At 51.1% G+C, this 122,503-nt stretch overlaps 4 protein-coding genes, 3 long non-coding RNA genes and 2 pseudogenes across 15 annotated transcripts; 5 read left to right on the top strand and 4 right to left on the bottom strand.

The window, feature by feature from the left end:
- Positions 1-1,146: 1,146 nt before the first annotated feature.
- Positions 1,147-3,743, bottom strand: LOC113918917 (annotated as a pseudogene).
- A 5,891-nt stretch (positions 3,744-9,634) lies between these two features.
- On the top strand, positions 9,635-19,726 carry LOC113918918. The gene is made up of 3 exons (XR_003518726.2): positions 9,635-10,220; positions 10,550-10,704; positions 15,851-19,726. It is a non-coding gene; the product is annotated as an uncharacterized LOC113918918 (long non-coding RNA).
- A 3,852-nt stretch (positions 19,727-23,578) lies between these two features.
- LOC113918143 lies at positions 23,579-23,968 on the bottom strand (annotated as a pseudogene).
- Positions 23,969-33,099: 9,131 nt separating this feature from the next.
- Positions 33,100-50,339, top strand: ATP13A1 (ATPase 13A1). Of its 2 annotated transcripts, none has more exons than XM_027584854.2 (26): positions 33,100-33,975; positions 36,574-36,663; positions 36,775-36,965; positions 38,478-38,550; positions 38,775-38,930; positions 39,083-39,152; positions 39,231-39,337; positions 39,904-40,033; positions 40,170-40,225; positions 40,795-40,921; positions 40,999-41,136; positions 41,223-41,343; positions 41,699-41,856; positions 42,275-42,450; positions 42,521-42,631; positions 43,656-43,781; positions 44,601-44,709; positions 46,061-46,260; positions 46,342-46,438; positions 47,811-47,974; positions 48,047-48,161; positions 48,252-48,448; positions 49,259-49,401; positions 49,594-49,705; positions 49,791-49,934; positions 50,019-50,339. In XM_027584854.2, the coding sequence occupies exons 1-26, from the start codon at positions 33,571-33,573 to the stop codon at positions 50,127-50,129; spliced, it is 3,627 nt and encodes a 1,208-aa protein (XP_027440655.2). In that variant the 5' UTR covers positions 33,100-33,570; the 3' UTR covers positions 50,130-50,339. The 2 variants fall into 2 exon arrangements, with proteins under 2 accessions (XP_027440655.2, XP_027440656.1); XM_027584855.2 differs by having other exon boundaries at positions 33,838-33,975; positions 38,702-38,930.
- A 1,767-nt stretch (positions 50,340-52,106) lies between these two features.
- Positions 52,107-61,635, top strand: LOC113917203 (GEM interacting protein). Of its 2 annotated transcripts, XM_027584856.2 has the most exons (21): positions 52,107-52,248; positions 53,189-53,273; positions 53,751-53,826; positions 53,939-53,996; positions 54,304-54,429; positions 54,512-54,576; positions 54,677-54,784; positions 55,185-55,265; positions 55,379-55,549; positions 55,639-55,776; positions 56,121-56,317; positions 56,638-56,738; positions 56,812-56,901; positions 57,261-57,338; positions 57,407-57,561; positions 57,785-57,973; positions 58,089-58,226; positions 58,328-58,524; positions 58,866-59,256; positions 60,633-60,696; positions 60,828-61,635. In XM_027584856.2, the coding sequence occupies exons 1-21, from the start codon at positions 52,230-52,232 to the stop codon at positions 61,205-61,207; spliced, it is 2,907 nt and encodes a 968-aa protein (XP_027440657.2). In that variant the 5' UTR covers positions 52,107-52,229; the 3' UTR covers positions 61,208-61,635. The 2 variants fall into 2 exon arrangements, with proteins under 2 accessions (XP_027440657.2, XP_027440658.2); XM_027584857.2 differs by lacking the exon at positions 53,751-53,826 and having other exon boundaries at positions 52,211-52,248.
- Positions 61,636-62,044: 409 nt separating this feature from the next.
- Positions 62,045-77,214, top strand: LPAR2 (lysophosphatidic acid receptor 2). 2 transcript variants are annotated; one of them, XM_027584221.1, is made up of 4 exons: positions 62,045-62,312; positions 72,695-73,436; positions 74,176-74,427; positions 76,812-77,214. In XM_027584221.1, the coding sequence occupies exons 2-4, from the start codon at positions 72,695-72,697 to the stop codon at positions 77,042-77,044; spliced, it is 1,227 nt and encodes a 408-aa protein (XP_027440022.1). In that variant the 5' UTR covers positions 62,045-62,312; the 3' UTR covers positions 77,045-77,214. The 2 variants fall into 2 exon arrangements, with proteins under 2 accessions (XP_027440022.1, XP_027440023.1); XM_027584222.1 differs by lacking the exon at positions 76,812-77,214 and having other exon boundaries at positions 74,176-74,634.
- Positions 62,328-111,886, top strand: PBX4 (PBX homeobox 4). 6 transcript variants are annotated; one of them, XM_027584217.2, is made up of 8 exons: positions 62,334-62,670; positions 90,847-90,920; positions 104,673-104,920; positions 105,200-105,390; positions 105,832-105,967; positions 108,848-109,004; positions 109,207-109,313; positions 111,751-111,886. In XM_027584217.2, the coding sequence occupies exons 1-8, from the start codon at positions 62,387-62,389 to the stop codon at positions 111,841-111,843; spliced, it is 1,290 nt and encodes a 429-aa protein (XP_027440018.2). In that variant the 5' UTR covers positions 62,334-62,386; the 3' UTR covers positions 111,844-111,886. The 6 variants fall into 6 exon arrangements, with proteins under 6 accessions (XP_027440020.2, XP_027440016.2, XP_027440018.2 ...); XM_027584220.2 differs by lacking the exon at positions 62,334-62,670 and adding an exon at positions 77,988-78,222; XM_027584219.2 differs by lacking the exon at positions 109,207-109,313 and having other exon boundaries at positions 62,328-62,670; positions 111,751-111,884.
- On the bottom strand, positions 106,046-110,976 carry LOC113916939. The gene is made up of 3 exons (XR_003518079.2): positions 110,872-110,976; positions 108,271-108,855; positions 106,046-107,869 (listed from the first exon to the last, which is right to left on the bottom strand). It is a non-coding gene; the product is annotated as an uncharacterized LOC113916939 (long non-coding RNA).
- A 1,546-nt stretch (positions 111,887-113,432) lies between the features above and the next one.
- LOC113916938 lies at positions 113,433-116,907 on the bottom strand. The gene is made up of 3 exons (XR_003518078.2): positions 116,590-116,907; positions 113,840-115,051; positions 113,433-113,742 (listed from the first exon to the last, which is right to left on the bottom strand). It is a non-coding gene; the product is annotated as an uncharacterized LOC113916938 (long non-coding RNA).
- Between the last annotated feature and the right edge of the window lie 5,596 nt (positions 116,908-122,503).

Below are 122,503 nucleotides of genomic sequence, written 5' to 3'. Positions count from 1 at the left end.
ACTGGATTTGATCATTTCTTTCATGTTCATTCATCGCTCCCTCCATGGCCTCTAGATGTTGTCAGCCCTGGAACAATTACTACTCCCCCACCCCGCCACCGTTTCATAGGAAGCAGATGAAAGTGAAGCTATTCTGGATCACCCAAGAAGACATATTTTGAAAACATCTGCTCTATCAAGACAATTCAGCAGTAATGTTCCTAAGAGTGGTCAGTAACTGAACATAGAAAGTGTGTTTCCATCATGTATCATTGCCCCCAAATCCTCAAAAGGTATCAGAACTGAAGTAGCTTCATGTATTTTGTCTCCACTTCTTTCAAGAGCCCGTTGACCACCTCGGTCCTTAGTTGAGCGTCTGACTCTTGATTTCAACTCAGGTCATGATCTCAGGGTCGTGAGATCGAGCCCCGTGCCAGGCTCCCCACTCAGTGGGAAGTCTGCTCCACTCCTTCTCCCTCTCCTTCTGTCCCTCCCCCCATGCTGTGCTCTCTAATAAATAAATAAATCTTTTTTTTAAGATTTTATTTATTTACTTGACAGAGAGAGACAGTGAGAGCAGGAACACAAGCAGGGGGAGTGGGAGAGGGAGAAGCAGGCTTCCCGCTGAGCAAGGAGCCCGATGTGGGACTCGATCCCAGGACCCTGGGATCATGACCTGAGCCGAAGGCAGACGCTTAACGACTGAGTCACCCAGGCACCCAAATCTTTTTTTTTTTTTAAAGAGTCTTGTAAAGAGTTGTTTGACTCTGTATCATTTAAACTCACTGTGATATTTCTAACAATGCCTCAGGCTCAGGCTCTCTTATTTAGAAAGTCTTGGTGCAATTTATTCATTTAAATCTGTTAACTCTCATCCCCAAAACCTTGAGACTTGAGGGGGCCCTGTGCTGAGGTCAGCAGCACCAACTGTGCAGTCTTTCAGAACAGTAGCTGGAACTAGACTTTCTAGCTGCTAAATTCTGAAACCTACAACCCCTCCTCTTCCTTGCTTTTCACACATACACACACCTCCATGCCTCCCCAGCAGGCATCCCTCCAAAACAATACATGATCCATTGCATCAGTATTTGGGACGAGGGAGACCCTTTATTATTTTTTTTAAAGATTTTATTCATTTATTTGAGAGAGAGAAAGCATGAGATGGGGCAGGGCCAGAGGGAGAAGCAGACTCCCCACCGAGCAGAGAGCCCGATGTGGGACTCAATCCCAGGACTCCAGGATCATGACCTGAGCTGAAGGCAGACGCCCAACCGACTCAGACACCCAGGTACCCGAGGGAGACCCTTTAAATGCTGCTATGATTTTCAGAGAAAACTGACCAGATTGCTCTAGCTATTACATTGCTGAATTGTAGAGAGCATCCAGATTGCTATCTTCAGCACTGATTCACTACCGAATCAGAAGACAGTACCCATCTTCATGGCGTGTACCTCCAAACTGGCACTTCACCCACACCACAGACCGCCCCAACAGTCCATCAAGCAGGCAGCCTCTGGAGGTACCATTTGTGACTCAGCCAGAGGATCCCACAGTCATGGGCCCATTCCTGCACTTCCTTCAGTGTGTGTGGGGGGGAAAGGGGGAGGGGGAGTGTCTTCTGGTCTGGTGCTGTGCTCTGAGGCACCCCAAACCAATGGGCCAGATGCTCCATGAGCCTCAGAGAGTAATGCTGCCTGAGGACCTACAAGCAGGAAAGCAAACTCAGACCCAGAATGTCCATTCCTATGAAAACCGTCAACTTGCTGCTAAGTGGCTAACTGGCTGGTGTCCTTGGGAATGATGCCTTGCAGGTGGCTCAGTGCTGGTGTCTTGCAGGCAAGCTGGGCATTCAGTGATGACAACAGTTAAATCAGCCTTAACAAGTTTCATTCCATGCTAATGAGCTCCATCTCTCATACTGTGGCCACTCTAATTCATGTGTCAGGTGTGCCAGTACTGGAGTGGCCAATGACCAAGACTGGCCAACATCAGCTGTCTTAGTTCTTTAGTTCTTCTTCTGTGCTGGATGCTCTCCGATGGGCATTAACATGACACAAAAATGTGTACAATTTCCCAGTCATCCACCCACATGCCTCCACTTTACACCTCCTCATCCCCAATCTTCCAGGCCCCTCACCAGCCAGCAGGTCATTCCCCACTGCCATAGGTCAGTATGAATTCTAACCTTGATCCACTTCTCCTACCCCAGGTGGATGACCAGGCATATTCCCCATTTAGAGGTATTTTCCCTCACCACTGTCTTTTTGAGCCACTGCTGGGTGAGGTTCCAGTGAGGTTGCTGTCTGCATTTCAGTTTGCACACCCACACACAACCAAGCTTGGACATAGGGAATCCGCCATATAGCCATAGGTGTGAGCTGAAGTAGAGTGTTGGTGCAGCAGTGGTGGGTGACACGGGTTCTGGGCCACTTTCTCATGCAGATCACCTGTGCCCTCTGACATTTGTGCCTGATCCCAGCAGTAAACATGGCACTGGCCCTGCCTGGCCTTAAGCCTTGGTGCATCCCATAAAACTCAGCTCATGACGAACATATCAGCATGTGGCCATTTGGTTTCCCATGGATCAGTATTCTGTCTCTACAAGGGCCCAGTAAGAATTCCAGAAGCTTTATAAAGGTACATACCCCTCCACTGTACAGCCTCAATCCAGAGCCCCAGGGGCATGCATTATGATCCTTGCTCTGGCAAGTGCCACAGCTCCATATGACATCTTGTCCCACCCCCTCCGCTGTCAGCCATTCTGGCATTTCAACTTCACTTAGCCCAGGCCGTAACTTTCTCCATGCTTCTAAGAGCCGTCCCAGTATTGGGGTCACATTATCTCCTGGAGCATTTGCCAGAGTGTTAAATCTTGTATTTCAGGAGAGCTCCCCATCTTTGTGGTCTGGCCATGGGTCAAATACCCTGAGAATTCAGCCCCACATGTCTTCTCCCAGCTGGGTCATGCAGCTCTTCTGGGGGAGTTATAGCCTGATGACTAGGAGAGAAGACAGGTACAGGTCTTATGGGAAGTGATGCAGTCTTGCAGAGAGATGTCTGCATTGTCTCCAAGCAAGATGATAACAAGTGCTTCTTTCTTTTCTTTTTTTTTTTCTTTTTTAGCATCCTGTATTTAGCATAGCCACAGAAGTATTGTCTTCATGCTGTCACACGCAGACAAAAACACAGATAATGCACTATATCCATATTTTGCCCAAGTGTATTTGTTTTGAGGCTCATTTATATATTTTCATATGGCACAGACCATCATTTAAATAATGGACATTTTCAATGTCAACTCCTTTGTTGACTTTCTCAATATTTCTGCAGACATCTTCATGACTACAACACACAGAGCATGCTGTTTTCCTTCTGCCATGATTGCAACGATCCTATCGACTGCTCCAGGAGAAGAGTTAAGCCTGGACACATGATATTTACTCCGCTGAGTACATATTTGATGGCTCCTTTATCAACCTGCTGGTGCAACAGAATAAAAGGATATTTGTGAAGTAAACTTAGGGTTGGATAAAAAGGCCCTTCTCTTTGTCTAAAAAATAGTAACTTTCCATTCACTGTAAGGATTTCTATATGTTCATGGCACCGCATATTTTGACAGGCTCTTTCTTAGGCATTATATGATTAAGCCATAGTTCCACACCTAGAAATTACTCTATCACTTGGTTCTTAATACACTTAATAATTGAGGTTTTCAAATGGATGCAGTTAGACACATTTTCTTTTTCATCAAATTTCTTGAACATGTTCCAGGGTGAAGGGGGAGATGATAGGAAAGAGACTGGAATGGAAAAAATTGAATTAGCAAGAGTCCGGCAGCTTCCCTGACCCCGGAAAGCCCTCAGTGACAGTCAGAACTTTTGTCGTCATCTGGAAAAGGAGACAGCCAGCCGCACTTTAGGGCTCTAACGAAAACGGACTACTTCTGCTCCTCTGAATCTGGCGCCCATTTTACCTGCTTATTTGGGGCTACCAATTTCCCTCCCACTGGTAGCTGAAAAGGCGGGAGTTGGGAAGAAAGAAGAGCTAGAACAATTGTTCTAGTTGTAGAAAGAGAATGGAGAGACAGCACTTGTTTTTAATAGGGATGGGGTGGGCCATTTCTGCAGGCTCCAAGGAGTCTGGTTGAAAGTTTGGGGGCATCCACCCAAAGCCCCCAAAACCAAGTTTTAGGGTCTCTCTCTCTCTCTCACACACACACACACACACACACACACACACACACACACACACACACACACACACACACACACACACACAAACACATACACACCGCACAGCCTAACAGATCTACTGTGGGTAGCTGACTAACCTTACCAAGAGCTTGGCCACTCTAATTAGTCCTGGGTCTGGGTCTCAGCTTTCTTGCTACACAAAGCATCTCTGTTTGCTTCAGTGGCAACCAGCAACTACTATCCCATGACCTGTGAGAGTGTTAATGCTTAGACTGCCAGCTGTATCTTGTATGGGTATATAGGTGCATGTACAGGTGCATGGGTGTTCCATCTAGTCCGTGAGGGGGATCTCATTGCCAGCCAACCAGGGAGCAATCTAGTTCCAAAATCCCTCTCCAAAGTGCCTTCCTTCCCACTCCCATCTGTCTTGAGTTAGTTTCTCTGGGAGCAGGTGTTGAGATTGATTTCGGCAAGCAGGATATAGATTAGCTGTCAACCTCTGTGGCAGGGTAGGGAGGAAGCAGGATTGATCAGAGGTTGAAGTTGAACTGTGGTGCAGCCTATGGAAGGCTCCGTCTGAGTCATATGTGGCCATCACAGTTGACAGTTGTTGCAACTGGTCCATTGTTGCACCGCACTGGGCCATTGGATTCAGCAGCCCCTGGGAAGGCCCATCCATGGGTAGAGCTGCCCTGTGGGTAAAAGCTGACCTCACAGGAGGCCTATAGCAAAGTCTGTAATATTAAAATATATAATTGGGGTGCCTGGGTGGCTCAGTCAGTTTAAGCCTCCCACTCTTGATTTCGACTCAGATCATGATCCCAGGGTCATGGGATCGAGGCCCACCCAGATTGTCTCTCTCCCTCTCCACCTCTGCCCCTTCTCCCCCGCCCCCAGCAAGCACTCATGTGCTCGTGCTCTATCAAAAATATATATGTACATAACTGCTCTATGAGATTAATAATGCAACTATAAAATAATCACTATATAAAATTGTATATTGTAAAATAATATATAACCATTCTTTAAAATATTTTCTCACCAAAAACAGATAGCTATCTCAGGGACTGAGAAGATGGAAGATCATGGCAGACGTAAAAATATATAATCACTCTACAAAATCTTTTGGTAGACTGATTTAGTTTGTGACATCCCTGGCAAGACTCCTAGGAAAACTAAAGAAATCAGAAGAACCCAGAACTTTGAAGATCTTTGAGGGTAATCCATACTTATGATATAAGCTGAGAGAATTGCATGGAGGGCATCTGGCTAGGGCTGCTTATCCCACTCCTCTAGGCCCCCTGTTACTTGGTCAAGAATGAATGAGGGTTTCCCAGATGTCCAAGCAGAAGCCCAGAGAGCCAGGGACCAGCCTTCTTAGCCAACTCCCCCTCTTCTTCGACCACATTACAGAGGCCCTAGCCACCCAAACATTTTTTCTTTACTTACACTAGTATGAACAAGTGTTACAACTTCTCCAAAGGGAAGAAAGTATGGGTGCTGCAGGAGAACTGGCACCTACCAAATAGTGACACACATCTCAAAGCTATATAGAGATACATAGAAATATATAGACATAGTTAGACCCCAGTTTTAGACTATAATGGATGTAAAATTTATGAAAATAGAAATTAATGTTAAAGCTCCTTATGCCTTAGCTTTTATTCTTACCAGTGTCTGCATTAAACAATTTATCAGTCAATCTAAGTATATTTGGCTCTAAAATTGTAAAATTGGCTCTTAATTTTTAATACTATAGTTTTCTACCTTACCAAAACAGTAACTTGTAAACCTAGGTTCAAATCATCCAAAGACTTCTTAACCAAAGAAGACATTTGTCTCCATCTTCAGAGACACTGTCAGAATATTCCCCAGAGGCGAGGTAGAAATTTCCTGGAACACAGTCAACCCTTCCCCTGTTCCCAAGCACTGAGTTTATTTCTAAATGGCAGCATTGAGAGAGCTTGGTGGACTGGTCCAGCTCCTCTGGATGCAGAAATAATTTGTAGACCATCAAAATTCTCTGGGAGGTGCAGGCCCCACTTGAAAACAGTCCTAAATCCCAGCAGACCCAAGCAATCCCCCTGCCCCACAGCTTCCCCCTACCGGAATCATAGGCCCACAGGATGTCAGAAGGGGACTGGACCCTCCAGGCCACTTGTCCCCTTCCACCCTTCCCCACTCCCAGGCACAGACAAGTCAAGCTGTTTGCATTGATTCCGGTACCCCAGCCACCTGGGACTCAGCCCAGAAATTGTGATTCCGTTGATCTTGTATGCAGCCAAACATCAGTATTATTTTAAGCTCTCCAAGTGATTCTAATATGCAACAAAGTTTACGGACCACTGCTGTATGCCAGACCTTTGCCAGTTTTCATCTCAATCTAATTTTAGCAGGTAAAGGTGTGGAAGAAGACAGGCCAATGGAGTGTGAAGGGCACTTTACTCCTGGGTGCAAGGTCATGTATAGGCAAGGTCATGTATAGGCTGTGGTCAGATGAGAGGTCATCTGACCTCTCTGGGCTCAGTTTACTCATACATAAAGTTAAATGGGCGCATTCAGTGTCAGAGATCTGCTCCACTGTCAAGTTCTGGGCTTTATCCTGAGGCCTAAAGCCCTCAAAGGATTGCTGTCACCTGCTCCGAGGCTCTCCCTCTGAAGCAGGGTTAACCTGGCTTGTCCTAGAGGCCATTTGAAAAATCTCTGCTCAAAAATACTTTCCCACACACCTTTTCTGGGGCACAAATCTGGGGTTAATAAGGCAAGAGAGTCTCAGAAGCCCAAGTGGCCTTTAGGACAAGAAGGGCTTGGACCGGAGAAAGCTGTGTATGGGAAGAGAGGTCAGTAACAGTAACAGAGATTTCACTAGATGGACTCAATGAGCGAGAGAAAAGATGAGACTGAGCTTCCTGAGGGCAGTGACAGACTGAGCTGATAGAGCCCTTGTCCCTGGGATGTCTCTCTCGTCAACTCATCTGTGGTTCTACTTCTATCCATGAAATATCTTGTGACATACAGGTCAGTAGGGGCTTTCTCTTTCTCCTGAATTGAAAGCTTGTTTCCAGTAAATAGGAAGGTGTCTCCACTTGGATCGAGTGCATCTTCTAAGTGCATCTGGAAGGTGTCCAAGGCTCGGAGCTACAGTCATCATCGCATGTCTCTGTGATGATTGCACTGGGTCAGGGACTGATGGGAAAATCAGTTCCTTTCCAACATTTGTACTAATATGTCCCAGTCTCCATGAAGGCTATGCTTGCATAGAGGGAATATGAGAGGTTATATTTCTCTAACGAGACCATGGCCTTGATATAGAAGTGATGGACTCCTTAACCACATATGTGACTGCAGTGAGCTAGGCCATGTTTTAGACACAGGTGGGAAGGATGAGTCAGAGCAGATACTCAAGGTGTAGTTGGGGAGGCAGGTATGTCAGCAGGTGAGTTCAGTCAGCCCAGGGTTCCGTGTGCTGGCATGAAGTCTGTGCAGGATTGAGGGAACAGGAGAAAGAGACACACTTCTACAGGACTGGGCCTGAAGGGACAGTAAAGAGTCACTTTTGCTTTTATTTTTTTTCCAATTTTAATTTTGTTTTCTTAGAATACAGCTGAATATTTTGTAAAACTCTAAAAAATATAAAGAAAATACTTCTCTTCATCCTTGTTCCAAACCACCCATTTTTGCCCCTTTCTAAGTAATCTTTGTTCTGAAACTGGCAGTAATCTATAGAAAGTTTTGTCCTCTTAATTTTGTTTTTTTTTAAGATTTTATTTATTTATTTGACAGAGAGACACAGTGAGAGAGGGAACACAAGCAGGGGGAGTGGGAGAGGGAGAAGCAGGCTTCCCGCTGAGCAGGGAGCCCGATGTGGGGCTCGATCCCAGGACCCTGGGATCATGACCTGAGCCGAAGGCAGATGCTTAACTGACTGAGCCACCCAGGCACCCCAAACTATTGAACTGTTATTAAAAACAAGAAGCCGAGGTGCCTGAGTGGCTCAGTCAGTTAAGCATCTGCCTTTGGCTCAGATCACGGTCCTCAGGGTTCTGGGATTGAGTCCCACATCGGGCTCCCTGCTCAGCAAGGGAGTCTGCTTCTTCCTCTCCCTCTGTGTTTTCTCTCTCTCTCAAATAAATAAATAAATGAATAAATCTCTAAACTTCACTTCCCTTATAAAAAACAAACAAACAAAAAATCAAGAAGCCAGCCAGAGCCATACAAGATCCAGGAGCTCACATCCTCACAGGCCAGTGTTACCGAAGACAGCGCCCAGCCAGAGTAGGAGCTGCCAGCGCTCCCTTTCCCAGAGCTCACTGCTCAGCAGCACCAGGCACTGCAGATCTGTCCAGCTGCTCAGTGCTAAGTTGGCTGATGTTCCTGAATTTGATCATTGGGAAAGTATAACATCACTGCTGATTCTCCTGCATCTTAAAACACACCAAGTAAGGCCACTTGAATATTGGGAAAAAGAAAAGTTTTGTGAATCCCTGAAACTACCCAATGCATATTTGTGAGTTACAGGAATCTGGGAGATTGAAGCAAGCAAGAAAGAAGTTGTGCAAAGCTGTATTCTCATTAAAATCATTTAAGTTGCTTTCAGCTCCTTGTGCCAAAATTCTGTAAACATTTATCTTCTTTCACACAAAGTGTATATACCTGGGAGGCAGAGTTCCAGGTTAAGATTCAAAAGGTGCAGAGAAATTGTGTGAGGTTTAGGAAGCTACTCAACCCTCTGAGCCTCAGTTTCCACACCTGTAAAATGGGGATCATAGGCCTACTTCATGGAGATGTTAGGTATGTAAAAATGTCTGTCAGTGTCCATGTTACCAGCAGAGTATATTTCAAAATAGATGAAAAAGATTATATCAATGAGACCAAAGATGAGGTGCCCAGCCTGGTAAGTGGCCCCATTCGCATGAGAATGAGGGGAGCTACAAATAACTAAGATTCTTCACAGCTTCATTGGAGAGGACAAACATGAGAACTACAAATAGGTAGCTATCGTACTTACTGCGCAGTGGCTTTATGTAGTGAGGGTGAACTCCCTAAAAACACTGCAAGATACAGAAACAACCAAATGGCTCCTAGGAAATAACAACGAAGCAATCAGTGCAGCAACTAGGAATGGGAATGGGGTAAGCAAAGTGTCAGAGCCACAAAATCTAAGCAGAAGACGCTAAACCCCAATGAACACCCAGCCCCTAGCACATTCTGGGAGTTGTAGTCCTGCAGCCCTGAAAGCAGCCGGCTGGGAGCGACTGAGAGACTACAACTCCCAGCATGCCCAGGGAGAGGCCTTTCACCTCGCCCCGCCCCTCCGCCTCCCAGGGGCGGTCCCGCCACGCCCGGAGGAGCGTGGATCTTCCCCAAGCCCCGCCCACAGGGACACAGCGCGGCCCAGCGGGCCCCGGACAGCCTGACTCGCGCTGTAATCGTGATAGAGCATCCTTACGAATTGCCGATGGCGCCACTTGTTGTGGTCGAAGCCGGATTTCTCGCAGGCCGGCCCATCTGACAGCTTGAGGGGAGTTGGCCATCGGTACAGCCCAACCTCCACGACCCAGCAGACCCCGCCCTTCCCACCGCCTCACTCCCCGCCTCTACTAGCCTCGCCCTCCGAGCCACGCCCCCTCGGACACGCGCGGTGCCTCCAGGCCGCGCTCGTTGAGGCGGTCCTCGGTGGGTTTGGGGCTTAGGGACTCGCGCGGACCTGGCGGTTGGTGACGCTTCTTGGAACCCGTGCGGAAGCTCTTAAGCCGGTATTTGAAACGTAAACGCACCGGCTACGATGGAAATACTGACCTGGAAACCTGGGACTTGCCTTTTCAAAAGCCACCTTTCTCGCCGTCACCTCTGCCACTCGGGGCTGCCATAATCGTCCCCATGGACCCTCGGTGGTGTGGCTCCCCGCAGAGTGCCCCTGGACCCCTGGGCTGGCTGAACAGCTTCTTAGAGGAACTGACTGCCCAATGCGGTGTTTTGGAAAAAGAGAAACATGACAGTGGACAGGCCCAATTCTGCATAGTACAGATGGGAAAGTCAGGCGGGCAGGTCAGTAAGCGCCTAATCCCCTTGGGGGACCACGCCCAAGCCACTTCTCTGACTCCCCTGACCTATCCTGGCCCCCTTGGCCTCATTCATACAGGGCAGCAGGACCACAAGCTCCCGTTAGTCCTTCCCAAAAGATCAGGGAAGTTTGTGGAGGAAGGTAGTACAGCAGATTCTGCCCTACTGCCCGGCTCCTTTGGAACCCCTTTAAATATAACTTTTTAAATATCCCTTCAGAACCACAAAATAATTAAACAATTTGTTGCTGTTGGGGGTTATAGTGGTAATTTTTTTAAGTCGTCTTTCCATTTAGTTTTTCTGATTAACTCCAGTTACTCCATCACTACCCACGTCTCAAACTCACTTAAGCAAAGCTCCAATTCTGTGCAAGAAGGATGCAAAAAGAGCAAAATATCCATGGTACAACTTTCTGGAGCATCAATCCTACTGCCAGATTTGGAAGAAATGAAGTTAAGTAATTTCCAAGGTAAGTAATTAAAAACTTGAAACTAAGACAAAGCTGGAAAGTCATATGCCATTAAGTGATTGTTAATAGTCTATGCTTGAAATGTCAGGACTTTCTCTGAGAACAAATTCTAAGGAGGCCTTATTTCCCATTATTTTAAACAAAAAATTATAAGGCATAGCAAGTCCATCAAAAACCCCTGCCAATTTTTCGGTGTCTGGCTGGCTCAGTCACAAGAGTTTGCAATTCTTGACTTCTGGGTCGTGAGTTCGAGCCCCATGTTGGGGTGAGAGTTTACTTGCTGTGAAAATGTTGGGGTTTGGAGTGAACAGTCAGAATTCTTGAGGTTTCTTCAGTGCAAAAAGGGTGGTTTTATTAAAGCACAGGGGATAGGACCCTTGGACAGATCTGCACTGGGTTCGTGAGGAGTGGCTGGTTATAGACTTCAAGTTGGAAGGGAGTTAGGGATAGTGTAAGTCTAAGAAATTTGGAAGCCAGGTTTTCAGGACCTTGAGGGGTTAGCTGTCATTAGGAAAAGGGCATTTACTACTGTCTAGGAAAACCTTAGTCATGAGACCCATCAGATGTATATCAGTGGGCCATATGCTTGGAGGATGATTGCTAACATATCTTGGCAAGGTGGAAGGAGGTGGTAGTAGAGATATAGGCAGTTTCCAAAGGAATTTTTATATATTAAAGAAGACTTACAAGATCCTGGACGTCGGGCTAATGTTAAGCTAAGATTGCCTTTTGCTTCTAGCAAGTATTGAGTTGAGTTCTTAGAAGAAGGTCACTCTGCCTGCCTCAAGGACTTGCCAGTGGGCTGTAAGTTGTAAGGAAATTTATTTTTTTTTCCTTATTTCTTTTGCCTTTGTTCTCCACATCATATTTAAAAAATTAAATCAAAAAAAATACAGTTGTTAGCCTACAGTTGCTTTTTGTGCAGTAGCAGTGCCACGTTGACAGACCAGCGGCATCAGATACTGTACATCTTGACGACACTCCACAGATTTGCAAAGTGACTAGTGTGATTGATGGTCTGCTGAATGTATTTGAAAGCAACATGAAACTTTTCCTTGTTTAAAGTATATTTTTTGAAGACTCAATTTAAACTAGAGAGAGAAATGACTGCTATGCATTTCAGGTATTAAAAATTAAAATCTTCCTCCAGGAAAACATTAATTGGGGATATATTCTGTGGGCATGCCTGTATCATGAAATAGATGGCAAAAATCCCATTGATTTTTTTTTTTAAGATTTTCTTTCTTTATTTGAGAGAGAAAGAATGAGACAGAGAGAGCATGAGAGGGGGGAGGGTCAGAGGGAGAAGTAGACCCCCGGCCGAGCGGGGAGTCCGATGCGGGACTCGATCCTAGGACTCCAGGATCATGACCTGAGCCGAAGGCAGTCACTTAACCAACTGAGCCACCCAGGCACCCCAAATCCCATTGCTTTTAAAGATTAAAGTTATAATTTAGTAAAGTTGGGGCTGAGAAGGCCTTTCAGATTCTGACCCCAGAGTTCTGCAGTCCTGTGTCAGTAGTGATCCCTTGCCAACCTCGGCATACAAATGTACCCTAATGTTGTATATTAAACACAGACCTCCTTTGACCCCCGGGTCCTCTCCATTTCCCATTCTTCTGTGCTCCATTCAAGCTACCTCTCCTCATCTTCTCTCCTAAACCCATTCCAGTCCAGCTTCGCTCCACACCACTTCACCGAAATGGCTTTCATGGGGGTCACCAATGATGGCCATTTTACTGAATTCAGGTTTAAGTTTTTGTTTTCTCAGTCTTTTAGCTGAAACACGATTGAGCACTTCTTCCATCTTAAAACACTTTTCTCTGGATTTGCCTCCCTCCAGATTCACTCCCGCCTTACTCTGTCTTCCTCTTATTGCTCCTCCTCCACGAGTTCTCCGGGACCCTCAGCCCCCTTCTTTTTCCTATGGGCCCTCTCTTCTTAGAGTGAATCTACAGAGGCTCCCAGCTTTGAATGCCATCTACCTGCTGAGCACCCCCAGGCCTGGGTCCTCTTTTCTGAGGGGAGCACTCAGGAGTCATCATTGGCTCTTCTTCCCTTCTCATGCCACATGCAGTCCTCCAGCAAGTCCTGTTGCCATGCATCCTGATTGCGGCCGCTCCTCACTGTCTCCATTTCTACACCAGTTTCAGTCACCCTCCTCTCTTACTGGTCTTCTGCAAAGACTGCCTCCTAACCCAGCTCCCTGCTTCCCCTCTTACTCTCCTACAGTCCATTCTCCAGTCAGCATCCAGAATGCTCCATAGAAAACATGAAAGACATGATATATATTAACCCCACACCCCCCCCCAACTCCCCCTTCACTCCCTCCCGCTGGCTTCTTGTTGCAACAAAATAAAAGCTTAGAGGGGCGGGGAGAAAATAAAATAAAGTAAGTGCTTAGATAACCAGATAACCTGGCCCCTGCCTACTTTTTTGGCCTCATCTCCTATCCTTGCTTGTTCGTACTACTGTGTGTCAGATTTTCTGGTATCTAGAGCTGAAAGCCGTCTTAACTGAGAAATATTAAATCATAGAATCTAGAGCATGGGAGGCACGAAAGGAAAAGTCTTAAGAGAGAATGAAGGTTTAAATGATTTAAAAAAAACCCAAAATATGCAAAACAATAAAAGTATTACTGATCTGTATCTACCCAAAAGAATGTAGTAACAAATAACAAAGTGAATTTTTTTTAACAAACCAAGACAACTTACAAAGAAATAGAAATACCTTTCATTATATTTTGAAAACAAAAAGATATATTTAGTAAATATAAAAGGACAAAAATTTTAACATCTTACAGTTCTGGGCCATAATGCAATAAAATTAGAAATAACAGAAATAGGGAATTTAAAGATGCTCAACTCTTTGAAAATGTTAAAATATTCTTTTAAATGAATTAATGCCTGGATCAGGGTGCAAATCCAAAACACAACTGCAGTGCCTATAAATACACGCGCTTGCAAATATAGCATGCCTGGATAGATGCAGTGGCGATCAGAGAGCTCTCTGACCCAGAAGCTCCTGTAGTAACCAGGTTATGTTCATCCTCCTAACTCTGCCCTGGAGTCATTTAACATCATCTCATTACAAGTGGGAGCCACAGTGAAGGCAGTACTAGGAACTATAACTATTACAGGTACCTGAAAAGTAGGACTCCCTCCTGCTGAGCCTGACCTTGACTTCAGGATCCTTTCCAGCCAAGGCTCCAGGCAACCACCACCAATGGGTCTGTGTTGTGTACAAACTCAAAACTGCCCTCCAACAGCAGGCAGCCTGGAAACTGGCACCAGCAGCTGCCATGGAAAAGAAATGATGGCCCTCAGAAGAATACGTGACCCGCCTCGCATGAGGACTCAGGGTCCCATGAGTTCTGGTCGGGCCTCAACTTCAAATCTGCCTCATCCCCAAAACATTCCTGATCCTTGGGACACCTGGGTGGCTCAGATGGTTGAGCATCTGCCTTCAGCTCAGGTCATGATCCCAGGGGTCTGGGATTGAGCCCTGCATCAGGCTCCCTGCTGAGTGGGAAGTCTGCTTCTCCCTCTCCCTCTGCTATTCCCTCCGCTTGTGCTCTCTGGCTCTCTCTGTCAGATAAATAAATAAAGTTTTTAAAAAACAAAAAAAATTCCTGATCCTCACCCTAGCTGTACCTAGTGTCTCTCCCCCTCTTCCAAAATACCCCTGCAATTCTTTCTCTGTAACTCCCTTGCAGGAAAAAGGGAAAATGCTATTTGTGGGGAACGGTCAAGTGCCAAGCACTATGATAATCAAGAAAGCCTATGCCAAAGGTTTGCACCTCAACCTAGAGGACATGCCAAAAAAGAGCTTTCAATCAAGAACCCTTCCAAAACTCTTCAGTGACCTCATCAAGCAGTGTGACTCTGGAAAAAGCTCAAATCTCACCCTAAATGAGATGCCTATTCCCAGTGCCTGAGAGGACAGAGGCCCAGAGCACACTTGTGGCAGATCCCCTGGGCAGAGGTATGACCCAGCCGTTCAGGGGTGAGTGGGTGTCCTCGGGCAAGTTCTAATTAACTCGTACCTGAATAAAAAGGATGGGATAGGGAAAGGGGCTCTTGAGTCTAGTAAGTGAATTTTAAGTATACAAGAATTCATCTGGAAGCCATCACCCTACATTTGCTCTCTAGCTCATAAGACGAGGCTCTTCGACATGAGGCAGAAGAGAGTGAAGGCCACCCTGCTAGGCACCACCCTAGATCTGTTTAGATTTGGATCAGTCTCTAACACCAGGGGGGCCCACTTGTGTGCTAAAGGACCTACAAGGCACTATCCCTGCAGCTAAACAGGGCTCCAGAAAACCTTAGTGTTTCCAGCACTCTGGACAGCTTCATCTTTTTTCCTAACATTTTTTGAGGTAGAGTTTGTACTCAGGACTAATGCAGAGAAGGATTTGGGGAACTGCAGACAGGTTAATTCACCCAGAGCTCTGAAGATTACTTCACAAGTGGTTGGTTGTCTCATCTCTTATCCTTTAATTCAGAGACACAGTGTAACAACCTTGAAAGGATGTCAAAACCAGGACTGCGGAGGCCCCAGGCCTGAGTCACGGGAGGCCATAGAGCCGGGGTTCAAAGCACAAGCTCCTGATACAAGCTTTGCCACTCACCAGCACCGTGATTGGACAAAGTGCTTAACCCCACTCAACATTCATTTCCTAGTGTGTTCAATGGGCACTTGTACCTAAAAGGAATTGAAATGGTCTAGAAATTCTGGGGCTTGTTATTTGTTGGTGTTAGTATCACTACTATCAAACCTGCCCAAGGGACTGACAACCCTGTGTTCTCTAAGACAAACATGAGTGACAACCAGTTGAATCAATAATCACCTCCCACAATCCAGCTTTAAAAGCAACTCAGAAGGGCGCCTGGGTGGCTCAGTCGGTTAAGCGTCTGCCTTCGGCTCGGGTCATGATCCCAGGGTCCTGGGAGTGAGTCCCGCATCGGGCTCCTTGCTCAGCAGGGAGTCTGCTTCTCCCTCTCCCTCTGCCTCTCCCCCTGCTTGTTCTCTCTCTGTCTCTCTCGCAAATGAATAAATAAAAATCTTAAAAAAAAAAAAGCAACTCAGAAAATGGATGTTAAATGCCTCCCCATTAAATGTTCCTTTATTATGTTTATTTCTACAGCAGTATCTCCCCTCCCTGACAAACATGGAGGAAGAGACAGAAGAGCAGGAGGGAAGAAGTGCCCCAGGACAACAGTCCAGTCTCTGAAGATTCATCCAGCTTGGGACAAAGGGCCAGCCTCTCTACTTATCTCTCCGTTGGCTCCCAACCAGCCTTTAAGCTCACCAGCATTTTGGATTCAATGCGTTTGAATGCTGTGGAAGTGCAGGTACTCCCTTGATTTGAATCCCATGCAGAGCACCTTGGCAGTCCGCACCTGCTATCCTCCCCTGCACGCAGGCCGCGGCTCCCCTGCGCACGCGCCGTAAGCTCCTTGCACCACTGCCGTACCCGCAGCTGTCGCCTCAGCCCTGGCTCAGCTCCCACACCTGTCGCTGGGCTCTGTGGAACTCAGGATCTTCTTGCTCCCTCTTTAAAAGCAGTCTTTGGTTTTCTCCCTGCCTCAGCTATCCACCATGTGAGCTTTCGCTGGCTTCACTGTGTTTGAAGGGCCACACCAGTTCTTTCTGGGCAGCCTGAAACACGGGTATCCATCTGAGTAGGAAGTTGAAGAAGCTCCGGACAGTCCCCTGTCAGCCCTGGCTGTTGCCAAAGGGAGAGGCTGGGGTCCCATCACCGGGCCACCCAGGATGGAGGGAGTTTCCGTTGTAGGATAAACCCCGAGGGCAGATGGTTCCATGTGGGGCTCTACCACATGGATGGTAGATGCTGTGGGTAGAGGGGAGGCCCCAGGGCCACGTTGGGGACTATGCTGGGGAATGGGGGGGTCCTTGTCTCCAGGGTTGGTGGGCGACTGGCAGACACTTTGGCTGGGCTGCTGGCCTTCCACTGACTCCCAGGCCGCCCCAGGCCACCGACTTTCTGAGTTACAGAATACAGCAAAGGTGGGAATGATGGGCTCACCAAAACCGCATTTCTTTGCGTTGGCAGAGACCCTGGGCTGAAGCGTGCAGGATGGGGAAGGACAGCAGCTGTTGGTAGGATCAGCTGAAGGCAGGGGCTTCACAGCAGTGGTCCACCCCTCCACCTTGGGGCTCTTGCAGCCTAGGATCAGGTAGTTGGCCATCACGTCGTCATAACTCCAGCCCATCGGCAGGTCCTGGATCTGGTGCCACCCGTAGCCCATGGATAATATCACCCCAGTTCTGCCAGGGGTCCTTGTAGCCCAGGGGGTGGCTGGATGTAGGGCTTTAGTTCCTCTTCATGGACCATGTTCATCCAGGGGTCCTTCATGGTTTCCTCTAAAGCGCTTCTCTCACTGGGATTGAGGGTCAGGAATTTCTCTAGTAGGTTTTCACACTCCACAGACATATAAAGGGGAATGCAGTATATTCCGCTCAGTACCCACTCCCACAGCTCCCGAAGTCCTGTAAAGGCAGGCATCTGCTGGTCACTGGACAGTCATTGTATAGAGGATGGCCCCAGGCTCCACACGGCCACTGCGAGGCTGTTGTACTTTTGGCATAAGGGGAACTACCACAGAAGGTGTTTAGCTTATGGCCGACAGTGAACTCATTGCTGAAGCCAAAGTCTACAACCTTGATGTTCAGGTCAGCTTCCAAAAGTAGGTTCTCTGGCTTTAGGTCCCTGGGGACGATACCCTCCTGGTGGTGGTACTACACAGTCAACACTATCTGGCAGAATCTGCCTCCGGGGCTGCTCCTTTCTCATGCAGGCATGGTCCACATGGTCCAGTGGGTGATCAAGTGCCTATAGTGTACTCTGTGACCAGGTAGAGTGTTTCCGTGGTGTCAGTCACCTCGAGTGGTTTCATGACTCGAGGGTCGTGATTCAGGGCCTCCGGGCTCTGGACTTCAAGGAATAGTCTGTGGAGGCTGGAGGAGCTCTGCTGGCTCTTGTTAATGACCTTCATGGACGCTTCTGTCGCACTTAGGTTGTGCCAGACCGACCTCACTTCGGCAAAGCCGCCCTGGCCAAAGGTCTTGAGGAGCCAGTGGTTGTCAATGTGGATCTCCTGGTCGCAGGCATGGCTGTGAGGTCCCGCAGCTCAGCAACTTACAGCTAGCAATACTAACTAGGAGTGCCCCCTAACAGTACTAACAAACTGCATAAAGATGAGAAAAAAAGAAACAGAAAGAGAACAGAGAGGAAAAAAGCTAACTGTGGTCCAAAGTCCCTCAGCTCACCAAACACCAGCTCACTGGCCTAAAAGAACTAAAAAATGTAGGCCTGGCCAAGGGCTTATACAGAGAGGTACTTAGGATTCTCTCTTGATGGCTCTTCTTGAAGTCGGTGCAAGAAATGGACCTGTTAAGACCGGGGATAATTCACAATGGTCTTCTCACTTGGGTCTCAGGAACCCTTTACTCTAAATAAAGGGGGAGGGGAACACCCCCAAAGGCCTTTTTGTTTGTGTGGCTCATAGTGATTGATATTTACCTTACTAAAAATTAAGGATGCTTTGGTGGCCTTTTCATGTCTAGTTTGGAAATCTGTAATAATTTTTGGTGTTTAAAGAAAGCCATGATGTCTATACTTCAAATAATTCAGTTCCTTTCTCTTAAAACTCTGGCTGATCTGTGTCAACATGATACCACAGTTTAACTGGCTCCACAATAGCCATTGACGAAGACTGTCCTTGACTAAACTTTAGTCATTCTCCTCTAGGCCTGGACCTTGTAGTCTGTCCTTGGCTATCCTGCACCACCCAGTTGTAGCAAGAATCTTGTCAAGTCGGTTTAGAGAGAACTCCCCACCCTCAACATCTGATAATATTCTTCATCTCCCCCCTTTGGTATCTGTGAGAAAATAAAACATATATATTGGTGTCTGCCCCCGGTTCCTGGCACAGGCTCCTGAAACCCTTAAATTTCCCAAGTGTTCAGAGCACTAGGAGCATCTCTTGTTCTAATATTTCATCTTCAACCCCAGCTCCTGACACAGGACTCCTAAATCCCTTGGAATTTCCTGGGTGGTAAGAATGTCTTGTTCTAATGAGGCAACTCTGGAGGGGCTCCTGGATGACTCCTGGACAGAGACTGTCATCGGAAAGGCCAAACCATGATTAGAGCTGGAATATTCATGTCCATACCACTGCCCCCCACCAATCCTCAAGAGAGGGGAAAGGGGCTGGAAATGGAGTTAATGATCTACATGAGGAAGCCTCCATAAAAATCCCAATATTAACGGGGTTCAGAGACTCTCCACATGGATGAACGCATCCACATTGGGAGGGTAATGCACCCCAACTCCATAGGGACAGAAGCTCCTATGTTCAGGACCCTCCCAGACCTCGCCCAGTGTATCTCTTCATCTAACAGGTCACGTATCCTTTATCACATCCTTTAATAAAATGGTAAACGGAAGTGTTTCCTGAGCCCTGTGAGCCACTCTAGCAAATGAATTGAACCTAAGGAAGGGGTTGTTGGAACTTCCACTCTAGAGCTGATCAGTCAGAAGCACAGGTAATAACCTGGACTTGGATTGGCATCTGCAGTGGGGGAGGGGGGGCTGCTTTGTGGGTCTGAACCTTAACCTGTGGAACCTGATGCTATCTCTGGACAGATAGTGTCAGAACTGTGTTGAATTGTAGGACACCCCACACTTTTGGTGACCAGAAGTGAAGTGTTTTGTGTGAGTAGTAAGGGAGACTCACAGGAGAAAGACTCAGGGGTGGAACGACCGTGGCTTTTCCTTTGTACAGCATCTGACCACCCTGGCCTGCCTTCAGCAAGAATCCTGCCAGGTCTGTTTAACTAGAATCTTTCTATTCCTGAGGTTTCCTCTTAGTAATTTTCCATCCCCTAACCCTGACCCTCCTCTTTGGCTATAAGTCCTCATTTTGTGCTGTCCTAGGGATGGGGCGCAGTTCTATACTGAGGGCTTTTTCCCCTGTTGCAATAGTTTCTGAATAAAGCCTGCTTTTATTGCATTAACTACTACTGTCCAGCTCTGGTTCTTCTTTTTTCTTTTTATTTTTTTTTCTTCCAAATTGGTTTTTCTTTAACACTGTAGGGAAATATTCTGTTGCATATGATGCAATAAGGTATGTTATCAACTTCTGTAAAGCTGAGGGGAAGATAGCTTTCATCCTATTTTTATTTCTTATTTCCAAATTTTGCCCAGAGTCTTTGGAGTAGATTTCTCCCTTCCATGAGCCAGAGAACTTGCTATGTCCATTGCAGTATCTTTAAATTATAGGTTGCAGGGCGCCTGGGTGGCTCAGTCATTAAGCGTCTGCCTTCGGCTCAGGTCATGATCCCAGGGTCCTGGGATCGAGCCCCGCATCGGGCTCCCTGCTCAGCGGGAAGCCTGCTTCTCCCTCTCCCACTCCCCCCGCTTGTGTTCCCTCTCTCGCTGTGTCTCTCTCTGTCAAATAAATAAGTAAATCAATCTTCAAAAACAATAAAAATAAAAATAAAAAAATAAATTAGAGGTTGCAGCTGTGGGTCATGAAAGCAAGTCTTCTTTATTTTTTTAAGCCCACAGAGCCATCATGCTCCATGTCCATATCATTCAGCATGGGCCTGGGGATCCAAGTATGGGCTTGGCATCAAGATGTGAGGGGAGGGAGAAGTCCATTTATTCCTTCTCTAACACTCTTCCTTTCTTCATGTAGATTGGAGTTTCTTACCTATATAATTTTCCTTCTCTCTGAAGAACTTCTTTTAACATTTCTTGACAGGCAGATCTACAAAATCCTCAAATTTTGTTTGTCCAAGAGAGTATTTTTCCTTCATTTTTTTTTGAAGGATATTTTGCTGGACACAGAATTCTAGATTGGTGGGTTTCTGCAGAGAAGTCTAGTGAACATCTTATCTTTGTTTCTCTATAAATAAGGTGTATTTGCTCCACCTGGCTTCTTGCAATTCAAGATCTTCTCTGTGTCTTTGATTTTTCTGCAGTTTAAATATGATATGCCTAAGTGTAGACTTTTTTTGGTATTTGCTTATGATTCTTTGAGCTTCCTGGTTGTAGTTTGGTGTCTGTCATTCATTTTGGAAAATTCTCAGCCATTATTACTTCATATATTCCTTCTTTCTTGTCCTTTTGTATTACAAGTATGATTACACTTTTATAATTGTCCTACAGTTCTTCGATATTCTGTTTCATTCTTTTTTCTCTTTGCTTTTCGGTTTGGGGAGTTTCTAGTGACATATCTTCAAGCTCATGGATTCTTTTTTTTTTTAGATTTTATTTATTTATTTGATAGAGAGAGACACAGCAAGAGAGGGAACACTAGCAGAAGGAGTGGGAGAGGGAGAAGCAGGCTTCCCGCTGAGCGGGGAACCCGATGTGGGACTCGATCCCAGGACTCTGGGACCATGACCTGAGCTGAAGGCCGACGCCTAACGACTGAGCCACCCAGGCACCCTCAAGCTCAGGGATTCTTTTCTCAACTGTGTCCAGTCTACTGATGAGCCCATCAAAGACATTATTTCTTTTAGTGTTTTTTGTTTCTAGCACTTCCTTCTGATCTTAGAGTTTCCTTCTCTCTCTTACATTACCCATATGATCTCCCATGTTGTCCACTTTTTCCATTAGAGCCCTTAGCATAGTAGATCATAGTTATTTTAAGTTCGTGGTCTGATAATTCTAAAATTTCTGCCATATTGAGCCTGGTTCCGATGCTTTCTCTGTGTCTTCAAGCTATAGGTTTTTGCCTTTTAGTATGCCTTGTAGTTTTTGTTGAAAGCTGAATGTGATGTACCAGGTAAGAGGACCTGAGGTAAATATGCCTTTAGTGTGAGGTTCTATGTTTATCTGTGTAGAAGTTATATTTACCGTCTGCTGAAGCTTAGGTGTTAGAGGCTAAAATTTCCTCTGGTGTCCTTGTATTTTTCCCCCCACTATTGTCTTTGGGTTTTCCTAGAGACTTCTTCTGAAATAAAGTCAGAGGCTTGCAGTTCTTTCCATTGTAATCCCCTGTTATTGTTCAGGAGCTATACATAACAATGTGGTGGGGAGGTGTGGAGGGGGGAGAGGTGTCCCCTAGTCCTATCGTAAAGCCAGTTAACTTTTAGCGAGCCAGTGCTTCAGGCTGAGACCTTTACAACTGCTTCTTGGCCACTCCCCACCCTCTGCCTGGGTGAAACTGGAAGGCTACAGGGAACTGGAGTTGGTTATTTCCCATTCCCCATGTCTGTGAGGGTCTGGAAAAACCCAGAATGGTTAGACTTTGGTAGAATAGTTTCCTCGAGGGCAGGGTTTTGTTAAGGGAACAGAATACTCTGGGCATATTTCAAAGTGGTTACTTTTCCCTTCCTTTGAGGGAAGCAGGCAGTTTTTCTCCGATCTTCAGGGAGAATCTGAAAGGGCTCCTGGAGGTAAGCTCATGAAAGTGTAGGACCCACCCCTTTAATTTTTAACTCTCAAGCTTGTGCACAGGGAGCCTCTGTCATGCTAAATTGCTATGTTCACTGTTAGATCTAGCATATGATGTCAAACACAGTGCACTCCCTCTTACAGCAAATGAGTTCTCATTGCACCACATCTGCACAAACACTTGGTGTTGGCAGTCTTTTTAATCTTAGGTATTCTGGAGGATGTGGAGTAGTATCTCATTGTGATTTTAATTCAAATGTACATGATTATTAAGGAAGTTGAACTCGGGCGCCTGCGTGGCTCAGTTCTTAAGCGACTGCCTTTGGCTCAGGTCATGATCCTGGGGTCCTGGGATCGAGTCCCACATCGGGCTCCCCTTGCTCTGCAGAGAGCCTGCTTCTCTCTCTGCCTCTGCCTGCCACTCCCCCTGCTTGTGCTCTCTCTGTCAAATAAAGAAATAAAATCTTTAAAATAAGAAGAAAAAAAAGGAAGTTGAACTCACTTTGATATCCTTTTTGGTAAATTACACGTTCAGGTCTTCTACCCATTTTTCTATTAGATTGTCTTTTTCTTATTGACTTACAGGAATTACTTACATATTCTGAATGTGAGCCCTCTATCAGTTATATGTGTTATATATATCTGTTCTCTTGACTTTACTCTTCACTCTCTCTTTTTTTTTTAAGATTTTATTTATTTGATATAGTGAGAGAGCATAAGCAGGAAGAGCAGCAGAGGGAGAAGCAGGCTCCCTGCTGAGCAAGGAGCCCAATGCAGGACCCAATCCCAGGACCCTGGGATCCTGACCTGAGCCGAAGGCAGATGCTTAATGACTGAACCACGCAGGCATCCCTACTCTTCACTCTCTTAATGGTGTCTTTTGATAGGCACATATTCTTAATTTGAATGTAGTTCAGTTTATCAAGCTCTTCCTTTATAGCTGTTGCTTTTTGTGATCTGTTTAAGAAATCTTTCCCTAACTAGGGGCACCTGGCTGGCTCCGTTGGAAGACCATGCAACTCTTGATCTCAGGGTCGTGAGTTCAAGCCCCACATTGGGTGTAGAGATTACTTTAAAAAATAAATTTAAAAAAAAAGAAATTTCAAAAACCTTTCCCTAACTCCAGATCATAAAAATAATTTATTAAAGATTATTTTTCAACATTCATGTTTAAATGTACATTTCTCTTGCAATTGATTTTTGTGAATGGTATGTGATAGTTTTAAGATTTAGGGCATCAGGCGCAACTGAGTGGCTCAGTCGGTTAAGCATCTGCTCTCGGCTCAGGTCGTGATCCCAGAGTCCTGGGATTGAGCCCCACATCGGGCTCCCTGCTCAGTGGGTAGCCTGCTTCTCCCTCTCCCACTCCCCCTGCTTGTGTTCCTCTCTCACTGTCTCTCTCTCTGTCGATTAAATAAATAAAATCTTTTTTTAAGTCTTCTGATTTTTTTTTTTATTACTCAAAAAAGCTTCCTTTTTTTATTTAGCTTTCTGACTCTGTGCTTGGGCCTTCAACACTTTCACAACGATTTTCTGCTCCTCGATAAGGAAAGCACGCTTGATCCTGTCACAAACACACTTAGCACACATGGAACCACCATAGGCCCTGCTGACGTGTTTTTTCGTTTTAGACAACCTCATAAGGACTTTAGGTCTCACAGCACGAACTCCTTGAAGTCAGCCTGGCCACACGCCACATGCAGATTTTGGTGCTTTCCCAACCTACTTGGTATAAAGGTAAACGATTCTATTACCAGGGGTTCGGGACAGCCTAGTTTTGTTAGAGGCTGTATTATAGGACAGCCTACGACAGTAGGTCAAACGCTGGACCATTCTGAATGCCTATGGATGCCGTCCCCGGAATAGCTAAATAAATAAAATCTTTTAAAATTTTTTTAATTAAATTAAAAAATTAAAAAAAATTTAGGGCATCTGGGTGGCTCAGTTGGTTAAGCGACTGCCTTCAGCTTAGGTCATGATCCCAGGGTCCCCTGCATCAGGCTCCCTGCTCAGTGGAGAGCCTGCTTCTCCCTCTCCCTTTGCCTGCAGCTCTGCCTGCTTGTGCTCTCTCTGTATCTCTCTATCAAATAAATAAAATCTTTAAAACAATTTTTTAAAAAAATGATAGTTTTAAGATTTGCTTTTAGGGGCACCTGGGTGGCTCAGTTGCTTAAGCATCCAACTGTTGATTTTGGCTCAGGTCATGATCTCAGGGTTGTGAGACTGAGCCCCATGTTGGGCTCCACACTGGGCATGCAGCCTGCTTAGGATTCTCTCTCTCTCTCCCTCTCCCTCTCTGCTCCTTCCCCCCCACACCACCATCCTGCTTCCACTGTCTCTCAAAATAAATAAATAAATAAATAAATAAATAAAAAGATTTGCCTTTCTATATGGCTATCCAATTAACCTAGCACCATTAATTTTTAAAATGCATTTCATCAGTAATTTACAGTACTTTTGTCATAGCTCACATGTCCCATATGTGTTGGTCTATTTTGGGGTGTGATCTTTTCCATTGTTCTATTTTCTAGTCTTGTTTCAAGATCACTCCTTTAACCTTTATAGTTTTTTATTAAGTTTTTGAATTTATAGAATTGTCTCCCTTATTTAGTTCTTTAACAATGTCTTGGCTCTTCATGGCCCTTTATATCTCATATGCATTTTAGAATTAGATTTTCAATTTCCATTTTCAAAACTGTGCTGGAATTTTGTTTAGTGTAAATTTCTTTTTATATTTTTTAAAGTTTTTATTTAAGTAATCTCTACACCCAGCGTGGGGTGGGAACTCATGACCCTGAGACCAAGAGTCACGTGCTCTTCCAGCTGAGCCAGCCAGATGCCCCATATTTAGTGTAAATTTTTAATTTTCTTTATATTCACAATGGTCCTTTAATCTTTGTGTGGTTTTTATTATTATGGTGAGGTTTTGTAGGTGATGATAGCAGTATTGCTAACAGAAATCAGGAGCAGTATTTCATATAATCTTTTAAAAGTTTAACATCTGCAAGAAAAAAGACCTTTTAGTTAATTTTTTTAAAGATTTTATTTATTTATTTGAGAGAGAGGGAATGAGAGCCAGAGACCACGAGAGGGAAGAGCGTCAGAGGGAGAAGCAGACTCCCCGCTGAGCAGGGAGCCCGACGCGGGACTCGATCCCGGGACTTCAGGATCATGACCCGAGCCAAAGGCAGTCGCCTAACCAACTGAGCCACCCAGGCGCCCTAGTTAATGTTTATAACTAGTCATTAAAACACATCTGTTAGCATAACCAGTCAAGATTGGTGGGTCATTTTGGCATTTGATGGAAATCTCCAAGTCCTGGGAGGGACAGATGGAGTGCTTGACTATTTCTGCAGAAGCAAACTATGGCAGGTTTTTCAAAACTCCCAGGGATCTATAGATACCTTCTCAGTGAGCCTAAATTTATCAAAAATATTTTTAAATGTTTTATTTTCGGGGATAATCTTTTTAAAAAAAAATGAGATAAGCTTATTCTGTAGTTCCCCTTGCTTATTTTTGCTTTTCTTGCCTGTGCTTTTCGTGTCAGATCCAAAAAGTTTATTGCCAAGACCAATCAATGTCAAGGAGCTTCCTCCCTATGTCTTCTTCTAGGAATTTTATAGTTTCATGTCTTACACTGAAGTCTTTAATCAGTCTCAAGTTAATTTTTGTATGGTGTAAGATAAGGGCTCAATTTCCTTCTTTTGCTTGTGGATACCTAGTTTTTAATAGTCTACTAAAGAGACTATCCTTTCCTTATTGTGTATTCTTGGTGCCCTTGTCAAAGGTTAGTTGACCATATATGCATGGGTTATTTCTTGGCTCTCCAGTAGGTTCAAGATAAGTGTATTCTGCGCCTTCTACATGACACTTATTTTTATAACCAAGTCATGTTATTTCTGTGCCCAAAATCACAATAAGGAAATCCAGATATATAAATTTCTTGATGTTTCCATATCAGGAGTCTCAGATTCACCAGAAACCTGTAAGCCTCACTTCACCTGGTTGATTAAAACAACTAGATGATGGCTTTAAGTTGCCCAGGGTTTTATGTATCAGTAAGCTATAGAGTCACCTACCAGACTTGAGTAACAGTTGGCATTATTATGTTTAAGATAGATGACCACAATAAAAGTAAATATACCTTTAGGAAAATCTGTTCCTATTTTACAAATTTACTAGTATGACAACTACTTTAATTTCATTTCATAAAAAGTATATTATTCTGAGACTAAATACAACAACCATTCTACCCAAGCAGGCATGAAGCAGCCCAGACACTCACTTTACCTGCGGGTCAGTCAGCGTCCAAGGTTGAACTATCCATCAGTCATCTGAGCAGAAGGGTGGCTTCTAGGCAAATCTGCGTGCTGGTTCATTCCCAGAGAGACAGGAGGTCAGAATCATCTTTCTCACAGTAAACTGCCCCATGGCCCAGTATCCTGGGGTGCTCACCTTCACTGTTGGGGATTACAGTACTCTAAAGTTGAGAGTCAGGATGGGGGTGAGCTGCTATCAGAAAGCTGTACCAGGGCTATCTGTGAATGACTTTCTTTTAGGCCCCACATGGGCTGGTTAGGGCTCTTGCTGTTCTTTTCTTTCTCTTCCTTAGCTATACTGGAAGAATCTAACACATTAAACTAAGATCTCTTATACTCTCATACTCTAGAATTACACTGAACACAGTAAACACTCATTAATTCACACTCCTTGACCCACACTCCTAATTATTCCACTTGAACTAAACTGAAGTTTATTTTGCTCAGCAAAATTTTGTTATGGATATCTGAAATTGAAAAGAGAGGGGGCAGGGGCACCAGGCTGGCTCAGTCAGTGGAGCATGTAACTCTTGATCTCAGGGTTGTAGATTCCAGCCCCATATTGTGTGTAGAGATTACATACATACATACATACATACACACATACATAAAATATTTTTTAAAAAAGAGCAGAGGAATTATTGAAAGTATGGAAGTGAACAAGCTGTTAATTTAATATATTCATTTAAAATTATTTAAAAATTATTACCCAAGGAACTTCAGTTAGGATGAATAAATATTGTTAATCTTTATGTTTTTTCAAGAAATATTAACTGATCACAGAAGCATGGAATCTATCAAATATGACATAGTACTGTGTATTAACTTAAAAAAATAAAAGTACAGCCTAAGAAATGCCTGGAGTGTTGTTTTGCCACCTACCAAATATATATGTACACACACAGGCCAATATCTCTGATGAATATAGATGCAAAAATCTCAACAAAATATTAGCAAACCAAATTGAGCAGCACATTAAAAGGATCATTCACCATGATCAGATGGGATTTTTCCCTGGGATGCAAGGATGGTTCAACACACACAAATCAATAAATATGATACACCACATTAGTAGGAGGGAAGACAAAAATTACGTGATTATCTCAACAGATGCAAAAAAAGCATTTGACAAAATTCAACATTTTTGCATGATAGAAAACCCTCAAATTGGGTATAGAAGGAATACACCTCAACATAATAAAGGCTATATATGAGAAATATACAGCCAACATCATACTCAATGGTGAAAGATTGAAAGCTTTCCTTCTAAAATCAGGAACAAGAATGCCCACTCTCACCACTCCTTTTCAGCATAGCACTGGAAGCCCTACTCAGGCAAGAAGAAACAAAAGGCATCCAAATCAGAAAGGAATAAGTAAAATTGTCTGTGTTTATTGATGATATGATCTTTTACATAAAAAATCCTAAAGACTGTCAAAAAACTTAAAATTAAACTCAGAAAAGTTTTAAAATACAAAGCATACTAAATCCAGTTGCATTTCTGTACACCAAAAATGAATTATCTGAAAAAGAAAGACAGCATCTACAACAGCATTAAAGACACTAAAATACCTGGGAATGAATGTAACCAAGGAAGTGAAAGCTCTATGAATTGAAAACTAGATTTTGATGAAATTGAAGTCACAGAAAAATGGAAAGATAGCCCATGTTCGTGGATCAGAAAAATTAATATTGTTAAAATGTCTACACTTCCCAAAGCCACATAGAGATTCGATGCAATATCTATCAAAATTGCAATGCCATTTTTCACAGAAATAGAAAAAATGATCTTAAGATTAGTGTGAAACTAGAAAAGTCCCTGGATAGCCAAAGCAATCCTAAGAAAGGACGAAGCAGAAGGCATCACACTTCCTGATTTCAAACTGTGTTACAAAATGATAGTAATCAAAACAGTATGATACTGGCATAAAAACAAATAGAGGGCACCTGGGTGGCTCAGTCATTGAGCATCTGCCTTCAGCTCGGGTCGTGATCCCAGGGTCCTGGAATTAAGCCCCACATCGGTCTCCCTGCTCAGCAGGAAGCCTGCTTCTCCCTCTCCTGCTCCCCCTGCTTGTGTTCCCTCTCTCTGTCAAATAAATAAAATCTTTGAAAACAACAACAACAACAAAAACAAACAAGTAGACCAATGGAGGGGTGCCTGGGTAGTTCAATCGGTTAAACATCTGCCTTCGGCTCATGTCATGATCTCAGGGTCCTGGAATGGAGCCCCACCTCAGGCTCCCTGCTCAGTGGGAAGTCTGCTTCTCCCTCTCCCTCTACCCCTCCCTCTGGTCGTGCTCTCCCTTGCCCCCCCCCTTCAAATAAATAAGATCTTTAAAAAAAAAAATAGACCAATGGGTCAGAAACAAGAGCCCAGAAATAAACCCCCACATATACAGTCAGCTAATATTTGTCAAGGCAGCCAACAATTGTCAAGTTGGAAAGGATAGTCTCTTCAATAAATGGTGCTGGGACCAACTGGATATCCACATGGAAAAGAGTAAAGTTGGACCCCTGTCTTACACCACTCACAAAATTAACTCAAAATGGACTAAGGATTTAACAAGACATGAAACCATAAAGATTCCAGAAGAACACATAGGAAATAATTTCCTCAACATTGGTCTTGGCCATGATTTTTTGGATATGACATCAAGAGCACAATCAACAAAAGCAAAAACGAACAAGGGGGACTATACCAAACCAAAATGTTCTGCACAACAAAAGAAATAACAAAAGGAAAAGGCAATCCATGGAATGGGAGGAAATATTTGCAAACTATATATATGTGGGGGGAGGTTAATACCCAACATATGTAAAGAACTCATACAGCTCAAGAGCAAATATATCCAATTAAAAAATGGGCAGAGGGGCGCCTGGGTGGCTCAGTTGGTTGAGCGACTGCTTTTGGCTCAGGTCATGATCCTGGAGTCTCAGGATCGAGTCCCGCATCAGCTCCCTGCTCAGCGGGGAGTCTGCTTCTCCCTCTGACACTTCCCCCTCTCGTGTGCTCTCTCTCTCTTTCTCTCTCTCTCAAATAAATAATAAATAAAATCTTTAAAAAAATGGTCAGAGAACTTGAAGAGACATTTTACCAAAGAAGATATACAGATGGCCAACAGATGTTCAACATCACTAATCGTCAGGGAAATGCAACTCAAAACCACAGTGAGATATCACCTCACACCTGTTAGAGTAACTATTATAAAAAAAGACATAACAAATGCTGGCAAGGGTGTAGCGAAAATGGAACCCTTGTGCACTGTAGGTGAGAATGTGAATTGATACACCCACTATGGAAAGCTGTTTGAAGTCTCCTCAAATAAAATTGAAAATAGAACCACCAGCAATCCCATTTCCGGGTATATATCCAAAGGAAATGAAAACACTATCTCAAAGAAATAGCTACACCCATGTTAATTGCAGCATTATTCACAATAGCCAAGACATGGAAACAACTTAAGTGTCCATCAACAAATAAATGGATAAAGAAAATGTGATATATACAACTAACTAAAATGTGAGATTATTCATATACATATATATGTATGTATTAGATACATAAGTTTTAGAATAGTAGTCATAAAGAAGAAGGAAATCCTGCTTTTTGTGGCAACATGGATGTACCTTTAGACCTCGAGGGCATTATGCTAAGTGAAATAAGGCAGATAAAGACAAATACTGTATGATCTCACTTATGTGTGGAATCTAAAAACATGAACTGGAGAGAGTAGAATGATGGTTGCCAGTGGCTGAGTGGTGGGAGAAATGGAGATGATGTTGGTCAGAGTACAAACTTTCAGTTACAAGATGAATAAGTTCTGGGAATCTAATGTACAGCATAGTGATATAATTAACAATATTGTATACTTGAAAGTTGCTATGAGAGCAGAGCTTTAATGTTCTCACCATAACTACAACAATAAAAAATGGTGAGGTAAAGGGGTGTTAACTAACTATATTTTGGTAAGCACGTTGCACTATATACATGTATCAAATAATCACATTATACACCTGAAATTTACACAATGATACATGTCAATTATTTCTCAGTAAAGCTGAAAATTAATTAGAAGTCACCATGTCATTAATAAACAACCTGCACAGAGATGTTTATAGCAGCTTTATAATTCAAAACTTGGAAGAACCAAGATGTACATGAATGGGTAAACTGGTGTACATCCAGATAATGGAATATTATGCAGCATTAAAAAGAAATCAGATATGAAGCCATAAAAGGATATGGAGGAACCATAAATTCGTATTACTAAGTGAAAGAAGCCAATCTGAAAAGGGTACCTACTGTATGATTCCAATTATATGATATTCTGGAAAAGGCAAAACTATGGAGACACTAAAAAGATCAGTGGTTCCCAGGAGCTGAGGGGAGGAGGGATAAATAGGCAGATCACAGTGGACTTGTAGGGCAGTGAAACTACTCTGTACTGTAATGATGGATGAATTCATTCTGTATTTGTCCAAACCAATAAAATGTACAATACCAAGAGTGAACCCTAAGGTGAACTATAGGCAATGGGTTTATTGGTAATAATGGTGAGAGATGTTGATAATCAGGCTGCTATATATGTATGGTGGCAGGGGATGTATAGAAAATCGCTGTACTCTTTTCTCAATTTGCCTGACCCTAAAACTGCTCTAATAAAAGAGTTGTTTTTTTTTTTAAGTTGGCCTGCCATAAAATCAGTTTCAAAGTGTGACAAAAGAAAAAGTCCTCTAATTTGGAAATACATTGAAGATTAGAATGGAGAAAACAATTACAGTAAAGCAGAAATTTACATGCTGTTTCTCCAAAACATTTTGATGATCTTTGAAGAGGCCATGGGAGCCCAGACACGGATGAAGCAACTGCCCCTAAAAATTCATACAGAAAAAAAACCTCATTTTTTTAAAAAGATTTTATTTATTTGACAGAGACAGAGATCAGAGATAGCGAGAGAAGGAACACAAGCAGCAGGAGTGGGAGCGGGAGAAGCAGGCTTCCCTCGGAGCAGGGAGCCCTATGTGGGACTCCATCCCAGGACCCCGGGATCATGACCCGAGCCAAAGGCAGACGCCTAACAACTGAGCCACTCAGGCACCCCAAGACTCATTTTTTGAAATAAGATTGCTTCAGAATTCAAAACGTCATCAGAAATGGGCAAATTAAACAGGATATTCTGTTTCTTTCTGAATAAACTATTTGGAATCTAACTTCAATTTCACAATTTCAAATTACCTATGTGTTTAAAAACAATTGTCCCTGAGAAAGGGAGGTTTAATTTATCATGACATTCAATGTTCTCTAGAGTGTTGGACATAGATACTATATGATGAGTTTATATATACAAAGACCTGACTGACCAATACCTGGCCTACAAAAAACAAACAAACAAACAAAACAAACCCTGCTGTTTTGGAGAGCTTAAAACTAATCCATAAAAGTCAAAAACCCTAAGAAGTAAATCCATGCTGAAAGGCTTTAGCTGAGACAATATTTAGCTTGATGTTATCACATTGGAATGACACCAAGAATCAGTAATCGTGGGCTTGATAAGAGCAGGGAAGCAAATCAGTGATCTCACCTTGGACTGCGTTAGTTTTATCACTATATAAAACAAAATGTTATCCTAAAGATTTCAGTCCATTCAGGTAAGTATTATTGGAAAACTTAGAGTAAAAATATCCTACTGTGTAATGGGACAGAAAGAAGCGTCATCGTTACTTTTATTAAATATAGAATATTAACTAAGTCTTACTGCATTATGTTCTCCTTTTACCAAGTCTTACACTTACGTATCTTAAGAATATGCAACAGTTGGGCGCCTGGGTGGCTCAGTTGGTTAAGCGACTGCCTTCGGCTCAGGTCGTGATCCTGGAGTCCCGGGATCGAGTCCCGCATCGGGCTCCCTGCTGAGCAGGGAGTCTGCTTCTCCCTCTGACCCTCCCCCATCTCATGTGCTCTCTCTCTCTCAAATAAATGAATAAAATCTTTAAAAAAAAAAAAGAATATGCAACAGTTAACCTACAAGATATAAATATCCAATAAAGAGTTTAAAAAGTAGTTCAAATTGCTATATCAGGACAAAGAAACATAAACGTGCTGTTATAGATTTTTCTCAGGCAATGTTTTCTATTAGTACTACTAAATACTACCGATTGCCACTGTTAATGATTCCTAATGTGGTTTTGTTCAAACAATAGAATTTATGTTACAGAAAAGTAAATATTACAGAATACATGTAATTTCAAATAAACGCCCATTTTTTTTTCCTTTTTTTTAAGATTTAATTTATTTATTTGAGAGAGACAGAGGTAGAAAGAGCACAAGCAGGGGGAGAGAAGCAGACTCCCCGCCGAGCAGGGAGCCCGACGCGGGGCTCGATTCCAGGACTCTGGGATCATGACCAGAGCCGAAGGCAGACGCTTAACGACTGAGCCACCCAGGCGCCCCTAAACGCCTATTTTTCATATTTTTATGTTAAAATAACAACTTTCTGTGTGTGTAATCATTATTACATGACCGCTCCTCTCAGCAGCGGCTGTGTCCTGTGTCGGCTCTGTTAAGTCTATCCGCGCCAGCCCTGCCCAGGACCCCGAGGGAGGGGCCTCTCCCGCAGGGAAACCCACCCGGGGCCCCTGCCCCTAACGAGTCCCGCCCTCATGACAAACCCCGCCCCTTCGGCCTGTCGAGGCCTCGCTCTCAGAACCCCAGCTCTTCTGTAATTGGCCCCGCCTCCGCAGTGTCCAGGCTCCGCCCCTGATGATCCAAACTGGCCACTGCCCGGGTAGTCCGGACAAGGGCTCCTCTTTTCCGGTTCAGGTGTCAAGGTGGCGCCCAGCCCGCCTCGCTTCGTCTTTTCCGGTCTCAGTCCGGCGTGGCAGGGCGGGCAGACAGCTTTACCCTTTTAAGACTCTCATGGCTGCGCCCTGCCTCTCCTTCCGGCCTCAGCCTGTCATGGCGGCGCGCCGCGTAACAACTTCCGAACTCAATTTGTACATTGTCCGACTCTTTCTACCCTCCGGCTGCCATGGCGGCGCCCGGAGTTCACCGGAAGTAAAATATCGGAAGTGAGGCGGTGCCTCTGCCCGGAAGCGAGCGCGGCGCTGGAAAAGATGGCGGCGGCTGCGGCGGCGGCGGCGGCGGGCAACGCGGTACCCTGCGGGGCCCGGCCTTGCGGGGCCCGGCCCGGCAGGCAACCCAAGCCCGGGCCGCAGCCGCGCACCCTCCTCGCCGCCGGCCCAGCGCTCATAGCGAGCGGTGACGAGCTGGTCGCAGCCGTGTGGCCATACCGGCGGCTGGCGCTGCTGCGGCGCCTTACGGTGCTGCCGTTCGCGGGACTGCTCTATCCGGCCTGGCTGGGCGCCGCGGCCGCCGGCTGCTGGGGCTGGGGCAGCAGCTGGGTGCAAATCCCTGAAGCCGCGCTGCTCGTGCTCGCCACCATCTGCCTCGCGCACGCGCTCACCGTCCTCTCGGGGCATTGGTCCGTGCACGCGCACTGCGCGCTCACCTGCACCCCGGTAAGTGCGCGGGCACGAGCCCGACCCTCGCCTCGGTCGGGCCTTGCGGCGGGTCACAGTCACGAAGCTCGTGTCGGTCCCCACCCCATCCCGGGCCTCCCGTTTGCTGGGCCTGAATCCCCAGCGGTGTCCTCTGGGTGGGTAAATCCTGGCCCCGCTACTGACTTGCTGTGCGACCCTGGCGCAGGTTAACTTCCTTTCCTTGGAATCCCTCCCTGGTGTGGTCATTTAGATTCGATAGGGTAATACCTATAAAAAGCTCGGGGTAGGCTCCAGCATCATCGCTCTTTGATTTGGCTTGTTAATGCTAGCTACCATTACTATCGAGGACTAGGTGGTTTCTCTTAGAAATGGTCTCTCCTTCTTTTGTCTCCTATCTTGGTTTTCAAAGTGTGAGGCTAGACCTGCGGGGTGAGTTTCCCTATCTGTGAAGCTTGGTTTGAGAACTCTGTTACCCAGTGCTTAGAGGCCCTTGCATATCAGGACCAAAATTAGGTTGAAATTCTCTTTGATCGTAACATTTAAGAGGAGCAGGAGCAATTTGTGAGCAAATGATGACGGCGTGGAGCCTCTTTATGTCTGACTCCAAAATGAGGGGGGTGACAGTGGGGATTTGTGTTGGAATACAGCAGCCCCGTAGCATTTCTGACCCTTAACCCCCAAGATCTGGATAGGGAGAGCTGCCCTGGGTCAGCAGTTACTGCACCACTGCCCTCTGGGCCTGCCTCAGATGACACTGGCGTGTTTGGAGCCATGGGCACTGAGGTCCCGCCAGCCTCCCCTTTGATCCCAGGCGTGTGTTGCTGAAAGAAGAGGGAAAGGGAACAGCATGAAGGGCTGCAGAAAGAGACAGAAGCCCCCTCTCTTTGACTCTAAATGTGGACTGAATCCTCTTTTTCTTCTGAGAGAATGGTTTTCCCAACAAGCCTTATCCCAGGGGAGGGGCTCAAACTTAACGGGTAGCTTCAGGTCAGTACAATGAAAGACTCCAGTGAGGGACCAGAAAATGCAGGGGAGTTGGAGGGAGTGTGACCACCCACCCCCAAACTTCCAACTGCCTTTTGGCCTCCAGCTAAAAAGCGTGAGTGTTAACTTCCTCTCCAGGCATGGAGGACAAGGAGGAGCTAACCAACTGCAGGGTGAGGATGGGCAGATCTGGGCTTGCATCAGAGATCGCAGACAGGGGTGCTTCTCTTTTGGTTTCTCTTTTCCCTTGTGTAAAGTGAGAACTATAACACCCGCTCACTATGCCACTGTGAGAAGAACCTGCAAAAAACTGCGAAGGGCTTGGCATGGCCATGGCCCTGTGTAGCACTTCGCACTTTTTTTTTTTTTTTAAGATTTAATTTATTTATTTGGCAGAGAGAGACACAGCGAGAGAGGGAACACAAGCAGGGGGAGTGGGAGAGGGAGAAGCAGGCTCCCAGCTGAGCAGGGAGCGCGATGTGGGCTCCATCCCAGGACCCTGGGATCATGACCTGAGCTGAAGGCAGACGCTTAACTGAACGAGCCACCCAGGCGCCCCACTTCACACTTTTTTTTACCATGGTGTTACCAGAGTTCATTAAGTCTTTTTTTTAAGATTTTATTTATTTATTTAAGAGAGAATGAGAGACAGAGCACAAGAGGGAAGAGGGCTCCCCGCTGAGCAGGGAGCCCGATATGGGACTCGATCCTGGGACTCCAGGATCATGACCTGAGCCGAAGGCAGTCGCTTAACCAACTGAGCCACCCAGGCGCCCTCATTAAGTCTTTGTCATCATTTTCTGCCTGCCCAGAGGCCCATGGACTCCCCAAGGGGCAGGGCCTTTCTTCTGAGGGTCACCCTTTGGCACCTCTGCCCGCAAACACATACACCACAGGCCGGCCCAGATGGGTGAGATGGGTGCAGCTCAGGCTTGAGGCTGCGCTAACTAAGCTTCATCCAGTACCTCCACTTAGGTGCTGAGGAAGCAGCAGTGAGCCAAACAGACAAAAGCCCTTGCCTTCATGGTGTTGGTGAGAGAGGTATAGAGCTCGCGCTCAGCTGCCTCTGCTAAAGAGAGGAAAACCCAGGCCACGGAGAAGAACACTGTGAGGGCCCTTCACGTGGACCCTCCTCCAGGGGAGGTCTCCTAAGAAGGTGACGTTTGAGCAAAGGCTTGAAGCTGACTGGGTGACCACATGTTCCAGGCAGAGAAAAACGGCTCATGCCGAGGCCCTTGGCTGAGGCAAGGACGAGCCTTGAGCCTCATTGCCCCTTGTCACTTCAGGACCCGAAATGAATAGTTAAGGGAGGGGACGCAGAGCAGCACCAGGCCAGTGGGCTGTGACAGGGCTTGGCCCACATGTTTTGAGGGGTGCAGGTCGTGCAGGGGACATTCTTCCTGTTTGAGTTCAGCAGGGCCCCAGGCTTGGGGTGCTGGCCGTGACTCCGATTTTACGATACGAGACCAGAGGGGTGGCGAGGTGGTGTCTTTGTCTCGGTGACAGACTGGGGAGTAGACAGGCCAGAGCCCAGAGTGGCTGTGCTTGCAACCTCCCCGGGGGGGACTTGGCGGGGGCGCTGTGGAGCTGGGGGTTAAGAAGCGCTCAGCAGCAGTACTTTGCCTTTCGCAGGAGTACGACCCCAGCAAAGCAACCTTCGTGAAAGTGGTGCCGACCCCCAACAATGGCTCCACTGAGCTCGTGGCCCTGCACCGGGACGAGGTAGGGACCAGCTGCTGGGCTGCTCGGCACAGGGCTTGGATGGGACTCCCAGGCACTGACGGACACCCCCAGGTGTGGGCCTTCTGCCATAGACAACACCTGCTCCCACAGGGTGAGGACGGACAGGAGGTGTTGTCCTTCGAATTCCAGAAGATTAAGTATTCCTACGACGCCCTGGAGAAGAAGCGCTTCCTCCCTGTGGCCTTTCCTGTGGGAAATGCCTTCTCATACTACCAGAGCAACAGAGGGTTCCAGGAGGACTCAGAGATCCGCGCAGCTGAGAAGAAGTTTGGGAGCAACAAGTGAGTCCCGGCATGCCCATGCATGGTGACAGGGCTGGTGCTCTGCCCGTGGTCACAGCGTGAGCGCTTGGCCGAGCCTGTGGCTCCTTTCCCGGCTTTCTGCCCTGCTGCGCTCCTGAGTCCTGGTGCCTAGGAAATGGGGACTTGGGGCGGAGGGGTCCACAGTACATCCCAGATGAAGATGGCGGCCACCTTTTTAGAAACGTGCTCTAGTCTTGTCTCCCCTGGCCTTGACTGCTGACAGGGACCCTGGAGGACCGTCCAGCAGGAGCATATGCAGCTCTTCATGGGAACCTGGCCCGAGGTCCCAGAGAGATGACTGTTGATCCCCGTTTTGTAATTATTGTAGGATTTTTCTTTGTTTTTAAATTTTTCTTTTAAGTGTAAGTTGTCACCGTGCTCCTCATACTCATCCCAGCACTTTGGGAAGAGCGGTAAAAGGAGTTGTCAGTGATCACAGTAGCTCTCCTTTGTACCAGGCGTGATGGCAGATGCCTTGTACATGCTTCCTCCCTTTAAGCCGAGAAACCACCAGTGCCCACACACCACTGGGAGGGGGCAGAGCAGGGCTTCAGACCCCCTTGTTCATCTTCAGAGCCCCTGGCCCTGCCACCATGATGATCATCCTGGACCTGAAAACCCCCAGAACTTTTAGGGAATTCTTCCCTAACTCAACTGCTATTTAAAAATTACATATATATCATCACAGGTAGCAATCCAATAGGAAGATTTATAAGAAATTTTTACCTATTCTCTCTGCCTGAGGTCAGCCTTGGTGGTGGCCTGGGATGTCCTCTCACACCTTCCCGGCTCATGCGAAGTCACCTGAATAATGAAGAATGGGGCCTGGTTGTGGTTGTTTGTTTTTATCACAGTGGTTTCTTTTTTCTGACACCCCATATCTAGGACACGTCTCCAAGGGCAGGGCGAGGGTGGCCCCAGTTGACCTGGCTCCACCCCCCCCCCCCCCCCGCCGGCCAGACTGGGCCTCCCCACACAGTGCTGCAGAACACACCCTTAGGCCCTACTCCTCAAATTCTGGGGCTTTTATTAAGGGAGTTTTTGGAAAATTTCAGCTCCAGACCTCCCCTCTCCAATTCGGGGTGGGGCTCAGGCCCCAGAAGACTCCTCAGTGCTCAGCTGCCAGGCCTTTTCTGTGCAGCTTCAGGGCTCCCATACCACAGTCAGGTGCTCCTTCTCTGCGTGCCTTCGTACTCAGCCTGTTGACGGGCTGTGTCTTACACTAGCCCTGCTCGGGGGGTGGGGGGTGGCGTGGGTGCCTGCACAGCCTGGCACTGGTTCAGAAGCTTTACCTGGGTGCTGCGGAGGAGGCTGGCAGCAGTTAGCTTGCTTGCCCCAGTGTCTCGGGGACAAGGAGAGCCGTAGTCAAGTGGAGTGTCCCTTCTGGCTTCTCCTGTCCCGGGGAGGCCTGCAGTGCCCTGAGTGGAGGTGTCAGGGTGGGACCTCTGAGGCTCATGTTGTGAACAGGATGTGGGGTCTGGTCTCTCGTAGGGCTGAGATGGTGGTGCCTGACTTCTCGGAGTTGTTCAAAGAGAGAGCCACAGCACCCTTCTTCGTGTTCCAGGTAAAGCAGCAGCTTGGACCCTCCCCGACCCCCCTCCTGCTCCTTGGGGCTTTCCCAGCCAGAGCAATCTCCATCTCCAGACCTGAAATTCTCTCTGTGTCCTCATGGGTCTGAGCCCATGGGCGGAACAGCCCTTGGTGTGCCTTCCCAGCCTCCACAGGTGTCTTCATGTGCTCCCGTGGATGGCCGGGCGGGGGTGTGGACACACAGGCTGTGTCCTACAGGTGTTTTGCGTGGGGCTCTGGTGTCTGGATGAGTACTGGTACTACAGCGTCTTCACCCTCTCCATGCTGGTGGCCTTCGAGGCCTCCCTGGTGCAGCAGCAGATGCGGAACATGTCAGAGATCCGGAAGATGGGCAACAAGCCCCACATGATCCAGGTGTGGCCAGTGGGAAGATGAGGGTTGGGGGGAGGCACCTGCCAGTCTTGGGGTGGGCCTGGAGTGGGGGCAGGGTGAGGTCAGCTCTAGGGATGCACCTGCATCGAGCCCACCGTGAGACCCAGAGCTAACTGCACCTCACCTCTGCCCAGGTCTACCGTAGCCGGAAGTGGAGGCCCATCGCCAGTGACGAGATTGTCCCTGGAGACATCGTCTCCATCGGTGAGGCACGCTTCTGGTCTGTCGTGGTGGGAGCCCTTTCTCTCAGCTCCTCTGCAACGCTCCTGCCCCTTCCTGCAGGCCGCTCCCCACAGGAGAACCTAGTGCCATGTGACGTGTTGCTGCTGCGGGGCCGCTGCATTGTGGACGAGGCCATGCTCACAGGGGAGTCGGTGCCACAGATGAAGGTGCTGGGGGCGGAGCGGGGGTCAGACGCGGTCTACCCAGGTGTGTCACTGGCCCTTTCGTTGGGGAGCGAGAGGGCTGGTGGCTGGGCCACCCTCCTGCCCAGGCTCGGATAGAGGAGGGACGGAGCCCTGACCTAGGAGGCTAGAGGAGGCAGAGTAGTTGTGGTGCCTAGTTGGAGCTGCCAGATTTCCTGGTGGTTTTGCCCCCTGGATGAAGGGGAGCTGGGTGGCGATGAGAAGGAAGGAAGGAAGGGAGGCCAAGATCGTCAGGGCTTGTCCAGGCCTGGGACCAGAGACATCAGACTGACATGGGCTGAGGGAAACCAGGAGAGCGCAAATCCTCTGTGAGGCCAGCTGCGAGATCACAAGGAGTCAACACTGCAGGTGCAGGTGCAGGTGGGGAGAAGACAGGGCAGGCCGCCTGGTCGGATGTGCTATGTTAGGCTGGGAGTCTTCTGAGGGTCGGAGTGGCTCATCCCAGCCCCAGGGGCCTGCTCTTGGGAGACTGGGGACAGAGAAGGAGGCTGAGGTGAGAGCATCCTCACCACTCTCTCCTTCCTCCTTAGGAGCCCATTGAAGACCTTAACCCTGACCGGGTCCTGGACCTCCAGGCCGACTCCCGGCTCCACGTCATCTTTGGGGGCACCAAGGTGGTACAGCACATCCCCCCGCAGAAGGCTACCACGGGCCTGAAGCGTAGGTGCCTTGGGGGGGTCTGGGGTGGCCCGGCCCCGCCATCCCTGCCCCACACCCCCAGCCACCACATCTGCTTGGCTGTGAGGGAGTGGGGATGAACAGACACCAACACTGCTGCTCCCGTTTGTCTCTGCAGCAGTCGACAATGGATGTGTGGCCTACGTTCTCAGGACCGGATTCAACACATCCCAGGTATGGACCCCCGTCTGGCTCTGGGGAGGGTAGGCCCCAGGGTGTGTGGTAGACAGTTGAGACAGTGGCTCTTTTGGACCCCAGAACATCCCCGCCACAGACTTATTCTGACAACAGGTCCCCGCTTGGGGCCAGGGTGCAGACGTGAGCCCTACACACGAGGCCCATTATCCAACACTGCGGTTCTGGTGGGGAGCACAGGCAGGAAACGGGCTGTTGCCGTACACACTGGGGTCCCAAACAGAGTCACATCCGTAAACTCCTCACTAAAGTGTCATGAGGGCGGCCCCGTAGAGGTGATTCGCCAGACTTCCTTCCAGAAGACTCAGTCCCCCATCTCAGCCACTTCTTTCCCTGACCCCCAGTTTTTGGCCGCTGGTCTCTATAGCCCTGAGCTGAGTGGCAGCCAGCCACGTAGCTGTGTGGGCCCCTGTGTCATGGCTGCAGGATTCACAGGTGGACCCAGGGCAGGCACTCCCCATCAGCAGAGGGGCGATCTGGCCCTGGTGCTCTGGGGTGCGGGAGGCCACGGCCTGCCAGGAAAGGCCTCTAACCCTTTGGCCCTCTAGGGCAAGCTGCTGCGTACCATCCTCTTTGGAGTCAAGAGGGTGACAGCGAACAACCTGGAGACCTTCATTTTCATCCTGTTCCTCCTGGTCTTTGCGATCGCAGCAGCCGCCTACGTGTGGATTGAAGGTATGCGCTGGGGCCCTTCCCCTGTCTGCTGGGCCCCGCCCCCAGGCCCCCCAGGCTGGCAGGCCCTGTCTCTGCAGGCACCAAGGACCCCAGCCGGAACCGCTACAAGCTGTTTCTGGAGTGCACTCTGATCCTCACGTCGGTTGTGCCCCCTGAGCTGCCCATTGAGTTGTCTCTGGCTGTCAACACCTCCCTCATCGCCCTGGCCAAGCTGTGTGAGTGCCTGGGACCGGAGCGGGGGCGGGCTGCTGCATGGGCTGGGGCCTGGCAGAACCCCTGACCCTGGCTCCCCTCCTCCCAGACATGTACTGCACGGAGCCCTTCCGGATCCCATTTGCTGGCAAGGTAGAGGTGTGCTGCTTCGACAAGACAGGGACCCTGACTAGCGACAGCTTGGTCGTCCGTGGGGTGGCTGGGCTCAGGTGAGTGCGGGTGGCTTGGGCCTCTTGCCCAGCACGTGGGAGCTCAAGGGACAGACAGCACCCACTTGGAGCCCCCACCGTGTACACAGAAGTCTGACCAGGGGTGTGTGGGGTGGGGGGTTCCCTTACGTTCCTCAGTGTAACAGCGGCCTGGCAGCTTGGCTCCACCCCACCCCAAGTGGCCATAAGATATGTAGGGGCACCCATGAGATAGGCACAGGTGTCAGGACCAAGACCGTGCATCTCTCTCAGCCCCTGCAATGACTGGCACCAAGTGCGGGCCCGTCACTCATCCTGGCTAGCAATTCCCGGGGGTCCCTCTACTCCATAATCAGCTGTTTCCTGTCCTTAACAGAGACGGGAAGGAGGTCACTCCTGTGTCCAGCATCCCCGTAGAAACGCACCGTGCTCTGGCCTCATGCCACTCTCTCATGCAACTGGATGATGGCACCCTTGTGGGTGACCCCCTCGAGAAGGCTATGCTGACAGCCGTGGACTGGACACTGACCAAAGGTGAGGGGCTGGAGCTTCGGGCCTGGCTGGGAGGAAATGCCCGCTCTTGCACCCCTGGGCAGGCAGGCTGCACCCCTCAGAGACACCTGTGTGTCCAGCTCAGGGCCAGGCAGGCCCACAACTCTGATGGTCCCTTAGGCGGGTGGGCACAGGCTCACCTCTGACCTGAGACAGTCCACCCCTTGGGAGTTGAACCTGCCCCCACCCTGCCAGAAGCCACGAGCAAGGTCCTCTGGGTACAGGTCTCCCAGTTCTGACCCTTCCTGGAGCGAGGAGCCCCCCCCCCAACCCCCAAACACCCCTCAGGGTCTGGGTCTGGGGGTCGAGGGGGGGGAAGAGAGGGGCGGAAAGGGGAGGCGGGGGCTTGGCTGCCTCTTTGGAGCGAAGGCCCTCAGGATTCGTACTTATTTGTTTCCAGATGAGAAAGTATTCCCCCGAAGTATTAAAACTCAGGGGCTGAAAATTCACCAGCGCTTTCATTTTGCCAGTGCCCTAAAGCGAATGTCCGTGCTCGCCTCCTATGAGAAGCTAGGCTCCACTGATCTCTGCTACATCGCGGCTGTGAAGGGGGCCCCTGAAACCCTGCACTCCATGGTGAGCCAGTCCCGGCCCCAGGGGAAGGGGGGCGCGGGGCGGTCGGTGACACCCCCTGCGTTCCCTGCAGTTCTCCCAGTGCCCACCTGACTACCACCACATCCACACGGAGATTTCCCGGGAAGGAGCCCGAGTACTGGCGCTGGGGTACAAGGAGCTGGGGCACCTCACCCACCAGCAGGTAAGGGCCTAGGCTTCCCACCTGTTGGCCCCTCGTCCATACTGCCTTCTGTTCCCTGCAGCCTCACTATGAGCAGGCACGATTCCTTCTTCCTCCTTCCGGGCCTCTACCTTGGGAGGCCCTGAGTGGCACTCAGCCCTGGGTCCCTTCTCTACTGCGTACCCTGCCCTTTATGGGACCCCATCCCATCCTGGCTCCTGAGGCCATTTCCTGCAGAGTACAACCAGGCCCCGCCTCCATCCAGCCTCTTACCCCACACTCTCGGGTCCTTACACCCCCCCCCCCCCCAGGGATCATCAGGAGGCGCCTTGGATTCCTGTCTCCAGCCTGGTTCTGCCCCTACCCTGCCTGACCACTCAGTCACCACATGGTCATGGGGCACCTCCAGCTCCGTGTCACACCCTATGTCCGGTCAGTTACCAGCTCTCCTCCCACCGCCACCATCAGTATTGCTCTGTTTCCACCTTACCTCTCATCCAGTCCACTTCTACCTGACAGCTGAGAAATCCTTCCAGAGTGCACACCAGGTCGTGGCTCAGTGCCCTGCCCTCAGAACCAGCCTGCTCGGTGCCACTCCCCGAGCCTGTCTGCCCCATTCCTCGGCAGTTAGTGGCAGTTAGTGTTCTGATTTCTGTGACTTTCTTTATTACACATCTCTTCCGGTAGAAGGCAAGCTCTGTGAGGAGAAGAGTTTGGGGTTTCTGGCATGAGGTTCAGGGTGAGATTGCGCTCAGTGAATAGCAAAGGAGGGTCTGACTTTACTGTCTTGGAAGCTGAGTCACACGGGCTTATGCCCTGCTGTTGTGCCCAGCAGGGAGTAAAGGCCCTGTGGTGGGGGAAACTCGCAGCACTGCTGAGACCCTATGGGTCCAGGGTGCCTAGTGTCCTCCCCACTTCTCACCTAACCCTCAAATGTTCCTTCTGTAAGGATGGGTCTGTCCCTGACGCGCGGCCCCCCCCCCCCCGCCCAGCTCAGAAATGGAGGAGAGATGGGTCATGAGGGTACTTATGTGTCCCTACACAGGCCCGGGAGATCAAACGGGAGGCCCTGGAGTGCAACCTCAAGTTCGTCGGCTTCATTGTGGTCTCCTGCCCGCTCAAGGCTGATTCTAAGGCCGTGATCCGTGAGATCCAAAATGCATCCCACCGGGTACAGCTTCTGGACCCCTCCCCACTGGGCCCCAAGGGTGGGTGGGCAGGTGGGTGGATCTTGGCTCCTTCTTCCAGAGAGGGTGATATGACCACAGAGGACAGTTCCCCCTCAGTGGGGCAGGTCTCAGTAGCAAGGATGTCTTTCTTGGATTTTGGCTGAGCTCCATCGTGGCTCTGGTGCCCACGTTGTCCCGAGTCTGAGGATGCTTTGGGACCTGGCCTGTGCCCACCCTTCTCAGGTTGCTTCCTTCACCCCCAGCATCCCTGGGAGGTGAGGGCAATTCCCCCAATCCACCCCATTCTGGAAAGGAAGAGCTGGGCTGGGACAGGGGATGTGGAGGTGACTCTCGGACACATCCATCTGTTCTATGGTTTCTGTTTTCTAGTTTGGGACTCAAGATGCAGTTTAGGATGTGGGAGGTGAGTGAGCAGTCTCAGAGGTGGTGACATTAATAGCCCCCACCTGGCCCTCAGCCGTCACAGCCCATCTTCCCATCACTGGGCTCTCAGTGAGAAAGCTGGAGCATCTGTTCCCTTCTGCCTGGGGTAGCTACCAAGCCAAGAGGGTCCACGCTAATGGCTGGTTCTTAGTCTATATTGCAAATAAAGGCTGCGGGTGTTTTCAGACACACGTACATGTATCGTTTGCATAAAACACCACCAGGTTGGGGAGGATTGTGGCCCCTGGAAGCCCATTCTGCATTGGGGCCAACACCTCCTTCTATGGCCTTCTTTAGAGGGCCTCAGCCACCAGGTCTCCAGGCTGGAGTTCTGACCTGCTGGGCCCTGCCCCATGGAGCCTCTGTCCTCTCCTCAGGTGGTCATGATCACAGGCGACAACCCGCTCACTGCCTGCCACGTGGCTCAGGAGCTGCACTTCATTGAAAAGGCACAAACGCTGATCCTGCAGCCTCCCGTGGAGAAAGGTGAGGGATCATGGGGCCATAGGCTGGGGGGACCCTGAATGCAAGAACAGCCCCTGTCTAGTGGCCCGCTGGCATTTCAGGCCTGAGCGAACACACCCAGTGTCATCCAGGACCTGTGACACCAGCCTGTGGAACACGGCCTTGCCTTGTCAGCAAGCTGGGGCCGTCTAGCCAAGGAGCTCCACACCCACGTGTCCTAGCAGCATGCGGGAAGTCACTGGCTCTGGGATCAGTGACAGCTGACAACCGGGGTGGTTGGTTTTCGTCAGACCGGGCCATGTTTCCTGTCCTCCCGCCTGCCTTGGGCCGGGCAGACTGCCTGTGTGAGGCAAGGGCTCCCCTCCTAAGCACGGGGATGCTGGTGCTCATGCTCAGCATGGCCAGACCCCAGGCAGAGAGCTTGGTATGTGTTACCACGTTGGTCTCTCTGCTGCATACAGGAGGCCTTATCATCCCCGCATCACATAGGAGGAAATTGAACAGGTCTGCTGTTGGGGCCCCCACTTTACAGACAAGGAAATAGAAGTAAACTCACCTACTTCAGTCAGGTGGAGTACGGGGTCTGTCAGACGCCAAGGGCTGGTGTCTGGCTGGGGAGCCACATGCCCTGGAGTGTCACCAGGCTGCAGGTCAGAGGAGGGTGCTGGCTTCTGGAACTATGCTGGATTCTAGAATTTCCCAGCCCTTCTCCTAGTCTGCACTGTTGGTCCCAGATCTCTGTCTCAGCTCCAGGCACTAGGCTCTTGCAGAGCCCAGGGATCGTAGGCAGGTGGCCCAGAGGTGGCTATTGGGACTGTTGATTGGCAGGTGATGCTGCTTCAACAAAATGGCCACAGTAAAAGCCAGGTGGAGGTTGGTTTCCCTCCTAGCCAAGACAGCCCAGATGAGCCGTGCAGTGCCAGAAGGCCTCCCTTAGCCATGCTTATCACTCAGCATCCATGCCTGGGCCAGCCATCTAGAAAGAGGAAGTGGTTGGCAAGCAGGGTCTGGCCCAGGGAAGTGACTCAGGGGGCCCTGATCCTGGAAGAGCAGAGTTTCAGGCAGGCCCCAGGGTCAGGGGTGCCTTGCTCCTGAGGTTAGGTTGTCAGGGTTTGAATCTGACCATCATGTGGTCTCAGGTCAGTGGCCTAGGCTCTGGGTTCTTGAATCCTTTGTGTCGGAGGGTTCTGTGAACATCTGTGGGGTTCCTGGCGTCTAGGGTGCAGGAGTGGACAGGGATTGGTAGGGATAAAGAGGGGTGAGAACCAAGAAGGTGCTTCAGAGAGATGAGACTGGGACGGCTTACGTGGGGTCCACGTGACAGGGAGTTGCTGTGAACCCCTCTCCCTGGCCCTGGGCTCTGGCTCTGCAGGTCGACTCTGTGAGTGGCGCTCCATCGATGGCAGTGTCGTGCTGCCCCTGGCCAAGGGCTCCCCGAAGGCGCTGGCCCTGGAGCATGCGCTGTGCCTCACGGGCGATGGCCTGGCCCACTTGCAGGCTGAGGACCCCCAGCAGCTGCTTCGCCTCATCCCCCACGTGCAGGTGTTTGCCCGTGTGGCCCCCAAACAGAAGGTGTGTGCAGAGGAGGCGGGGGGCAGGCAGGGCCCTGGGGGTAGCACACAGCCCTCACTCAGCCCATCTCTGCGCACATAGGAGTTTGTCATCACCAGCCTGAAGGAGCTGGGCTACGTGACCCTCATGTGTGGCGACGGCACCAATGACGTGGGTGCCCTGAAGCATGCCGACGTGGGTGAGTCCTGCGAGCTGATAGACTGTCCCTTCCATCGCTGTTCTGCCAGCACGGGTTTAGCGTCAGAGACACATCACTGAGCGAGTTCTTTGAGGAGGCAGCGGGGGATGGGGCAGGCTCCAGTGGGGTTGGGGATCTGAGGAGCCGCAGGCCTAGAGGGATACGGGTATCTGATGAACAGTGCGGGGGTGGGGGTGGGAGGGCACCAGAGCTTCTGGGAACACAGGGAGCCAGGGAGGCTCCAGGTGGCAGACACAGCTTGGTTTGCTCAGGCCTCCCGGCACCGCGTGGGGACCATGTGGGGGCTGAGGCCAGAGGCCAGGGAGAGATGGGACAAGTGGGGATGCACAAAGGAAGCTGAAGCATTTGCCAGCCATTTATAGCCTTGGATTTCTGTCAACAGAATGCAGTCATCAGGTTGATGTTAAAAGACCAACCTGACAGGGGACCTGGGTGGCTCAGTCAGTTAAGCATCTGACTCTTGATTGTGGCTCAGGTCATGATCTCGGGATTGTGAGATAAGCCCCTACGTCAGGCTCTGGGCTTGGCATAGAGCCTGCTTGAGATTCTCCCTCTACCCCTCCCCTCCCCACACCCAACCCCCACCCCTGTTCACATGCATGCTGTTGAGGGCAAACATACACGCTCACTCTTTCCCTCTTAAAAAAAAATGACCTACTTACAGTGCCTTCCAAATCCTTAACTGCTTTATTAATTGACTGTTATGTCCTGGAATTGTGATTCTTGGCAGTACACCATGGAAATCAGCTTTTTTTTTTTAAGATTTTATTTATTTATTCATGAGAGACAGAGAGAGAGAGGCAGAGGGAGACGCAGGCTCCCAAGGAGCAGGGAGCCCAATGTGGGACTCGATCCCACGACACCGGGATCATGACTTGAGCCGAAGGCAGACGCTTAACCATCTGAGCCACCCAGGCGCCCAGCTTTTTTTTTTTTTTTTTTTTTTTAAGATTTTTTTGTTTATCTGAGAGAGAGCACAAGCAGGGGGAGGGGCAGAGGGCGATGGAGAAGCAGGCTCCCCGCTGAGCAGGGAGCCCGATGCGGGGCTCAATCCCAGGACCCTGAGATCATGACCTGAGCCGAAGGCAGATGTTGAACCGACTGAGCCACCCAGGCAACCCTGGAAATCAGTTCCATGTATTTGGGTTTTGCTTTCCAAATGTAGAAAGCAAGATAGAATGCTCTCTCAGGCACTCCGTGGGGAGATCAGCTGAGATGGGGAGGTTTGGCTCCTGTGAGCAGACACCCCACTCCATGCTCCACACTGGGCTTCACTCAGCACAGGGCCAGCAGGCCTGGGGTGACAGGCTCCCTCTAGGCTCCAGACACACACTCACGTACCTCCCCCCAGGTGTGGCCCTCCTGGCCACTGCCCCTGAGCGAGTTGTTGAACGGCGCCGACGGCCCCGAGACAGCCCTGTCCTGAGCAGCAGCAGCAGTGTCCGGGCCACTTCCAGGGCGGCCAAGCAGAGGTCGGGGCTCCCGCCTCCCGAGGAGCAGCTGGCCTCCCAGCGGGTGAGTCACAGGAGGTGGGGGACACCAGCACCCGTTGGTGGCCAGGTCTTATCCCTGCCGCCTGCCCCACAGGACCGCCTGAGCCAGGTGCTGCGAGAGCTCGAGGACGAGAACACGCCCATCGTGAAGCTGGGGGACGCCAGCATCGCTGCCCCTTTCACCTCCAAGCTCTCCTCCATCCAGTGCAGTGAGTCCCACCCCCAGTTGCCTCCCCCCATGCCCATCCTGATGGGCCCCCACGCCCACACCTTCCTCCCTTCCCATGCCCCCCCCACAGTCTGCCACGTGATCAAGCAGGGCCGCTGCACACTGGTGACCACGCTGCAGATGTTCAAGATCCTGGCGCTCAATGCCCTCATCCTGGCCTATAGCCAGAGTGTTCTCTACCTGGAGGGCGTCAAGTTCAGTGACTTCCAGGCCACGCTGCAGGGGCTGCTGCTGGCTGGCTGCTTCCTCTTCATCTCCCGCTCCAAGGTGGGCTGAGCCACAGGCAAAGCAGGGGCTCCCTCCCCAGCCCAGGAGTACCGTCTGCCTCTTTGGGCCAGCTAGGGTGGACTGTTAAAGGCACCACTGCTTGTCATCCATTCGTCTTCACGGCAGCCTTCGGGGTGGGAACTGTCATCCCCACGTTACAGATGGGGATCAGGGGACAGAGCAGGTGCACGCCGAGGCTCCCTGGAGTGGCACAACTCGGGCCCCAGCACTGTCCACCAGTTGGGGTCTCAGGTGGGCTACACAGAGCCCACAGGCAAAGAGAGGACAGATGGGGAAATGATTATTAAGACCACTCAGAAAGCGTTCAGTGTCATGAAAAATATAAAGTGGGTCACAGGCTACAGGGGACAGCCTCGGGATCGTTCAGGGGAGCCTGTGTGATGCATAAGGAACAAGGGAACCTTCCAGGAGGTAGCCAGAAGGGCCATAGGTAGGCATGGACTGATGCAAGGAGCACCTGGTGCCTGGAGGAGGTGGAGGTGGGTTGTGTCAACCATGAGCACCCGTTGGGTCCCAGGGAGGGCTTTGGTTTGTTCTAGAACAAGGGGAAGGGGGTGAATTTTAAACACCCTGTGGCTGCTATGTGGAGCGTAGGCCTTGAGTGAGGGTGTGGTGGCATCATCTCGGCCAAGGGGCTGGGGAACGAGCAGGGCTCGGGTCTGGTGCTAACTCATAACCTCCAGGATTTGGTGACTGCTCTCTACACGAGTTCTGCTAGGAGGGCGGGGGAGGGGGTGTGGGTAGGCCCAGTGTGAGCCTGGACCCTTACTCCCTATCCTGCCACTACAGCCCCTCAAGACTCTCTCCCGAGAGCGACCGCTGCCCAACATCTTCAACATGTACACCATCCTCACGGTCGTGCTCCAGTTCTGTGTGCACTTCCTGAGTCTTGTCTACCTGTACAGCGAGGCCCAGGCCCGGAGCCCCGAGAAGTGAGTGCTGGCCCAGCCTGGGGTTTGGGGAGGGGCAGAGTGCTCCCAGGGGAGGGTGCAGGAGGATGCACATGCACACGTTGCCCTGGGGTAACCAAGGCCTGACTGGTGGGGTCGGCCAGGCAGAACCCTGGCTTTGCCCAGGGATGGTGGGGGCCAGAGGGTAGCCCCGTGCCCTCTGTGTCGCCGCAGGCAGGAGCAGTTTGTGGACCTGTACAAGGAGTTTGAGCCGAGCCTGGTCAACAGCACCGTGTACATCATGGCCATGGCCATGCAGATGGCCACCTTTGCCATCAACTACAAAGTGAGGCCCAGCCCTTGCCTGAACTCGCCCTGCCCACTTTCTTGGCCCCTGCAGCACATGACTGACTGTCCATCTGTCCCCACAGGGCCCACCGTTCATGGAGAGCCTGCCAGAGAACAGGCCCCTAGTGTGGAGCCTGGCCGTGTCGCTCCTGGCCATCGTGGGCCTGCTCCTTGGCTCCTCGCCCGACTTCAACAGTCAGTTTGGCCTCGTGGACATCCCCGTGGAGGTGAGTGGCCCCGTGGGTGTGGCCCCAGGACTCAGCCTGGCCCATCTGCAGGCACCCAGCTCACCAGTGCTCCTTGCCCCGCAGTTCAAGCTCGTCATCGCCCAGGTCCTGCTCCTGGACTTCTGCCTGGCGCTCCTGGCCGACCGTGTCCTGCAGTTCTTCCTGGGGACCCCGAAGCTGAAAGTGCCTTCCTGAGATGGCAGTGCCGGCACCTGCTACCCATGTCGGTGCCACTGGGCAGGAGCCCCAAGGGGGAACACTGCTCCCGTGGCGAGGCAGGCCCAGCCTTGCCGCCAGGACTGAGCTGAGCTGGGACCACCCCACAGCCACCTGAGGGCCTGGCTGGCAGAACCAGCCCTGGGCCGGCCCCTTTGGTAAATAAAGCCGCATCCACCATTTTAAGAAGCCCTGCCTCCACCTCTGTCTGCACCACTGAACAGGTCGCGGTGGGGCTGTGCGGTCACCGAGCAGGGTCCTGGCACCCTCCCCAGGAGCCGTGAGGTTATTAACAACAGCCCCTGGGACCCAGATATTCAGCACTTAGATGGGCTGAGCTCCAACCCCAGAGAGTTGTGCATATTTCATAATTTGACAAGCACCTCCCTATTTCTGTGGTCTCTGAGCTTCATGCCCTGGTCTCTTAGGCACTGGTGGAAGGTTTTAGGATTAATGGCATTTTCTTCTGTTCAGTAATATGTGAAATAACAGCACTCCTTCCTCTCGTGTGTTCGATGTGAGGAAGTTCAATCCAGATCTTGCAGATGCTAACTGGGGTCCCACTTGAGGGGGCCCTGTGCCATTCATCATCTCCTATCAGCCCAGCTTTGCAGCCTGGCTCCGCCCTTGTACTGACACTGCCCTTCCTTTCAGAGGGCACGTACTCCTTGCAACTCAGGAGTTTGTGGAGTAGGCTGCATGAGAGCAGAGTCATGGCCATGGGAGATTTTCCTGCCTTCTCAACAGCTAAGAACTTTAGAAAGCAAAGTTGTAAACTTGTTTTTATTTATTTAGAGCATGGGTAGGGGCATGGATGGGAGAGGGAGAAGCAGGCTCCCTACAGGGAACCTGATGTGGGGCTCAATCCCAGGACCCTGAGATCATGACTTTAGCTGAAGGCAGATGCTTAACTGACTGATTAACCAGGCGCCCCATAAATCTGTCTTTCAAACTAGAAATTCCACTAGGGATATGGGTGCATTTTTATAACTGACAAGCTGCATGTGAAAATCTCAGGCCTGGTACCCAGGCCCAGCCTACAGGACAACCTCTGCAGATCTGTGAGGGGCTCACCACCCTTTCCCATCTTCACACCTTGGTCATCCTCAGCAGTCTGTCCGTGTCCAGCTTCCCCATCAGGAGGAGTGTGGCCCATAGCCCAAGGAAAGCCCTGGGTTCCAAAGCAGGGAAAGGGCAGGGACCAACTGCGAATGCTGTGAGTGTCACATGGGCCCTGAGCACAGACTAAGGTGTATGGAAGTGCACGGGTGCCAGAACCCACCAGGCAGAGGGGCTGTTGTGATCACTTGGAATCCCTGAGACAATTTGAGGCAACCGGGAGGCAAGAACTCTGGACTTGGGATTTGTTTCCTGGGAATGATACTTGGGGTGCTCAGGGCAGAGATCTGTGGTCCCCTGCCTGAGAGAGGTGCTAGGGGCACTTCTGGCTGTACTGTAATGAGGGCTTCAAGAGTCTGGTCCAGCTTCCAAGGTCACTGGGGCCGCCCCAGACCAGGGGTCTCCAGCCCTAGAGCATTAGGGGGAACTTAAGATCCCACTGGAATAAGGCTTGCCATCAGGCCTCTCCACCAGGGGGCACCATGGATCCAGTGGAGCCCGTATGGGTTCAGGGGTCCAAGAGGCCCTTGGGCAGGGAAGTCGCTGCGTCGCGGAGTGTAGAAGATTCAGGGACAGGCGCCCCGGACAGTGAGTGTGCTGGGGCTTTGGGGCCGCGTAAAGATCTGGCGAGGAGAACCCCGGCTGGCATGGAGCCATGGGGTGTCCAGGACTGGGATGGTCGCACTAGAATCCCGGGCCCCACAGCATCTCCCGAGTTTCGGGCAGGGCGCGTAGAGCCTTGGGGCGTGGCCAGTCGGCCGAGGGGTAGCCGGGGGCGGAGCCTCTGCTGAGCAGGGGCGTGTTTGGGCGTGGGGCGTTAGCCTGCGCTGGGCGGGGCTACGCGGAACCCGGGCGGCGGCGGCGGCGGCCGCGTCCGCGGCAGGAAATCGGGGCTGGGCCCCGCCAGCGCGAGATCCCATCCCGGTCCGGGTCCCCGCCGAGAGATCCTCGGACCGGGCCATGGACGCAGCAGAGCCGGGTAGGCGGTCCGGGATATGGGATCCGAGAGGGACCTCCCCAAACCGTACCCCACTTCCTAAATTGAGTGGTCTCGCCTGTCCCTTTCCGTCCAGAGAGCGGGGAAAGGAGTCTCGAATGGGAGGGATGCGGGCATCCTCCACTGTGAGGACCCCCCAAGCCGAGAGGGGCCCAGAACATCATTCCCTCGCCCCCTCCCCCTTTGGAGTCTTCACCCCGGATGCCTGGGGGAGGGGGCCCAGGAAAGGGAAGTGGCCGCTTCTGCTTCTGATATTTGTCATGGGGGCAGGGTGTCATGACCGCTGATGGAGAGGGCGACACGGCAGAATCCCCACTCGGCTCCTCCGTAGTCAGGGGAGGAGGCATTGCTGATGTGGGCCCCCTAGAACGGGGGCTGTGGCAGAAATGTGGCAAGGTCCGACTTGTATTTCCGGCTGTCTTTGTGTCTCTGCTGTGCATATCGAGTGTCATTCGGTCTTTATGTTCCTCTGCTTTCAGTCTGCCCTATGTGTTTGTGCCACAGGCTCTGTGCCGGTCTCTCCCACGTGTATTTCCATCTGTCTGGCCTGAGATCCATGTGGTTCTATTGTCAACCTGGCTCTCTCTCCAGGGACAGTGTGGCTGCATCTGGGGCATCTGTTTTGTCGCTTTGCTTCTGGGCCCATGTGTGTGTGTGGGTGTCTCTGTTCCTCTAAGCAGCTGTCTCTGTGTTGGGTTGTGCCTGAGTCCATCTGCCTGCCCTGAGTTGGCTTCACCCCAGGCCACACTGCCTCAGTCCTGACTCTGACACCCGCCCCCATCCCGCACTCTGTACAGGTCCAGAACACTCTCTGTCTCTCTCTCTCCAACCTCCAAACAACTGGCTAAGGGCCTAGGTGTCGGTGCCTCCGTGGGTGGAGGGAGGCTTTGATTGGCCCATGTATGACATTCCCCTCCCCCAGGGCTACCCCTGGCTCCAGAGAGCAGGAAGAGGTACAGTGACATCTTCCGGAGCCTGGACAACCTCGAGATCTCACTGGGGAATGTGTGAGTCTGAGCCTGGGCCACCCCCAAATCCCTAACCATTTAGGTGCCTCATTAGGAACCTATAACATCTGGGTCCACTTACCTAGTAACCTGAGAAGTCTAAGATGGGTCCTTCCAAAACACCTGAAAAATCCCAAAATTCAGCCCCCCAAAACCACTGGAAATCCCTAAAACGGTCCTAGTACCCCCATATATCCTTGTGACTCCTTAAACATTTGAGATCCTTATAATCCCACTCTGTGAACCCCAGATTCACCTGGGACCTTTCAAACTCTCTCAAGTTCCATAAAAAAAAAACCAAAAAACAAAAAACACCTGGTCCTCCCCACCCCCCCAAACCACTCAGACCTCCCAGATACAAGAGATGTCACAGAGATGATATCCAGGACCATCACTCACACTGCCCTGGGGGCCCCCAACACCCCTAAGCAAGACAGACTGGGTGGAGGGTGGCATCCTGACACCGTTACCTCCCAGGACCCTTGAGATGCTGCCTGGAGACCCCGTGCTTTCAGGAGACCCAGAGTCTGACAAGACCCCCACAGCCACTGAGGTGAAGGGCGGCACCAAGGAGGCAGGGAGGAGGGCATCTCCAGGGGGAGGGGCTCTAGGGGCTTGAAGCCCCTGCCCTGCTTGCTCCTGAATGCTGTCTCCCTCCCCCTCAGACCAGGGAAACCAGACTTTGGAGTGGCCCCTCCCTGGAGGGTCCTGCGCCCCTTACAGGTAGGGGGCTTTGAGGTGGGGTGGGGAGTGGGGCAGAAAGGAGTCCTTCTTCAGCTAGTTGTCACCCCCTGCCAGTTCCGCACACCAGGGACACGGCAGTACACACGAAAGAGCTGAGCCCCTGCCGTCAGGGAGCCCCCAGTCTGGGTGGAGAATCAGTATAAAATTGCAACCTGGACAAGATCATAAAGGGATATTTGGGGGAGCCATAGAGTGTAGAATAGGGGTCACTGGTCTGGTCGGGCTTGGGGCTCAGGGAAAGCTGCCACAGAAGGTCAGAGGTCAGAGGTCCGCCCTCCTGCCCCAGGGGAAGAACTGGACTTGCGGCTCATTCGGACCGCGGGGGGCGTGGATGCAGCTCTGGATTATGCCAAGACCTGGAGCCGCTATGCCAAGGAGCTGCTGGCCTGGACGGAGAAGAGAGCCAGCCTTGGTGAGGACCCCTTCTGCCCAGCCCCAGGCCCCAGGCAGTGCCCACACCCTGCCCAACTCAGACCCCTGCTGTCTCCCCCCAGAGCTAGAATTTGCCAAAAGCATCATGAAGATCGCCGAGGCTGGCAAGGTGTCAATCCACCAGCAGGTAGCCATGACCAGACCCCTCCAGAACCCCAGCCCTAAACCCCCTAGATCCTCAGCATCCTCCAACACCAACCCTCCCTCTCTCCCCCTCACCCCCCCAGAGCCACATGCCACTGCAGTACATCTACACCCTGTTTCTGGAACACGACCTCAGCCTGGGAGCCCTGGCCATGGAAACAGTGGCCCAGCAGAAAAGAGATTACTACCAGGTGAGGGGGCCCTGCTGCATGCACTATTCCATTCACACCTCCCCAGGGAGAAGGCACTTAACCATCAGTGCCATTTTGCTGATGAGGAAGCTGAGGCAAAGGGATGCTGAGGAACTTGCCCAGGGTTACCCAGCAGAGATTCAAACCAGGCTTCCTGTGCAACTGCAAAACTGCTTCTGTTTGTTTGCAGGACTTGAACGGGGGCAAGGCACTGAGTGTTCCCAGGAAGAGAGCTTTGGCATCTCTGGGTCCAGGCTTTAGAAAGGATGAGGTGGAGAGCCAGTGGGTGGGTGAGATTGCAGACCCCGGAGAGGGTCCAGAGGATGAAAGGCACATGGTAGCAGGGAGCGGAAAGGTCGGGTGGCCCTGAGGCAACACCCCCATCTGTCCTCCTTGCCAGCCCCTGGCAGCCAAACGAAATGAGATTGAGAAGTGGCGGAAGGAGTTTAAGGAGCAGTGGTTGAAAGAGCAGAAGCGGATGGTGAGTCCCGGCAGGGTGGGTGGGTGGGTGCGCACCCGCTGGGCTGGCGGAGGGGAGGAAGAGGCTCTGATCTGTCCCCTTCTGTCCCTGCCCCCACCCCCCCACGGCCCCAGAATGACGCAGCGCAGGCTCTGCGGAGGGCCCAGCTCCAGTATGTACAGCGCAGCGAGGACCTGTGGGTTCGCTCCCAGGCGTCTCCTGAGGACCCAGCACCCCAGGCCTCGCCGGGGCCCAGCAAACAGCAGGAGCGGCGGCGGCGATCTCGAGAAGAGGCCCAGGCCAAGGTGGGGACCCGGCCCGGTGCCCCCCCAGCGCTTCGGCGCACCCCGCCCCACACTCTGTCCCACATGTGCCCGGGCCCTGGTTTCCCCAGGTGCAGGAGGCCATGGCGCTGTACCAGACCTGCGTCCGCGACGCCAACGCGCGGCAGCAAGACCTGGAGGCCGCCAAGCAGCGGATCGTGTCGCATGTGCGCAAGCTGGTGCTGCAGGGGGACGAAGTGCTGAGGCGGGTGAGACCTTTTCCCACTGCCGCCCCATATTCTCCTTTGGCCCCAGCTGAGGGCCCTCTGCCCCTAACCCGTCCCCAGGGCCTAGGACTCCTTCTCCCTAGACGGCGGGTTTCCACCCTCAGTCCCTGACCACACCTCAGCCTCGGCGCCACCCCCAGCGGGTCCTGTCTCCCCGTCCCCCCCACCCCTCCAAACCAGGCTCTGACCACGCCCCCCAGCTTCTTCTCATTGCTCGCCCCGCCCCCAAACCCTGGCCGCACTGGTGTCTCTAAAGATCAGGCTCCGCCCCTCTCTCCCTGCAGTTTGCGCTCCCCAACCACCCAACCCCCCCACCCCCGCCGCAGGTGACCCTGGGACTGTTTGGGCTTCGAGGGGCCCAGGCCGAGCGTGGCCCCCGCGCCTTCGCCGCCCTGGCGGAGTGCTGTGAGCCCTTCGAGCCCGGCCAGCGCTACCAGGAGTTCGTGAGGTTGCTGCAGCCCGAGGCCCCACCACCCCCTCCGCCTGCCTTCTCCTTCCAGGAGTTCTTGCCCGCCGCGCACAGGTGGGCCTCCTCCCAGGAGCGGGGTCAGAAATGAGCCCCAGAGACAGTTGCCGGCTGTTGGCACCACCAGGCTGAGTACTTGGGGGTCAGAAAACTCAAAGCCTCAGTTCTTGGATTTAGTATGCAAGGCTCTTGTGGGGGTGGGTATTCCAGTTCTGGGAGATCCCAGACTTTAGGGTTGCTGCTCTCCTGGGTGCTCACTGGTATCAAGGCTTGCAGACTCAAGTGCTTGGAGTTGGGTCCTCCTAGATGCAATGCATAGGTGATGTCATCCCGGAGCAGCTTCCTGGTCCTCAGAGCCCTCAAACCTCTCCTTTCAGCTCTCCCCTGGACACAAGAAAGAAGCTCTCCTGCCCCCCACCCCCTCGGCTGGATGAAAGCGCAGCGGAGGCAGGCCCTTGGGCCGACGCAGGCTGGCAGGGTGAGCACAGTGAGGGGGCAGAGGGAGTGGTGCTGGGGCTCGGGTCAGTCCTAATTGACCTGTTCCCTCCTAGGAACTCCAGGCCTGACTCCAGGCAGCGACATGGACAGTATGGGCGGTGGCGGCGAGTCTCGGTCCCTGGACTCTCCCACTTCCAGCCCAGGTGGGGCCAGGACCCGGCCCTAACCCGTTCCCTACCTGGAACTCTCCTCCGGACCCTGGCCAGGCTCTGGCCCTCCATCTCTAACCTATCACTTGACCTTTGATCTACGTGCACCCCTGACCTAGTTTCCTCATCCTCTGATCCATTCTCTTGAGCCAATTTCTGAACCACCCCCCAGATTGCTGACCTCATTCTCCAGCCCCCAATCTCTGACTTGACTTCCCTCCTGATCTCTAACCCTTTTCCCAAGGGCATCCGTGGGTGGTTCTGGAAAGCCTAAAAACCAGGAATATCTCCTTAGCCCTGGAGCTTCCCCATGACCCCTGTGGCCCCCAACCTCTGTGACCCTCTGCCTCTAGGCTCTGGCACAAGGCGGTTGGTGAAGGTCTCATCCACAGGCACCGAGTCCTCAGATGACTTTGAGGAGCGAGACCCTGGTGAGGCTGGAAGCAGGTGGGGTGGGGTGGGGGCTGGACCAGGCACCCCTGACCCTGTGCCCCCACAGACCTGGTAGATGGGCTGGAGAACGGTCTAGGAAGCCCCTTCAGGAAGTGGACGCTGTCCAGCGCGGCCCAGACCCACCGGCTGCGGCGACTTCGGGGCCCAGCCAAGTGCCGCGAGTGTGAAGCCTTCATGGTCAGCGGAACCGAGTGCGAGGAGGTGTGGCCTGGGCCCGTCAACCAATGACATCTTCTGACCCCAGTGACCTCTCTGACCCCAGGCACCCCCCCCCCGGACCTGAAATCCCTATGACCTTTCTGCCCTTGGGACATGCCCTGACCTAATGATGTCCTATGAGTCCCCTGCCCCCTGAGGATCCCTCTGACCTCTCTTCACCCGCTGACCCCTGATGACCTCCCTGACCCTATGACCTTCCCCTCAGTGCTTTCTGACCTGTCACAAGCGCTGCCTGGAGACTCTGCTGATCATCTGTGGACACAGGCGGCTCCCAGCCCGGACGCCCCTCTTTGGGGTCGACTTCCTGCAGCTGCCCAGGGACTTCCCGGAGGAGGTGCCCTTTGTGATCACCAAGTGCACGGCCGAGATAGAACATCGTGCTCTGGGTGTGCAGGTGCTGCCTTGACTCTTGACCACCCCCAGTAGTGACCTGGCCCTCTTGATGGCCAGGTTGGTGAGCCAGATGTCTATTTCCTGCCCCTGCCCCTGCCCCTGCCCCTGCCCCGCAGGGCATTTATCGGGTCAGCGGGTCCCGGGTCCGTGTGGAGCGGCTGTGCCAGGCTCTTGAGAATGGTCGAGCATTGGTGGACATGTCAGGAAACTCGCCTCATGATGTCTCGAGTGTTCTCAAGAGATTCCTCCAGGAGGTGGGTATTCAGTGGCTCGGGGATAGGGGTCGGGCGGGCTCAGGCTGAGGACCCTCTGCAGCCCACCCACACCCATGTCCCTCCCGCCATTCCACCCCCAGCTCACTGACCCCGTGGTCCCCTTCCACCTCTACGACGCCTTCATCTCTCTGGCTAAGACCCTGCATGCAGACCCTGGGCACGACCCTGGGACCCCCAGCCCCAGCCCTGAGGTTATCCGCTCGCTGAAGACCCTCTTGGTGCAGCTGCCTGACTCTAACTACAGCACCCTGCGGCACCTGGTGGCCCATCTGTTCAGGTGTGCACTGTCCCTGACCTTGAAATGTGACTTCTGACCTGAGGCACGGATCTGTGGCCCTGTCCGTGGACATACGACTACTGACCTCGGACTGACCCCTGACACTGACTTCTGATCTTTGCATGTGTTTTCTGAGCTATGAATTTTAATACATGATTCTAGACTTTGGGTGCTGACCCCTGATCTCCATTGCCAGGCATGTCTCTGCCAGTCCCCAACAACGCCTGGGACCACTTACCCGTGACTTGGGCAGGTTCCCATGAGCCTGGCCTATAGCTCCTACCTGATGGCCAGTGACCATGCATTCCACGCTCTGATCTTTTTCCTCATACCATCCCCAGGGTGGCTGCACAGTTTGAGGAAAACAAGATGTCTGCCAACAACCTGGGCATTGTGTTTGGGCCAACGCTGCTGCGGCCACCGGACGGTCCAGGGACAGCTGGTGCCGGCCCTGTCACCTGCCTACTAGACTCTGGGCACCAGGCCCAGCTCGTCGAGTTCCTCATTGTATACTACGAGCAAATCTTTGGGATGGACGACCTCCCCGTGGCCACTGAGCCCCTGCCCCAAGACCCCAGTCCAGCCCCCGGGCCCCTCATAAACAACAACCCCCAGCCACCACCCTCCTACCTTGCTCCAGATCCCCTGCCCCCAGTCCCAGCCTCGGACTCCGACCCAGACCCTGAGCCCCACGGTACCTTGGAGAAGCATCCTGAGGCCACGCCTCCTGAGGTAGGAACCCACTGGGCCCACAGACATGGGGAGGGCCTTCTCTCCATTTAATCCTCTCACTCTCCTGTCTTCCTTCCTTCCTTTGCCTTTAAATTTTTCTCTTTCATTCCCTCTCTCCCTAAAAGTGAGGAATGGAGTGGTGGGTAATAATAATGGAGGTAATAATGGAGGAATGACAGGGTACAGCTCTGCAGAGTTACTAACACAGGTGATCATTTAGTCCTTCAACAGAATATTTATTGAACATTTACTATATACCAAGCACTGTTGTAGTAGGCATTACAAATACATCAGTGAGTAAATTATTCAGAGACCCCATCCTTTTGGTGACTGCATTTTAGTGGGAAAGAAACCAATGGCAAATAAGAAATATGGTATAACGTCAGTTTATAGGACATTACAAGGTGACAAGTACTATGGAGAAGAAAGGGTAAGAGACATTGGGGGCACAAGGGGAGGTGAAGGGCAGTCTGTAGCAGTAAATGGGATGCTGTGGGCAGGTCTCATGGAGAAGGTGGATTTGAGCTATGACTGGAAAGATGTGGGTGAGGAATGAGCCAGATGGAGATCTGGGGAAGGGTGTTCCCAAGGGAATAGCCAGTGCAAAGGCCCTGAGGTGAGGGTATGCCCGGTGTGTTTAGGGTGCAGCCCTGAGCTGTAATGAATTAGTGAGGAGAAGGTGGTAGAAAGTGAGGCCAAAGAGGGGTCTGTGGAATGCCACGCACCGTGCATCTACTATACATTGGCACTTTATAGGCTTCCTGTCATCTTCAACAGAGCCCTGAGAGGTAGATACTGTTAGTGAAAACCATTTAGATGAGACTCCTACTGGTGGCTTCCCTGTCCCTCAGATCCTGCTACACACACCATTCCGGAGAGCATGCACCTCCCCTCCATAGCGGCCCAGAGATGGTAAAGGGGCTGTCAGTGAGCGCTGGGTCTCTGAGCAATGGTATATGGCTCAGAAAGTGCTCAGGACATGTAGAAAGAACTCCAGCTGCTATTAGCATTTAGCTAAAGGATCAACTGAAGGATGTACAGATAAATTGAAACGCAGGTGCAAGTTTGCAGAGCAGAGCAGGATGGAGACAGGTAGTTCACCTGGTCTTAATGCGGACATGGCTAAGTCACTCCCTGGGCTGGCTCTCTGCTGAGCAAGGGCGTTCCTTCCTTCCTTCATGGAGCCCACAGTTTGCGACTAATAATATTGCTCTGTACAAGGGGACAAGCAGTATACTGTTAAAGGGCATCGTCTCCCCAGATACCAAAACTGCAACAGACCTTTTACGTGTCCAGGAACAAACCCTCAGCTCCCCAAGAGTCTCAAAGAACTGGGATTTTATTGTTGGGTTTTGGTCTTGGGTTTGTTCCTACAGATTCCAGCTCCACAGAGAGACCAGAGAGAAGTGGCTGAGGACACCAAAGAGGAGGGAGGGGAAGGTAAGTATGTTGGGGAGCAGCCCAGGAGTTGTAGGGGTGTCCTTGCCTGGGGTGGCTTGGCTGAGAGATGACTCCCCCGAGATAATCCAGAGGACTTAGCGGTGCTCAGCATTGACCATGCCAACCCACAGTGTCCAGCCAAGGTCCAGAGGACTCACTCCTGGGGACACAATCCCGTGGCCACTTCAGCCGTCAGCCAGTGAAATATCCCCGGGGCGGCGTGCGGCCTGTCACCCACCAGCTGTCCAGCTTGGCCCTGGTAGCTTCCAAATTGAGCGAGGAGACCCCTGTCACATCAGTGACCCGAGGGAGTTTGCGGAGGCGGGGACCTGGCCCCGCTGCTGCCTCCTCCTCGCCTGAGGGCAGCCCTCTGCGCCGCACCCCGCTGCCCAAACATTTTGAGATCACCCAGGAGACAGCCCGGCTACTCTCCAAGCTACACCATGAAGCTGTGCCCAAGGCCACCTGCTGCCCAGACCCCCAACCTGGGGAAGCCGAGGACCATCTCTGACCATCCCAGCATTCCGACTGAGGGTTAAGGACTGAGGTGTTCAGTGTTGCGGGTTCTGGAGAGTTCCTGTAAGGAAAGACTACATGGCCTGGGGGACTAAAACCCTTTTGGGGACAATATACCAGGATTTCCCCCCCCCCCCCACTAGACATAGGTCACTGCCCATCAGGGCAACTCAGGTTCAGAGGTGAGTCAGGGTCAGTACTCAGGGTCAGTACAAGTCATGGGATCCTTGGTGTCCACCCTAGTCCCTGACCCCTGGAACAGGGGTGCCTTTTGCTACTTTGGTTGGTGCCCACTCCCCCACCTCTGTCTGCTTCCTTTGCTGACCTCAGGTAACCAGCTCTTGGAGGGTGTGGGCAGCCTAGACTCAACATTCTGGTGGTACCTGGGGTCTGATGGCCTGGGAATAAACCATGTCCTTTATACCCTTGAGTGTCTTTCTTTGCCAGGCGAGGGTGATGGGAGAGCTAGGTGAGGGCAGCATCCTTTGGCCCCGTTTTACCCACCAGAGGAACCAAGGCCCCCTTTCATCCCGACACATCCTTGAGCACCTACAAGCAGTACTGGCTGGGCCTGGGCACCAGGCTGAGTCACACCGGCCCGGCCCTCCCGGAGCTCCACGTCCCCGATCCGGTCCTGCATAATCAAACAAATATAACAAAGTGCAGATAACCGGGACAATGGGGCTGTGTGCTCTGGGCCGTGGGAGCCCAGGGCCGCCACAAGCCGGGGCCGGACAGGGGGCAGCGCTGCCGGGGGCGGAGGGCGCGGGGGCGGGATTTCGAGAAACTTAAGTGCGGCCCCAGGGTCAGCTGGGGCCGGAGAGGTCCGAGGGGCACCGGAGGCCGCTGCGCGCGGTATCTCGGTGCTGGAGAAGCGGAGGCGGGGCGGGGGTCCCGGCGGTGGGAGACCAGTCGGATCAGGGCGTGGCTTGGAACTCGGCGACGGATTGGACGCCAGGAAGCGAGGGGGGTGGGGCCGGGTGGGGGCGCGGACCCTGAGACCACCCGGAGCTGTGCCCAGGCTGCGCGAGGTCACGGCGGGAATTCTGGTGCAGTGAGTGACTCAGCCCCCGGAAGGCTCTAAACTGCGTGCGTGTGAGGTGGGCGAGGACGGGGGCGGGGGTCCCGCGCCGGAAGTGGAGGGGCGACCCAGAGGCCGTGAGGCCGGGAGGAAATGGGGGGGCTGCGGTTCCGGGAGACCCTGTCTTTACCGCGGCTGCAGAGGCGGGGTTCCCCCAGGTGGCGAAGACGGGGCGGGGCTCCCCCAGGTGGCGGGGGGCGGGGCGCCGCGCCCAGGCAGGGACAGGGGCGGGACCCCGCCTCCCGTGCTCTCTCGGCTGCCCGCGCTCAGCGCACCGGACGCTCCTCCGCTCCTGCGGTGGTCACCAGGCTATGGGTCTGGGGCCTACCCCGACCCTCCGGGAGGCCGCCCCGTCTGCGGCGTGACGGGCGGCCCAGGTGAGGCGGGTACTGACGGTGGTGGGTGGGCGCGGGTCCCAGGGAGGGCGCGGCACGTGCCTGTGAGGCCCGGGCACCGCCCCCTCCTCCCCTCTGTCCCAGCTCCTCCTCCAGCCCAGGGGCGCCCGCCCGCCCGCCACCGCCTTCCTGACCGCCCCCTTTGTCTGGGAGGCCGCCAGGGTCCTCCGTCCCACTCGTAATGGCCCGATGCCCCGCCCGCTGTGGGAGCACTCGCGCCCAAAACCCGCCGCCCAACTTCTGGGGCTGCATAGCTGTCCACTCTGGTCGACCTGGTCACTGATGTAGGAAAGAAAAAATTCTTGAGACGTCTTTGGTGCAAGAAGGTGGTTTTATTAAAGCACGGGGACAGAACCCGTGGGCAGAAAGAAGTGCACTGGGGTCTTGAGGAGTGGCCCATTATATACTTTCAAGTTGGGAGGGGGTTAGGGATCCCTGAGTCTCTAAAGAATTCTGGAAGCAAGGTTTCCAGGACCTTGAGGGGGAAAGGTCATTTATTACCGTCTAATAAAACCTTAGTCATGAGACCCTTCCGATGTATGTTGGTGGGCCATATGCTTGGGGGATGATTGCCAACATGCATCTTGGGCTTAGAGATAAAGGAAATTTCCAAAGGAATGTTTATATGTTAAAGTAGACCTACAGGATCCTGGGTTGGGGGGGGGGGTCGGGCTAGGATTGTCTTTTGCCCTTAGCAAAGTATTAACATCGAGGCAGTTGGGTCCCTAGAGGAATGTCACTCTGCCTGTTTCAAGGACTTGTCAATGGGCTCTAGGTAGTAGGGAAATTTAATAATTTTTTCTTCTGCCTTTGTTTCCCACATTATTCCCCCCTGAACAGTTTTGACCCTTAAATCTTTAAGGTTGCTGAGGGTGGAAGGTCTCATCTTCTGCCACTTCTTCCTGCTGAATAGGGGCATAGAGATGCCCCTACCTATGGGTCAACATTGGTCAGTTGTGGCTTATATAGATATAGGAGTTACAAAAGGCATAGGCAGCTGAATCCAAGGGAGACTGCATGTGTGGATCTTTCTGAGTGGAAGGGATCATCTCTTGGCTTGAAGTTATAGCAGCGAAGGTGTCTTGGCACCAAGTGGAGAGACATGGGAGAAAACAGCAAAACATGATAAGTCCAACAAAAAGAAAAGCCCAAATAAGAGTCCTTCGATAGTTGACAAAAATCCTCTTCCAGTCCAGAAGTTTAACCAATCATTAAAGGAAAGAGAGGGATCATCTAAAGGGCCAATGTGAGTATTCATATCAGAAACCCAGAAATATTTTGTGGTAATCTGGAACGTATATACAGCATTCTGTTTTTATGATAGCCGAAGTTTCACCTTGTGTAGCAGTTAAAACATCTAATGCCATGCTATTATGTAAAACTGCCTTACACGTTTGTGTTACTTCAGTATTTAGTAGAGAAATGCTATTTTGAGTGTCATTTAGGGCTTTGACCATGTACTTATTAAGAGCTTCCATGTGCCAAACAACACCCTCTGGTCCCAAAGAGGGAACAAAAATGAATGTTAGATGGTCATACCAATGAAACACAGAACGCGTCCACTGTTGGGTTTAATTTAGAAGGTTGGCTGGGTTGGTAATGGTTTTAAGAATGCGTCCGTGCATCCAGGCAAAACCTAGTACAGTGGCCTCTCCAGCCTGGGGGAAGCCGTGGACACAAGTTAGAGCCGCATAGCCATTGGGTCCCGTTAGGAGACAGTCATCTAATTCTGGGCCTCCTTTAACTGCAGTCAAGATATCAAGGGTATTCAGTTTTGGAGGGCCATCTTTTGAATTTGTGTAATAAAAGACAGCCCGTTGTCACTTTATAGGGACGAAGGGAGTCCAAATCTACAGACAGTTTCTCTTAGCAAAGTTTTTTGCCCCCTCCGTGGCCTTTTTACCCAAATCAGGAGCCTGGTGTAAGCCCTGTGTTACCTTCCCTTGCTTATTTTTGGGTATAAAGATTTTTCCCTCATTGTTAACAAGCCAATCCTGTACATTTCTTGGTCTGAATAGGCTGGACTTAAGGACTTTTTTGGAGTTAAGACTGGTAAAAGCCTTATATTTGTTTATTTTGTTTGCCTGCTTTGGCTGCACAGTCTACCAAATTGTTTCCTTTAGATTCTAAGGTCATATTCTTTGATATCCTTTGAGGTGAATTACAGTTACCTCCTGAGGTAGGTGTACAGCCTCAAGAAGAGTCCTAATTTCGGGCGCCGGGGTGGCTTAGTTGGTTAAGCGACTGCCTTCGGCTCAGGTCATGATCCTGGAGTCCTGGGATCGAGTCCCGCATCGGGCTCCCTGCTCAGCAGGGAGTCTGCTTCTCCCTCTGACCCTCTTCCCTCTCGTGCTCTCTATCTCTCATTCTCTCTCTCTCAAATAAATAAATAAAATCTTTAAGAAAAAAAAGAAGAGTCCTAATTTAAGGCCCATATTTGATTGGGGAGTTATAGCTTGATAATAATCCCCTTTCCTTCCAAATCGCTCTGTGGGCATGTAGGACTAGGAAAGCATATTTGGAGTCAGTACAAGTATTACTTTTTAAGGTTTTGGCAATTGCAGGCATGAGTGAGCACTATAGCATACCCAGCTTTTCTTAATTCCTTTTTCCATGAAACTATTGCCATCAGCAAACCAACTGTCATCTGCATTTTTGAAAGGGGAATCTTTTAAATCTGGTTGACTAGAATAAACAAGATCAGTAACCTCTAAACAGTTATGCTCTATAGAGAGGCACGATGATCAGGTCCAGGCATATGGGTAGCTGGGTTTAAAGTTTGACAGGTTTTAAGTATTATTTCAGGCATATCTATAAGTGTAGCCTGGTATTTAATAAGTCGGCCTCCATCATCCATTGGTGACCTTTGGTCTCTAAGATATTCTGGACCTGATGTGAAGTCCTTCTAGTCAGGGACTGTCCCATAGTGAGCTTTGAGGCGCCTTTTACCAGGAGGGCTACTGTATGCTTGGCTAAAGCCTTTGTTTGCAATTGTATCTAAACAGAGGTGACTTCTAGGATAAATATGACTATGAGGGATGAAGCCATCAAGAAGCCCTCTTTGTTTGAGGTCCAGTGTTAACAGTATCCTAATTATAAAGAATCACTGGCAAGTGGGAGAAGACTTGTCAAGAGATAAGGGCATCCCCAAGTGCATCATCCAATCCAATCATAAAGAAAGTGGAGTCACCCATTATCTCCACAAGCCTACGTAGTGGGATATGCTCTGGCTTTTAGGGAACGATTTCATCATCCCAGCCACATAGAATTGGTCAAGGTGCTAGTTGAGTTATATAATCATTGGGGAATCAATCCCATTTTCCAGTTGTTTAAATAATAATATGCCCGAGATGCCTGGTTGGCTCAGTTGGTTAAGCGACTGCCTTCGGCTCAGGTCATGATCCTCGAGTCCCGGGATCGAGTCCCGCATCGGGCTCCCTGCTCAGTGGGGAGTCTGCTCCTCCCTCTGACCCTTCCCCCCCCATGTACTCTCTCTCTCTCTCTCTCTCTCTCTCTCATTCTCATTCTCTCAAATAAATAAATAAATCTTTAAAAAAAATAATATGCCCATGGGGTCCTGTTATTATCCCCACAGAATAACAAGCATGAAGATTGTCTATACGAGCTATTGTGGCAATTTTTCTCAAGTTTACCTCACATTGTCTGGCATAGGTAAACAACAAACATTGAAAGACAATCAGATCTAGAATTTAACATCTACAAAGGTGTGTTATTGGAACATGATTTTTCTCTCTAAAATAACCCTTATTTCCAAAGATAGCCAAATCAAGACTAATTTGTAAGTCCAATTTTAACAAACTTGACCTAATTATTTATATAAGCTCAGCAAGAATAGTGGTTGATCATATAGATCTTTTAGAATCTGTTTTGCTGGAACTTTTTATAAGGAATCTCTAGGTTGAACTTTTAGTAGCCTCTCCAGGCCAGAAGCCAAGCCAAGTGCTTGCCATCAGACATACCAGCAATACCTGTAGATGTGGGCGGATTCCTCTTCATGAGGTTCCCAAACTAACTGGAGATTCTTGCACCTGCCAGGAAGTGACATTCTTTACTTACCTGGTAAGGCTGCTGGGAACTCTGTAAGCAAGGTATCAGGCCAACATTTCCAAGGGGCTTTATGGTTCCAGGTTTCAAAATTGGACTTACAAATTAGTCTTGATTTGGCTATCTTTGGAAATAAGGGTTATTTTATTTTATTTTTAAAATATTTTATTTATTTATTTGAGAGAGAGAGAGTGAGAGAGAGCACATGAGAGGGGGGAGGGTCAGAAGGAGAAGCAGACTCCCTGCCGAGCAGGGAGCCCGATGCGGGACTCGATCCTGGGACTCCAGGATCATGACCTGAGCTGAAGGCAGTCGCTTAACCAACTGAGCCACCCAGGCGCCCAATAAGGGTTATTTTAGAGAGAAAAATCATGTTCCAATAACACACCTTTGTGGATGTTAAATTCTAGATCTGATTGTCTTTAAATGTTTGTTGTTTACCTATGCTAGACAATGTGAGGTAAACTTGAGAAAAATTGCCACAATAGCTCGTATAGACAATCTTCATGCTTGTTATTCTGTGGGGATAATAACAGGACCCCATGGGCCCGTTCTTTTTTTTTTTTTAAGATTTTATTTATCTGAGAGAGAGAGAGCACACACAGGAGAAGGGGGGAGGGACAGAGGGAAAGGGAGAAGCAGACTCCCTGCTGAGCAGGGAGCCTGACGTGGGACTCGATCCCAGGACCCTGAGATCATGATCTGAGCCAAAGGCAGATGCTCAACCGACTGAGCCACCCAGGTGCCCCAGTCAACCTTAGTTTCTTAAAGCTGTTTGGTCATATCTGAGTCTATGCATGTCTCTCTCAAATATGACATTCCAGTCAAAGCCTTGGTAAAATAACCAATATTTCCAATGGTGTCCTGTTAAAAGGAGAACGATGCTTATTAAACTTATGCAAATAACTATGATTGCCATGGAAGAAAGAATACTTACTGAGACCTTTTTAATTTCAGAGGGTTCAGGTAGAGAGAAAAGTTAAATATGTGAATTTGTTCACAAATGAATACTTTTATCACATTTCTGTAAGTCATAGATATCTTAAAAGAAAGTTTCCTTAATCTGGAAGAGTAAACATTAGAGAGCCAGCAATGTTTCAAACAAGTGTCACAAAACTATAATCATCTTTTTAGTTCATTTAGTACCATGTTACTAGTTCTTATTTCATTTGAATGCAGCTTTTTAGTTAGTTCTGGAAATTCTTACCCATTTCAGTTTTGATCTTAAAGATATTAAATTCCTGTATTTGTCCTCAAAGTCCTTTTTATGAATCTCCTTGAAGACGAAACTCAATTTTTTTAAAGATTTTATTTTATTTATTTGAGAGAGAGAGAGCATGAGGGGAGGAAGGGTCAGAGGGAGAAGCAGACTCCCCCGCCAAGCAGGGAGCTCGATATGGGACACTATCCCGGGACTCCAGGATCATGACCTGAGCCGAAGGCAGTCACTTAACCGACTGAGCCACCCAGGGGCCCCGAAGATGAAACTCATTTTGCAAGAGAATAAGAAAAACTATAAATGACAGAAACTCAGAAATGGACATTGTTTGTTTGTTTTTTTTTAAAGATTTTATTTATTTATTTGACAGAGAGAGAGACAGCGAGAGCGGGAACACAAGCAGGGGGAGTGGGAGAGGGAGAAGCAGGCTTCCCGCCGAGCAGGGAGCCCGATGCGGGGCTCGATCCCAGGACCCTGGGATCATGACCTGAGCCGAAGGCAGATGCTTAACCGACTGAGCCACCCAGGCACCCCAGAAATGGACATTGTTAATAATCTGATATGAGAGTTCATTATGATGCAATTGACAAGGAAACTCAGTTATTTCTGTGACATATAACACTTCAATAGCCAGAATATCGAATGATGTTGACCTTATACCAGAACGTAACATACCAAACAAATAGACCTAATTAGTCAATGAGATTTTGTTCACGATTTCAATCTTGGGGAAGTTTGTTAAAACCTTACAAAGTTTTAAAGCACATGCCTAAGTAGGATTAGGGATGGTCAGGGCGCCTGAGTGGCTCAGTGGGTTAAGCATCTGTCCTGGGATTGAGCCCTGCATCCCTGCATCCTGGGCTCTCTGTTCAGCGGGGAGCCTGCTTCTGCCTCTCCCTCTGCCTGCACTCTGCCTACTTGTGCTCTCTGTCAAGTGAATGAATAAAACCTTAAAAAAAAAATCCTGGGGCGCCTGGGTGGCTCAGTCATTGGGTGTCTGCCTTTGGCTCAGGTCATGATCCCAGGGTCCTGGGATCAAGTCCCACGTCGGGCTCCCTGCTCCATGGGAAGCCTGCTTCTCCCTCTCCCACTGCCCCTGCTTGTGTTCCCTCTCTCGCTGTGTCTCTCTCTGTCAAATAAATAAATAAAATCTTAAAAAAAAATCCATTCATTCAATCTTAGTCCATCCTGACCACACCTAAAATTTTTCCAAAGATTTCCCATCACAAACCTTCTACAGCTTTCCTTTGCATTCAGATTTTGTCCCAAGCCATTTCTTTCTAAACAACCAGTTTCATTTAGGACAAAATTACCTTCTTTTACCTTCAACAAAAATGTATTTCCAATCCTGATATCTTTCTTTCATATGCAGAGTTGCTTTTCTTATTTCCATCAGTCTTAATTACAGTTAGAATTTTTCACTCTTAGAAACCTTAGTCTCGGGGCACCTGGGTGGCTCAGTCCGTTAAGCGACTGCCTTCGGCTCAGGTCATGGTCCCAGGGTCCTGGGATCGCCTGCTTCTCCCTCTCTTCCCCACTTGTGCTTTCTCTCGCTATCTCTTTCTCTCTCAAATAAATGAATAAAATCTTAAAAAAAAAAAAAAGGAAAGAAAAAAAGAAACCTTAGTCTCCAGTGAAAACTAAGTAGTAACCAATTGTGAGCTGTTTCACCAGAACTCTTTAGACAGCAACTTTATGAACTGGTTAAGCACAAAGCATGTTTACCAACAGACCCAAATATTCTTTGTTTCTTTGCAATAAGAAGTTAAAAGCATAAATCTATGTCAGTTATCAATGATTTAGCACTTTATCCTATTTGGAAAAGACCTAGATGTCCAATGAATTTAATCCCATTTATCATCCAAGCAAAGCTTTAAAGTTTCAGGTTCTCAAAGACTTTGAAAGCTATCTTAACAATTACCTATGAAAACTTTGATGAGACAGACAACCATCATTTTTGTCATCTTTTTGCTAACAAATTGCAAGAGATAACATGAACTTATTTGACCTCCAGTAAGCCTAGATAGAATAAATGTTTCACATTTAGTGCTGACAACTTGAAAAGACCTATCTTAATTAAACCAACAAACTTAACTTAGTTTAAATACTGAATTATGTTCCACCTGGATCCTTCCCATTGTCAAATTTTACCTGAGATACTGGTGGAGAAATCAGGAGTGGGTGGTGTTAGGTCCAGGGGGTGCTCTTCTTCACTCCTTGATAGTGAGGGTAGGAGGAGAAGCCTCCTTGATAGTGAGGGTAGGAGGAGAAGCCAGTGGTGCTGGAGGCACGGAGCATGGTATAGAAGCCAGTGATGTAGGCCACACCCAAGGTGGTGCGAAAACAAGAGGAGGGGGAGGGGAAGGCAGAAGAGGCAAAGTGCTCCTAGAAGACCCAGAAAGGGTTCCCAGTTCTAGAGGTCATCATCTCCAACAGAGGAGCAAACACCATGTTTTCCCGCCAACAAGGGGGAACAGGCAGCCCGTGTCAGACCAGAGAAGACAGGGAATTTCCATGAAACTAAGGGAGTTTTGGCAGCTACTTGGGAATATTCCTTAAAGTACCCCGTCCCAAGGTGGAGTAAGCACAGTTGGCTCTAGTTATAGCCATTAACCCGGGAAATGAGTGAGGGAGAAGCCCCTACATCTATTAGGAGGAGGAACAGTGAGAGAGTCAGAGTCCCCTTTGCTAGGGATGGCCTGCGTTTCCTCCAGCAACCTGGGTTTATTTGGAGAAGGCCTGTTTAGATAATTATCATCCAATATGTCAGGGGGAGTTCGCTAGTCAACACGTTCGGGCAAATACAATCTGCAAGAGGCCCTTAGGTCGGGGTCCCGGTGTAGAGCAATGAAGGCCTAGGTATGAGCAATGAAGGTACCCTAGGTCCATCTACCCTATTTCCTGCAGAAAAGATCTGACAGATCCCACGGAGGCCATGCAGGGTTACCGGAGCCCAGTCCTTTCCTAAGTTTTGCAGTCTGAATTGTTTCCAGTGGGTTAAAAGGCACCCCAAAGGAGAGTCCTTGGGAACTGAAGAGAAGGTCCATTACCTAGAAAATTCCCCACCCTCCCCCCCACCCCTGACTCCCAGGTATCGTCCCATGCACAGGGTATGTCAGAGGTTCCTGGTGTCAAAGTCCCCCAAACAAAATGACCACCACCACCGTTAAAGGCCCCTGTCGGAGGGATGCTAGTGTCCCCCTGCTTCCCCATTGCATCCTAGGCTACAGATGGGTGCCTGGCATATGAACTGAAATACCATGCCTTGAAGGTCGTACTGTCAAGGTCACACCTTATTTTACCTTGCCTTTAAGAACCTGCCATTTTTATCCCATGGAGAACACTAGAAAAGTTTTACAAGGGGAAATTGCCAAATTTTGTAGTTTAAGTAGTTATTAGAGGACAATGACGGAAAATGGTAAACATAGAAATCCATCATGATCTAAGCAACATTCCAACACATGTAGTCCTTATAGCCAACTTCCCTAGGAAACAGTCCCGGTTGGGTTTTAATTCAATCGGGTACTGGTTGTGGCCGGCTCCCAGTGGAGGTCCCATGGCCAGAAGTGGCTAGACCAGGGATGTGAAAGGGGTCACATTAGATCAATCAGGAGTAAACCTCACATGGGAGTCTTAAGATTGGCAGCCGTCCTGGTGACTTAGGTGGCTGTCCCATGCCCAAGACAGACAACTTTGCATAAGGTCAGGAATAAAGAGAGGGCATCAAGTGTCTGGGTCTTATTACCATTCCGGCCAGGTACTAACTTCCAGCCAAAAGGCAGACTTTCTCCTCCCCTTAGAGTAGCCACCGGCTAGAGGATTGCAGCCTGAGCAATCGACATGCAAGTGTTCCAATAAGACCATGCTCCTTGAAGGGCCCCTGGAATGAAAGTAAAGGAAGAGGAGAGAAAAGTACTCACCAAGTTTGCACCAGGGCTCAGAGTCCAGTGTGACTCTGGACTCAAAGCCCTACGTTGGGCACCATATGATGTAGGAAAGAATGTTAGGCTTCAAAGCCGACGGCCAAGAAAAGAATTCTTGCGACGTCTTTGGCGCAAAAAGGTGGTTTTATTAAAGCCCGGGGACAGGACCCGTGGGCAGAAAGAGCTGCACCGGGGTCATGAGGGGTGGCCCATTGTATACTTTCAAGTTGGGAGGGGGTTAGGGATCCCTAAGTCTCATAGGAATTCTGGAAGCAAGGTTTCCAGGACCTTGAGGGGGCTAGCTCTTGTTGGGGAAAGGTCATTTATTACCGTCTGATGAAACCTTAGTCATGAGACCCTTCCGATGTATGTTGGTGGGCCATATGCTTGGGGGATGATTGCCAACACATACCTTGGAGGATAGAGATAAAGGAAATTTCCAAAGGAATGTTTATATGTAAAGTAGACTTACAGGATCCTGGGGTCGAGGGCGGGGGGTGTCGGGCTAGGATTGACTTTTGCCCTTAGCAAAGTATTAAGATCGAGACAGTTGGGTCCCCAGAGGAATGTCACTCTGCCTGTTTCAAGGACTTATCAATGGGCTGTAGGTAGTAAGGAAATTTAATAATTTTTCTTCTGCCTTTGTTTCCCACATCACCCACCACCGCCACTTTACCCTGAGGCATCTGAGTTCGAGACCCTTGCCCTTCCTGTCCTGACCCTCCCTTCTGGCTGCTGCTTCTTCCTGGGTCCTTCCAACAAATGCCACCTGCATTGACCTCTCCCTCTGTGCCCCCAGATGGTCACCATGGGCCAGTGCTACTACAATGAGACCATCGGCTTCTTCTACAACAACAGTGGCAAGGAGCTCAGCTCCCACTGGCGGCCCAAGGATGTGGTTGTGGTGGCCCTGGGGCTGACTGTCAGCGTGCTGGTGCTGCTGACCAACTTGCTGGTTATCGCAGCCATTGCCTCCAACCGCCGCTTCCACCAGCCCATTTACTACCTGCTCGGCAACCTGGCCGCAGCCGACCTCTTTGCTGGTGTGGCCTACCTCTTCCTCATGTTCCACACGGGCCCTCGCACCGCCCGGCTCTCGCTGGAGGGCTGGTTCGTGCGGCAGGGCCTGCTGGACACGAGCCTGACCGCCTCGGTGGCCACCCTGCTAGCCATCGCCGTGGAGCGGCACCGCAGCGTGATGGCCGTGCAGCTGCACAGCCGCCTGCCCCGCGGCCGTGTCGTCCTGCTCATCGTGGGGGTGTGGGTGGCCGCGCTGGGCCTGGGGCTGCTGCCCGCCCACTCGTGGCACTGCCTCTGTGCCCTGGACCGCTGCTCACGCATGGCCCCCCTGCTCAGCCGCTCCTACCTGGCTGTCTGGGCCCTGTCCAGCCTGCTTGTCTTCCTGCTCATGGTGGCTGTCTACACCCGCATTTTCTTCTATGTGAGGCGGAGGGTGCAGCGCATGGCGGAGCACGTCAGCTGCCACCCCCGCTACCGAGAGACCACACTCAGCCTGGTCAAGACCGTTGTCATTATCCTGGGTGAGTGAGTGCCCTCAGCTGGCCCAGGGTTGCAGGAACCCTGCTGCCCCCCGACTCCCACGAGACATGGGAGGGGATCATTTGGGTGGGGAATGTTCTCCAAGGAGGTGACATTTGAGCAGAGACCTGAATGCTGGGGAAGGGAAGAGTTCCAGGCCGAGGGAACAGAAGGTGAGAGCCCCGCAGGACCGGGCCAAATGCCCCCAAATAAGAAGAGGAGGAGGAGGCCCAAGTGGCTGGAGAGAAGCAGGAGAGGTGGTCAGCACTGCCTCGAGGGCACAGGCAAGAGTCAGATTTTGTTCTGAGTTCCATGGGAAGCCCTCCCGAGTTCTGAGCAGGGAGCGATAAGGTCAGTCTGGCTGTAGAGTGGTCTGAGTGGGGGAGGCGACACGTGCATCCCGCGAGGATACACGCCCCTACCCCAAGAACAAGGAGTGACTCTTCCCCATGACCCCTCTTTCCCCCACCTGGTAACTGGCCTGTCCCACAGTGACCTCCTTTCCCCCACAGAACAAATCTCCATGTAGAAATGTCCAGCGCCCTGTCTACCATGTACCAGTCAGGAAAGGCATCCCTTTCTGGCAGACACATCAGAGAAAGCTGTCAGGCTGCTGTGGCCCTGCAAACTACACAGCTATTGTCTGAGCTCTGGAGGACCCCCCGCCCCAGCCCTGAGCTCTGAGCTGTGGGTGCTGGGCCCCCAGAGCTGGCCCCGCTCACCTCAGGCTCCATCCTGCAGGGGCGTTCGTGGTCTGCTGGACGCCAGGCCAGGTGGTGCTGCTCCTGGACGGTCTGGGCTGCAAGTCCTGCAACGTTCTGGCCGTGGAGAAGTATTTCCTACTCTTGGCTGAGGCCAACTCACTGGTCAATGCCGTGGTGTACTCATGCCGAGATGCTGAGATGCGCCGCACCTTCCGCCGCCTCCTCTGCGGTCTGTGCCTTCGCCGGTCCACCCACGAGTCTGCCCGCTATGCACCCTCCACCCGAACAGGTGCCAGCACTCGCATCATGCTTCCAGAGAATGGCCACCCCCTGATGGACTCCACCCTTTAGCCAGCCTGGGACTTCAGTGGGGTGCTGCACATGCCACAGTATAGCCCCCGCCTGCTTGCAAACGCACCGGGCTCTACCTAAGCTGCAGGACAGATCCTCAGTCTGCCGTGGCACGACGCCCCTGCCAGCCTTCCCCAGGCCCACAGCTCTGCCTGCCCCCGAGGCCCGGGGGTTTGGGGTCATCTCTAAATGCCCAGGAGAGAGTCAGAGGGGGTTCAGGAATCGGCTCTTCAATCATCTCAGGTTGTGGAGTTTTCTAACTGACACTTTCTATCTTTACTGCACATCCCTGGTAAACCCTGTGGACCGCTTCCTCCTCTGTGGTAGTGTGGGTGCTAAAGATGGGGGACATGAGGGCTCTCTCAGGCCACTCTGCCCAGTGCGACAGGGTGACAAGGATGGCCCATGGATGCACCATCTGCCCGAAGCTGATTCTTTAGGGGCACAGACTGAGGGGTGCTGAGCATGAGCTGGGAAAAGGTTTGTGGCCCCTTGCAGCCTCTGGGGTCTTGCCTGTCCCAATTAGAATTGAGGGGAGTCTGTGGGGAGAGCATATGATGTAAGGAGTAAACCTTTCTTTCCACTGAGGTCTCCAGAGCATTTTCTGTCATCAACTCAGATAGTCCCTCTGTCCCTGTGTTCCAGAATTGTCCGCCTCAGCTCGGGCTAGGCTGGGATCTCCTCAGCCCTGTTCTCTTTCCTCTTGAGCTCTGCACGGCTGTTACTCCATCTCTTTCTCTCTCTTTAAATCCTGTACACAACATGGGACTTGACCTCATAACCGCTAGATCAAGAGTGGCAGGCTCTACTGACAGCCAGCCAGGCGCCCCTCTCCATCTCTCTTGTTGGAGGTCTTGCGTCCGTTCTGTGTGTCCCCCTGCCTCTAACTCCCCGCCCCCATCTGTCTCTGTCCTCTGGAGCCCACAGTGGTCTCTGACCTGCGTGAGCCCTCTTTCTCCTGCCTGCCCTTTCGTCTGGGTCTGGGTTATTAACAGTCAGGCGTGTCCATCCCATTGCGCACCCCACCACCTACATCCATCCATACCTACGGGCCAGGGGGAGTGGAGCCCGTGAAGCAAATTCTGCAGGATGCAGAATTTGAGAGCTGCCATTTCTCAAACTCCTCGGATGTGCCTGGCACACTGATAAGCACTGTAGGTGCATTATTTAATCATTACTTGCATCTTGTGGTGCAGATGCACACTTTGTGGCTCAGAGAGGTTGCAATCTGGCCTGTGGTTACACAGCTTCCAAAGGTCACAGAGCTGAATCAAGGGACTAGAGAGGCCCCTGGAGAAAGAGTTTTGGATCCCCACAATGTCCTAAGTTGGTCATGACCTCAGCCTGGTTTTCCTCACCTCACCCCACAGCCCCCCAAGTCTTCAGACATGCCATGATGAGCCCCCTCTCAGATGCTCATGGAGGCACCCTGCCAGGTACAGTGTAGACCAGAATCTGGATTCTCTGCTTCCACTTCACCAGGGAGGAGACAGGGTTATAGCTCTACTCAAGGTTCACATGCTAAATAACAGCTAGAATGTGGACTCAGGCCTCCCATTAGAGGCCAAATTCTTAAACCACTAAAGTACACATCGTGGAAGAACCAAAAACATCGAAGTCCTTCTACATTAAATGGGGCTAGGTTTCCCTTGGAGAAAACTTCCCCTGCCCTCAGACAGCTCTGTGTGGAGGCAAGAATGAACTGGGTTGCTGGGTACTTCAGGATCCAAGACGGACAGCAGGACTCCCAGGGCCTGAGGCCAGAATCTCCAGAGATGGTGACCCAAGCGAGCCCTGTACACCATGGGCCTGGGCATAGGACCATGAAGGATGCAGTCCTTGCCTCTGTGAAGCTCCAGGCCTATTGGACAGACAGACACTTTGGGTGCCAAAGCCAATTCCTATGGGGTGGGGACCCCGAAGTCCTCCCAAAAGCAGCTCTGTGTTTCACTTGCTCTTACATCAGCTTCCCCCAGGTTCTAACCCACACTCCTCCGGTCTTCTTTGGCATCTTGTCCCATTGGTTTTTCCCTCCCTTGTAGGTCTCTCCACCCTTCAAGCTTTGGTCCCTAAAGCTTTCAGTCCTATGTTCAGAGAACCACTGTTCTCTGAAGAACACCAAAATTACCCACAACTTTTACGCTTCCTGTGCAGGGCTGAAGTTTTGCGCAGGGCAACAGCTCTCCATGGGCCCCACAAGTTCTAGTACTTCCTCTAACTGGGGCCCAGTGTTGGGTTTCCTTAATCAGGGAGCTTTCAAAGTGGTTCCTAACACTGGCCCAAATCACTCATTTCCATTCCCTGCTGTCTTTTTTTTTGGAGTTCTCCAATCCAATCACACCAGATGTTTTGAGTTTCCTCTCCAGCAGCAATGGGAAGAAGATGGGCCCTGCCCTAAAGGGTTCCCAGAGAGGCTGAGGACCCTTTATGAGACTGCATCTGGAATCTGCGCTCAAAGCAAACAGGCCCCAGCAGGTCCCAATGACTTTGGAGAAGTGATTCACGTCCAGTCCGTTCCTTTTCCCTCACACGACGATCCTTCTCTGACGCCATGAGTTCTAGTGGCCAGAAACAAAGACTTGTGGAGAGTCACCCTTACTTGGGGTGCACCTCAGAGGAGACCCTCAGGAAGCATCCTTCAGTAGTTCAGTGACCGCGGGCTTGGGCATTCTAGGTCCAGATTGCGGTAAATGGAGAGAATGAATAAAACCGAGGTCATTTATAAGCCGGACCTTGAAAGGAGAATTGGTTTGTGCAGCTGAGAAAATCACTCAGCCACCGTCACCGCACACACCTGCACCCCTCGTGGAAAGTTCCAAGGGGAAGGGCCGGGAGGCTGGGAGCCCTAGTGACCCATCTGATGGGGCTGAGACTGAGGGGACCATTAGGGGACTGAGGAGGGCTCTGGGGCTCAAGGCTTCTGGAGATTAATGGTGGGTGTTGGTGGGGATCTGAGAATCGGATTTCTGAGAAGGAAGGGGTGGCTTGAAGGAAAAGTGGGGTACCCTGAGAAGTGGGGATTCGGATGAGATGTGTGGGTTCCAGAGGAGGTGGCGGGATTTGAGATATGGGGACACTGAGGAAGAATGGAGACCTATGGGGAGTGAAGGCTCTAAGGAGGAATGGGGGCTCAGGAGGAGTGGGAGCTCTGGTGGGGAGTAGAGGGCGCTGAGGAGATGGGGGTTCTCTGAGGAAATGCGGGACCTCTCTGAGGAGGTGTGGGGGCTGTGAGGAGATGTGAGGGGCCCTACGACGGATTAAGGTCTCTAAGCAGGAATCAGTGCTCTGAGCAGGTGAGGGAGGAGGAGATATGGGGGTGGAAGGAGGAGGGTGTGGGTGCGAAGAGCTGTTGCCTCGGCAACTCCCAACCGGGTCCTGGGCCGTTGAAAGGGGCTGTTAGGGGCGTGCCCGTGGGCGGCGCGCGGCCTCCTGGCTGGCGGCGGTTGGCTGGAAGCGGTGGAGAGGGGTGGGGCTTGGGGCGCGCGCGCGCAGCGCGCGAGTGGCGGTGGTTGGCTGCGGCGCCCTTGTGAGCGCTCCAGGCCCGGCGGATCCCCCTCAGCGCTCTCCCGGCCCCACCGCCCATGGACTCCCCGCCGCGCCCGCAGCGCCCTGCGCCGCCTCCTCCGGCCCCGCGCCGCCCGCCGCCCGGGCCCCCTCCGGGCCCCGACACAGGCGAGGTCCTGCAGCAGATCATGGCCATCACCGACCAGAGCCTGGAAGAGGCGCAGGCCAGGTGCTGCGCGGGCTCGACGGGGGCGGGGCCACCCCAAGTCACGGCAGAGAAGGGGGCGGGCCCAGGGGCCAGGGCCAAGTTGGCAGGGGGCCCGAGGGGTGAGGAGGGTGCAGGGTGAGGGGGGGGTGCATCTGTGGGCGGGGAGCGGGGAGGGGAGATGTGGGGCCTCGGGGAGGACTGAAGGGGATTTCTGAGGCCGAGGAGATTTATGAGGTCAAATGCGACGGATTGAAAGGCTTATGGGGCTAAGCAGCGGGTGATGGGTTTTAGGGGCCCATCCTGGGGCGAGAGGAATGGGCTTAAGGGGAGTGTGTGGATGGGGAGGTGTATGGTGAAAGGCGGTTTCGGGGTTTATGGAATGTAAGGGATAAGAGGAGAGCAGGGGGCTGTAAGGGCTGAGAGAGAGGATTTGTGAGGGATGGACCGCTAAACGGATGCATTAGTGGGACTTCTGAGGTGGGAAGTTTTGAGAGCAGATAATGGAGAGTGAGTTGTGGGCAGTGGGACTCAGGAATGAGGAGATGGGGGTGATTTGGTGTGTGAACCATCAGGAAAAGTTAGTAGGGGAGCTGGGTGGAAGGATGGAGAGCCGCCTTTTTGTTAACTGAGCATATATTTATTAGACACTCCCTGTGTGGGGGGCATCCAGCTGGGTGCTGACATAGTCCCCGCTCTCAAGCTCATAGGTAGAGGGAGAGAAAGTAAGTAGCAAAAACTAAGTACACATTGTGAGAAAACCTCGAAGAAAAGGAGTAGCATGCTATGGGAAGTCAGATGTGGAGAACACCGCACTTGCAGAGGCCCCGAGGTGGGAAAGAGCTGGACGAAAGCAGAGCCCGAGACTTCAAGTCCTGAGTTCAATTTGGAGAGAGGTTGGAACCAGACCACACGGGGCCCACAAGTCTCAGGAAGGAGTTTGGATTTTATTTCAATTGCAGTGAGAAGAATCAAAGCAGTTTTAAGACAACCTGTCCTGGGGCGCCTGGGTGGCTCGGTCAGTTAAGTGTCTGCCTTCGGCTCAGGTCATGATCCCAGGGTCCTGGGATCGAGCCCCGCATCAGGCTCCTTGCTCAGCGGGAAGCCTGCTTCTTCCTCTTTCTCTGCCTGCTGTTCCCCCTGCTTGTGCTCTCTCTATGTCAAATAAATAATTTTTTTTAATCTTTAAAAAAAAAAAAAAAAAAGACGACCTGTCTTACCTACCTCTACCCACCACTTGTCATCCAGCCAGGAATGGTAGAATCTGCTTCACAAGGCAATCCATTGTGTTTGGGGTCTGCTCAAATGATTAGAAAATAGGAAAGGACCGAAGTCCTTTTCGAGGATGAGGCCTTGTTGAATGAGGCCTGTTTGGGGGTGAAGGATGATCCCTGGGGATGGGACCAGGGTATGGTTGTGTGGACTGTGCAGTCACTAGAGCCCTTTAGGGAGGCGGGGTTATGCCAAAGCCGAGTGAGCAGCAGTCACAGGAAGGAGGAGACAAAGAAAAGGTGGATTCAGCATGCATTTGTTCTTCAAACTTTCCTTTGCTTCTAGTGGACTGTCCACTCTCTGCAGTTTCATAGCCTCTATCTGAAAAGTTAAGAGTGTTATCCCCCTCCTCCCTTACTATGTTCATTCTACTTGTTGGAGCACTGTGCTAGGTGCTAGAGAAACCAAGATGGCTAAGAGATTCTCTGCCCTCTCAGAGCTCATTGAGAAGTGGGAATGTGTGGGAGACTAATTTATAAATAGCTGTCATAGGTGTGTGCTGAGTAGAGGTGATAACTGGCACTGGCAGAAAAAAAAAAAAGATGGGCCAGGAGAGGGTGCCCTTGTGTGATGCCCTGTCTGCTAGACTAGTCTGAGAGCAGGGGCTCTATCCTATTTTCCTTTGTATTCCTAGGGCTGTGCACAATGCGTGGCACCTAGCATATAGTAAAGTTTGTGGCACTAAAGATTCTGGAAGGTTTAGGAGGAGCCATGGGGGGAAAGTGGGCTCTTCACACACAGGAGCCACAAGAGGCAGTGCTTTGAGTGTTTGTGGAGCTCTCTGAGTTCCTTCTGTTCTAGATAGGGAGCTGCTTAAGGAGTGAGCTCTGCTCGAGTGTGGCCTTCCTCAAGCATTTGTCACCCCATTACAGCCCCAAGGCTACACTTTTTTTCTTATAGCAATCCAGACCTCCCCTAGATAGACTTTAGAATGGTGTACAGTCAGTCACGTCTTTCTTGCTATTCTTGAAGATAGCTTTTTTTTTTTTTCTTTTAAGGCTAGGAAATTGAATAGTGGGACATTATATATGCATGACAACATGGTTGTTAGGTGTTTCCTGGTTTCTTTCTGAGGTAGAAAGGCCCCTGGGTCTTTTATTTTGAGACTTAGAAGCTTCAGATCTGCCCCACTTCTTTGGATATAGTCCTAAAAGTCACCCAAGTCCAGACAAGAGTCTGAACTCAAAGCCCTAAAAGTCACCCAAGTCCAGACAACAGTCTTCAGTTCTCACAGGGATCACTTTACTCTGGAGCAAATAGCTTGGGTGGGTCTTTTCCTCAGAGTAAACTCTGCAGCCTGGTAGGTTATCAACCTGGGAGGGGAAGCAGATTGTGTCTGTCCTCATCAACCAACTGGGTGAGGCTTTTGCAAGTCTTTCTGACCCTGCCCTCTCTCTCTGTGCGCCTGCTGAACCCTTTGTAGCCCCTGGAGTCAGTTTAGCTCAACTGTCTAGCAAGAAAGAATTTTTCATCTCACATGCGAGGACCTTTCAAATTGTTGTGTCACCGTAAGTGTGTTTAAAGAGGGAAAGCACACCTACTCTCCTTACACCAGAATTCTTACTTACACCTTTCTGCATTATTTGGAAGGCAGCTCCAAGTGCTTGTGCATTATTCATTTTGTCATTATAGCTGAATTGTCTTGGAATAGTGAACTGTGTATTGTTTTTCCTTTGGGCTACACAGATAGTGGACTGTAAGGGTGTTTGGAATACACCGCTTAGTTTAGATTCAGCCCAGGTCAGCTGGAGACTTACTTTGTGAGAGATAACCAGTCTTTTTGAATGATCTTCTGAACTTCAGCTATACCCTAAGCTCTTCCTGGAGAAGGTACATTCTATTCTGTGTTTTCTGATTTGGAACCGTTCACTGATGATGCGCTTATTCATTTCTTGTGTGAGACGAGTAAGGCAGAAAATTTTATCTCATTTGCCAAGGATTGTCTGAATATTTTGCTCTATCATGCAGTCTTGTTTTTTTATAATAATAAATTTTACAACATTTTACAGTTTCTACATAGTTTATTTCATTTGCTTCTTTGACTACCTTTATGAGGGGTTTATGAGGGTTATTAGACAGGGTTGAGGGCCCTCTGTCAAGACTGTCAGGCTCCAGAGTTCTTCCTTCCTCCCAGGGTTCTTAACCAGCGTTTGGGTCATAAAAATCTGTTGCAAGCTCTGGGCCTTCCACCACTCCCCACTGCCAACAGTGTGTTCATATACTTTACCCTTGAGGAGCCTCAGGCCTCAGGTGCCCCACAGCCTGGAAGCTCTCTCATCAAAGGCTGGTAGACTCATTTTTTTTGTCCAGTAGTAAGATTTCAAAGAAATCAGTATGGAAACTCTAGAGCTGAGGGGTAAATTTTGGAAACCTGATTGAGAAAGGAAGCAGAATGGTCACAGTATCATCTGGAGATCCATGCTCCATACCTGATGTTCTGGGAAAGCAGCTGAAGAGGACTGGTCTTTCTTCAAGTCGTTCTGCATGTTGGAACGACAGTTGAGTTGTGCTGTGTGTTGCTGGATTAGCAGATTTGGCTGTAGTGGTCACTTCTTGACCCTTTGCTCACAAGTGCACATGGATTCGCTAGAGAGCCGTACCGGTCAGTGGGGTACCATTCACTATATGTCTTTTTAATTAACATGAATTAAAATTAAATATTCAGTTACTCAGTTGCACTAGCTACATTTCAAATGCTCAGTAGCCACATGTGACTAGTGGCTACCATATTAGCACACATAGAGAACATTTCCATAATTACAGAAAATACCGACTGTGGTGCTTTCGAGCAGTTCTCTGGCTAGACATACAGCAAATTTCTGTGGGAATCTTATTGCAATGCAAGTACTGATGTAGCAGGTCCCAAGGAGGCCCAATAATCTATGTTTCTAACAGGCTCCCAAGGGTGCCAATGCTGCTGATCCCAAACCACACTTGGAGAGGTCAGGCTCTCAAAAGTGGAGATAATAGCATCCCATTTATTTCAATTTTCATGAATTAGTTTACCTAGTAGTTGGTTAATCTGACAAGTGAAAGTTATTTTGGAGCCTAAGTTATGTTTGTAGGCATAATGGATTTTAAATTAATTACAAGGGTCACATATTAGCATTGTTTTGCCTACTTAATATAGAAAGAAAATTAGAAATGACCAAATAAAATTCAGAAAATAGTTTATTTTTTTCCTCTTAATGAAAATCTTGCTTTGGGGCCATCAGACCCTGTTGTTTCAGGGTCTGTTTACATTTTCAATCCAAGGAAATCAGGCTGTGGAAGTTCCAGGGTTGTTTCTGTATTTCCTTTATAGCGCCTATGAAACCACAGCCCAACTTTGCGTTTGTAGAACTTGAGTGCAATAAAAAATGACCGCTAGGGAATGGGAATAGGTTTTAGGGCAAAAAAACCCTTTATATATAGTGAATAAAGGGATGATGGAGAATGGCCACTATCATATCTTTTTAAGAGCAAGTAATGTGGTATATGAGGTGGTGTACTTGAAACTAAAAAAATTCTGGGTGCCTGGGTGGCTCCGTCAGTTGAAGTGTCTGCCTTCGGCTCAGGTCATGATCCCAGGGTCCTGGGATCGAGCCCCACATTGGGCTCCCTGCTTAGCGGGGAGCCTGCTTCTCCCTCTCCCTCTGCTGCTTCCCCTGCTTGTGCTCTCTCTCTTTCTCTGTCAAATAAATAAATTTTAAAAATCTTAAAAAAAGAAAAGAAACTAAAAAGATTATATTCAGAAGTTGGCTTTTAGACAACATAACAGGTACTACAATTAAGGGCCTTCATAGCTTTTCTTAGGAAGAAAAGATTTCTCTGAATTTCTTTTTTAATTTGATTTTTACATATGCCATATGTTAGGTATTTTCTACTAGTAGAAATTTTCATGACTTTCTTAATTCCTCCAGTATTTCTACAGATTGGCATTATCTGTAATATAGACTAAATTCTGATTGTTAAAAGGAGATAATTTAGGGGTGCCTGAGTGGCTCAGTCGGTTAAGCATTTGCCTTCGGTTAAGCATTTGCCTTCGGCTCAGGTCATGATCCCGGAGTCCTGGGATCGAGCCCCACATCGGGCTCCCTGCTCAGCAGGGAGCTTGCTTCTCCCTCTCCCTCTGCTGCTCCCCCTGCTTGTGCTCTCTCACTCTCTCTGTGTCAAATAAATAAATAAAATCTTTTTTAAAAAATAAATAATAAATAAAAGGAGATGATTTAATTTTGACCTTAGAACTTACCCAAGTGGCAAGGCGTAAACTGTCAACTGAATGGTATGCTCCTTTTCTAAAGGTCTATATCCCCATATTTAGTATTTCAGTTCTGTCAGTGAGCATTCGGCTTTCAGCATGCCTATTCAAAGTATGTGGGGACTCAGAGAAGGAATTTATGGTTTGGAATTTCCCATAGCTAGATAGTGTTAGCAAGATAGTGTCTACTAGTCCAAACCTGGGAAGTAGAATTTCAGAGTTGAAATTTTTCTTTTCATCATCCTTAAGGAAGTTCATTAGATCCCAGTCAACTTAATGCCAGCAGTCTCTTCTTAACCTGCTTGTAGGTTTTGACTTTGCTCTTAGGGTTGGCTTAGCTTGGCTTGGTCCAGTGCCAAAGGAAAGTCTTGCTGTCTTTGGAGTACTTTTCCTAAGAGTTGAATTTTGTTGGTTTTAAATTTCCTAAAGCCACAGCAAAATCCCTTTTGAAGTGGTTTTATTAAGTAAAGCAACATGCAGAGTATTTTAGAAAAGTTTCACAAATAAGCAAGTACCCCTCATTCATTTTAGTTACTGAGTGCCTCTGTCAGAACACAGTGGTTGATGATGAAAACAATGATTTCCTTCATTTAAACTTCCCAATAACCTAGAAAATGGGGGTTCTTCACAGAGTTTTGTTTCGTTTTTTTTTCAAGATTTTTATTTATTTATTTGACAGAGGGAGACACAGCGAGAGAGGGAACACAAGCAGGGGGAGTGGGAGAGGGAGAAGCATGCTTCCCGCGGAGCAGGGAGCCCGATGTGGGGCTCGATCCCAGGACCCTGGGATCATGACCTGAGCCAAAGGCAGACGCTCAGTGACTAAGCCACCCAGGTGCCCCTTTCACAGAGTTTCTAGATAAAGAACTGGACCTGAGTAAGAACTTGCCTGAAGTCAGACAACTAGGAGGTGTTTGGATAGAGATTTGGCTGTGTTCTCTGGAACACTGGTGCTGACCTGCCACCCTCCCTGACTTTCCCAGAGCTCCCACGGGTTCACTAGAATATGACATCACTTCCTGCTCACAGGAGCTGGAAGGTGATCACAGGTGCTATTGAAGATTGGACAGTTGGGCTAAAGCTAAAGAAGATGTTTTTTAAATTTCATTCTCATGGATTTACTCTCATTTACTCAATAAAACTTCATTTTGTGCCAGGCCCGGGGATACAACAATGATTCCCAAAAGCTCACGGTTTCAGGAATGGCAGACATTGGAGAGTATGGTGCTGGGCATGGGGACCAGAGAAAGTGTGACAAGGAATGAGCCAGATAAGGAATTAGAGCGAGGGAGGCCACCTAGCAGTAAGATGAGTGTGGATGATAAAACCCTAGAATCTAGCTGAAGTCAGGCAGGGGGGCACAAGCATACCCCAAAGAGATGACCATATCTGGATGCAAAGCTTTACCCAGGCAGAAAAAGAAGGTACCGCATTCTAAGCTGGGGCAAGCATGTATGCAGGGAATGCAGGGAGCATGAAGGCATGCAACGTGGCTCCATCAGGCATGAGTGGAGGGCACAGCCTTCGAAGGGGGACTCAGATGGGGTGACTGCATGCCTTAGCTGCTATCCAATGGAGCATGGCCTTGAATTCCTTGCCAAACAAGGAGTGAGCATAAAGTTTGTTCTGTTCCTTGTATAAGTACTTCTCAAAGTATTCAAACCTTTCTAAGGTATTGACCCTGGATCAGAATATTCATTAGCTCCTGTCTATCATCTTTTCTTCAGAAATGTCTTGAGACGCTCATTTATAGCCTTTCAGATTGAGCCCCCCAGTGGTTTAAGGGCTCTTGTTCTTTTTCACTCTAACGCAGTTTTTCTCTTTTATGCATGACTTCCTCCTGCCCAAATCTAGTGTCCTTTGGCCATTATCTTTTTTGATCTTATTTCTCTCTTCTCATGTAGTACTATTAAACCCCTGAACAATTCTCCTCATTCCAAGAGTGGATGGGTACCCACTATGTCATCGGCCCTAGAAGAGAGACCAAGAAGAGGGGCTCCCAGCGGAGCTCTGTGTTCCCTTGGCTTCTGCTACCTTCTTTGATGGTGGAATCCAGCAGTTCTCACCCCAATTTTTGACTTCTCTATTTGCTCCAGTTTAAGTCTGGAAACGTCAGAGCTCTGCCTTCAAACTTTCTGTTTCTGTTCTCTGCCAGTTTGACATATATAGCTTCTACCTTTTCTTCAGTTCAGTTCAGCAGGTCTTTGCTCAGCTAGTGTGCCAAGTACAGTGTGGGCCTGCAGTTTCTGAAAACAGTAAGTTGAGGCCTTCCTCATGCCCAGGCAAGCCATAGTAAATGCTTTAAAGGGAACAGGAGAGGGAGTAAGGAATCCGGGGTGGGACAGACCACCCATCAGAGTCTTGCACTTGCCTGGGTGACTTAGTCGGTTAAGTGCCCGACTCTTGATCTCAGCTCAGGTCTTGATCTCAGGGTTAGGAGTTCAAGCCCTGCGTTGGGCTCCACGCTGCTGGGCATGGAGCATACTTAAAGAAAAGAAAGGGAAGATGGGGGGAAGGAAGGATGAAAGAAGGAAAGAAGGAAGGAAGGAAGACATAACATGAATGTGAGGCAGGAAAGAAGGTCCATAACGCTCCAGCTGACTAGCAGAGATGAAGTAATAATTCTTGTGAACATGAGGGCAGCATGGTAAATAAATAAAAAACAGATAATAAAAAACCTGCTTAATACACACCTTTTCTATTAGTACCTCCTGCATTTCTTTACTCTCCTTTATGATCAAATATCAAAGAGTTTGTGGTTGCTGCTTCCACTTCCCCTCCTCCATCCATTCTTTCCCAACCTTCTCTTCCCTCTGCTGAGTCACCAGTGACCTTCATGTTGCTAAGTCCAAGGTCTCTCCTGGGTTCTTTTCTTGCTTTCCCTCTAAGAAGCATTTTTCACAGATTGCTCTTCTCTCCTTGAAACTGTTTTTCTTGGTTCCTCCTCAATGGCAGTTCAGTCCCAGTCTCTTCTGTAGGCTCTTCTCTTTTTGACTTCTATAAGTCCATGGGCCTGGGCCTGGGACATGGACCCCTCTCTACACTCTCTTATGGTGATTTCCTCAAGTCTTGTGGCTTAAAGTGCCATCTCTATGCCCAGAACTTCCCATCTTTATGCCCAGGACTTCCCATCTTTATATTGCTTATCTCCAACCTTGAGTCCCATGTCCATGTGCCCGGCTTGATACCTACTTGATACCTCTCTTGGATAGCTCATAGGTATCTCACGTGTAACCTGATCAAAGCACAGCTCTGCTTTCCAGACCCTTCTTCCCTAAACCGGCTGCCTTCCAGTCTCCCGTATAGTAGTTAATGGTATCTCCTTTAATCTAGTTGCTCAGGCCCAAAACTAGTAGTTATCCTTGAATCTCCTCTTTCCCCAAAATCCCACACCACTTTTTTAGAAGGTCGTGTTGATTCCATCAGTGAAGTCAAAGATTTATCTACTTTTTTCTTTCTTTTTTTTAAAGTAGGCTTCCTGCCCAATGTGGGGCTCAAATTTAGGATGTCAAGATCAAGTCAAACGCTCCACTGACTGAGCCAGCCAGGCGGCCCAAGATCTATCTACTTTTTATGTCTATTACCATAACTCTAAACTAGGCCAGCAGCATTTCTGGACTATTACAGCTGTAGTAGCCTCTAGACTGTGTTCCTGGTTCCATCCCTTGCCTTCCATTTTGGTCTCAGAGCAGCCACAGTGATCTTTTAAAAATGCAATTCACGGGCCACCTGGGTGACTCAGTTGTTGGGAGTTGGGTCGTGATCCCAGGGCTCTGGGATCGAGCCCCGCATCGGGCTCCCTGCTTGGTGGGTAGCCTGCTTCTCCCTCTCCCTCTCCCACTCCCCCTGCTTGTGTTCCCTCTCTTGCTGTGTCTCTCTCTGTCAAATAAATAAATAAAATATTTAAAAAAATGCAATTCACTTAAAGATAGGCAAGTAGATCAACGGATAGAGTTGAGTTGCAGGAATAAACCCATACATATAGGGCCAGTTGATTTTCTACAAGGGTGCCAAGACCAATCAGTGGAGGAAGGAAGAGTCTCCTCAAGGAATGGCCTGGAAAAACTGGATATGCACATGCAAAAGAATGAATTTGAACCCTTACCTAACACCATATACAAAAGTTAACTCAAATGGATCAAATACCCAAGAGTAAGAGCTAACCCTGTAACACTCTTAGAAGAAAACACAGGCATAAATCTTTGTAACATTGAATTAAACAGTTTCTTAGATATGATGCCTAAAGCACAAGCAACAAAAGAAAGAATAGATAAATTGGATTTCTTTAAAATGAAAAATTCTGGGGGCACCTGGGTGGCTCAGTCGTTAAGCATCTGCCTTCTGCTCAGGTCATGAGGATCGAGCCCCGCATCGGGCTCCCTGCTCCGCGGGAAGCCTGCTTCTCCCTCTCCCACTCCCCCTGCTTGTGTTCCTTCTCTCTCTGTGTCTCTCTCTCTCTCAAATAAATAAAATCTTTAAAAAAAAACAACTCTGTTTTTCAAAGGACACTATCAAGAAAGTAAAAAGACAACTCGACAACTCAAATAATAGGTATTTGATTAGAGTCTAGTACTCAGAATATGTAAGGAACTCTTACAACTCAACAGTAAAAAGACAACCCCATTAAAGAAAGAATTTAATTTTTTAAATAAATTATTGTCAGAGAGAGAGTACACAAGCAGGGGGTGAGGCAGGCTGAGGGAGAAGCAGGCTCCCTGCTGAGGACCCTGGAATCATGACCCGAGCCGAAGGCAGACGCCTAACCGACTGAGCCACCCAGGCACCCAAGAGCCAAGGATTTAAATAGACATTTCCCAAAGAAGAATGGCTGATAAACACATGAAAAGATGTTTAGTGTCATTAGTTTTTAGAGAAAAGCAAATCAAAACCACAGTGAGCTACTACCTCACATCCACTGGTGTGGCTATAATAAAAAAGACAATAGCAAGTGTTGGTGAGGATGTGGAGAAATTGGAACCCTCATAAGTTGCTGATGGGAATGGAAAATGGTACAGCCATTTTATAAAAGTTTGGCATTTCCTCAGAAAGTTAAACACAGAGTTACTATATGACCCCGCAACTCTCCCTAGACACGTGCTCACACAAACACTTCCACATAAATGTTCATAGTAGCATTATTCATAATAGCCCCAAGTGGAAATAACCCAAATGTCCATCAATTGATAAATGGATGAACAAATCATATCCATACAGTGGAATATTGTTTGGCCCTAAAAAGGGATGAAGCGCTGGTATACAAGAACTTGGAAGAACTGTGAAAACATGCTATGGGATAGGTGCAAGCCACAAAAGGACCCATACTGTGTGGTTCCATTTGTATGAAATGTCCAGGAGAGACAAACTATAGAGACGGAAGGATTAGTGGTTGCTCGGTGGGAGGAAGAGGGGGAAAGGGGGAATGACTGCTGACGGGAACAGGGTTTCTTCTGGGGGTGAGGAGAGTGTTGTAGAAATAGATGGTGGTAACGGCTGTACATCATGAATTTACTAATAGCCACTGAATTTTATGTATACTTTTAAGGGTGAATTTTATGGTATGTGAATTACATATCAAAAAAATCAACACTAATAAGAAATGCAATTCATATCATGTGATAACTACTCTGTAAAATCCCCGTTGCTCCCTGTAATGGTTTTCTGTTGCCACTGTAACAAATCGCCACTAACTTAGCTGCTTAAAACACAAATTTATTTATTGTCTTCCATTTCTGTAGGGTACAAGTCCAACATGGATCTCCCTGGGCTAAAATCAAGGTGTTCTAAGAACTGCCTTCCTTCTGAAGGCAATAGGGGAAGAGCCCATTTCCTTGCCTTTTCCAGCCTGTTGAAGCCACCTGCATTCCTTGGCTTGTACTTTCTTCCTCCATCTTTGGAGCCAACAGCATAGTGTCTCTGACTCTAGGTCACCGTCTCTCTCTCTCTCTGACTATAGCTGGAAGAAGTTGTCCACTTTTAAGTACTTGTGTGATTAGATAGGGCCCATCTGGGTAATACAGGCTCATCTCCCCATCTCAGGGTCCTTAACCTTAATCACACCCACAGAGGTCTTTTTCCCTTGTAACTTACTCTGAGGATCAGCACGTAGACATCTTGGGGGGCTATCCTTCTGCCAATCACAGTTCCCATCACAGGCAAACAAAAGCCAGAGTCATTTCCCTCACTGACAAGGCTCTTCGAGGTGGTCCCCCTTGTCTAACTTCACCTCATGGCTCTTTCCCTCACCCCTTAATCTATAGCATCCTGGGCTCTTAAAAAACCAAGTGTGTTCTCACTCGGCCTTTGCACTGGCCGTTTCCTCTACCTAAATTATTACTCTCGTCAGCCTCTCTTTTCCTGCCTGACTTCTCCTTGTCATTCCAATCTCGGCTTTGATGTCACGTCAGAGACATGCAAACTCCAATAAACCTTCGAGCCATCACTCTTGTTGGTTGCCACAAAGCACCTGCCACTGCTCATAGTTGTCTTGTTTGTGTGTGTGTTTGGTGTCTCTCACTCCCTCCATCTTAACTGCCACATGGGTGGGAATCTCATCTGTGTCTGTGACCCTAGAATGGTATATGGCACATGGTGGCTGTTCAGTGACCCTAGGGTAGGACAGCTGGGGTTTCTGCTATGCATCGAAGTGATGCTGTGGGGCAATAGTGCGAACACAGCTTTTAAATCACTGGACCTTGAAAATTCATAGCTCTTGATGAGTTATTCGCATTATTTAAATTTGCACTGTTTAAAAGTCTACATGTAGGGCGCCTGGGTGGCTCAGTTGGTTAAGCGACTGCCTTCGGCTCAGGTCATGATCCTGGAGTCCCAGGATCGAGTCCTGCATCAGGCTCCCTGCTCAGCGAGGAGCCTGCTTCTCCCTCTGACCCTCCCCCCCCATGTACTTTCTCTCTCTCGTTCTCACTCTCTCAAATAAATAAATAAATATTTTTAAAAAAATAAAAGTCTACACGTAAAGGGAAGCGGTTTGAGTATTTGTATATTGCTCCACTTGAATTTTGCAAGATGGAATTCGGATGAAATGCTTTTGTACTATAACTTCGTAAGGACCACCTTCAACAGAACTGACAGGATAACTTCTCTTTCTCAACACACTCTTCTGGTGCTTTCTCTTTCAGAAAGCATGCTCTGAATTGCCATCGGATGAAGCCAGCTCTCTTCAGTGTGCTCTGTGAGATCAAGGAAAAGACAGGTAGGCCATTGAGAAGACATTTTTTGTGGGTCCAGGACCATGACAACCATGCCCCTCTGGTCCTGGCTCAGCCTGATGTGTGTCGTGGACGGTCACGCCTGTCCCATCTCCCTCAGTGGATGGTTCACATGCTTCCTTTCTGCCTTGTCAGGGCCTGTTCTCTGGTGTATAACATCCTTGTATTTTGCAGTTTGTATCTGGAGTAATACTGTTGCCAGTGAGTAACAAGCAGCTGCATTGTTCTTAAGCAAGACCTAAGAGGCACTGTGGCATTCAGTTGTTTTGGAAAAGGAAAAGATGATAGAATTAGAAAAGTAGAATAATAACAATTTTGTTTTATTTGTTTTAAGCATTGAGAGTAATCCCCATGGAGGCTTCTGCCACTGCAAATCCTTTTGTTAAAAAAACAAAAAACAAAACAAAACAAAAACCACAAAACTTTATTTTGAGTTAATTTTAGATTTGCAGAAAAGTTAAAAAATAGTACAGCCCATTCTCCTGTACCCTTCTCCCAGCTTCCTCTCGGGTCAGCACCTTCAGAACCATAGTGCAATGATCAAAACCAGGACATTAACCTTGGTACAGTGCTCTTGAACTGAACAACGGGCTTTATTCGGATTTCCCCAGTCTTTGCCCTAATGCCCTTTTTCTGGTCCAGCCTCCCACATTGCATTTAGTCATTCTATCTCCTTAGTCTCCTCTGATCTGTGACGGTTCCTCAGTCTTTCTTCATCATCTGTGACCTTCACACTTTGGTGAGAACTGCTCATTTTGTGGGACTGACGTTTGTGGGGAACCATATTAGTTCAAAGAAATACTTCATGGCGATCTTCATGGTATTGCTCCCAACCCAGCTAGCTGCCAACATTTTATCTATTGTCTTTACCAACACTTTCCTTTCTCATAAAAGCCAGACTGGGCTATATTTCATTCCTGATCCTTTTACCTTCGAGTGCACTTTGTAACCAAGAAGCTTTCGTTCTACATTTGTTCTCATAGGTTCCTTGTGCATGTTTGACTTTTTATTTTGAAATAATCAACAGATTTACAGAAGTGTTCCAAGAACAGTGCAAATACATTTTCTTCCTGCACTGTCAGGGAATAGGTTGCTGCCATGATGCCCATGACCCCTGCACACTGGAGTGTGTGTTTCCAGTGAACAAGAGAGTTTCCTCTGTCCCCCCAGGACAACCCTTATAGTCAGGAAGTGACATTAATATGCCACTACCATGGAATCCTGACCTTATTCAAGCTTTATCAGTTTTCCCAATAATCTATGGAAAAGGATGCAGGCCAGGATCTTGTGTTACATGTAGTTATGTCCCTTTGGTCTTTTCCCCTCTGTGACAAGCCCCCATTTTTCCTTGACTTTCATGACCTTGACCATCTGGAAGATCACAGGCAGACCCCTCCATTTGGATTTATCTGATGTTTCCTCACAATTAGATTTCCGCTTTATCCTCAGTACTTTTACTTATCTGTTCAGTTTTACTTGCACCCCACGTATACCCAATCCTCCTCCCTAATGTGAACCCCTTTCAACCCTCAGCCCCCACTCCCATCCCCCACCAGGTCACTGCTGGCACAGCTCCCATGTGATGCCCTCTTGCCCAGAGCCAACTCGCCCTCCTCCATAGATGCCCCCTCAGGGCTGTGACATCCCATGCTGAGCTCCCACTCAGGTGCCTCCCAAAGGTGTTTGAATGTCTAATGGCCTGTCTTGTCCGTTTTGTATTTAAATTATGGGGAGCAGATATTATGGCTTCTAGTAAATTGAAGTGCAAAGGTTGGGCATTTTGCAGGTTTCAACAAGTTTACCCTCAGGCCCTCACAGCACTCCCTTCTGTGTTGTATATGAATTGGATAAACAGCACTCCTACAACTGAGTGAACAACAAACCCCGGAGTCCTGTGGGCGGGAAGAAACTGCCCATGGCAGCATATGTCCATCCCCTGGAGACGTTGGCTGTAATCACATGCTCCTTAGTACTATTGAATTGTGTGACGTTGGTCACCCTCATAAAAAAATCAGCCAGGGTCTTGCTAGGGTGTGCAGTCCCCCTGCCCAGCCCCCGCCTGGCCCTGGGTATAAACAGCCCTTCTGGGGCTCCCCGCCGCCCCCAGCTGTTGGCTCTGTCATCATAGCTCCTTGGATGTGTGGGACGCTGAGGTTTTTTAAATGACGACAACCTAGCTCTGCAAATATGGAATTTAGCAGTACTAAAAACAATTTTTAAGGGGCACCTGGGTGGCTCAGTTGGTTAAGCGTCCTACTCTTGATTTCGGCTCAGGTCATGGTCTCCCTGTTGTGAGATGGAGCCCGGCGTTGGGCTCTGCGCTGGGCGTGGAGCCTGTTTAAGATTCTCTTTTTTTTAAGATTCTCTCTCTCTCTTCCTCTCCCTCATGCTTCCTTTCTACCATCTGGCTCAAACGTTGGACTGCATAATGTGTTTTGGGGCGTGGTACCACAGGAATGGGCCAGCACTACTCAGCCTTGAAAATTGCAGGCCATCTGCAATTGCCATGAGCTGGGCTCCACGTGGGCTGGCTGAGTTGTCAAGTTCACTGTGGTCAAGTGTCTTTTCTCATCAGTAGGAAGTGCAGCTGTGGGAGCGCTGAGTGTCCAACATATGAGTGGCAGGAGAGTAAACAAGATCTCAGTTATGCTTCAGCTTCTCCCAGTCTTGTGACGGGAATAACCCAGTATTAGCCCAAAGAAAACTACTCAGGGCCCTGATCCTGCACACTGGCACCAGTGGGTCACCACCTTATTGGTGATCCTGAGAGATAGGCCTCCTGGGACTCCTCACGCAGGGACAAAGCATGTCTGCTTCTTGAGTTAACCCACATATTCTTCACATTCCCCTCTGGCTAAAATCTGCAACAGGCCTTTAGGGTAAAGACCAAACCCGTGCAGAGCGTTGAAAGCCCAGTGCGCATTGTTGGAGCACAGGTTGCAGTCCAGTAGCTCCGAGCTTCCTGGCATTATTGTACCACCGTGCTGGCAGCCTCTGACTTTTCCTCTTGTTTTAGAGATAAGCAGAGTGAACCTCTGGAGAGAGCAGGTCACACCCCAGTAACCCACAGCCAGGCTGCGTGCTGCCCTTCCACACCCTGTCCTGGCTCGGAAAGGGAACCCTCCCTGTGCCTCCCAGCCCGCACCCACCAGCCCCAAGTGCCATCTGTGTCCCCACTGCTCTCACTGCATCCATGATGGCTCTGGGCCTTTGCCATCTGTCTCCTCCAGTGAGCTCAGGGTCCAGGTGTACTGTGTTCTATGACTGTCCTGGTACCCGGCACACAGTGCCATGTACCTTGGGTTTTTGTTGAATGAAGAACTGTTTCTGGTGACTGATACCTATTAATTGAAATCCTTTTCATCCTGTTCACCTTATGGGGTTCAGGAAGATTGTGTCCGCAGCCTGACTTAGAACACAAGGCTATTGTTCACGTCATCCTGAGAAGAAAGCCATCCTGTGTATAAACCCTGTGTTGGCAGACATACCTGGAAGCACTGCCTCACTTCACTGCCTTCCAGTATCTCCTCTGGCCTGTGGGAGGGACACTGGAGTATCTTCCACACCAGGGATGTCTGGGCATCCCTGCCCGCAGAGCTCTCTGAAGGCCAAGGACCGCCCCCCCCCCCAGGAGTGTACCCTCCCTCCTGCGTCCTTCCCTCTTCTTGGCGTCTAGAGGAGCTGTCCTAAAAGAACAAAATAAAGCATGTTTGAAGAGTTTGGGATTTAGCTGGGAGGACCAAATACTGGCCCGGTTCCTTTCCTGAAACCCTTGGGGCTAAATGCATTACAGAATTCAGAATTGTTTGGATTTTAGGCATGTTGTGTTGATGATTCCTGAGGCAGAGCCTGCATTCCAAAGGTGACATTTAGCACCAGAGCAGGAACATTCTTACACACTGGTTGGGTCAGGCTTTGCCTCCAAATGAACTTGAGGGCCAACTTCTGGAAAAACATTGGCTCTTGGATTGTGGATGGACAGGCAGCTTAGACCCAGTGTGCAGAGGAAGTGCCCTGAAAAGCCACCTGGCATCTTGGGCAGTTGACCCAGGGACCTGCTTTGTCTTCTCCACGCGGTCACTGTCCCTGTGCTGGTCGTAAGCGCACATCTATACCTTGGTTTGGTCGGTTCTGTGCTTACTGTCTCCTGAGAAACGAAAAGTCCCGGAGACCTGCCTTGGCCAGCCTTGCTCGTGGGCCAAGGAACTGTCTCTGCTGCAGGAGCACAGCTGGCTGCCTTTCAGAGACGTAAATGTAAATAATAGATAACATAAGGGAACGTCTTGTTATTTCCTGACCACTGTTCATTGGCCTGGCGAGGACCTGTCAGGCTTGAGTAATCCAGCGGGCTTTTTACCTTCATTTCCCTTTCCTTGTCAGCCAGTTGGGTCTGTTGCAATTGCAAATTCATGATCTTGATCTTGGAGTTATAGGTTTGAGCCCCACCACATTGGTGTGGAGATTGCTTTAAAATAATACACATCTTTTTAAAAAGCTCAAGAACCTGAAGGGTTTTAGTTGCAGGTGCACCTCCAAAAAAGAGTGAGCCAGGAGCTTTAAGGCCTTAGTATGGACCCAGATTCTTGGAAAGCACCCCTTTCTTGCAGAGTCTGTTACCCTGTTCAGGTTTTTTCTTAGGGTTTGGCCATTGACTAAAATGATCTTGTGCTTTTGTTTCTGGTCTGCAGGGACAACCTTCACCCTTTGAGTTGGTCACATTTCCTGTCCTTACCTTGCCCGTCTGTCCCTCCCAGGCTCCTCTCGCATCCTCTCCACCAGCACTTGAGGACAGGGCTGAGGAGAGGCCTCCCTGTCCATGTCTGACTTGCCGCAGCGCTTCTAAAGGGTCCCCAGTATGTCTGAGTGTGCCAGGCAGTCTGGGGAGATGCTTGTTATCAGCTTAAGGAGGATTCTTTCTATTCATGGTCTGCTAAGGGTTGTTGTTTTGTTTTTAAGATTTTATTTTTAAGTAATCTCTCCATCCAACATGGGGCTGGAATTTACAATGCTGAGATCAAAAGTTGCATGTTCCACTCACTGAGCCAGCCAGGCACCCCGGTTTGCTAAGGGTTTTTATCGTTAGTGGCTATTGTTTTTGTTGTTGTTGTTTTGTTTTAAATATTTTATTTATTTATTTGACAGAGAAATAGAGAGCACAAGTAGGCAGAGCGGCAGGGAGAGGGAGAAGTAGGCTCTCCGCTGAGCAGGGAGCACAACTTGCGGATCGATCCCAGGACTCTGGGATCAGAAGCGGAGGTTTTTCTCCTTTAGGTTACTGTGATGATTTACACTGATTTTCATTTCCACTGATGATTTACACTGACACTGTTTGAAAACATCTGTATGCAGATATAAATCCTCTGGGCGACGATTCATATATTTATGCACATACATGTACGTAGATGCTGTTGGCTTCGGGTTGCTGGTCATTTAGTTAGACAATTAGTCATGCATCTCTGCATGAATGAGGCTGTGTCGTGATTTCCTTATGAGCTCCTGTCTTGAGGCCTCTTTATGGTGAGTTTGGCTTTTCCGGGGTCTCTTCTCTGCAGCAGTGTGTTGAAGAAAGGGGCTCTGTCTTCCTTGAGAGCTTGGTAGTCATAAAATGGCCTGGTGGCCTTTTGGGAGAGGTTTCTTAGCAGAAGTGCCTATTTCTGGAACATGATTCTGTGAGGCCAAGCATGTTCCAGGGAGCTGGGTGGTGACAGCAAACCAGACAGTGATGGTCTTTAGCGAGCAGGATAGTCTCACACAACAATAATAGAGACAGACCTGCAGCTTCAGGGCCTTGAGTAGAAGTGGGCCTCTACCTGCCTGATGGCACATCTTCCCTTCCTTGTTGGGAAAGAGTCTCAGAAGCAGGAATGGCTTGGTGCTCCAGGCCAGAGAGAAGCTATGTTGGAGCTGAGTGGGTGAGGGGAGCAAGCCGCAATGGAGGATGCCAGGGAGCTTCTCAGGGCCAGATTCTGAAGGACATGTGGGACTCGGGTTCCCTTGGGAGAGTCAGGTCACCTCCTGTTCTTGCCCCTCACCTTCCTTAGTGTCTCCCTGGGCCTCCTGCTGGTCGTCCCGCTGTCCTGGTCTCCCTCACCTCCATGCCACCTCCTCACACCGCCCAGCCCCCGCCTGCATGCACAGGTGCCCCTTCCTCAATCAGGCCTCTCCCAACCTGTCTGTCACCTCCATGGCCCCCCAGGCACTCAGAAACCCCACTCCTGTTCCCATACTATTGCCTTGGTTGAGGTGTCCTTTGCTGGGCCAGGGAACCTGGTCTTCCTCCTCTGTGAAGGCTTGCCTGAACTCCTTTGCTCCCAGAATCCAACACAGCACCCACAGCCTGTGTTCCTGCCACATTCGCCATGTCACCGGGCCTGCGTTCTCAGAGTTAGAGGGGCCTGCCTCCCCAGTAGATGGATTTTCCTGTGGGAATGGATCACTCTTCTTTAAAACGTGGTCCTGCTCTTCATTTAGCGTCTCTGCATCCCCTTGATGGGAGCTTATGGAGTGAACCTTTCTACTGCACACAGGACTTTCTCTCAGTTTCTTATCTCCAGGATCCAAGAATCTTCCATAGGGTTTTTCCAGATGACAGCCCCATCTCTGCTGCAACACTGAAGACAATAATGATGCAGAGACACAGGAATCCTGCAAACATGGGGGAGGAAATAGGTTTACTCCCAAGAGGGTCACTTCTGGACTGTTCCTATGGAACCCCAGAGCTTGGATCTGAGACTGGGACATCTCAGGGACATGTCAGAGCTTCTGGCAGTGACCCAGGCTCAGTCTGCTCTGGCCTTGAGGAGGGTTTGGCTCACCACCGCCCAGTACCAGTGTGAAATACAAGCAAGATGAAGTTCTGGGAAAAGGAAAGGGAAAATAAAGCAGACATACAAAATAACAAGCCCGAAAGTCTCATTCGATTCAACAGACAAAATTGCTCCATCACATTGCTACAGAAGTTTCTATGTGCACCCTCTTCTGTCTGTATGGTCTTCTCCGTGGACAGGTGACAAACCCAGATGCCACCTTTTGAGGAGTCCTGATCTAGGTTGGAACTGAACTAAACAAGCTAAAATCCTTTGGACTGCACCCATATTAGAAGGGAGAAGGATCAAGAGGGGTCCCCAAGGAAAGGGCATTTGAAGGCAGTAATACAACCGTGTTGACCTACCTGGACCTGCACGCTTACAGGTTCTTCTTCAGGTACATATTAGGCTCCATGACATGCCTATTCTGGAGCAGAGATCACTAGACCATAGCGTTGGGAAATAAAGTTTTATTGGAACACAGCTGCTCATTTGTTTACTCTTGTCTGGGGCTGCTTTGGTGCTACAGGATGACTGAGCAGTAGTGACAAGAGACCCCATGGCCCCCAAAGCCCAAAAGAGTTACTCTCTGGCTCTTTACAGTTTACAGATCTTGGTGGGAGGAACTCGGCCTCTGGAGCCAGGAGCAGGAAAGTGGGTGAGGGAGGGCAGTTCCAGAAGGGCAGGGTTGGCAGAGGTTTTCTGAGCTGCAGGAGGGAAGAACTGCAATGGACTACAGCTACAGGTAGGGACACTGGGGGCATTGCGGGGGCCCCAGCCCGTGGCTTGATGGGGTGTTCGCAGCAGCGGCTCCTTAACCCAGGCATTAGGGCTCAGAAACTGCCCATTACCAGCAACAATTGCCACTGACCAAGTCTGGATCAGTCCAGTTTCTGTGACGGGGCAGGAAGGTGCTGGTCCTCTCATCTCTGCAGTCAGAGCCCGCCAAGGAGTGTGCATAGTCTACCGGGTCCCCCGGTGAGTGCGGAGTTAGTCTGGGAAACCTCTGGCCTATCAGCTGAAATTACCCTGATAAGAAAAGACTCCTGGGTCCCATGTACACACTCCATTGGTGTCCGTCCTGAGGGAAGGATGTGGAGGAGACCCAAGAGATAGGAGTGACGGAAGCAGAAAGAGCAACCACAAGCCCCTGGGACCTCCCTATAGCTGGAGTTCCTTGAGTTTTGTTGTTGTTGTTGTTGTTTTTTCTTAAACAATTGGGTCCAGGTACAGAAGATGATTTACCACCTGCCACCCCTTTCTATGTTCTCCAATATCAGAGGCATTGTGTGAGGGAGGACACACTCTCACAAAAGATGACGGTGATTGCTGGGGTGAGCCCTTTGCCAGAATTCCTTGTAGAATTCCCTTATTACCTTTGCTTCTTTGACTGCAAGAGAAGCTGGAGCCAGTCGAGCTCAATTCAATCCCAAGAATGAGGACAGGAGCGCTAACCTCAGCCCAGGTCTCAGTGACCACACTGGGTCTGCCCCAGACGCCCTGTTCCTGCCATGATGTATTGGCAGGAGAACCCCAGGCTCTGCAGCTCCCTGGGGGCGGCAGAAGCCACTTGTCACCCCAAAGCCGCAGCTTATGCCCAGCACTTAGCCCTCACTAAGGGCTCAAAAAAACATCACAAGGTTTCTGGAAGCAGGAAGTCCCCAAGCTTTTCTTCCTGATGATTATTCTCACCCATGACTGCAAAGACACTGGTACTGTCACTTCCAGACTGGCACTATGGGCAGATGGATGTGGGGACTGGTGTGACCAGATGAGGGTGACTGTGGGTACTCAGCATGTTCTCAAGACTCTTGAGCTCCAGACCCTAACCATGAGGTCCCAGCAGCAGGCTTGGACTTTCCGTTGTCCAAGGGCCCCTCAGAAAGCAGTTTAGTTGCCACCTGTCACTTGGCTTCAGTGCATCTTTCTATTCCGAGTTCTCTCAGCTTCATCCTTCCAGACACTGGGTGGTGGAGACCCCGCTGTGTGGGTGAGGGGGGCAGGCTTCTGAGGGCCTAGGGCCCTGCCCATTGAGGGCAGCAGGGAGGAAGGGAGGTCAGTGTTTTGCTGAGTCCTGCACCCTGGCAAGCTCCAGGTCAGGCAGGCCTGTCCTGCATCATCCCATCTCGTTGGGTGCTCAGGGCAGCTCCATTCACAGCTGGGAGCTGCAGCCTGCAGGGTGACACATTCACAGCCATGTGGTCAGGCCAGTTAGGGGCATCTGAGGTCTCTGCGGCTCAACTCATGGGTTAGACTTCCTCCCATGTGGGTATGGGCCCTGGAGATGGCCCTCTCCAGTCTCCTACCTTGGCACAGGAGGAAGCTGGAACACAGTCTTGCTGCCAAGCAAGAGCACTCCTGAATGGGCGAAGGGATAGGCAAACAGGATGGGGGCAGTCAGGGTGAAGGAGGCTTCCCCTCTGAGCCTTCCGTCTCCCCCAGTAGCCATGTCTTTGTTCCATTAAGGAGAGAAAAATGAAAACAACTTGGGATCATGTTCCTATCTTAATCTGCTTGGGGATTCCTAAACAACAGACATTTATTTTCTCACAGTTCTGGAGGCTAGAAGTCCAAGATCAAGGTGCCAGCTAATTCGGTTCCTAGTGAGGGCCACTTCCAGCCTTGCAGACAGCCACCTTCTTGCCTTGCACTCACATGGAGCTTGGGGGAGTGGGAGGGCTCTCTTCCTCTTCTTGGAAGGCCGCTGTCCTAGGGTGAGGGTCCCACCCTTACAACCTCATTCCATCTTAATCACCTCCTCACAAGACTTGTCTCCAGATGCAGTCACGCTGGAGTTAGGGCTGCAACGGGTGAACTAGGGGGATGCAGTTCAGCCCATAACAGTTCCATATTACTTCTTTAAAAACAAACGTAATGTGTTGATATTCACAATTTCCTTTCATTGTTTGATTTACCAGGGTTTTTATCGCTTTCAGTAATTTGGGAACAGAAGGAACTCTGGCTGTTGGCCTGGGTGTGGGTTTGGGGGGCTTTGTTTTAGATCCTACCTCCTCCTCTAAGTGCCTCAAGCAGACAGTGTCCCTGAGCTGAGCTCCTGGTCCCCGAGGCCTCCCAGTCGCCAGTTGAGGGCCCTTGAGGGTGCCCAGGAGCACATCTGAGATGCTCTGGAACAGCCTACCGGAAATGAGCTTGTTGTAATTGGTGGTAATGAGTATCTAATGACCATAATTAGGCCAGTTACAGTGCCTGGGAGGACAGGGTCTTGGTGCTGAGGGAGAGACAGAGCTGCGCTGCAGAGCATTGGCGGAGGGCAAAGTGCACTTTTTTTTTAAGTTTTGCTTTTACTCAAATATGTACATTTCCAAAAATGTCCAGTCGTAAAGAAATAAAGCCTGTAGGGTGTGATTGCTTACCATAATAGCATGGCTAACACCACAGGGCCTGGGGTATGACAGGCATGTTGTCTCCTTATTCGTGGACATCTGGATGGTTTCAGTTTTTCCAAAATTACGAACAGTAGAGGTAGTGTGGGCATCCCGTAAATATGGCATCTATAGGTGTCAATGTTCTTGTAGGACAAACTCTCAGAACAATAATTTGAAGATCAAAGGATATGCACTTTTTCATTGTTAATCAGCACTTCAAAACTCACCTCCAAAAAAGGCAGCACCAATACATACCTATAGAGAAATGTGAGAAAAGGCTTGGGTATTCTCTGTGATTTGAGAATTTTCATTTGAGAAAGATAAGTTCCATGTGTTTTTTTTTTTGGTGTATTTTGAAAAACCTTCAACACTCGGTATGGTACTCGGCTTGTAATGGGCTCCCAGATGTCTGCTGTTGGGTAAAGAACAGGAGAAAGACTGCCACACGCCCTGCAGGAGCCCAGAGTTACACACGCAAACGTGGCACACACAGACACACTTACCCTCACGTGCGCCCATGCCTCTGGTGCACACACATGCCTTCACTAAGCCTCGTGTTCCAACCTGATCACTCCTTTCCCTAACTTAACTAAGCCATAATGGAAGGTGAAGAGGTAGCCTCTCCCCCAACCTGGGCATCAGAGCATGCTGGGTCCTGTGTGTCCCTCTTGGCCTGCTCCTGGTCCCCCTCCTGGACCATAGGCACTCGGGGGACAGCTGCGGAATAAACCTGATACAGCAACAGAGTGTCTGCTGTGCTGTCAAAGGGCCATGTGCAGGGCCCAGCAGAGGAAAATTTCACGAAGGTGAGTTTGGAAGGATGTCAGGCAAGTCCCTGAGGGCCAGGTGTCAGACTCTAGGTTTTATCCGAGGGTGCCCGGGAGTTGTTGTAGTCTTTGAACAGGACTGGAATGATGAACACAGTGTTTGAAGGTGCTCAGCTTGCAGGTGTGCATGATGGATGGGGCAGAGAGGGGGATTTCCTCTGCGAATCGTGGAGGGGAGGGGTGGGGTGAGCGCAGCAGGACCCAGGAATGGCATTAAGGGAGAGGATGGATGGTGAGTTGATTGAGGAGGTAGAATCAACAGGATTTGAAAACAGAGGGACCTGAGCAGGAGGGCATCCATTATCTACTCTGGGCAAAGAGAGATTAGTGGAGCAGGGGCCTGTACCAAGACCAGGCGGTACAGGTTAATTGTAGAGCAGACTTAGGGCCTGTCCAGGAACCCCCAGCCGCTTAGCTGTAGCTGGCGTCTGCAAGGACCAGATGGGGGGGGAGGTGCACCCCAGGAGCCCCATCCTGGTTGAGTACGGGAAATAAGATTCACTTCCGGTGCCCTTGAAGATTATGTAAGGTTGTGATGGAGGCTCTGATGGAGGGTCCCTCTCCCTCAGCTCTTTCAGAAAGCACCTCCCTGTGACCCAGTGGGACTGTGTTCCCACACATGAAGAAAATTCCTACAAGGATAGCTTTTGAGCTCCTTCAGTTTTCACAAGTAAATCTGTGACAGAAAAGGTCAATCCATGGGGCGCCTGGGTGGCTCAGATGGTTAAGCGTCTACCTTCAGCTCAGGTCATGATTCCAGGGTCCTGGGATCAAGCCCCACATGGGGCTCCTGGCTCAGCGGGGAGCTTGCTTCTCCCTCTCCCTCTCCCTCCACCCCTGTTCATGCTGTCTCTCTCTCTCTATCTCTGTGTCTCAAATGAATAAATAAAATCTTGAAAAAAAGAAAAAAAGAAAAGGTCAATCCTTTGTGCAGGGATCAGGAAAGGGACAAGTGATACATAAATATCTCTGCTAATAGGGCTCCACTCCTTTTTCATTTGAACATTTAAGTCTGTTAGTAGCTGATAGTATTAAAGGAGCCTATTCCCAAGAAAACACTTTAAACTTTTTCTGGGAAGTCAGAACTAGATGGACATCATCACCTCCTTCCCAGTCCCCTGCCTCCTCCCTCCCCTCAGGGCCACTCCCCCGCCCCCCATGATCGTCCACCTGTTTCTTTCTCTGTAGTCACAGGCACTTCTGTCACTGAAGAAACAAACAAAATTCAGCTCCTGCAAGACCACCCTCCTCGGCTCTGAGCCTCACTCTGCAGCCCCTGCAGCAGGCTTTCCCTCCCTGCACTGCCTGGCTCCCACAGTCCTCTGGAGCTTTCTAGTCAGCTTCTATCCCACCAGACCCTAACCTTTTACAGAGGTTAACAGCGGTCTCCTAATGACTAAGCCCTTCACCCCCGTGACTACTTCTGGTTCTTCTTGACCTACCTGATCATTCTTTCCATCTCCTCCTTTGCCTATCCCTTATGTTGGTTTTTCAGCATTCAGAGGCCATGGCCTACTTCTCATAAGTAGAGCTGCGTGCACAGGTGGATACGTACAGATGTCCCAAACACACCACATGCAGATGACACATGAGTATCTGTCTCCCACCCAAACCGGTCCGTCCATCCCCACCTCCCAGTAAGCAGCTACCTCGAATCTGTGCTTGGCTGGGTCAGGGACTCAGGATGGGTCAGGCCACTCTGCACACTGTGCTTGGGAGAATGTGGTGCCGTCCGTGGCGCTGCCCATATGAACTTGGGAGTTGCCCTGGCCTCTTTCTCTCACACCCATATCCGGTGCTCAGGGATCCTGGGGACTCTCCCTCTGGCTGTCCTGTGTCCACCTGGACAGTGGCAGCTCTCCCCACTGTCTCCCCTGCCAATCGAGCCCTGCCCCCCAACGGGCCCCCTCTCTCAGCCCAGCTGAGGCCCAGCCTCCCAAGTTTTAGGGCCAAATGTCTTGTTTTTCTGTTTAAAATCTCTAAGTGGATTAGTTCATCTTTTCTGGTACCCTCTAGATCAAGCTTTTCCTCTCTGACTTTTTTTTTTTTTTTAAAGATTTTATTTATTTATTCGAAAGAGAGTGAGAGAGAGAACATGAGAGGTGGGGGTCAGGAGAAGCAGACTCCCCGCTCAGCAGGGGAGCCCAATGTGGGGCTCGATCCTGGGACTCCGGGATCATGACCTGAGCCGAAGGCAGATGCTTAACCGACTGAGCCACCCAGGCGTCCCTCCTCTCTGACTTTAAGGCAACAGTTCCCCTCCCTGACACACATCATCACAACAGATGCACACCAACACAGCACTGTACCAACACCAGGCTGCCGTTCACATTCATGTCCATGCCTCTGCTTGTGTGAGTATCTGGAAGTGTGCCCTCCCCTCCCTTCTAGACACACGGCTCAGGGCTTCGGACTTCTCCAGTGCCGGTGCCACCCCAAACCTGCCCCGCCCAGGCCTCCCATGGGTGCCTGGCTGTGGACTCTTAAGTTCCGCCCACATGGCTACGCTGAACGGTGGCCTGTATGCACTCCCTGGACTGCATTCCTGTGTGGCACCTGGATCACCGTCAAAGTGGGTAACTTGCTGTCTCTTACCAGATAAAAGGAAGCCTTCCTTTCCCCTCAGGGGTTCAGATATGATGCCAGTGCCGATAACCTGTTGTGGTTGTTTTCCCTCGGACAGCGGACACTGATTCGGTCTCATCTCTCCTATCTAGTGTTAAGCATCCATGGCATTCAAGAAGAAGGTCCCCCCAGTGCTCAGCTCATGAGGCTGGATAACATGCTGCTGGCCGAGGGGGTATCCAGGCCGGAGAGGCGAGGAAGGGGAGGATTGGCGGCAGCGGCCAACACAGCAACACCAGGTGGCTGTCCAAATGACAATAGCCTTGAGCACTCTGACTACAGGGCCAAGCTGTCCCAGATCCGACAGATTTACCACTCTGAGCTAGAGAAATATGAACAGGTGATCTTTCTGCATGGAAGAGTTTCTATCATGTGAATGCGCATTTGTCAAAGCAAAACATGGAACGCTAACCACCTTTCTTTTGTGGCATAGACCAGAGACTACATGCACTTGGTCTCACGGCAGAGGTGGCCGATTTTGCTGGAAACCCTTTGCATTCACTTCTCAGTAGCCAGCCTGTGTGGGAGCTGCAGGGGGGCGGCAGGTGGCTGGTCCCGCGTGGAGCCCCGAGCCAGCCTTCTGGGTAGTCACAGGCTGGCACATGTGTCCCCACCCCAGGCCTGCCGTGAGTTCACCACGCATGTCACCAACCTCCTCCGGGAGCAGAGCAGGATGAGGCCCGTCTCGCCCAAGGAGATCGAGCACATGGTCAGTGTCATCCACGACAAGTTCAGTGCCATCCAGATGCAGTTGAAGCAGAGCACCTGCGAGGCTGTGATGACCCTGCGTTCACGGTTCCTCGATGCCAGGTCAGGCCCTACATACTGCCCGTGATCCCAGGGTTGGCTCTTAAGAAGAAGAACCAAATTGCAGCTGGCTTGGGTTTAAGTTCTGGGGGCCTCCCAGCCTGTCCCGGGGCTCCAGCTGTGGCCAGGCGTGCAGCCCTCACACAGCCTCTTGGGAGGCGATCAGAAGTGCTGACCTTGGGGCACCTGGGTGCTCAGTGGGTTAAGCATCTGCCTTCTGCTCAGGTCATGATCTTGGGGTCCTGGGATCGAGCCCCACATCAAGCTCCCTGCTCAATGGGGAGTCTGCTTCTCCCTCTCCCCCTGCTTCTGCTCTCTCTCTCTCAAATAAATAAAATCTTAAAAAAAAAAGCGCTGACCTCTAGGAAATCACAGACGGGGACACGGGCATCCCTAGAGGCTGGGGTGCACACTGGCTGAGGCTGAGAAGATGGGTCTTTGCAGGCGCAAGCGGCGGAACTTCAGCAAGCAGGCCACCGAAGTGCTGAATGAGTATTTTTACTCCCATCTGAGCAACCCTTACCCCAGCGAAGAAGCCAAAGAAGAGCTGGCCAGGAAGGGCGGCATCACAGTCTCCCAGGTGATGGGCCTTCCTGCATGGAGGAGGGGGAGAAGGTCGTGTCCAGTGAGGAGGATGCCCAAGGAAGTTTATTAACTGTGTGGAGCCCGTGGGTGGAGTGTGAGGTCCCTGAGGCCGCATCAGTGGAGTGTAGAGTCTGGCCGTCAGGACCTAGCACACACTTGTATCGCAGGGATGTCGTGTGCTGCGTAAGAGAGCTGAGCATGTGTTAGCACAGGAAGAGAAAAACAACTTGGAGCAAAATTAGGACTGAAAATGATAGACCAGCTCTCATGCCAGAGTACCAGTTCAGCTGTACTGGGAGAAGTTCGGATGCATGCGTGCTTGATTGTTTCTCCAGCGGTCCAGAGCGCGTGGCCAGGGTTGTGCAATACCGGGCAACATCTGTCTCCACGTGGAGGGTGGGTGGGGGTACAGATTGGAGATGAGACCTGGACAGCCTTGGGAGGCCCTGCAGTCTGGACCTCCAGCGTCCTCAGTGGAATTGGGAGCAAGGGAGGGGAAGCGGAGGGGAGAACCCAAGAAACATCTCAGAAGGTTTTAAAGTGGGAATGGTGAGTACAGGCGGCTCACGAGGCAGGATCAGGCCGCACCCCCAGGGCAGCAGCCCCCGAGCCTCTGGCAGCAGGGCTCACGGCGCTAATGCTAGGTCACTGATCATCACCCACGGTGCACTTGAAGGGGCTGAGTTTCCAGCCCAGTCTGGCTGCCTCCAGAGCCCGTGCCCTTAGCCAGAACTGTGTCCCAGCCCCGGCCAAGTCCAGCTGCGACAAGTCCAGGGGCCCCCTGGTAGCAGAACCTTGCAGGTGTCGCGGTCCCCCTGACTTCCATCACCCTGGACTGCTCTGGCGTCCTCGGCACCGAGGCCAGCGCTGAAGCAAGGGGCGCACCTCTGGGGCCTCAAGGCTCCGAAGAAGCGTGAGGTGCGGCAGCTTGTTTGCCACCTCGTGCAGCTGAGGAACAGCCCGATTCGTTTCAGGCTCTGGCGCCTCTGGAAAGCAGATGGGTGTTGGGTCTAGACTTCATCTGAGGAGAGGGTCAGTTGCCAACGAAACTAGGCACGTTCCAGTGACTTCTCCTCTGTGCTCAGGCCCTAAGACTCCCCCCCCCACCCCACACACACACTGACCAGCAGCAGAATTCTGTGCCGGGAGCCCCTTCCCCATGGTGGCGGGTCCACCAGGTCTCAGGATAGCATGAAATGGCTGACAGTTGAGGGGGGACTCTGAATTTAGGGTGCAGGTGTGCAAGCTGGGAGGTTCACCTAAGGAGAAGGTAATGGGGGCACCCTGAGGGCAAGGGGTGTCACACGTGAGGCCACAGACGTTTTCAAGATAGAATCAGCTGCCGCTGCAGCTGAGGCCCGAGGGAGAAAGGGGCAGGGTTGCCAAACCGTGGACGGGGAGACGGGCGGAACCTGCAGCGGGCTCGGCCAGATGGGCCTGAGAGACTGGGCGGGGGCGGCTGGTGGCTCCGGGCCACACCGACGGAGAGGATATCTGAGAGCCTGGGCCATGTCCGCACCTACTTGAGGTGCCCGTGTTGGGGTGCTCCCCATGGACAGGGCGGACACTGGCCCGGGACCAGCTCTCCCCCAGCCCCTGGGTCTCCCATCTGCTCAGAACAGGGCCAGCCTCCCTGCCTCGCCCACATGGGAGGCTTGCTGTCTGCTCCCCCTAAAATGCCAGTTGAGTTACCATGGAAAACTGCTTGCTGCCATTCCTCTGCAGACTCAGTTCCACAAAGACGTTCCAGCACATTCCTCATAGGTAGAGGGAACCAAGTGCTGCTCTGGCCGCCCTCACACCCGGGGGCAGGCAGGAGGAGACACTGCGAGGGGCAGGAGCGCACACGGGGCTTTTTCATTTCATGGCTAACAATGGAGAAGATAACGTGGAGCACCTGGGTAGGCACATTAAAGAAATACATTTTCAAAAAAGAAAAGGTCATCAAAACCCTGCCACTGTTATTTCTGTTGGTTAAACCACACATACGTCACTGCAGGGCCCCAGGCCTTACTTTGGGATATTGAAGTATTTCCCGTTGTGCCCTTCTCCATAGGAAGGAGCTGGCCCAGGGGCTCACTGATTCTGCCCCCAGGGGAAATTTTCATTGTCACAACCCTTGGGTGGGGGCTGCTGGCATCTGGGGGTGGAGGCCAGGGGTGCTGCTCAGCACCCCACAGAGCCCAGGACGGCCCCGCAGCTGAGAACAACCCCAGGGAGAAGCCCTGGCCTGGTCCTGGAGCAGGTTTGGGGTCAGCTGGGCTCAGCCCCACTCAGCCCCGGGGCTCCTGCACCTACCGAGCCCGCTGGCTTGTAGGATGGCTGTGACCGCGGCTGTCCCCAGCTGCTCCGAGGATGTGACAGGCGCTTAGCTCAGTGCTTGGCTCCTCCCCGCTGCCCTGTCAGTTCATCCGTCCGTGTCATCCTTTGAGAAGTTTCCTTAGACTGAATTCCCAGGAGTGGGGTTACTGGGTCCCTGGGGACACATGGCTCCCTGGCTCTCACTTTCCCCAAAGAGCAATCCAGAATTTAGTCTGTTCCTGCCCCTGCAGGGAGTGGACGCTTGGCTCTCCACACGTCAGACGTGCTGTTTCCTTCCAGCTCCTTCCCGCCCCCATCCCAGCAGCACCTGGTAGGACAGGCCAGCTCGGGGTGACCTCCAACCACTGTGGCCATTTCCCTGGGTCCACGATTCAGTCAGCACCAGCTTCTCGGTCCCAGCCTCTTGCCTGGCCCCAGCGCTACGTGTTGCCACTCAGAGATGTTCCTCCTGGCCATGGGAGCACGGGCACCTCAGAGAAAGCCCACCATATGTTCACGTTATCTCATTACTGGGTCAGCTTTTCCAGCGACTTCTTTCTCTGTGTGTCCACAGGTCTCCAACTGGTTTGGCAACAAAAGAATCCGATATAAAAAGAACATGGGGAAGTTTCAAGAAGAGGCTACCATTTATACGACTAAAATGGCAGTCGACACCACCAAAGTCGGGGGCCTAGGGAGCCAGGCTAGCTGCCCATCAACACCCAGCCCCGGTGAGTGAGGCTTCCCAGCCCAGGGACTGTCCTTCATGCATGGCCGCTGAGCTGTGCAGGAAGGGGCTGCAGGAGACCTTCTCTCTGGAGCTGAGGCCGGTGAGAGCTGCATTCCTGGCTGAGGGGCTGGCAGATCCCACCTGAGGAGCCTCTGTAACTTTGGGGCTGGAACACTTGTCCTGACACCTCCCACCCCTTCTAGGTCCCTCTGGTCCCTTCCCGCTGACCAGTGCCGGGGATGCGCTTATCACCCTGCAGACACTGGCCTCTCTCCGCCCCGCCCCTGCAGGAGGCAGCTTGCGGTCCCAGGTGAGTCTCAGGGCACAATCCAAGGATGCCCTTGAGGTCCCTGACTCAGTGTTGGGGCAGAGATGCAGAGCCCAGGTGGGTGGTGGGTCCTGGGAATGGGCCATCTTGCCAGCCACCTCTCAGCCTCCACAAGGCTCTCTCAGACGTCCCAGCAATGAGGAAGGGCCCACTGGGTACTTGGTCTGTTGTCTTGATGACTACAGGTTGGCGGAGTGGCCTCAGGGGCATGGCTCTGTGGGGCCCGCTTTGCCAAGACCTGTGCCCTTCACCCCCAGTCCCAGGACTCAATAACTCCCAGTAGCTGCTGAGTGGTGGGCCCGAGGCAAGGGCTGTGGCTGTTGGGAAGGAGCCCTCCCTCCCAGCGGGCGTCTGTACCCTGAGTGGGGCGAGGAGACAGGCAGACAAGGCCCCGACCATTGGAACACGGAGCCCTACTAGGCTCAGACCCTCCACCACATCAGTGCCTTGGCCTTGCCAGCCTACTGTCCCCTCACCCGGGGCCCAGCTAGGCCAGAGTGAAGATCCATTTTGGTGACTGGGAAGAAAAAGCCAGGGATCACGGGCATCTCAGACATGCCCTCTGGAATTTTCTTAGGGTGTCAGGCAGTGTGTTGGGCTAGCCAGGATTGGGGGACCCCCATCCCTCTCCTGGCCCCTGGTGCCTCCCCAGCATCCTGCCATCTGTCACCGGGGCCTGGCCCACATGCAGGGTCACAGGCACAGCTGAGATGTGTCCATGCGGATGCAAGGTTGTGTGGCATCGGCAAGGCCTTAGCCCACCTTCTCCTTCACAGGAGTGTACCCTACAGTGCCGGCTGACCCCCCCACTGATTTACCCGCAGCCCCTAGTTGGTGCAGGAATGGATGCCTGCTGGTGCCATTTGGCAGGACCTGGTGCAGGGCGATGCATGTGCCATCGCCACGGTAACCCTACAGCCCATCGTGAGCACCGGGGCAGAGCAGGGAGCTCTGGTGCCACCAAATGGCCCAGCCTCATCTTGCTCTGTGCCTTCCTGGGGCCCAGTGCCTCAGGTGTGATGGGTGGGGAGCTGATAGACTAGGTCCATCCTTACCCCTAGAACCAGCCCCAGGAGATCTGGAGCTGCCTAAGTCCCGATGGGGTTTCCCTGCACCATGAGGCAGGGTCCTATCCTCCCCACAGAGTAAGTGGGAATGTCCTTGGTCTGGTGCGGACACCCCTCCTGTGCTGGGGGGGGCACAGTTGCTCTTTCAAGAGAGCCGTCCCGAGGGCTGAGGCTGTCTGGCCGGAAGCTATCGCCTCCACCCTGTGACCCGAGGAACGTCTGGGCTGCCCTTTGGCTTCCAGTCCCACGCCTGGACACTAGCCTGTCACCCCTCAGTCCTGTGGACGGACCTGTCCCTTCACCACCCACGGCCTCCTTCCCGGAACACAGGCCTGCGGGTGTCCATCGAGGGCAGGGTATCCCCCTGAGGTCGGTGCTCATCCCAGCCACTTCCAGTCGGAGGGGCCAGGCACCCCCGTGTCACGGGATGAGGCAGCTCCCTCAGGAATACAGCAGTCTGTCCGTCCGCTCACCTGACCCTGGCCTCTGAAGTGCAGGTGCCATGGCAGCACCAGGGGACACGTGGCAGGGAAGAGCTGAGGCGGGGAGGGGCGAGGGGCAGGGTCCTTGGCCTGGTGGGATCCGATGAGGTAGAGGGCACTGGCTGGAGGGCTCAGCCTGTAAGGGAAAGTACTAGAGAGAGGAAGGGAAGGAGGAACTCGTGTGGCCTCCTGCCAGCTCAGGAGGAGCCGAGTGAGGGTCACATGCAGGGTGTGACGTCTGCACACCTGGGAGCAGGTGGCTCGGACAGAAGCCACCCTGCAGCGCAGCTTGGGAAGGGGAGTGGTCCTGCTCTCGTGGGCTGCAAAAGGCCTCGCCACGGAGCAGACTGCCCTCGAAGAGCCATTTTCAATGATGTTTTCCATTGCAGTTGGGGGGGGGGGTCCTGTGGACAAATATCCCAAGACCGCATGTACCCGCCACTGTCCCCACACCGCAGACAGAGCCCCTGTGCCTGGGAGCCGTGGCTGCTGCCCTTCTGGCTGCCCAGCCAGACCCAGCGTCCAGCCGGGTTTCCAAGCCCTTCTGGCTCACTGCCTCCAGCCATGATGATTCAGGGACCGTCATCAGCTCCAGGCCGGACTGGGTCTGTCTCCCCCTCGATGTGCAGAAGCCTCGGCTGCACCACAATGCCACATCAGTCCTTGACCAGAGCCCCGGCAGGTGGCCAGTGGAGGCCTCTTCGTGCTGGGGAAGGGCGTTCCCGTCAGGGCTCAGGCGGCGAGGCCAGCTGTGACCCAACAGGGCTCCTCAGTCCCTCCGCTGGCTCCTGGCTCCTCTTCTGGGTTCTTCTCGGGGGATGTGGGGGGGCGCCATCCGTGGCCTTCTGATGCTCAGTCTCTGTCTTTCAGGCCCGGGGCGGCTGCCAGGGAGCCACCCCCCCAGTGTCCACCGCTTCACCTGCTGGAGACCCCGGCATTGTCAACTCAGACGCATCTAATTAAGTTTTGGGGACGAGCAGAAAAGCGGACCGGGCGGCCTGCCGTGGTTTGCGGGCACTCGAGTCTTTACTGTGCGTGCAGCTGATTATTACCTCAAAAACCCAGAAGCGCAGCAGGCAGCAGGCGCCATCCTTTGCTTGCCGGCCGGGCCCTGAAATGGGCTGAGATGCTGCTCATTTTCTCAATTCAGTTTGGTTTTTTAATAGTAATTTTATGCTAAGACTGTGAATTGTTTCTTCTAGGACTTGTCACAAATTCTCCCATTAAAGTTTTGGACTTATTTTCACGTCGATGTTGTTCACACCAGATTTGTTCCCGACGATGGCAGTGCGGGGCGGGGCCGCGCGGCGCGGTGTTGGCGTCACGGTTCTGTCCTCTCCTGTGTCCCTTCGTGCGCCGGCACCCCGGACACTGCCTTCCCCATTCTCTTCTGTCGCCTCATTCCATATGCTCTTGATTTCCGCCTGCGGTGAGCTCCGAACTTCCCTGGGGGTTGGGTTTGTATTTTTTTCTGTTAATAGAAGTTCTACCATTCTCCACTGACACCCTGGCCAGGGTTTTCCTCCAGTGAATGAAGCGCCAAGGCAGGAGCCTCTCGGCCTCGGCGTTGAACGTTTAGCTGGTTCCCATTTTACGGCTGTGGCCCACGGTGCCGCTCAGCTCGGTGTCTCTGTCCCTGGCTGGGTCTGCTCGGGTGGCAGCTGAGGACCAGCCCTGCACATGCTCTGGGCTTTCCTCCTCGCAAGGCTCGATTTGGGTTTTCTGTCGTCTGCGACCGGAAGGTGGCAGCTGACTCGCTCCCCTTTCCGAGGTGCCAGTCCTCAGGTCCGGCCAGCCCGCCTCCTGGCTTCCTGCAGCCCGAGATTCACTGACAGACCAGGGGCCTGCTTGAGCGAAATGACATTCCAGAGAAAAAAAGAATAAACATGATCAGAAGTCTGGGGTGGGCTCAGGGCCAGCCTCTGGGAGAAGGTGCCTTTTTCCCCTTTCTTTTTTGCTTCCTTCCTTCCTTCCTCCCTCCCTTCCTTCCTTCTCCTTCCTTCCTTCCTTCCTCCCCCCTCCCTCCCTCCCTTCCTTCTCCTTCCTTCCTTCCTTCCTCCCCCCTCCCTCCCTTCTCCTTCCTCCCTCCCTCCCTTCCGTCTCCTTCCTTCCTTCCTTCTCCTCCCTCCCTCCCTTCCTTCCTTCGAGCACAGTGGGTGGGGAGGGACAGAGGGAGAAGCAGACTCCCCGCTGAGCAGGGAGCCCAACTCCACCTCAATCCCAGGACCCTGAGATCATGACCTGAGCCAAAGGCAGATGCTTAACCCACTGAGCCACCCAGGCGCCCCCCCTTTCTTTTTATAAATTGTGGTAAAATATATGTAACATAAAATTTGCCATTTTAGCCATTTTAAGTGAATCCAGTGGCATGGATTACATTCACAATGTGATTGTGAAATCACCACCTGTATCTAGTTCCAGAACATTTCCTTCACCCCAAAGGATACCCGATCCCCACGAGCAGTCACTCCCCAGCCCCTCCCCCAGCCCCTGGCAAGCACCAGTCTGCTTTCCGGGTCTATGGACTTGCCTGTTCTGGACGTTTCCTGTCAGTGGAATCATACACTCCGTGGCCTTTTGTGACAGGCTTCTCTCACTCAGCGTCAAGGTTTGCGAGGTTCACCACGTTGTGGCGTGTGTCAGGGCTTCCTTCCCTTTTATGACAATAGCCCACCGGAGAAGGTAGCTTTGAGAGGAGACCGTAGGGCGGTGAGCCCGCGGGCGTGCAGAAGGCGGGCCGGGGAGGCTGGGCTCTGGCCCAGGTGCCCACACAGCTGGGGCGGGCGAGAGGGGCCAGCCGAGCAGTGGGCGCCTCGGGGGCTGGGTCTCCACAGGCCTCCCAGCTGTTGAGCAGAGAGCCGACTGCGGGGGGCGGGGGGGGGGTGGTCAGCAGGTCCTGTGGTCTCCCGGGGTGGGGGAGGGTGCAGGCAGGGCTGGGCGGGGTGGGGGGGGGACATACCTGACTTGCTGTTGAGTGGGAGTGGGGGTGGCCTGAGCCACAGGGAGAATAGCTGGGATGCCAGGGGGGAGGTAGCTCGGCGGTGGACCGTCAGGGTCGGGGTGTCTGTCATACAGCTGGGTGTTTTGGTTGTGTTCAGGACAGAGAAATGCGGAAGTCCGGACGCGAGAGGACGTCATGGAAGACAGAAGGCCGGATTTCAGGAGCAGGAGAGGTGACGGCCAGGCGGAGCGGCGTGCGTTGAGTGGGGCGATGGGACCACCCAGTGCTTCGAGAGAGAATCAGACCCCGGAGCACAATCGGGTGTGGAGGAGATTCCCTGCGAAGATGGCCAGGGGCCGCGCCACGTGGGAGGGAAACTCCCACGAGTTGGCCGCGAGCCCTGGGGAGGTCTTGGCGGTGGGAGAAGGTGGGATGCGCCAGGACAGGTCGTCTGGGCAGCAGAGAGGTGTGAGGGAGAGGCGGAGGGTGCGGGCGTGGAAGCCAGCGAAAGCCTGCGTTCCCCGGGAAACAGACAAAGCTCGACTGGCGGGTCCCGGGCTGGCGCAGCCGCCCTCCCACGGCTCGGCCTCCGCTCACGGGCGCCCTCTTGTGGCCACGGCGCGAATTCGGACCGTGCTTCTCTGGGGCACAGGCCTGGAGCTGGGTCTTTTGGGGGATTTTTAATTTGAACGAATACCTTAGCTCAAATTCTGCACATAAAGTTGCACTTTATTAACATTTTCTATTGTGCTATTCAAAACCGCCTAGGGGCGCCTGAAAGGGGCAGTCTGTTGAGCCTCCGACTCGTGTTCTCTGCTCAGGTCTTGATTTCAGGGTCCTGAGATCCAACCTCGAATCAGACTCCCTGCACAGCGCGGAGTCTGCTTGAGTTTCTCTCTCCCTCTGCCCCTCTCGCTCGTGCTCTCTTAAATCAATCAATCAACCAATCAATCTTTTTAAAAACCCGCCTAAATGTGGCCGCACAACAATCATCGAGCCATAAGTCTTACAAGAGTGCAGAGGAGTCACTCGGCACCCCTGAGCTGGCCATGCAAGCGGAATGGGTGCTGATGGTGCCTCCATGCGACAGATGGGGACGTTGGGGCTCAGAGGCTTTGTGACCCGCGCCCCCGGGGCCCCCAGTCAGATACCGGCAGAACCAGACCTGTGATCCTGAAGGCAGTACTCTTGGGACTGCTCATCCATGCAGCTGCTCAAGAGGGCAATTTTCTAGAATATATGAATAATTAAAAATGTACACACCTTTCTCCTCAATTTCTCTTCTAAGAATTTTCTACAGATACATGTCTACAAGTGTGCAAATATATGTGTATGAGAAACGCAAAATGAATGCATTTCTCGCCACATTTTTTGTAACTGCAAAATATTGAAAACAATTGTCAATTGAAGACTGTTTAAATCAATGGTTTGTTCCCCAGCCATGCAGTGGAATATTATAAAACTGTTAAAAAGGCAGAAGTGACTTTTCCTCCATGGTGCATTAGTGTAAAGAGTACTGAGAGTGACAGTTTATGTACATTTTTGAAATGGGGTGGGGGGAGACTTTTATCCAAATATCTCTGGAAGGAGACACAGGTCACAGCCGTGGCCTCTAGGGAAGGAACCAGGGGCCTGGGGGTTGGCATGGAAGGCAGTCTCTTGTTTCTTCTTATACCCTTGGGTAGTTTGCATTTAAAAAATTCCATGGGAATGCAAGCTGGTGCAGCCATTCTGGAAAACAGTATGGAGGTTCCTCAAAAAGTTGAAAATAGAGCTACTATACGACCTAATTGCACTACTGGGTATTTACCCCGGAGATACAAATGTAGGGATCCGAAGGGGCACGTGCACCCTAATGTTTATAGCAGCAATGTCCACAATAGCCAAACTATGGAAAGAGTCTAGATGTCCATCAACAGATGAATGGATAAAGAAGATGTGGTGTATACACACACACACACACACACACACACACACACACACAGTGGAATATTATGCAGCCATCAAAAATGAAATCTTGCCATTTGCAACAACTTAGCATAAAAGAGGCTTTTATGCTAAGCAAAATAAGTTGATCAGAAAAAGACAATTATCATATGATCTCACCGACATATGGAATTTGAGAAACAAGGCAGAGGATCATAGGGGAAGAGAGGAAAAAATGAAACAAGACGAAACCAGAAGGGGATACAAAGCATAAGAGACTCTTAATCTCAGGAAACAAACTGAGGGTTGCTGGAGGGGAGGGGGGTGGGAGGGATGGGGTGGCTGGTGATGGACACTGGGGAGGGTATGTGCTATGGTGAGCGCTGTGAATTGTGTAAGACTGTTGAATCACAGACCTGTACCCCTGAAACAAACAGTACATTATATGTTAATTTTTAAAAATTAAATTAAATTTTAAAAATAAAAATAAATTAAATTAAATAAAAAATTCCAAAGAGGCTGGTGTAGGGACAGGAGTTGGAGCCCCTGAAACTCTGACCACTCTTCTCAGTCAGTCCTGCTCATTATCATCCCACCAACCTGGGGGCTTGGCGGTGCATGCATGATCAGGGGTTTCACCTGAGAGGGGACCCATCAGGAGAGGGAAGTGGAGGCCACAGCACCCGGAGGAGATGAGGGTGGGGGTGTCAGAGGTCCAGCCGCTGTATCCCACCACCGACCACCAGGGGTCGCCGTGGCCCACAGACCCTGCAGAGAGCACAGAGCGGGGGGCGGGGGGGGCCCGAGACCTGCCTCCCCCAAGGACATAAGACACCCCTCACCTTGTGGTTGTGCTGTCCAAGCGCTGATCCACGTAAAAGGCCGGGCTCAGGGCAAGGAACGGGACCTCATTCGTCACTATTACTGTTATTGTTACTCAACTTGTCTCTTCTCGCAATGCGTCTCTGTGAAGCGGGAATAGAAAGTAGGGCTCAGTAGGAATCTTGTGAGCACATCGGCGCAAAGCGCTGAGGACGATGTCCACATAGGGGGCGCTCTCAGAAGGTCTGTGCTATCTTGTCACCATTTCACCGAAGGGGACCCTGAGGCAGGAACACAGGAGGCCGCTCGTCTGACCAAGATAGGCCTGGCTGTGAGTGCCGGAATAAACCTGAGGGTGGACTCCTCCCATCTCTCTGCCCGTTCTCCATGCGGCCGCCAGAGGGCGACCTTACAACGTGAATAGGATTCAGGCCTCTTTACTTACCTAGCCGGCTTCCCTCTCAGAATCCAATTCCCCCTCTATCTTCCCCCCCAAGGCCCAGCAAGGTCCGTTTTTGGCGTTATCTCTCCCTTCGCCAACCTCCTCACTACCCCTTCCATAACGCCTTCCCACCGCAGGGCCTTTGCCCTGAGCGCCTGCCCGAGCGCCCTCTCTTCTTTGCGCTGAGCGCCTGGCTAACTGCTCTACCGCTCCTGGAGACTCTTCTGCTCCCAGCCCACTCCCTCCCAGCCCTTCTTCCCAGACCCTGACCTCTCAGAGTCCCTGACTCCCTACTGACTCCTCCCCAGGGGAGCCAGCATCCCAGGACTTCAGCCTAGCAAGGGGCGGCTGAGATGCTGGGGGCGTTGTCCTGCCTTGCACCTCATTATCTTCTGGGGTAGAGATGGGGCAATTCCAGCAGTTGCGGGGGTCCCCCAGTTGCCCTGAAATCACGGGTATGAGAGTGGACTGTGTGTCCCTAGAGACAAGGCTGCCCCTCTCCGGCCTCAACCTTATGACTGCCTGGTCGATGGGGAAGTCCTGGGAGGAGAGCTGGGCTCCGTGTGTGGGGAAGGTCTCCGGCTTCAGGCATCTCACGTTGATCCTGGGTGGAAGTTTCCCGCAGCTTCTGGTTTAATTTCTTGATCACTTCCGGACCAGGGCAGAGTTAGGGGACCCGGCAGGCACTTGGTCTCTGTCCACCTAGACCCCTCCCCTCAGTGACCCACCCGCTCTCAGAGACCTCATCTGCCCCATTTCCAACCCTGACTGTGGCCCCTCCCCTCATCTGACCCCTCCCCTCAGGTGGCCCCTCCCCTCCGCAGCCCCGGGTTCATCTTCTATCTGGGGTGTTGGGCCCGCCCCTGGATCCTGACCCCGCCCCTTCTCGCCCTGAAGCTCCTCCCCTCTGCTCCTGGCCCCAGGCCTTCTCCATCTCCAGGGAAGCCTTAAGGGTCATCTGGGACAGAGGGGAGGGCCAGAGACGGGTTCTGGTGGCTGCCGCCCCTGGGCCCCGGAACCTCTCCCCAGGCCCTGGGGTCAGAGGGGCCCAGATCCAAACCTCTTTCAGGTTTCCCTCCAACCCTCCCTGCACCCCAGTCTCCCACCTCTAAGAACGGCCACAACCCCCTAGGGCCACTAAGGGTGTGATCTTTGAAATAAGGGGTTGGAGGCCCCCCCACATGGGAATTTGGAGGCTCCCTATGCCCAAGCCCTCGTTGAAATTTACAGATTCCCTGGGCCAGTCCATGGGAAGATTTAGAGGGCTCCCACGTCCAGGTTGCAGAGGTATGTCCAGGCCCAAGTTAGGTGGGTGGTGGCAATTTGGCAATTTCAAGGTCCCCACATGCAGTTTCAAGATGGAAAGTCCTCATGGGCCCTGATGAGGGCCCATTCCCAAACCCTAGTAAAGATTTCTGTTCCCCTAAGATTCCAGGAGGTGTTTCAAGACCCTCACACCAGAGCCCCGGAGGAATTCTGGAGGCCCTCAGACACTGGTAGGGAAATTGAGGCCCTGATTTAGGTGCTTTGGGGAGCTTTAACTTCCCCCACTCAACATCACTGCAAAGCTCTGGGGGGTGGCAGTAGCTGAGGGAGGGAGCTGGGGCTGCGTGGGACACCCCATCTCAAATCCCGGCCCTTCTCCTGCACGTTACTGAGGGTGATAATTGCAGTTAGTGAGCACCTACTGCATACCAACTTGCGTTCAATAAGACCTGAAGCAGAGGGCTTCGGTTGTCGGGCCAGCAGCTCTTCAACTGAGGGAAACTGAGTCTGTGAGGTTGACTGGGGACAGGGCCTAGGTTTGACCCAAGCGGCCAGGTTTTATGTTCAGGGGTCCCTACGTTAACTCAGCAAGGGGTCGCCCAGAGCCCCCCACCCCACTGAGAGGGACCATGGGAGTCATGGAGGATGTGTGAGCAGCTGAGTGACTGGAGTCTCTGGAAAGCTGGAGACACTCGGGCCCACCAGCTCCCCCTTTGGCCTCCAGGGGATGCCCCAGCCCAAAAGATGAGGTTGCCCAGTCCCCTATCTTGGTGCCAGTAAGAAACAGGCTTCCACTTCTAGTATCTGCCAGTGTGACCCCAGGACACCAAGTTAACTGTCTGAGCCTCAGCTTCCCCATCTGTAAAGTGGGGCAATAACAGGAACAACCTCACTGGGAGGAGTCAGTGAAGAGATGTAAGTAAAGTGCTTTAGCATCCAGTAGGTGCTCAGTGGATGTGTAGGGCCTTCTGCCCAGCCTGTGTGGCTCGGGACAGGTGGACAAGCAGATAGCACTGAAACAGGGCACAGGGTAAGGAGCACATTTTGGGGAGAGACATTTGCATCCCCTTGGGACACACTGAACCCAAAGGGCCTGGGGTCCTCCAGAGGCCCGGAAGGGGTTGGACCCACAGAGGGGTGTAGGTGCAGGGTGCTGCCTGACCTCCCTTCTTCCCGTGAGAAATCTGTCCATTTATAGGCTCTTGGCTGTAGGGCATAATAGCCATAAAGGGGTGAACTCCCCATCGTCAGGGTCACGCAAGCAGACAAGGAGTCTCCAACAGCCGCTGGACGAGGAGGCCAACCCAAGAGGCTTGATTCTTCAAGGACCCCCTCGGAGGCAGGTCACAGCCTGATGACATGAGACAGAGGGTGGCACCACCCAGCAGCTGGATTGCTCAGACGACAGGTTCCAAAGAGCTAGAAAATGAACATTCCTCGGCTCTGGGCGCCGGGCAGGCCACTCCTGCTTGGTGAAACGTAAGCTGGGCCTGGCCCCATGGACTGCGTGTTTTTCCAGTGGCTTCTTCAGCCACAGCCTGACCACAACCTAGATTCCGTTGGGTCGGCCATTTCCAAATGTTTGTGTTCGGCCGGGCCAGATGGCAGGTGGGGGCCAAGGCCAGGGGCCCAGGCCTCCCAGAAGGGAGGAGAAGCACCCTCGGGCCTCTAGCTGGACGTGCTCTGCCTGAAAGCCCCCCATTAAAGCCTCTCAGCAACCAAATGATAAGGTATAGGGACGATCTTACTGAAAAAACCCAGGGGGAGCTTTTGTGCAAACACATGACCCCTGGCAAACCGGCTCATTTGAGCCTCACTGTTCTGTCCTTCCAACTTTAGGGTTATCTTGGGACCAGGTCAGCAGCTAGTTTCGGGTAGGAGGCCGGGGTTCTGTATGTCTACCTTGCCTCCCTGTAGGACGCTGGGCAAAGTACTTCTCTCTCTCAGCCTTGGTTTCCTGAGCTTTAAAATGGGGCTAATAATGGAAACCTTTAAGGGTTGTTAACGGGATTCAAGCCAAGAGCAGGTGCTTCACAAACCTGAGGTCTCTTCTATCCCTCCTGGTTGGAGTTGGCTCTGCCTCCCCAATCTGACTAAAGAGCTCCCTGAGGTTATGGGCTGTATCTTCAAGAAGAAGTGGTGAACTGGGGTTTGTCTGACTGTGTCATTCCCCTACTTAAAATCCTCATGGACAAAAAGTAAACTCTAAAACAGCATACAAGACCTTTGGACATCTGATTTTGGTTTGGCAAACTCCTATTCACCCGTCAAAACCCATATCAACTGCTCTCTCCCCCAGAAAACCTTCCCTGGGCCCTCCTCTTGGTTTTCCCAGCCCCTGGCCCTCCTGCTGGCCCACACCTGATGCCACAGGCTGGGATATCTGTACCTGGCTTAGCCTCGCTCTTTAGAATGGGGCTCTGTGAGGGCCAGTCCGGGGGCTGAGTCTATGCATGATGAACCCTTGTATCCACAGCTCTACACATAGCATCACATGTGCACAGCTGTGTGTGTGTGTGTGTGTGTGTGTATGTGTGTGTGTCCCTGTGCTGGGCCCCAGGATCAGCAGCCAGGCCAACTGCCCCCAGACCACCTGGGACACCAGCGTCCTTATGCGGCAGGGAGAGTGGGCTGAGCAGGGCCTCTTTATGAGGGAGCCTGGCTTGGCTGGAAGCTCACTGCTTCACTGACGTTCAACCGGAAAGAACTGGAGGTATGAGCAGCCAGCCTCGACCCCCATGGCTGGCACCTATGCCTTGAGCCCCACCATTAAAGTTCAACCTTCATCTAGGGCAAGAAGGGAGGCTGGGGCCCCGGGGAAGGGCTGAGTCCCGAGTAGGAGCCCCCCTCCCACGCCTTGATGGAGGCCCCACCGGGCAGCCTTCAAGGACATACCTGAGGTTTGGCAGCCCCCAGCCGCCGGCCCCCGGGGCTGAGTCAGCAGGAAGGGATTCAGGACTTCCCAGGAAAAGCGGCTGGGACCTTGAGGCCCCGCAGCCCCCAGCCCCCCGCCCGCGCCCTCCCCAGGGCTGCAAAAGAGCAGGAGGTGCCTTTTGTGCCCGGCTGTGGCCCAGTGTGCTTGGGGGGACTGCACTGTGGGAGTCGGTGAGGGCTTACCGTCAGCCCTGACTCGGCCAGTCCAGCTGTCTGGGGGTCAGAGCACCCCCAAGTGCGGGCGGATGTGGGGAGACGGTGAGGGGGTTTGGTGCTACAGGGTGCATGGGTGCACTTGGCTGCGCACTCTGTCACATGACCCTGGGGCATGGGCCTGCATGTCAGGGGGTGCTCCCTGCCTCCCCCACCCCCCGGGACGGCTGTTGGGGGTGGGACAGCGCCCGGCCCGGCTGGGGTATCCAGCACATTGGGCAAGCCTGGCTACATGCGCTTTGCGGGGTTGGTGACTGCACGTAGGGCTGTAACCGAGAGTGACAGCGTCACCCAAACGGGTGACAAGAAGGTGTCCCTGGTTGCATGGGAGGGTGTGTCTGGGGAGGACAGGGACAGGGTGTGACGAGGACAGTGTGACCTGGGAACGGACGATGCGGGAGGCTGGCTGCCCGGTGTTGCTCGGCGGCTGTGACCCTGGGTAGGGCAGCTTCTGTTGTTCCCTTGCCTCCATGCCAAAATGTTGGTGTCTGTTGCCCCCCTTCTGCCTGGGGGCCCCTCCCTCCGGCCTGCCTAGAACCCCAACCCCAGGCCCTGGGAAGGGTCAGGCAGCAGGCAGGCAGATTCACCTGGCCTACTCTGTCTCGGCTGGCACCCTGCCTGTTTCCACCATTCCCCCCAAGCCGACTAAAGCCAGGTCTCCCCGCCAGGCTGGCTCCAGTCTTTGGGGTCTGAGACTGGGACATACCCAACTCTGAGGGCTGATGAGAGAGACAGACAGGGCTGGGGAAGTGGTAGGTGGCCGCGCCAGGTCCACGAGGCCTTGATGGAGGAGCCAGCAATGTTCAGCCAGGACAGGAGGCAGCCAGAGGGGAGGGGGCGCTGGCCTGCAGGCTTTGGACCCCACAAGGGCTGCCACGTGGGAAGAGACAGACCACGATTCCATAAAAGAAGCACTTTCCAACAAGCTGAGTCCTGCACGGCTCCAGAGGAGCCTTTGTTATGAGAAATTGTGTAAACTTTCTCGGCTCCAGCACCTTCGGTGGCTCTCCATCACCTGCTGGAGATAGCTTAGGCTGCTCACTCAGCATTCAAGGCTCTGTTCATCTCTCTGCATGCTT

The sequence above is a fragment of the Zalophus californianus genome, chromosome 1 (genome assembly GCF_009762305.2).
Source record: "Zalophus californianus isolate mZalCal1 chromosome 1, mZalCal1.pri.v2, whole genome shotgun sequence".
In the NCBI taxonomy this organism is placed as follows: Eukaryota; Metazoa; Chordata; class Mammalia; order Carnivora; family Otariidae; genus Zalophus; species Zalophus californianus.
This window is presented reverse-complemented; position numbering and strand designations above follow the sequence as displayed.

Excerpts from the sequence above, each read along its gene's own strand:
- ATP13A1 (XM_027584854.2), top strand. The coding sequence starts at position 33,571 with ATGGCGGCGGCTGCGGCGGCGGCGGCGGCGGGCAACGCGGTACCCTGC. Across the intron at positions 39,153-39,230 it reads TGGAGACATCGTCTCCATCG|GCCGCTCCCCACAGGAGAAC; the intron begins GTGAGGCACGCT and ends CCCTTCCTGCAG. Across the intron at positions 39,338-39,903 it reads AGTCGGTGCCACAGATGAAG|GAGCCCATTGAAGACCTTAA; the intron begins GTGCTGGGGGCG and ends CTTCCTCCTTAG.
- LOC113917203 (XM_027584856.2), top strand. Across the intron at positions 53,274-53,750 it reads GAGATCTCACTGGGGAATGT|GACCCTTGAGATGCTGCCTG; the intron begins GTGAGTCTGAGC and ends GTTACCTCCCAG. Across the intron at positions 55,550-55,638 it reads GAGAAGAGGCCCAGGCCAAG|GTGCAGGAGGCCATGGCGCT; the intron begins GTGGGGACCCGG and ends TGGTTTCCCCAG.
- PBX4 (XM_027584215.2), top strand. The coding sequence starts at position 62,387 with ATGGGGGGGCTGCGGTTCCGGGAGACCCTGTCTTTACCGCGGCTGCAG. Across the intron at positions 104,921-105,199 it reads AGCTAGAGAAATATGAACAG|GCCTGCCGTGAGTTCACCAC; the intron begins GTGATCTTTCTG and ends TCCCCACCCCAG. Across the intron at positions 105,391-105,831 it reads TCACGGTTCCTCGATGCCAG|GCGCAAGCGGCGGAACTTCA; the intron begins GTCAGGCCCTAC and ends GGGTCTTTGCAG.
- LPAR2 (XM_027584221.1), top strand. The coding sequence starts at position 72,695 with ATGGTCACCATGGGCCAGTGCTACTACAATGAGACCATCGGCTTCTTC. Across the intron at positions 73,437-74,175 it reads GACCGTTGTCATTATCCTGG|GGGCGTTCGTGGTCTGCTGG; the intron begins GTGAGTGAGTGC and ends TCCATCCTGCAG. Across the intron at positions 74,428-76,811 it reads TGCACCCTCCACCCGAACAG|TTCTCCAATCCAATCACACC; the intron begins GTGCCAGCACTC and ends TTTTTTTTGGAG.